Source organism: Varanus komodoensis, unplaced genomic scaffold (genome assembly GCF_004798865.1).
Source record: "Varanus komodoensis strain SLA01 unplaced genomic scaffold, ASM479886v1 scaffold3, whole genome shotgun sequence".
Lineage (NCBI taxonomy): Eukaryota > Metazoa > Chordata > Lepidosauria > Squamata > Varanidae > Varanus > Varanus komodoensis.
This window is the reverse complement of record NW_025335761.1, coordinates 47,581,118-47,725,296: the sequence shown is the minus strand read 5'-3', so window position 1 is coordinate 47,725,296 and position 144,179 is coordinate 47,581,118. Positions and strand designations below refer to the sequence as shown.

At 44.9% G+C, this 144,179-nt stretch overlaps 1 protein-coding gene and 1 long non-coding RNA gene across 5 annotated transcripts; both read left to right on the top strand.

The window, feature by feature from the left end:
• Positions 1 to 33,652: 33,652 nt before the first annotated feature.
• SYNE3 (spectrin repeat containing nuclear envelope family member 3) lies at positions 33,653 to 127,534 on the top strand. Of its 3 annotated transcripts, none has more exons than XM_044436180.1 (19): positions 33,675 to 33,770; positions 53,363 to 53,618; positions 62,714 to 62,871; positions 67,942 to 68,114; positions 69,070 to 69,379; positions 75,113 to 75,274; positions 77,040 to 77,384; positions 78,480 to 78,616; positions 83,530 to 83,704; positions 86,813 to 86,995; positions 87,177 to 87,320; positions 88,504 to 88,638; positions 94,564 to 94,725; positions 96,303 to 96,466; positions 102,204 to 102,324; positions 104,045 to 104,197; positions 105,453 to 105,602; positions 107,510 to 107,548; positions 125,879 to 127,534. In XM_044436180.1, exons 3-19 carry the CDS (start codon positions 62,728 to 62,730, stop codon positions 126,074 to 126,076), a joined length of 2,895 nt encoding a protein of 964 aa, XP_044292115.1. In that variant the 5' UTR covers positions 33,675 to 33,770; positions 53,363 to 53,618; positions 62,714 to 62,727; the 3' UTR covers positions 126,077 to 127,534. The 3 variants fall into 3 exon arrangements, with proteins under 3 accessions (XP_044292114.1, XP_044292115.1, XP_044292113.1); XM_044436178.1 differs by lacking the exon at positions 53,363 to 53,618 and adding an exon at positions 37,335 to 37,388; XM_044436179.1 differs by lacking the exon at positions 53,363 to 53,618 and having other exon boundaries at positions 33,653 to 33,770.
• On the top strand, positions 39,841 to 42,766 carry LOC123026476. 2 transcript variants are annotated; one of them, XR_006415310.1, is made up of 2 exons: positions 39,841 to 41,113; positions 42,340 to 42,766. It is a non-coding gene; the product is annotated as an uncharacterized LOC123026476 (long non-coding RNA). The 2 variants fall into 2 exon arrangements; XR_006415311.1 differs by lacking the exon at positions 39,841 to 41,113 and adding an exon at positions 41,654 to 41,877.
• Positions 127,535 to 144,179: the final 16,645 nt, after the last annotated feature.

Sequence of the window (144,179 nt, the reverse complement as noted above, 5' to 3'; positions counted from 1 at the left end):
TGAAGGGCTGGATTCACAGCTGGGGGGTCCTCCGGGAGCCATCTCTGCCATTTCAAGGGGCTTCAGGAACAGAGAATGCCTTCTATCAGCTATGGCTGATGGCACAGCATAAGGACTGGAATGGCCTGGTTTCCGTAGTCTACACTCTGCTGACCTCCAAGTTAGATTGCTGCAATGCAATTGCGCAGTAATACATGCGCTTGCCCTTGATGAACACGCAGAAGCTGCAGATTGCATAAAATGCAGCCGATCTAATAACTGGGACCAGAAGGTTGGAGCCTATAATGCCAGTTCTTGTACTGCTTGTCCGCATGCTTCTTTCCAAGCCTGATTCAAGGTGCTGCTTGTAACGTATAAAGCCTTCCTCCAAGTCCCACCTCAAGGGAGGCTTCGAGGATGGCAAAGAGCAGGTTGGCCTTCTCAGTGGTGCTTCGCATGGTATAAAAATGGATAGATCATTGGCTGCACAATCCTAAGGGGAATTGGGAAGGGGCAGAAAGGTGGTTCCACTGTCATGTCCCAAGCCCTGCCAGTTCATGCTACCTTAGGCAGAAGGAGGGAGCTCCAGGCTCAAATAACTTCAGGGCCCAACATTTGGGTCTTCTGGAGGATCAGTGGGGCTTTGAATGCATCGGATCCAAAATTGCTAGCACCGTGCCCCTCCTCTCAAATAGCGAGAATAGGGACAGCATTGTTTTCCACCCAGGGTAGAGGAGCTCCAGAAGAATCTGGCACTGTAGCACCTCCACCCAGTTTGAGGCCCTGCAGTTCCCAGGAGATGCCTATGGAGAAGCCTATGGAGATGAATGTCACCTTCTGGACCCATCCAAAGCTCTTCCAACACAGAGCAGAAAGAGCATCAGAGGTTGTCTTTGTCTCCCTGTTCCACTTGCTCTGCATTTTCATTATACAGTATGTTAATTTTGGTAATATAATCTAGCTTTTTCCGTTCTGGCTGCAGGGAGCAGGAGAGGCAGTTGATGCTCCGCTTCCCAGCTCTGGAGCCATTGCCTCCATCCTGCTTGCAAGGAATTTAATTGCTAATGTGGTCATACCTGTTACAAACCCACTTTGAATGCAGTCATTTTGCAGATAAAGGAGCACAGAAATTGACCTGACTTGCCAGGAAGGCATTTGTAACCCTTTTGGACTGCCATGGAAAAAGAGAACAAATGCTAGAACCAGAAAACATAAAGCGTGCTTTTCTAATGGCCTTGCTGAACTGATTTCCTGCATTGCTCATCCTGTTGTAATGTGAAGCAAACCGTAGAGATCAGTATCAGTTCTACTGCTAATTAAGCATATCCTGCATATTAACTCCAATTATGTGCAAATGGCTTAGGAGAATAAATGTATACTCTTCAGTGACGCTCTGCAAACTGAACACAATATAATATGATATATATTAACAGGAGAGTAATTTTGGCATAACCTGTACCCTAATGTTAAAATCTTGAACTTAGACTACCATAGGTTTAAATCAAATTAAAATTTTGCTCTAGGGTATGATTACATCTCTGAGTCTTTTAGAACTGTCATCATAAAGAGAAAAAGAATACTTTTATCTACCTCTATGCCTGTTTCTTTTTTTAAAAATCCAATAAAAAGAGGAGACATCATTTACATCGGATGATTTTTATTTTATTTTATTTTGCTATGGATTTGCTGCCCTCCAGAAATCTTTCAGGTAAGAAGTATTGTGCTTTCTTAAAGTGGATTTTTGAGTCTCCTTTTACTTTCAGCAGATTTAGCTCAGGAACGGAGAGCTTTGAAAGGCTGAGCAGGCCTATCAATACATATTTTTTCTTACCAAAGATAAGATGCTTTGTATAGCTCAGCATGACAACAGCATTGTTTGGAGATGTGGCAGAAAATTCAAATAATGAAGGTGAAGAATAAATTGATAGCCGCAGTTTAAACCTTTCTTGGTAACCCCAGAAATTGGAGCTACCTCGTTCTGACGGCATGTACTTGTCTTTTCCAACCCCGTGCTCCTCAGATGTTTTGGATTTCATGCCGCAAATCAGCCTGGCCGATGGTCTAGAACAGGGGTGTCCAGCCTTTTGGCTTCTCTGGGCCACATTGGAAGAAGAAAAATTGTCTTGGGCTGCACATTAAAGGCACCAACTCTAACGAAAGCTGATGAGCAAAAGTAAAGGCCCGTGCATAATTTTTGTGATATCCACCACCACAGATAAGCAAAAAGGTCCTCCCATAATAATTTTAATAATGTGGTACCCCTTTGGAGAGTCTTTTAAAATCATCAAGCAACAAAGAGGGCAACATAAAACTAGTGGAATATTTGACATTGTATTTGAGAAACTAATGCATCTGTATCTGGTTTGATGGAAGTAATTGAAATTCAGTGTGTTCTCAAGGTGCCCATCAGATATTTTGGTTCTAATTTTATTCTTAGTTCCTCACAAATGTAGGTACTGCCAAAAAGCAAAGACATAAATAAGCCGTGATTGTGAAGTGAGGGATATTTGTCTCTGGGAAGATAGGACCTATAAAAGTCCATGATCATTTTTTTCTTTAAGTTGAACATCAGATTGCAGCTTTATGCATTCCATTTGAAAATTGGCAGGTAACATATTTATGTCAAATGAAAATGGAGTCACAAATATCCCAAAACAGTGAATATTTCCCTGGAAATCTTGAAATCTGTTTTCAAATTCTTGTATCAAATTGAAAAGTAAGACTCCATATTTGTCACTGTTCACAGGACTGTATTTAGCCAATGTGTTGAAATGTATAAAATTGTTTGCAACAGTAGGTTGAAATATTATTGATAATAGCTGCATTTCACTCACCAAGTCACCATGAGCACATGTAACATCAATTCAACTGTCTGAACCTGGAAGATAACACACTGGAGGCCTGCACACCACCATAACACGGACGCCGTGAATGCATACAAATAGCGAGAGCATACGTGTATTTATTTTACTTGAAATTGTGACATGACATTGTCGTCTACAAAGTTCACACTTGTGAATTGTGCAATTGAGTTACCAAAAAATTGAAAAAAAATCTCATAATGTTTTAAGTAAGTTCATGATTTTGTATTGGGCTGCATTACCGCCATCCTGGGCTGCACGTGGGTTGGACACCCCTGGTGTAGAACATCAGGAGTTACAGGACAAAGCATCTGGATGGCACCAGGTTGGGGAAGATGGGCACAGCAACTTGAGCAGGTTGAAATGGTATTACAGGTATATGTTTTGTTTTGTTTTGTGTTCTCAAAGAGGAACTGATACAGGAAATTTAATTTTCATTTGCAACCCTGGAGAAAAAGTACAAAACCTCAGGGAGGAGAGCCAAACTCAACCCTCCTTGGCTCCTAATCTGGCCTTCTGGGAGTGCCCAGCTGGACACACCTCTTTTCCTCTGACCCCATTCCTTTTCTCTAACACTGATTGTTCAGCTGCTTCCTGGTTTTTCTGGAGTTCTTTTCTCCCATTCTGAAAGGTTGGAATGCTTCCTTTAAATCTTAGTTACCAGCAGGAAGAACTTCAAGCTGAAATAAGCTGGCATTCTGAGGTTGCATCTCCTTTCGTCTTCAGCCACATACATTTTACCTTCAGCCACACCTACTACCAAACTGTTTCTCCAAGAGCTTCCCCAAAATGGAATGTGGCCCTTAGGCTGAAGGCAGTTCAACACATGCACACTAGAGTGGTCACACACACCAAGTACAATGAAAGAATGTGCAAATGAAGAGTGAGGTTACGCTGAGTGCCCAGTCATGGATGCTCATAGGTCTTAATGTTCTGCCACTCACTGCTCATGGATTCTCTTACAGTGTGAGAATCCTACTTAGGAATCCTTCCTACTTAGGTACCAAGATAGAGGCATATGGAATAGAACCTGCCATGTAAGTGAGAGTCCCAATTAAATTCCTCCTCATGCAGAGAAACCCTAAACACATTTGCAGTGAATATGGGATGTGGCCAGCATGCACAGAACTGTTGAAAGGGCCATGCAGGTTACTTGATCTGATCCCCTGCTTGATCCAGGGAATTCAGAGTTAGAACATCTGCAGCAGAAGGCTTACCTACTCTTCACCTGAAGACCTCCAGTGAGAAAGAATCTATCACCCCTTCTAGTTAATAAGTTCCACCATCCAACTGCTCTTACTTTCAAGTCAATTCTCCCAATGTTCAACCAAAATCCACCCTCTTGTAACTTAAGCTCATTAGCTCTCATCTCTGGAGCAGGAGTCTGGTGTTTTGTTTTGTTTTTTGCCTTGTTAGTGACAGCCCTTCAGTATCTGAGGCATGAAATTATGTCCTTCCTCTATTTCCTTTTCTTCATTGAAAGATATCCTATTGTTTCATAGGTCACCGGATGCCAGCTGCTGTTGGTCCCAGATGGACCTATGACCTTTTAGGGATCTGGTTGAGAACAGTCTTCAGTGGGGTGACTCAATTTCTGTAGGACTCCTTGCCTCTGGAAGTCATGCAGGCATGAATCTTGTCTTCGCAATGCCACTTGAAAACCTCTTCATTTCAAGAGATTTTCCTTCAGTGATCTGAATTTTTGTAACTGATTTTCTGTTTTAATATAGTGGTTTATTGTTTTGCCTTTTTATCTTTTTAGTGGGTGTTAAATTGTTGTACACCATCTTGATGGCTTTTTTAGCAGATAAAGTGGTATATAAATGTCAATACTGAGTCAACAAATAATAAGAGTAGGGATGTACAAGAGCTTGTTGCTGCTCCCAAGACATGTGAGTATGCCCAGTTCAAAATCCTGAATGTGAGCGCAAGTTCACCAAAAATGTTCACAATTTGTCAGGCATGTGCCTGTGTTCATTTCGATCACACTGTTCAGTCTGGTTTGCACAGATTTCCTAATGCAAATTTCCTTCAGTCTCTGGAGGAAAGTAGTGAAAATTCCTCATTTTCATGCAAACCTCCTATTTAACACAAGCCCAGTGTGGTTGATTTTTGTAAAAATGGTGCTCAGGTCTTTGATCTCACTCTCCTCTTCATAGTTTGGTTTTTCTTTAAAATAAAATGACCTTTGTTTCCTCATTAGTTTGACTCTCTTTCCATAATTCATGGCACATTTCCTCCTCTCCCCATCCTATCAAACTTCCCTCACTTCAGCTGCCAATTTCAACCAACATCAGCCAGGTAAAACCACTTGATCATCTACCTCAAGGCCAGTAAGGTCAATACCTGGAATTTTTGCTGAGGAAAAGTGTTTCTTTAGCTTGAAAATGATAAGATGAAGTGCACTAATAGAGGTCATGTGAGGATATAGTTTGGCCCTCTGCAGGGGTGCACAAAGACCGGTGGGTAAATGCCGCCATCCCCCCTGTTCTCTTACTTGAGCTTAAGCAACCATTTGCCACAAGTAGGACCTGGAGCACAATGTTGCCATGTGAAATTCTTTTGCTCAGAAATTTAGCCATTCTACTCCAAAGGCCTATCTGACCGACCATCCTATTTCTCATGGTGGCCAACTACTTGTCCATTGCAAACCCACAAGCAGCCCATGAGCACAGAATCAGTTTCTTGGATCATGCTCCCCAGCAGGTAGCATGCATAGTTCTATGGCCACGAGTTCTAGACGTAGCCCAGAGCAATCAGGACCAGCGGCCACTGATGGACTTATGTTCTGTGAATTTCTGTAACCCGCTTAAATTCATCCAGTTCTTGCACATTGGCGATACTGTTTTGGATATATAAGTAATGGCCCTTGCGTCCTGAACAGAAAATAAATAAAATAAAATAGTAAAATAAAATTCAGAGGCTTCTGGGGAGATGCCAATGTCGCCATCTGGTCCAAAATTGATGGATGAATTTCAGTTACTGCGGCCTGATGATGTGGACAAGGTGCTTGGACGAGTACGTCCCACCACTTGCCTATTGGACCCTTGCCCGTCTTGGTTAATAAATAATTCCAAGCACGGGATTGGGATCTGGATCTTGGAAGTAGTTAACGCTTCTCTGAGGGAGGGTCGGGTGCCTGCCCCTTTAAAGGAGGCTGTAGTCTGACCGGTCCTGAAGAAGGCGTCACTGGATCCAGAGATGGCCACTAACTATAGACCAGTGGCCAACATCCTGTTTCTGGGCAAGGTATTGGAGCGGGTGGTGGCGGGACAACTCCAAGCACTCTTGGATGAAACTGATTATCTGGACCCATTTCAGTCCGGCTTCAGACCCAGGTACGGTACGGAATCTGCCTTGGTCGCCCTGTACGATGACCTGTGCAGGGAGAAAGACAGGGGGAGTGCGTCCCTGTTGGTTCTCCTGGACCTCTCAGCGGCTTTTGATACCATCGACCATGGTATCCTTCTGGATAGGCTAGCGGGATTGGGGGTGGGAGGCACCGCTTTGCGGTGGTTCCGCTCCTATCTCAATGGCCGATTCCAGAAGGTAGCGCTGGGGGACTATGGCTCTGCGCCATGGCAGCTATGCCATGGAGTACCGCAGGGATCCATTTTGTTCCCTTTGCTATTCAACATCTACATGAAACCGCTGGGAGAGGTCATTAGGAGGTGTGGGCTGTGGAACCATCAGTACGCTGATGATACCCAGCTCTACCTCTCGTTTTCCACCAATCAAGGTGAGGCAGTGGCTGTACTGAACTGGTGCCTGGCCGAGATAATGGGCTGGATGAGGGCCAATAAACTGAAGCCCAATCCAGACAAGGCGAAGGACCTGTTGGTTGGCGGATTGGGCTTCGGGGAAGGGGACCTGAACTTAGTCCTGAATGGGGTTGCACTCCCTCTGAGGGACAAGGTCCGCAGCTTGGGAGTGCTCCTCGACTCAGAGTTTTCACTGGAAGCTCAGGTGACAGCAGTGGCAAGGAGCACTTTCTTTCAGCTTCGGCTGATCCATCAGCTGTACCCCTACCTGGAGTACGACTGCCTGGCAACAGTGACACACGTGTTGGTGACTACCCGACTTGACTTCTGTAACGCGCTCTACGTGGGGCTGTCCTTGAAGACGGTCCGGATACTTCAATTGGTTCAAAATAGAGCTGCCAGGCTGCTGATGGGGACTGGGCGTTATGTTCACACGACTCCAGTCCTCCGTCAGCTTCACTGGCTCCCCATTGAAGTCCGGGCCCAATTCAAGGTGTTGGTAATGACCTATAAAGCCCTTAATGGCTTGGGTCCTGGTTACCGGAAGGACCGCCTACGTCCATATATGCCCGCCTGCCCCTTGAGATCAGCAGGAGAGGCCCATCTCTGGGAACCCTCTGTGAAGGATATTAGGAGGGTAACTACTTGGAGGAGGGCTTTCTCTGCAGTGGCACCCAATCTATAAATAAATAAAATAAAATAGGGTTTAATCAGATTCTGGTTGCATGTCAATCCATTGTTATCATGCACGAACTTTATGTGAAAACTCTGGTATTTTCACCATTACTTGTTTTTTCCATCAGTGTTTCCTTGCAGTCACTAGATTTGTGGTCTTAAAGCTAAGGCTTTCCTTTTTCTTGCACATTTCTGCTTAAGATTGTTTGAGAAATTCATTTTAGTTCATTTTTTTCTGGATTTAGTCTGTTTACATCTTCTGGACTAAGCCCAGACTTGGACACAGTCTACTAACTTTAGGTGATAAGTGGCTGGAGAGCAGCACTTGTGAAAGGGACCTCGGGGTGCTGGTTGACCGCAGGCTAAACATGAGTCAGCAGTGTGATGCGGTGGTCAAGAGGGCAAACGCCACCCTTGGTTGCATAGCCAGAAGTGTGGCTTCTAGATCAAGAGAGGTATTGCTACCACTCTACCCGACTCTGGTGCACCCACAACTGGAGTATTGTGCTCAGTTTTGGGCCCCTCATTACAGAAAGGATATAGCCAGGTTGGAGTCAGTGCAGCGCAGGGCCACAAGGTTGGTGGCCGGTTTGCAGGGGATGGGGTATGAGGCGAGACTGAGGGAACTGGGTCTCTTCAGCCTGGAGAAGAGGAGACTCAGAGGGGATCTGTTGGCCACATACAGGTATGTGAGGGGATGTCACATGGAGATGGGTAGAGACCTGTTCTCCCCTGCAGAGGAAGGCAGAAAGCGCTCCAACGGAGCAAAGCTCAGGGAGCCAAGGTTTCGTTTGGATGCCAGAAGCACTTCCTGACAGTCAGGACCCCGAGGGTGTGGAATGGGCTTCCGCGGGAGGTGGTTGAGGCCCCATCGGTGCGGGTGTTCAAGGATAGGCTGGACGTCCACATGGTGGGCATGTCGTGAGCGGAGCTGGCTGATGCTGGAGGTCAGACTAGATGGCCCGGGAGGCCCCTTCTGACTCGCTCTGTTTTCTATGTTTCTATAGATTTTTGAGCCTGCAATGTGATCCACAGACCAAAAACTGGGTATTTGAGAGAATGTGCATTTATGAAACATTCACACAAAAATATGTGCACACATTTGAAAAATGTCCATATGTTTTAATTGGTGGGAGAAAATTTTCAAAGATGCACATTACGGATGCATACAATCTGTTCTAGCCTACCCATGTACTTACGTCAGGATACCTTTTCTATGTATTCTAGGATGGATGGATGGGCAGGTAAGTAGACTTTTTATGGTTTTATTTGCTTTGCTGAAACTCATGATTACAAAATTATTTTAAAAACCAGGTGACTCGAGTGGCAACCAGCACCAGAAATGCTCTTAGGTTGCTGAGCCCAAACGAATTTCCCTGAACTTTCCTCCCTCCCCCTTTCCCATGTTAGTCTGCATCTTTCTTGGAACTTGCGGTCCCTTGTTCTGTACCCACAACTAGCTTGCCCCCTCTCCCTGGTCAGAGGGAAGAATAAGACGGAGCTGACTTTTGCTACCATGCCCTAGCCACTACTTGCAGCCCTCATTTCCCTAAGAAAGGGATGTGTCTGGCAATGTTGCCAGGGACTTTAATGTATTGTCGTTCCGCCTCCTTTCATCCCCACCTGTCCAAACTCCCCAGTCTCACAACCATTTTGGCAGGACTTGCTGAAACTGCAAGGGATGTGGAAGGATTAAACACAATCAAGAAAATGCTAAATGGATTTTGCATTTGGAAGCCGCTGGGCTCCCTGCATCACCTGATTCTGACCGTTCTGAATTATGAGGCACACACAGCTTTCCCTCACGATGGTACCCCCACTATTTTGAGAGGGAAGGCCTTTGAGAGAGAGAGAGAAGCGAAACCTGTGTACCTCCTACTTTTACACATGTGGACACACCTTAAGGCTCTGCATTGCCAGTGACCCAGTTTATCAAACAAACAAAGAGAGGTTTCTGCAGCATTGAGAAAGGCACCTTTAAAGAGGCAAGGAAAAAGAAAGACACAAATTATTTAGGCTGCGTGCACTGGACAATCAACCTGATGTAATTCATGGAATATAACCAGCAGAATGGGACAAAAATAGGGAGCTGTGGGGTGGGGGGAGAAAAGGAAAGTCACCTTGCCAGGAGAGGCCGATGGAACGAGGAGATGATTGCCTTGAGAATGAGAGAGGGGTCCAACACTGTCCAGCTGTCAAATGGATTTTAATGCAAAGCAGAACCCTGCAGAGAAATGCTAAAGGGGGTTGATGCCAAGGGAGCAAACCAATGTGCTGGTGAGCCATGATCTGAGGCCTGATTCACACATGTACTTAGCCTTGTTCTCTCTGCTTGGAAATGCAGCCGCAGCGATACGCAAGCTGTTGGTGTGAGTGGAGCCCCTGTGGATCTAGCAATTTTCAGGGTGAGATTGCTAACTGAATAAAAGAAGAGAGGTTTGAGATTGTGTGGTGAAAGCTGCCAGAAGCTCTGCAGGAGACAATTCCACAGAAATGCTACCATGAATTTGACTGTACATGACTACAAAGCATCCCCCTCCCAGCTACCCACCCTGCCTGAAATCACAAACGGCCATCTCACCATCAGCAAAAAAGCCATCTCAGAAGAAAGACCTCTTGGGCGTGGTAGCCACGTTCAGCACTGGGTTGCTGAATAACCTGGGTCTGTCCTCACCCCCATCTAGTCTGGGGGTCCCATCACGACTAGTGGTGGTCCCCATCCCTGAAGAGCTTATTTGGCCCATTAACAAGGCATGAAGTGCCTTGTCCCTTTGCAGTGTTCTGGGCTCGAGGCATCCTGCTGGCTGTGTCGCGAGGAGAACAACCGTTGGGGTCCTGCACCCGCTGAGTCCTGCTGAGCTGAGAGCTGCAGCACCGTTCTCCAAGCATCTGCAGGGCAGGGCACAGAGGAACACAGAGACTAGGGCAGCAGATCCAACGTCCCAGGCCACAGGAGTGCTCCAGGAAGGAAGCTGGATGGTCCCCACTCTCGATCCCTGCCATGCATTTATCACATTCTTAGCCCTCCAGGCATCAAGTGCTCCTTGTGGCTGAGCAGGGATCTGAGCCCGCTCCTTCGGGAGCAGGTCTGTTGCAGTAATCCCAGGACTCTTGGAGCGGGACCATGACTCAGTCATCAAAGGTGTGCCTAGCCAGCTGAAGCTCCTGGATCCCGTCCCTGACAGCTCTAGCAAACAGAACCCAGTGGGGACAGTCCTCTTCTTGGGAAGGCTAGTTGGAGGAGGCAATGCTGGGTTGAACAGACATGCAGTCTAACATTCAGGGGGCAGGAGCATTGCTCCTTCTGGGGAAGGGGCCCAGGTGCTGCTGAGCGGCAGTGTGGAGGCCACCTTATCCAGCTTAAAGGAGCCCAAGTCCTTACTTAGGCATCACGCACCTGCAGCTGGATTTCAGCCTGGTTTCCAGCCTCAGCATGTGCCGAGCTTTCTGTAGCACCATCCTGATCGTGCTCCTGACACCTGACCTTGCAGAAGACACAGTCCACAGGGGAAGTCTGCAGTCCTGCCCGCACCAATGCCTAAATGGAGCTGTGCTCTTCCTCCATGGGCAGATCAGCTGGGGGGCAGTCACACTCCCTTGTCTCCACTCTGCTCAGAGTGCCTGCAAGCAAGTCAGATACCAGGAACACAGAAATTGCCTTGTTAGATCAGGCCAGGTTCTCTCAAGTTCAGCTTTCTGGTTCCTTACATCTCACCAGTTATGCATCGAGGCCAGGTTTTCCCCCATCCATCCACTTTTCTCGTCATAGTTGGACTCAGAGATAGAGGGAGTCTGTCTCTGGAGGTTGCTTTGCAAACAGCCACCAACAGACCTGTCCTGGAGGAAGAGCTGTCGATGTTCACTGGCAGTTTGAAGTTGCACCTTTTGTTTCCTGAATTTGTTAAAACTCGGCATTGGGTTATGCTTTCTTTTTATTTAAAAACAAGCAAACAAAACCCCATTGTGCCAAACCATCAATACAGTGTAAAAATATAAATAACCTTTCTTTTCACTTGCATTGAACCCTAGGGTGTTCCGGCTACACGTCAATGCATGGCCAGGCAAAATAAATAAGAGAGCAGTACATTAAGTTCAAGCTCATAGTGAGGCCATTGGTGGCCAGAGGGAGACTGGCAGGAGACACTTGAAATATATAGGGGCAAGCTAGGGCTATTGAATCACACAAGTCAATCTAAATGTAAGTAGAGTGGGACTCTCCACCATAGTCTGCTAATAAGAGAAGTAAATCAACTCCGAGAAACCAATTATAGCCCCATAACTGGACCTCCTGCCCAAGCAGGCCCACAGGGTTCTGGATGTATCAGAGGAACTATTGTGCATGACTGAAGGCTGCCTGGAGAAGGCCAAATATTGGAATACTGACCAAACAGCAGTGCAGAGAAGAACAATTTCTAGAACCAGATGGCGATTCGTCATTATATTTAATCTATTAAAGCACTGGCATGCCATTAAACCAACTAATCAATGGGGCTTGCTCTAGAGAACAGTGGAGGAAGAGGTCAACATGTCCCAGCAGAGCTGGACTCTTACTGGGTCAGCAGGAAGAAAGATGAGTGATCGAACAAACAGTTTTTGTGATCGCCAAGATGTCCGAACATTCGTTTCAAGTTTGGCTTGGCTTATTTCTCATGCTTTGTACTGAATTGTTTTCATTTCATTCAAATTGAGAAAGAGCAACATTTTGAATGGGGAAATGTGAATTTTCAAAGGAGCACACTCAACTGCACAAGTTTCCCTCCCAAAGTGTGTGTGTGTGTGTGTGTGTGTGTGTGTGTGTGTGTGTGTTCACATTTTCTTATGAGAACACAGTTTTGGGAATGTGAAAATTTTCCCTGAAAAGAAGTTCTTGCTTTCTGGGGGAGACTGTGAATGGGGCATATTTATGGACATAAACAAAGTTCTTGTACCTTCTGTGAGCATGCTTCCTACTGTTATTATTTGCAGATCTGCTGAGGCAGTACCAAAATAAGGAATACATGCTTTCCTCATCCCTCTTCCCCACCACCACACGCACTAGCTGCCCCCTGTGATTTCTTGAAGAAGAGGCATTATTTTGCGTGCAAGCTACAAAGAACTGTTGCAAATTGCTCAGAGAGCTTCAGCTATTGGGCAGTACCAAAACGGAATAAAGAAAATAAAAGAAAGAAATCAAACTGGCAATAAAAGAAAGCTACATTCATCCCTGAAAATTAACTCCATCAAAATCGAAAGTTCTTTGTTCACGTAAAATGTGTTGATGTGAAATGTGGTTAGTCTATCAGTTCACAGATCAAAACCCAATGATCGAGCAGCTAAAAACTTACATTGTGTTGGCACCTCTACTTTCTACAATCTCAGCCTGCAGATGTTGTTAGACTGTAATTCCCATCATCCTAAGCCATGTAGCATAGCTGAAATAAGCCCTCTAAATATTTTGGAGGGTGAGTGTCATGATCTGGGCAGCTCCAGGCCTCCAACTACTGAGGGAGCGCCGGAATACTCACCCTGGTCATTGCAGTCCAGCTGTAGCTCTCAGACACTGAGGAGCATCACCTGGGAGCCCTGGGGGAATTGCTACATGAGAACCAGCTCTTCCTTCCGGAACATGCCTCAGCACTGCTGATCTCCTGAGTGCCGTAGCCTGTTCCTGTGCCTGCATCTTGCTGGTCCTTTGTCTGATCCTGTTCCTGCCTCACCTTGCTCCCTTCCCTTGCCTGCCATGCCTCCTTGCTCCTGAAGTCTACCTGGTTATCCTTTCCCAAGGTTCCTGCTCCTTGCCAGTTATTGACCTCTTGCCCAGTTCCTGATCTTGGCCTGTTCTGTGACAGTGACTTGGACTTGCTACTGGACTTGCATTGCCTCAGTATTGTTACCTGGGTCCTGCTACATCCGCCTTGATTCCTGCGACCCACACCCTGGACCCTGACAACAAGAGGAGCACCGAGGCAATCCTAGCCTCTGAATTCCTCCTGTCATCCACTGGATACCTATAATACTCTGTGCTCACAATGGTACAGACAGCAATCTTGGATGGCAGCCTAAGTGACTAAAATCTCTGCCCTGTAACAATTCCTCCAAATATTAAGGTGGGCTGTGTAATCTGTCTAATGGTTGGGACAGATCTATGCTCTGCCACACATCTATGGGTGTACATAGCTTACTTCATGGGGTGCATGGATCCCCACTGTGCCCAGGCTCATGCATCCTCTAGGAGACACACAGGCACATTTAGAACCTGAGTACCTTCATGCCTTGGGCCACACTACTGTCTAAGGGAGCAATCCTATTGTCATCAGCATAACCTCTTGAATGCCAAGGTGTGTGCTTCTCCTGTGCAGGGCAGGAGGAGGAGTGGAGACCATCTTACCTCCCTGCCCCTTGGCACACCCACCGACAGCATTTCCGGCTGGAGAGGACCAAGGATAACTCACATTGTGGTATCTCCAGTCTTCTCCTCTCCCCACCCAGTGAAATGCTCCTTCTTTCCTCTCTCCAAAGTCAAATGCCTTACTTCAGAAAGATAGTCATTGCAGGGAGACAGAATGAGATACATTTCCCCTCTGAGGTTATAGAGTGGTCTATGACCTCAGATCTCAGAGTCTGAGACATCCTATGGCCCCCCAGACACAGTCAAAGGTCCACAGGATTGCTTCCTAAAGGACCACCTCTTCCCCTGTGTCCTCATCCGCACCCAGAGAAAATCATCCAAGGTTCTACTCCACATGCCCCAATGGGCAGCCACTCATGAGCGGCCCTTCCCTCTGGTTACTCCAAAAGGCACTCCTGAGATGTCTGCCTTGCACCTACTTTGTTGAATTTTTATTTCCAGGCAAACCAATTTTATTCTCCCAAGTCTATTAAAGTGATTTTGGACTGCTGCTGTTTTCATTTTGGGTGATAAATGTGATGCTGCATTTTGAAATATTCTTTTCCCTTGTTTTAGCTGCTTAGATTTTATTTTTATCTTTATCTCACTTCTCAGCCCCCCTACGCTCAAAAAAGAATCTTGGACCAAGTAACAACCAATCATAAAACTAGTACCTCCCTTTTAAAGTTAATTTAAAAAATGTTTTATAGCATCGGTATTTTGAACTTGTTGTTCTTATGTATGTCGTGCTGAGAGCTTTGGCATTAATTTATATCATAAATTAATGAAATAAAGTAAATCTCTCTGCACGTAAATGTCTGTATCCCAGATATTACCTTATCAACGTAAGAAGAAATTATGACTTGTGCACCATCTCCACCCTCTTGTAAGCTCTCAAGTTCCTCCACCTTAATCCATGGCCATATCCTGTGTGGATTATGAAACCATTCAGAGATTAAATAAAGCTATGTGCATACCAGCCTTAGATAATGACAGCACAGGAATCCTCGTGTTGTTAACCTGCATCCGAGTTCTTTGGTGTTGTAATTCTTGTCTCAGGATATCTATTACTGTGGTGCAGCACTGACAGAAGTCAGATCCACAGTTGCATGTAAAGCACCATTCATGCTACAAGTATGTCATGACTAGAACAAGTCAGAGGAGCCGCCACACTCCTGGTTAGCGCCTGCGTACTTGTCACTTTTTTCCAGTTGCGGTTATTTCCATTACTGGAAATCAGAAGTGCAAGCACTGTCAACTCAGCCTGGGACTATCCTCCTTTCAGGCACTGCTCACTCCGCCAGAAGCAACCTGTGTAAAAAATCCATAGTCTCTGCCTCTCGTCATCACAGTTTCTAGTAACCAACTGGGAAGGATTGGGGAGATCCTCCACAAGCCACTTTAACTCATACTGTGCAATTGGGGACTGTAGGTAAATGCAATTAATTGCCCAGGTAAAACATGGCTAGTTGAATAAATGTGGAATCATCTTTAGTTGGTTGACCAGCCTCTTGGGAAGCAAAGGAAGGGGAAGGCTGTGCCAAGAGGCGTTTGGTTGGCTACTATGGGAAACTTTATGGCTCTTTGTCCAAGCAGGAATTCCTGTTCTTCTGGTCTTAACTGCTATGATGGCTTTCCTAGTAAAAAATCAGTGCCTTCATAAATGCATATGTACATGCACACATACCACATAAGAAAAAGGGAAATCCTTAAGAAGAGATTGGATGCTAGGGACATGGGGCAATTTCTTTCTGCTCAGATTTTAATGCAAAATTACCAATTTTTGTACTTTCTGACCACTTGCATCCATATATGCCCTCCCGCCCCTTGAGATCAGCAACAGATGCCCTTCTCCGGGAACACTCTGCGAATGATATTAGGAGGGTGAGTACCCGGAGGAGGGCCTTCACTGCGGTGGCGCCCCGCCTATGGAATGCACTCCCCAGAGAGGTCCGCCTGGCGTCGTCGTTATTTGTTTTTTGGCGCCAGGCTAAGACCTTTTTATTTAAAACTTATTTTAATTGTTAATTTATTATGTAGGTGTTTTTTTTAATTTAAGACGAGATGCACCGGGTTTTAATATTTTTATTGTATAATTTTTATATGCTTTTGTTTGTTTGTGTTGTGAGCCGCCCCGAGGCTTTGTTGCGATGGGGGCGGCATAGAAATGTTTTAAATAAATAAAATAAATATGTGAAAGGAAACTCAGTGATCCTTCAAAATCTGCATTTCTTAGAAATTTCAAAATGGAATTCTCTTATTTTTTAAATAAATAGAAGACATCTTGGAAAATAATGCTTAAAGTGTCTGATATGAGAAGCATTGCTTGCGAAAATCTGCATATTAGGCAAAATGCATAGAAAATTCATGCATCAGAAGAAAGGTGAAAAAATTCTTGTGAACTTCCAAAATAGAGGCTCAAAGGTTGGATGAGCCAAATTTAAGACTGGAGAAGCAAAGACAAATCAAAACTTGACAGATTTATTCATCCCTAATGGAGAAGCAGGTTCATGTGAACGGGCATTAGCAGAACTTAACAAGAGATCGTAATGAATACAGTAAATCTATTTATCGTGTGTGTATGTGCGTGTGTGCGTGCTTGTGCTCGTGTGTGTGTAATACTGTAGGTGCTGTAATAGCAAACTGGGGACAGGATAGACTCGGAACAAGTGATTGGTCTAGGGACATGTACTACATAATTAAGGGGGAATCCTAAACATGTTTAAATAGGGAAAATATCCTACTACTCCCAGCATTCCCTAGCCAGCAGTTGTAGGACTTTCCCCTCCATCTAAACATGTTTAGGATTGCACCCTAAAACAATGTACAATGGAGCATCTGGATCAGGTACATCCCCTGAACATATGACCCAAGATGCCCCCTTACTTCCTGCAGCCTTTTCTCCCTGTGATGAGCGTGCACAAGGATTACACACCCAGGCCTACGCTATCATGTGATGTCACATGCACCATGCTGGGGACAAGCTGGAAAATACAGATTTTTATTATTTGCTTATTTTCTGGCCACTGTGTGAACCAGGCCCTGGAGAGGTTATCTTGGAGAAAATGCCCATGAAACTCGTACAAAAAGGTAGTTTTTTGCTCTGCGTCATCTTTGAAACTCTTTTTTGTAGTTGACCGAGCTATTGGCCTCTTCACAAATTTTGTACTATTGTAGTTAGTAAAGTGATAAAATCATATGCATGTAAGGCATATCATGTAAAAAAAATACACACAGCTGCTCCAGGGGGTTGCAATAATATTCCAGACATTCTTTTTCGGCTAAGCAGTACCATCTGCTGGTTGTTTTCAACCATTATTCAAAAGAAAGATTGCAATACAGAGAACAGTAAGAGGCTTTAATCATTAAATCAGTAAGAACTGTAATCCTTTAATCAGTATTCATTATTGCAAAATATACTTTAAATTATTTTTTTCAGATTTTACACTGTTTTGGTTTTGCCTTTTAGCTACCAAGGTTACTTTGGTTTAACTTGAAGCACAATTAATGAATTTTCCCCAAGTTAAAAAAAAGGCTTGGGAAAATGACACAGAACTACCATTTGGGATTTTAAACCAGCTGTGCTAGGCACTGTACAAAACATCAAAAGGAAATAGTCCACAGCCAACATTAAACAGAAACAAGAACAAAATATGATAAATCTAATTATTAGATGGGTGGGTCATGACCTGTTTTCCCCTGTGGATGAGGGCAGGATACATTCCAATGGAGCAAAGCTCAGGGAACCAAAATTCAAGGTGGATGCCAGGAAGTACTTCCTGATGGTTAGGACCCTAGGGTATGGAATGGGCTTCCATGAGAGGTGGTTGAAGCCCCATTGGTGAGGGTGTTCAAGGATGGGCTAGTCATGCAAATGGTAGGCATGTCATGTGCAGAGCCAGCTGGAGCCAGGGATCAGACTAGATGGTCCAAGGGACCTCTTCTGACTCCCTCTGTTTCTGTTTCTAATTAAATTCCAGCAAATTCACAGATGAATTATAACATATAGAGCCAAGAGATAAAAGGCAATTAAAAAGAACTATATACCATACCACTAAAAGCCCAATAGAACAGGCAGACTTCTCTTGGCCCCTAAATGATAACAGAGATGGTACAAAGCAGGCATGTTGCAGGAGAGAGAACATGTCAGGGGAGAGAACCATGGCAAGTAAGACCAAGGCAATCCAAATTCCATGTCAACAAAACTTCACATAGGCTATCCAAATACAAGTAAATTATCACTGGACCTACTAGCAATGGGAATGCTGAAACCCTTGTTCAGCCATCTTTCGAGCTTCTGCAATTTTGTTCACATGTCAGCATACTTTTATAGACAGAAGGGCTAGAAATGGGACTGGCTGTCGTTCGGTGCTTTGCATATAAAAGGTCTTGGGCTCAATCCTGAATATCTCCAGGTAGGGCTAGAAAGACCTACCTATAACTTGCAGAGACACTGCCAGTCAGTGTTGACTGTGCTGGACTGGATGGCAAGATGGTCTGACTTGGCAACAGCTCCTACAAGAAATTTCTCAAGCCCCAATATGAAGCACTTCTTGTAGGTTTGCTCCGCACAACTCATTGTTTGCAACTGAAGCTTGTTCTATCTTACTGAAGCCCAAGGGCGAGGGAAGGGAACAATCTCAAGAACCACTATAATGAGACACAATATGCTTAGATTAATGTTATTAATCTTTATCTTGAACAACAATTGATGCCACCATAGATCACAGAAGGGCTACTCATTTTGCATACTTTCAAAAAAGTTCATTTCTGGCCCTCTGGTTTCATGAAAGATTTCTCTGGGTGCTTAACTCTTTAGCTGTTCACCATCTATGTAAATAACTTATGTTTGCAGAGGGTGAGCATTAATTAACCCAGGATCTCACTATCCATTTCACATTCTTATTCTAATTTCAGCAGAATATGCCAGAGAAAATAGATAAAACCAGGTCATTTAATGCTCTTTGTATAGAATAATTGAGTTCTTTAATTCAGCTGGAGGGGGAGATCTTAAAAAGTATGCCCCATCTCTCATGATACAGTTGGCATCCTGAAAGAATGCAACTTAAGGCAGCATTGCATCGCAAGGCAAGAAATAATCTTTGACAGCCTGACCAAGAGCAAAGGAAAGCGGAAGGCTCAGCTCTTCAAGCGTAGCACTGCCAGAGGTGAAGGTGCAGCTCCTACACTCAGGGCTAACCTTTGAGCGGCTCAGAAAACTCCCGGTGCCCACCCTTATGCTGAAAGCAAGTTCATGCAAGCAGGACTTACTGGTGACCCGTGCAGAAGTCTTGTCCAGAAATAGCTTGACTCATCACAACCTTCTTCTTTCAAGAATCACTACAAACCAACTGATACAGGATATTCAGTGGAGGGTGCGACTCCTTATCCATTGCAGCTTTCACTCTGAGCATCATGGGAGCTATGGATGGTGCTGCACTCCATCCTCCAATAGTTAATCACCATGGATTACCTCTCCTATAAAGTTCAGAATAAATGCTTCAATGGAGAAAGAACTCCATCAGTAAAGGAATTAGCTGACTCCCCGGAGGATATTACTTCTAAACTGGATAAGCAGAATATGGCCATCTGGTACACAGTGAAGAGCTGGAATGGCTAAGCAACTGCGTGTTTAAATGTGGTGAGGAGCCAATCACTGCTATAATGCAAGGTATATAGCAGAAGTGTCACACTTGCAGCCCATGGGCCCAATCCAGCTTATCTGGAATTGCCAGATGGCCCTGCCCCCTTGCCCAGGCTCCAACCCATTTCCCTGCCCACCAGTCACTTGGTGGATTCCTGGCTTTTGCACAGCTTGTTCCCCATTCTAAAAGGTTGGCATGCCTGTCTGAGATATAGTTACTGGCAAGAAATGCTTTAAGCTGGCATTTCTGGAAGTTTGGCCTCACTCACTTTGCCTTTGGCCCCATCACCCATTGGGATACAGCCCCTGGTATGGAACTGAATTGAATTTGACCCTTTGGCTGAAAGGGTTTCAAGCCCATATTGATGCTACAGTGCAAACAGAGGCATTTAGAGGTAAAATCCAAGGTTTCTGGATTGGAGAGGGAGATACCAGACTCCATTTGGATGATCAAGCCCAGCTATGTGATGTGACCTTCATCACAGACATTTCCAGGCCAGTCCAACTGATTAAATCATGAATTAGAAGATGAAATGCACTCAATTTCCTATTTCCTAGTACTTATCAGAGTCTTTTGAAGAAAGCTTCTGATTTTTAAAGCTCAACTCCCCATTCTGAAAAATAAACTTGTTTTCTGCTAATGAATTAGCATGCAGGTAGAAAACAGAGCATCAATAACACACCTACGGAAGCTGGAACTCAAAGAATAACTTTATCAGTATTCTAAGAAGCAAAGCTGGTGTCTCTTCACAGATGGTCTTTCTGTATTGCCCAAAACTGCTCACTAACCTCTTCATGTTGTACGATCTCCTCCAGTCCATCTGTCTAGTAGATCAAACACAAGGAATATCTACATATGGAGATGGATCTCACTCACCTCCCGTGTTGATACAGAGTTGACAAATTTGCACTTCCAAAAGCCATGTGAAAACCAGAGCAATATTCTATCCTTTGGAGGTGGTCCAAGGACTGTTTTCCCCTTGCTTCTGTTTAACAACAGGTTTGTTTGTTTGTTTGTTTGTTTGTTTGTTTGTTTAAAGCTTTTATATGCCATCCAACTACTAGCATCTCAGGACAGTTTTACAATAAAAGCAACACAAAACGACACAGAGCACAGCATCCAATACTTCCAATACAATAAAACCTACATTAAAACCTATTAAACATTAAAATAATGGGAAAATAAAAAGGAACCAAAAGGAACAAGGTGTCCGTGCCAGGCAAACCTCTCTGGGTAGAGCATTCCATCATCAGGGTGCCACCCCAGAGAAGGCCCTTCTCTGGGGAACTACCCTCCTAATCAGGTTCTGGCTGCTTGATGCAACTAGAAGCCTGCGCAGCCTTCAGATGCTTTGGAAAGGTGGCTGTGAAGGCCGTGGGAGAACAGGACATGATGATGTGCCATCTGCCCCTCTCCTGCACTTTCTCAGGAAAAGAAGGTGGCAGCAGGTAGCAAACGTGGGAGCCACCATCTCCTTGCCCCCCATCCCCGGCCCGGCCTTAGTCAATGTCTTGATTACTGGCCTGGAAATCTCATTTAAGCTACAAAGAACACAATTCAGTATGGCTTCCTATAACCCTCAAAACTTGGAGGGTTTGGGACATCCTATGGATTGTAGAAAGAGACCAGAAAAAAATGTTGTCTCCATAGTTCTCTGGCCCTGTAAGTTGATTTCAGCCACCTAAGTGTTTTGTCCTGGAGAGCAATGGGAAGAGGCTGAGGTGCTGCTGAAAATCTGCCTGTCCTGATAGACCCTTCTGTCTCTCCCCCTTCCCACAGCCCCCGCAATGCCGTCTCTGAGGTCACTCCTGCAACCTTGGATCTGTAGTGGCCACGGTTCTTTCCACGTTGAGGCCCCATCAGTGCGGGTGTTCAAGGATAGGCTAGACATGCACATGGTGGGCAAGTCGTGAGCGGAGCCGGCTGGAGCCAGGGGTCAGACTAGATAGCCAGGGAGGTCCCTTCTGACTCGCTCTGTTTCTATGTTTCTATGCACAAGCTGGAGACTGGGCCCTCCTCATTCAGGTCCCAACTCCACCCTTAGAGAAATTCTCCAAGGTTGGAGATGGAAGTCCAGACTCTTGCATCGCTATCTAGACCTGTCCAGAGGCCCTCCAACTGCAACTCTCAAATACCATGAAGGTGGAAAGCTGGGATATAAATGTACTTAAGCAATATGTACATTAAAAAAAATGAACTTCTGCAGTTGCTTTGTCTAGCAGCCAGGGGCTGCTGGAGTACAGGACAGAAACAACAGAACTGATGTTCTCTGATGCTTTCGCTCCAGTGAGCGAAGCAGAAAGTGGAAGTTCTTCGGTTGTGTCAGATGCTGGGAAAAACAAACTAAAAAGAAACTTCCACAAGGTTCTGGGCAAGTTCCCCAGCCTGGTGTCTTCCAAATGTGCTGGACTTCAACTCCCATCAGTCCCAACCAGCATGGGAATTAATGTTGGGAGGAGGAGGAGTGGTCCAAAAATACGGAAGCACCAACCTGGGGAAGCCTGGTCTATTTTTATGCATTTTTATACCACCCATTAAGAATAAGTTTTTTGGAGGTGTGCAGAGAAAATATAAAAGTATAAACTAAAAAAGAGCAAAATTAACACAAGGTTAAAATTTAAAAACTAGGTTTGGGTGCATTGTCAGTTTCAGTCTTTCACATACTTTAAACAAAACAAAAATCTCAAACTTTTCCCATCCTCAGATTTGAAAATTTTAGTAAATTCTTACTGAAGATGAACTGAATAAAAATTCTCAAATGCTCCTTTCAAGGACAAGTTAGAGCAGAAAGAGAATAAACCAGCTCAAGGTCTAAAATGTGCTAAATCGTTTGTTTTTTTTTAAAGGAAATGCCTTGGAAAATAAAGTCATCTGCATTTGCTGCTTAAAAGATAATAATTTCTTTTCCTTTCTTAGAGAGCCCTTCTGAGGACAGCAATTACACGCGGGTACCGGCATTAAAAAGGCACCCACCAAAGGCATAAAAACATTGCAACAAATAGGACACCCAGCAGAGGGCAGAGCCAAGCAGTAGATACCCTCAATTAACTGAGAAGATTAATAATAAAGCAATACAATAATAAACCAAGCAGAGCAGTAAAGCATGAAAGCACAGTCCAACTAGATAAAATCTTGGGGAATAAGGGCATCTTCACGTGGGGCCAGAATTATGCTAAGATTTGCACCTTATGACTATATCAGGGAAGGATATTCAATCGATGTGGAGCCCTCACTGAGAAGACTCTCCCCACTTGCCACTGGCTTCTGAGATGGTCCCACAAACTGACAGTCATTTCTGCTGTCATCAAAAATGGTAGGTCAAATGCCTTAGTGTTAACAGGGCATCACTTTCTATATGACCTGAAGTTTCTTTTCTCAGAAGCCCTGATCAGTTCGATGGGTCCCCCTCTAGTGAAGCTGCAGCCCTACTGTGCCCACCTAGGAATAAATCTTACTGACCCCCTGGATTAACCTCTGAGTAGGCCAATATGGGATTGTAGTGCAAGTGCATGAAGGGGGGCTGTATTTGCTTTGTTGTTTAGTCACAAAGTTGTGCCCAACCCAACGTTGTCCCCATGGACAACATTCCTCCAGGCTCCCCTGTCCTCCACCATTCCTCGGTGTCCAGCCAAGCTCATACCCGCTGCCCCAGTGACTCCATCTAGACACCTCATCCTCTACTGTCCCCTTCTCCTTTTGCCGTCAATTGTTTCCAGCATCAGGGTCTTCTCCAGCGAGTTGGTGGCTGTACTAGTCCATCTCTTTGGATGCTGCAATGTTCCTCTTGAAATCCTGGACATTGCACACAGGGTAGATTTATCCAGAACTATGATGATAGATCAAGTACTCCAAGGTATATTGAACATGACATCTTTTCCTGTAATTTTTAGAGATAATTCCTGCCTATACCTGCATAAGGCCTACTTAATCTGGCCATGAATTGGTGCTGACTGGAGCAGGTGTTTCCCCAGCTCGATGACTGAACTTGGAATTAATTTCAGTGCTGCTGTAATTAGCTTGAATAACTTGAAGATCATGCATGCTAATCCTTTTAGTTTTAAAAACTTGGTATATCTTGCCTGATCTTGCTGTAATCTTGCATTATGTGCATCACACACAAATTGCGCTGTTTTTGCTCAGTGAGTCTGTTGCCATAAATTGACCATTGTTCCTGAGCATTCCTGGATGTAGGAGCAAGGATCAGAGTAGCAGGCAGCCGTATCTTTTCTTGACTCTTCTAGCAGATGTGGATACCGCTGTGTCAATGTGGCTGAATTTCATATTCTTTTCATTTTGTTTGCTCTCTTGAAGACTCCTGGAGGACTTCAATTACTTCTACAGAATTTGCAACATTTGATATCGCTAAAGAAAGGTAAATACAGTGATACCAATTTTGAATCTTTTCTACTTAAGTTTTGCTTACTTAACTGGATATTTTGTGTCTCCTCTGTTTCTAGGGCTACACTTTATGAGACAGAAGGATAGAATATTTACAAGGGAAGAAATTGCACATCTGTAACCCGAATAAATACCCTAACATCTCCTTCAACTAATTGAAATCCATACAAAATTTCCAGGGAGGGAACAATATTTTTCCAACACTACGCATTATAGATTTTCTATAACACGTAAATGAGACATAGGCAGCTTGGCAGGTACTAGCAAAGTTCCAAGGAATGTCAAAGAGGCAACTGTAAAAATGACAGAAGTGAGATTGTGTTATTTTAAAGCTGCTTCCCTGGTTCCACCTAATGATTACATCGTGCCAAAACAACACTCACCAGCTATTGTTTAGCCATGCTCATCCATTCTCTTGGGCACTTTATCGCAGGAAATGCATGAACGGCGGGTGCCCATCCCATGGAAGCCTGCCTGCCAGGGGAAGAAGAAAAGATATTCTGTGACAGGCTTGGGTTGACATCACAAAAGAAGGAACTGTACCTGTGAATTAACACCTTGGCTTTCATTGTTGTCCTCCCTCACACTCATTCTATTCCTCCCCTGATCGCAAAAGAGTGGCATGAAACCTCCCAAGACTGTCTGGGATCCTTGGATTGCCAGCTGTAACTGTGTCACCCAATAATTCTGTTGAATGATGGTATACAGGAATGAAAATTTGGTCCATAGGCTCAGGGTCCAATTCTACATTTCAGGCTTGCTCTGTATCTACCAGATCTTAAAAGGGGTGGGTGGGTGGGAGAGCTACTTATGAAGTACAGCTGACAGTTTATTTATTCCTTATGTTTATATCCTGCCTTTCCCCTTTCAAAGCAGCTTACATAATCCTCTTCTCAATTTTATCCTCACCACAACAAACCTGTGAGGTAGGTTAGGTTGAGAGTCCATGACTGGACCAAAGTCACCATGGCTGAGTGGGGATTAGAACCTGAAGTTCCCAGTTGCCCAGCCCAGTCCTCTAACCAATATGCCAGGGCTTGCCAGGGGCTAGTCCTTTCCCTCCTCCCCTCAGGTTCCAAAACCTCAAGACCGAAATGCATTTATTTTATTGTAGCTCCCCAGCTGACAGAAACAGCAAACAGTTTGACTCTGAATAGCCTTTTCCCAAAGCTAGAAGGAGAAGTCTCTGTGTTAAGAGTTGAATCAAACTGGAAGCTTCCCTGTTTCCTTTCAGAAAGGCTGTTTCCACCCTCAGGGGGCTCTTGTTGTGGAGAAGCTAGACAGGGAGAGCTGCTCCAGCTGAGCAACTTGTCTCTCCCGCTGCCGCCTGATGGGATGAAGGACCAGGTCCTTCATATACCCTCTCCCTGCACATGCCATACATGATGACTAGTAGCCCTGAATGGGCCTTTCACTGCTTTTGCTCCCAGACTCTGCAACCAGTGCCCTCTGGAGTTACAACTGGGCCACAGTGCCTCCACATTCAGGAAAGGGGTCAAGGATGCAATAGAAAGGGATGATTGTAAGCCCTTTTGCTTGGAAGCTTAGGGTCATCTTATGCAGCATGGGGAAGGGGGGGGGGGAATGGCAGACATGCCCATCTAGCTGGAGTAGTTTTGGAGGTGGAAGAGGCTGCAGAGGTGAAAGAGGGTGCAGAGACCTCAGGACAGCTTATATGCTGGACACTCCAGTCTCCACCCACCAGAAAGTCCCTCTTCCTCCCCTCCAGGGCTGCTTTCCCAATCTCAGAGAGCAGTCAATACAGCAGGTCAGAGCTCCAGCATCTTCCTCTAAGGTCAAGGTACTGTCTCTGGCAGAATATCCTATGGCCCCTCAGAGGCTCTGCAGGGGCCATAGGATTTCTGCCTAAGATTATTTTTAGTGGCATTTTAAAGTGTTTATGGTTTTAAGGTTGTTTTCCTATTTTATTATATTTGCATTAGTTTACCATTCTTTTTTTCTCTTTTTTAATTTTTTTGTAAACTCTTTGATTTCTTAGAGAAAGATAGACTAGAGATACAATAAATAAATAAATAAATAAATGCCTTTTAATCCATGAATTTGCCCATAGAAAAAATAACAGAAAAAAGAAACTAAAACAGAATTGACTGCTTGGAGTTTTGTTGTTACTGCTGCCAACTTGAACAAAACATGTAACAGTTTTGTTTTCTTTGTTTGTTGCTACTCTTTCTTCTTTCTGGTGAGTTTGTGTAATTATTACACTGTAAAAATTATTACACTGTAATACATCATTATAGTTTTAAGAAACTTAAATGGACAACAGGAGGAGACCCTCAAATTTCATCATTTCCTAAATAAGAATAGAATATATATAACTGATGTTGGACATGATATTTTAAACAAATAAAATTGTTGCACAATAGAGTGTTGCAATTGTTCTGTGTTTCTTGAATACTGAGAAAGTGAAGTGCATTCATTGGATTTAATAAACATTTTTGTAAGGAAAAAAACTGTGTATTTGGCTACATAATTTAATGACTGGGTTTGCATGAAAGGGCAACCCATCATAGATAACTAGCCATGGTGGATTGCAGAGGCAAGTGATTATTTTATTTGGGTCTAGAAGCAATAAGCACACAGTGGATGAAGATTAAGCAGTTTATGAACAAGGCAAATAACACAATTCATCATTCTAGTAGTTGTAAGCAGCAAAAATGAAAGAATATGGCATAACTTACAGCACTGTTGAGCAAAGCTGTTTTATTCTCCCTTCTGTCTCTGGGAACCCAGGAAGAATGGCTATGAAGAGTGTCCAGAAGGTGGCCAGCATGCAGAAACTCTGCAGTTCAAGGCCTGTGTCAAGGCTCCCCACCTATGATACTCTCAGAACTTACAATACCTGCAACTCCTGAAAGCGATGATGATCTCCTATTTAAACATGTGTGTTTAGTCACCAAGTCATGTCCAACCCTTCATGACCCCATGGACAACATTCCCCCATGCTCTCCTGTCCTCCACCATCCCTCAGAGCCCACACGAGCCCACACCCACTGTTTCAGTGACTCCATCTAGCCACCTCATTCTCTGCTGTCCCCTTCTTCTTTTGCCGTCAATTGTTCCCAGCATTAGGCTCTTCTCCAGGGAGTCCTTCCTTCTCATTAGGTGGCCAAAGTATTTGAGTTTCATCTTCAGTATCTGGCCTTCTAAAGAGCAGTCATGGTTGATTTCTTTTAAGATTGACTGGTTTGATCTCTTTGCAGTCCAAGGGACTCGCAGGAGTCTCCTCCAGCACCACAATTCAAAGGCCTCAATTCTTCGGCGCTCAGCCTTCCTTATGGTCCAACTCTCACAGCCATACATTGCAACTGGGAAAACCATAGCTTTGACTAAACAAACTTTTGTCAACAGGGTGATGTCTCTGCTTTTTAGTATGCTGTCTTGATTTGCCATAGCTTTCCTCCCCAGAAGCAAGCGTCTTTTAATTTCTTGGCTGCAGTCCCCGTCTGTGGTCATCTTGGAGCCCAGGAAAATAAAATCTGTCACTGCCTCCATGTCTTCCCCATCTATTTGTCAGGAAGTGAGAGGACCGGATGCCCTGATCTTACCTTTCTTAATGTTGAGTTTCAAGCCAACTTTTACACTCTACTCTTTCACCTTCATCAAGAGGCTCTTCAGTTCCTCTTCATTAGAGTGGCATTGTTTATGCATCTGAGGTTGTTGATATTTCTTCCAGCAATCTTCATTCCTACTTGTGATTTATCTAGCCCAGCCTTTCACATGATGCAATCTGTATATAAGTTAAATAGGCAGGGTGACAACATACATTCCAAGATATTTATTTATTATTTATTTTATTTATTAAAACATTTTATGCCTCCTCATTCGCCGAAGCCTCGGGGCGGCTTACAACAATAAGTTAGATCATCATAAATAAAATTTTAGAATCTATACATTAAAATAAAATGCAGATATACAAAATAAAATGCAGATATACAATATAAAATAAGCCGCCTTATCTTATAAGATAACAGATCCTCTCTTGCTCCCAAATAGCTCATTCTCTTGACAAGCACCCAAGTCTGTTAAGATGCAGATGTTAAGAAATTTTCTAAATAAATAAGATGCAACACTTGCACATTGTTCCATTTTTAAGCCATGGGATCACTGCCAAATGATGCAGTGTGGGAAAAACAGTTTGTGTCACATCAGCCATCTCCTTACAATACAATCATCTTCTCATGTCGTTAGTGGAGCCGGCTAGAGCCAAGGGTCAGACTAGATGGCCCGGGAGACCCCTTCTGATTTGCTCCGTTTCTCTGTTTTATGTCATTTCCCATACAACATGTCATCCAAATCCAGATGGCTTCGCCCAACAGCCCATCCGGACAACCCAGGCCTTACAGGATGGATTGTACCCATGATGACTGGCCTTTTAGCGAAACCCAGGCAACGAATCCCACTGGGGTTACAGGGGAAGTGGTGAGCAACGCTCTTTGCCAGAGCAGCAAAGGCCCTTGCCACTCTTGCTGAGCTCACCTGGAGTCAGGCATGACTGGACTTTAATGTCAAGGGGAAACCTTTACCTTTTATTCTCAATGTCCTCCACCTTTTCCACCTTTTCTGAAACTCTAGATGCTTGGGAAAGTTGAAAATAGCAGAGAGCTATTGTCACAAAACATGTACAGGTCAATTAAGGGAAACATTGTTTGATAAACACTGTAGAAAGTTGATTCTACTAGCAACTTAGTAACCTTCTTCTAAGAGTGCTTTGCAGGTGGGAATACCAGTTCCAAAGGCATTTTCTCATCAAGAGACTTTTTCTTTTCTTTTTTCTTTCTCTCTCTCTTTTTCTTACTTTCTCTCTCTCTCTCTCTTTTTCTTTCTTTGGGTATTTCTAACCCGTCCAATCACTACATGTCTCTGGATGGCTTAAAACAATCAGTTGTAGGTATCAGTTGTATCAAATATAGGGAGTATTTTGCTGTGAAAAACTTTTAAGATGCTCTGGGCTGTGGCAGTGAGACGAATGGACTGAAGACAATTCTGTGTGTAGCAACTATGTCTTCCCCACCTGGCTTCATATTTACACTAGAGTAAGTGCAGGCTTCCCAATCTAGAAAGTTCTCCTACCCTTGCCCAGGGCCCTGATCCAGATCTGGCCTCCTGTACCTACTGTAGAGTAAAAATGAGGGAAGGTGGAACTCCTGGCCAGAGATTTAAAATAACCTCTCTTTGACTCACAGGTCTGGAAAGACCTGGCTTCAGATCAGCCATGAACTTGACCAGGTGACCTTGGGCAGGTTATCATCTCACAGGTGACCTTGGGCAGGTTATCATCTACCTTGCAGGCATCTTTTGAGCATAAAAATTGGCAGGTGAGAACCAGTGTCTTGAGCTTCTCAGAAGAATTAGATAAACAATGGATGATAAATGCAACTTGGAGATGGCTGGCTTCTTTAAAAGCTAGAGAGCAGAATGACATTCTGGCTAGTAAGACACCATTTTATCTATGTGCACCATTCTATTTGTGACTGTTGGAGTATTTAAAGGCCAGGCAGCTGCTATATAGGATTAAATGGTAGAAGTGGGTGAGGGGGGAAGAAAAGAGTAATGGCCTGAAGAAAGTCAGGTGCTCCATGTCACTCACGTGGGCATCCTCCTCCTTCAAGTCTGCATTGCATGAGTCTTGGCTTTGATTCAACCAAACTTAACATGCACAGATATATTCCGTAAGTGCAAGTGGGAGAGCTGTGTGCTTAGCATTCTTCCAAGGAAATAAATTGGACACCGTGTCCAATAAGCTTTGGTTGGATAATACTGTTTATTCCTGGAGAAGTCCTTGGAGCAGCTTCACATAGTACAAGGGTGTAGGACCTCAGGTCCAGGGCACAAATCCGGCCCCCAGGGTTCTCCCAGTGACCATTTCTTGGGTTTTTGACTGTTTTCCCCTGTGCTGAAAGTTTAATGCCTCTCCTGAAGGCTGAACTACTGACACTAAGAGCTTTAAGTTCCAATAGGCTGGAATTTGAGGCCCAGTCACGGGCCTTCAGCCTCACTCACCGTGAGAATGCAGCCCTGGAGAGCTTCTCCAGGATTGTATGTGGTCCTGCAGGTGAAAGAGGTGGTGCTACCTTGACATGACCATCCTGCAGTTGTTGTGTGCAATGGTACCAAAGTGCAGTCAAGAGCCCAGTAACAATGTATTGTTGGTTATAAGCACCATAGCAGAGCGTGACCTTGCTCTCCTCTACTGAAGCAAAATTTGGTGGTGAGGCCGGCTGTTCCTCATACTTTTAAGAGCCCTTGCGGGGCTCTTGGCATAAAATGGTGGCATACCTGTGTCTGGGAAGCCTGCCAAAGTGTCTTTCGAAGGCTCTTCTTCTGTGGGATGGGATTCATTCAACAGTTGAGTTGGAGCCAACAGGCAGATGGTGTTTTAGCACTAATCCTGTAACTGTATTAATCTGATTGGAATGGGATTGTTTATACATATTTTTTTCTACTCTCAACCATTCTGAGCATTCTGATTAGGGTTGGCTAGAAAAGTTAATGAATTGCACTTAGTAACTCATTCACTGCATACTTCAGGTCAGAACTAAACTGGAAGGAAAGGGCAAAAATTGTTTCTTGACAAACACCTTTTTTCTTTCTGATCCCACTGTGCATATGAATAAACCTAGATAATAGAACACAGGCAGCACAATCCTATACATGTTCACTCAGAAGTCCGACTGATTTCAGAAAGGATTACTCCCAAGTGAGAACAGGATTGCATCCTAAGGTGTTATGGATCCCTGTCTACTTGGACATGTCTTATTCTCACATACATATGAGATTTCAGTGTAAGATTTCAACATAGCAATCAATTATTTAATTATTTATTTCGAAAATTTCTATGCCGCCCCATTCGCCAAAGCCTCGGGGCGGCTCACAAACATATCAATTAAAACATTATACAATAAAAATATAAAACAAGTTAACAATATAAAATCAATGCATTCTATTGCAGGGGTGGTCAAACTTGCTCAACAGAAGCACCAGAAAGTAAATATCAGAGGTTTGAGAGCCACAAGTCATGGACAAATATCTATTTACTTAGTATTTATTTATTATGACCAATCAAACATGGCTACAATGGCCAGGCTAGCTACTGCTAGGTCATTGGGAGTCTCCTCTCTTGGCTGCGAGTCGCTGAGAATTTACAGCAAAATTGCTTTGGAAGCTTTGGCAAGGACCCGATCCTCCCTTCAGCTCCAGCAGGGCTCAGGGGGAAAGCAGCATGATTTTGCATGTCAGTCTCGGCCTGAATTCTGCACCTTGCCTGATCAGGAGCATCCTTTCCTGTCTCTCATTTCATGCCAGTGGCAAATAGGGACCTACTATATTATAGGCCTTTTTGGACCTTCTGTTCTATTGACTGATTGCTCTATGGCAGATTTAAGCTGAAATTCTGTACTGACATGCATGAGAGTTCCATGAACTCAACAGGGCTTAGGGCAACTATTGCTCAGTCTAGTCACACTCGCAGCCTTGCTTCTAATGGAAAGATGCAATACACTGCTATTCATTTCTAGTTTCAGTTGCATTTTATTGGTTAAGCGACTATTCATACTATTATACCGAAAATGATTACATTGGGAACTACTAGACATTTCAAAAAGAGGGTGATCTCAGAGAAAATTTGGATATAAGACGTCTTTATCACTATCAGCCATGATAGTGAGAAATAGTGATAGGACCACATAGAACTCCTCGATTTGTGCACACTGGTGCAGAAGGAAGGTGCAGAGCCAGCATCTTGCTGTGATTGAAGCAGCTTTTGCTTGATCAGAGTAAACCTTTGCAGAGTAACTGCTCTGAAGTTCTTGGATGTAGGTATTTCCCTCTGATGAAACACACAGAACTCAAATCACGAAGTGGGCAAGCTGTGGTCTTTTCAGATGTTTTGGCCAGCAATCCCTATCAGTCCTAGAGAGCTTTGGCTATTGGGCAGTAAGGAAATAATAAAATAATAAAGAATGATGGGGGTTGCAGGCAAAAACATCCACAAGTGAGCCACTGCTGTCTTAGACTATAAATCTGGGAGGGGCATAAATATTGCACAGCACCTATCAGGTTTTTTTTAAAGCTGGTATTACTTTATATGTTGCAACAACCCAGCTTTGTGTCTGTGTAGTTTGGCCAGCTTCAGTCTGGAGAGACATCCCTTGCAAGGAATTTTGCTACAGCAACCACCCCAAAGCTGCACTAAATCACTCCAAATCGCATCGAGAGACTCAGCGGGAAACTGAACACCAGGACTACTTCCTCTCGCACCAGACATGGTGTCTACTGGAAGAACTGCAGTGTGATCGTTCAGCGCATGTGCCATTCAAGTGCTTACCCTGTTTTCTCCATTGCCCTCTGTCCTCCCTAAAATGCTGGGTTTGAAGGGGTGCATGGGGGGCCTTGAATGAGGGGGGCGAGGTATTGCACACAACTGCCTTAGCTGCCATAGCCTGCAGCAGAAGTGAAAAAATACACACCCCACTGACCCGATATACCCCCAAACTTTGTGGTAAGTAGGCACATCTGGAATGTTTAGGAAGTACCTTGGGTTCTCTCACAAATGGCTGCCATTTTAGGGTGTTGTCCATTTAAAATATGGGTGCCATGGTGGGCATGGCCAGTCATAAAACTTTCATTTCTGAGGAGAGACATTGGTAAGCCTATAAAGAAAATAATTTGCCCATGACAGAGATGGACTCTGAAACCACTTCTCTGAACCCCAAGTAAGATGGTGCAGGAGGGAGGAAATTCACTTTGCAGCATGTCAGCAAGCTTTGCCGTTAAAAAGAAAATGAAACATCTTACAAAATTAAATAAAAACCAGGCAGGTTAAGGAACTCGGGGAATTCCAAGAGAAGCGTCCCTTGGGCATACAGTATACTATCTCCAAAAAGCAAATGGCTCGAATCTTGAAGACTGCAGCAAGGAAAGCAAAAGCAAACTGCAAAGGCTAAAAGCCAGAGAGAGGCAGCCCCAACTTGTGACAAGGACTGCAATGGAAACGGGAAACAGGATGTTTGCAGGTGTGTGTGCAGGGAATGACAATGGACCGTCTGGACAAGCTGTGCCAACTCAGACAACAGCAGTCTGCAAGGCATATATATATATAAAAAAATAGGGCCCAGGCACAGAGGACACAAATCTGCATGTGGTAATTTAAATTAACATGCAAATTTAGAAATGTTCATAATTGGCTTAAATTCACAGCCAGCCAATTAATTTCCCATCCAAAATATATCAAAATGAATCCTTCCATCAAATTGCATCGTGCTGCAGATCATTCTAATGCCACAGAAGTTTTTTCTAAGTTTCACTGTCATTTAGGTGAAGGCTTTGGGTGCAGCATATAGGCAGGGTAGAGTTAACCCTTTCCTCCTGAGTGCAAGCTGGGGGGGGGGGGGGGGGAGAGAGAGAGAGAGAGAGAGAGAGAGAGAGAGAGAGAGAGAGAATGTTTCTGCTGTCATCGTCACACTCTCAGTATGGGGCCCGGCCTGCAAAGACTATCAACTCGGCAAGGAGGTCGGACATCAAAATGTTTCCCTCCACGCCTTCAGCCCCCATCTGCACCGGCCTGTTGGCTGTTGCATAAGCCTCGCTCGGTCGCACGAAGCGGTTATGTAACGCACCCCTGCCACACCAGGACTCCCCATGCACGGCCCACAGATGTGTGCGTGGTGGGGGGGGGCAACCCTCCACCTCTCCCGTGCCCCAAACTTGCAGGATCCCAGCCAGATCCGCGGAGACGGTGCAAAAGTCGCCGTGCTCACCCGGCACCTGCAGCCCCCGCCCCGCAGCCCAGCGCGCGCGCCCGCCGCCCGTATCTCTGCGCAGAGCTCTGCAGGGAGAAGATGAGTCAGGGCGATCGGCGGTGGCGCTGGCAGCAGCGGCAGCGGCAGCAACGGCGAGAGGGGCCAGGAAGGCGGGGACCCGCGAGCGCGGCCGGGGGAGGAGCCTGCGGCAGCACCATCGCTGGCGAGCGGGCAGCGCCGGGTCCTGGAGCCCTCCCTCTACAGGCCGGCGTTTCTGAACTGGAGCTCTGCCGAGGGGATCTCTTCCAAGCCGAGCCCTGTCTTAGGTGAGTGGCGAGCGGGCGAGGCGTGCTGCCGGGGCAAGGCGGCGAGGGCTGCCGCGGCGGGGCGGACTTGGGGGCGCCCGCGCGGCCGACCGCTTCGCCTGCGCTCGGGACCTCGCCTGCTTGTCACTTGCGCGTTCGGCGGCGGCGGCGCCGTCCGCCCGTCTCGGCTGGCACCGGTCGCTGCCAGCTCGACGTCCCCAGCCCCCACCACGCTTCAGACCCGGGTCCCGGCGGCGCCCCTTCTCTGGCTGCGCGTGGGCAAAACTTTTGCTTTCCCCTTTCCTACCCCCGGAGGCGGACCTCCCCGCCCGGGAAGAAAGGACGCCACGCGCTCGCATTGCCGTGCGCGCCTGTGCATGCGTGTGCGTGCTCGTGTGAATGCGTGTGCCGTTCTGCTGAAGGCATCGAAGAGGGACTGTCACACTGGCCCGGCTGACAGCCGATCGTGTCCGGTTTCCAGCTAGTAGGGTTAACTTTTGAAGTCGCTCGGCGCGCTTCGCCTTCCTGCCTGCGACGTTTGCAGGACTGCTCCAGAACGCGCTGGCTTGCTTTGCGCGGTCGGTTGTAATTCGATGATTCGATTCGATGATGCGGGAAAAACGCCTTGCGCGGCGGGATGCGTGTTTACTCCTAAGTAAAGCCCCGCCGCATTTGAACGGGACTTGGTCATTAGTAAGTTGCGTTTAGGGCTGCAGAGGGGGGAATGCGGCGCGCGTGATGAGCGATCAAAGAGAGAGAGAGAGAGAGAGAGAGAGAGAGAGAGAGAGAGAGAGAGAGAGACTGTAAAAATCGGGTGCATGCGTTCTAGTTTTGGTTTCACAAAGTAGGTCTGTGTAAACTACAAATAAAAATGCGTTAAAAGCAGGAGGGCGGGAGGGCGGGCAGGCGGGCGGGCGGAGCGAAAGAGCTTGTGCAGTTGCAGGCTTCCCTCTACATAATGTAGCGGTTTATTTATAGTTCTTCGAGGGAGGCGCCTGACTGATAGTTTTCAGAGAGCGTATTCGATCTTTCAGCTGGTGGGAAAGATATTTCTCTCGAAGTTCTCACTTCCCACTTTGGCAAATGTCTTTTGCCCTCCGCAAATTCGGCGGAAAATTGCACGTGTGATCAACAATTTCATCCATTCAACTTTTCTGCTTATAGTATATCATTACTGTACTTTTATTGTTTGAATTATACCTTAGCCTTTTGAACATGTAGATTAAAACATTTAATTGTGATGAGATATTTGTAGTGTATAAAGAAGTGGGGCAGGGAAGAAGAAATGTCTTCTGTCATTATGTCGTTAGAATTGTTTGTATTTTCAGAAGGAATGTTTTTGTACCTTGCAAAAGACCCTGTGTTGTAACATACTGGGAATAAAGAACAACCCATGCAGCTGTTTCCTTTCTTTTCCAAAACATTACATTTATTGAAGATCTTTCAAAAACATAAAGAAGTATCATTAATGCAAGTGGGAGAAAACAACCTATGAGCCAAATAAAGCAAAAGCAAAGCATAGACAACTTAGTGGATAACCCAGACAAAACTTACTGGACTATAAGAAAAAGAAGCAAATATTAGCAAAGGTTCATTTCTAATAACAGATTTTTCTTCCTTCCTTTGCATACAAGGATCACTAATAAATCTAGCACCACCTGAGACAAGCCAATGAGTATATGTATGTCTGGCTCCTTCCTAGGATTTCCAGCTTACTTGACAAAGAAATAAGCATCCATGTTTCTAGCCCTCACTGAGATTGATTGGATACTCCCTGTGTAGTTTGCCTTTGATCTGGTTGCTCAGCAAGAAGTGGACCTGCTCCGGCAGTCTTCCATTACCCGGGACAATGAGTGCAAAAGCTTTGGAAATAACTCAGAGACATTTGGACCTTACGGCAACGATGACCCAATCTTACACATGCTGCTTGGAAGCAAGTCCCACTGTGTTCATTGAGGCTTGGTCACATGTGCACACGACTGCAAACTAATAGACATTTTATTCGGATTATTTAATTCAGGATTTTAAGGATTGCTGACTACCTGTATTCAGGATGCAGCTGTTTTGGACAGATTTATTCTGCTTTCTTCCCCCTAATTATAAACCTTATTGTACCCTGTTAAAAACTTTATTCTAGCTATTTTTAACATTTATATATTTCATTAATGTTTTAAATGGTAAGTTTTTAATATTTAACCCACCTTTGGTGCCAGAACTGGAAGAGGCAAATTTTAAATATAATAACATTAATAGTAATATGCATAAAGCACATTATTGGAGACTTGGAAGTTCTCTAAATAAATGTTAAGCATTCTTCTTACGAATGAAGAGCAGAAGTAGACTGGGATGTAGAATGGAATTAGTTTTAGAAGCCCTGCTGAGGCCTGTACTTTTCTGGCTCATTTGACATCTTTATTAATTAAGAGCTCACTCCAGGCGGAACCCAGAAGGAAAGGAGCACGTTACATTACAGCCATTCTATTAGCGGAACACTCTGGCTCCCCCTCCACCCGCCCTGGCCCCAGTATGCAGTGTCCTCTTTATTAACCCATCCACCTGTGGACGTGTCTCGACTTGTGACGCCAAAAAGTTGATTTGCAAAAGAGCAGTTCCCTCTGGTGTAAGTACAGCCTGGCACGCGATGCCCCTTTGCACAGTAGACATGTGTTCTTGGCACACTGCGCGCATGGAATCCTGCCCATGTCACTTAACCGGCAGTTGCGTGGCCTCTAGTTTTAAAGGATAAACAAACCTTTCTTTCCAGAAAAGGAGGAGCATCTGTCTACTAAAGTGGCTGAGAATGGAAGACGTGCTTGATTGACTAGAGAAACAAGAGAAGGGTGGAGTGAACACTTTGTCATTGGCTGTAAAGTGCTCCAGCCAAGCGCACCCTGATCTTTCTGCGGGGCTGAAAACAGACAGTCTTTTCAAGTCTGTGGGTTATGAGAGCAGCTTCCTGCATTGCTTTTCATGTATCCATAGCATGATTGATTAATGTATTTTTCTGGTTATCTATTAGTAATGCTTATGTATTACTTAATATAATTCATCCTCTTAGCGGCTGATTATTACATTGCTATCCCATTTTTCTTCCTAAAGGCAATCCAAGGTGGTTTACATGCATTGCCTCTCTAGTTCCACTTCACAACAGCCCTGGGAGGTAGGTTAGGCAGTAACTCAGTGACTTACTTATGGCCAAGAGGGGAATAGAACCCAGTCCAACAGTTTTCTACTCTACACTGGCTCTATAACACTATGTTGTGTGGCTGGATGCAAAGGTGACCATGTTCTCTTGAACCTGATGACTTGCTAATGGGGCATGATGATGGGCAGGTGTCGCTGGAGTTATCAGAGATGCTTGTGCAATGGTTTTTCACGGCTGGAAGCTGTTTCTTGAATGAGCATGGGTGGCCGGGATTACTTTGAGACATACCTCGTGTGTCAGGGCTGTGGCATACCTAGAGAAGAAAACACTTGGGTATTGCAAAGGAGCCAGCAGTTACAGGGCTATTTTGTTTGTTTATTTATTTATTTATTTACTTACTTACTTATTTAAAGTTTTTCTATGTTGTCCCATTACTAAAGGTCTCTGGATGGATTACAGCAGCATACTTTATTGTGAGACCCCGGAAGAGATTGGTGAGCAAATGAGAGTAGGGATATGTCTGCATGGAGGATTCTTTCCTACAACATGTGCCACACATTGCGATTCTTGTCTTTCCAAAGGTTTTTGTTCTCTGCATGCTGTTGATACAGTGGTGCAGGCCCAGCTGCCACTCCTGCCCGTCAGATCTGCAGCAGGAGATGGCTTTGCCCTCTCAAGTCACCAGTTCGAGATAACAAGCGGGCCGGGGGAGTGGTAGCTTGTGAGAAAGGCAGAAGGGCAGCACATTTGCCCGGGAGCTGCAAGAGCTCCTGAGCAGTGAGCAGAGGAATCCCTTAGTTATCTCCGATCCCAGCTCTCGAGATCACGTCCTTGTGATGTCGTTTAGCCCATAGCAGGTTGGGGAGGGGTCTGTGCCCAGATTCGGCTCCCCATCTCTGTCCTGGCGTGTTCACTTCTTATGCTCCTTCACTAACAGCTGAAGCACTTGCGGAATGAACTTTATGACAATCGCACCCTTAATCCTTTGCCCTACCAATCTTGTTCTGACTTCCTCACTTATGAACACAAACTCAAGCTGGCATGCAGGTTAGTCCCTAGCCTATCTCTTTCCAAGTGTTTTGGACCATGGGCTGAGACTTCTGGGAGCTGCAGTTGAAAACTTCTGTTAGCCCAGGTCTATAGTATCCTTCTACCCCATGTTTAAATCAGGACAGCTTTGCTAAGTCCAGCTTTATCTGCTGCCATGTTGTTTTGTTTTGCTCCACTCTCACTTCTAAATCCCCCTGATGGGAGGTTTCTCCCTGTGAATTACTGCATCCTCTTCACAGCGTTTCCCTCAGCCGCCTTGCGCTGCATTCTCTCAGAGACCAGTCATCAGCTCTTTCATTTGCTGCCAAAAGATAAGCAAGCACCAGGCTTTCCCAGCGGCATGTTTTGGAGATGTTTCCCTTCCTAGCTGAGCACTGGTGTCAGCAGTCCTCATTTGGCCCTGCTTGGCACAGAATCTTTCTCCACCTTCAAGCGAATGACTTGAGCCAGGGCCTGCAGCAAAAGCTGATCAAGATGCCAGGGGTTTTTCTCAAAGTTGGTTGTCTGCAAATTTTTTAAAAAGTGCATTTGCTTCCTGTGTGTTGTTGCACTGAGAGCATTCAGCGTGCCTTATCACAAGGTTCTGCTTCAGTTGCGCAGACGCCGCTTCTCCGCCAGCAAGCAAAGGGCTGGAGTTTTTATACCAACTAGAAAAAATGTTATTTTTCTCAAACTTCTCTCTCAGGAAGCCTAGTTATTATTTCTCTCTGAAGTAGGTAGCCTTTATAAAAATGTTATTGCCCCTTCAGCTAGCATGTTCATTGCAGTTGTGGTTGTTTGTGTAATATAGGCCAGAGTGCTTTATGTTGCCCCACCAAGACTGTGAAATTCCCTCCCAGGGTTGAGAAATTGCTGTGTTCCACTTTATTGTCTTTCTGCCACAGTATTAATAATCCCTTTCTCTTGGGCAAGACCCGTGCACCTTAGAGGTTTTACATTAAAGGGTCTACACTGCTTTCTTGGGTTTTTATGGTATTTTATCCCTGCACTCTTCATTCTTTATGTGTCTTGGGCTGCTGTTCAATTTGCTTTTGTGATGTTTGTTTCATTATTAAAGTGTTCCCTGCATTCGCTGTGGACTGTCTTGCATTTTCATAAGGCAGGTGTATACATTTGTTCACATATACCCCAATTCTGCAAGGGGATAGAAGCTCCAAGGGTGAAAAGCTTTTGCATTTTGGTTTCCTTAGGAAGGGAGGCTGATTGGCATTTGTAATATCTGTATTTATTTATTTACAAATATGCACACTAAGCATGGGTTGAGGTACAGCTTAAACACTCCAACAGACATCCAAAGTCCATTGGTCCTGCATTGGTTCTCTAGAATTGGGGACCCCAGCCTTTTGGGCTGGTGGACATATGGGAATCTTGAGAGCGTCATGGACACTTTCACAAAATGGCTGCCGGGGAGGGGTGGTTCAGCCATTCACATAACAGCTTTGCATCAATTTTTCATATATAGCAACACCTTCATCTGGGAGGGAGGAATAAAGATGTGACTCTTTTCTGATGGCCATTTATTTATTTATTAGATTTCTCTCCTACCTATTGGCCAAAATAGCTCCCTGGGCAGATTACAGTATATAATATATAATTATCATTTATAATTATAACAATATACATAATAAATGTGATATAAATAGCATATATATTACAACACTAAAATCATGACACAGAAGAAATCCCACAATAAAACCACGCAGTAACTTTAGTTCTTAAGCCAATAAAAAGGCACAGTAGCACAAAATATAACAGATTCCATAAAACCTTTAAAATTACCTTAGCAAATAAAATATTGGGTAAATAAAAAGGTCTTTGCCTGGTGCAGAAAGAATATAAAGAAGGTGCAAGGTGAACCTCTTTGGGGAGGTGATTCCAGAGTCGGGGTGCCACTACAGAGAAGGCCCTTCTCCCTTTAGCCACCCTCTGTATTTCCTTCAGAAGGGGTTCTCTGAGAAGGACTCCAGAAGATGATCTTAGGGCCAGTGTGCACATGTATGGAAAGAGATGCTCCTTTAGATAACCTGGCCCCAAGCCATTTAGGGCTTTAAATACTAGTGTTAACACGTTGAATTGGATATCAATCGGTAGCCAATTAAGTTGACAGAGGGCTGGCATTATATATTCGTATGGGCCAGTCCTCATCAGCAGCCTCAGTGCCCTATTCTGGACCAATTGAAGTTTCTGGTCCATCTCCAAAAGTAGCTCAGCATAGGGAGTGTTACATAATCCAGACAAGAGGTTACCAGAGCATGAGTTACTGTTGCACGGAAATGGCCTTTTCCTCTTCCATTCCTCTCACTCAGGAGGACAGCTGAACAAAGAGTGCTGTGGGAACATATCGCCAGCATTTGCCCAGCAAAGGACTGAGCCTGCCCAGCGCTTTCCAGTTGCTTTGGCTACTCCACATTTACATGCATAGGCTCACAGATCTGGCGGGTCAGTGGAGGCATCTAGTCCAGCCACATGGCTCACAAAACTATTTTGCACCAGGTCTTCCCATAGGCAGTAGGGCATATTGCAAGACCTTTTTCATGCCGCTAGGATGTGACCTCTCCCTAGTAAACAGGCCTGGCTGCCCTCGCCCCTTTCGCACGGCACCGTGGCATGCTAGGTCAGGACAAATGAAGATGCCAGGAACCCATGCCTTGCACAATCGACCTATATATGCGGAAGGCTCCCCAGCTTTGGTTAGGGTGGAGTAATACGTAACTACCCTATGCAAAAAGAAAGGAAAGTGACAGTGTCGTCAATTACTTTTGAATGCTTGTCAAAGGTGCCTTTAATGCAGGCTATCTAGAAAGCTCATCAGCCCAAATGTTTCTTGGGAAGTGCAGTTGCCGTGCCTTGAAGTGTGAGAGCTAATTGGCTCTTGAAGGAAAGCCCCTTTCATTTCCTCCGTGACTTGCATCTCAACAGGAAACCTTCCTTTTTCAGCAAATCATCGTAAAACTTGGTTTAACTTGCTCATTAGATTGAACTAGTCACATTATTTTTTTAACGTTTCCCCTAATCTGGTTAAGATGTTTCCTTTTCTCTTGTTTCATCTGCTGTAGTTATTCATACAAGCTGGAGCAATTCTCCACTCTGCTTCCAGGAATCTGCTGTTGTTTGCATTTTTCATGCAAAATTTCGTTGTGAAAGCTCAGAGGTCTTCAGCGATTGGGTGGTAATCCACAAACAAACAAATATACTTAGTCTCATGAAAAAGGCACCAGCTTAAATCAGCATAATGATTAAATCCTATGTTTGGAACAACAGAGTGTTAGGCATGACTTGTACAGACCCAGGGATGGGATTACACCAACCCAACATTTATTTAGAAAACATGATTTTAAAGAAATCTACAGTTCTAGGAAAAAGAAATATGGGCAAGTACACCACTTTGTTTTCAGATTGTGAAGGGCCAAGTAGAAATGCAAGGAAAGACTCCCTAGGTTCTGAGAAGCAACCTTTTTAGACTGAGTCTTAGTTTCATATGTGCCCAGTCATTGCTTCCTATGTAAAAGTACACACATTACTTAGTACCTACTTAGTACACAAAAGACTATAGGAAGGAAAGAGAATCCCATAGGTGATTCCCATAGGCCAGAATCCCATAGGTCAGAGTCAGAGGATGCACACAGGTGCAGAGATGCTGAGGGCTATGTCTGGGTGTTCAGGGATAGGCTAGACATGCACATGGTAGGCATGTCATGAGTGGAGCCAGCTGGAGCCAGGATCAGACTTGGACCAGGAGGCCCCTTCTGACTCTATATGTCTGTGTTGACCATGTGCTCAGGGAGCAGCCTTCAGCTCTTGGTGGGGTGGGAGGAATGATTTCAAATGATTGGTCCAAGGGAAAGATCTAAGACAGGGCTGTTGATCCTCTTTCAGCTCAAGGGGAGAAATTCTTCATGTCTGCAGAAGTTTTTTGAGGACTGCATTCCATGGGTGGGTGAGGTCTTGCAAAAGGGGATGGGCCAAATGCACATTGTATTTTAGCATAATACCTTACTGCCATTAACTAAGCCTCAACAGTGGCATTGCAATCTTTTAAAATGGAAGAAAACACCCAAAGCATACAGAATTGTGAAGTAGTTGAGATTTGGCTATGGGCCGCAGAGAAATGCTGTTGCAACCTTGCTGAAACTAAGCAAGTCCAGATGTGGTCAGGGCTGGATGGGAGACTCCTTGTGCATCTCATTCAGCATGTGCTTCTTTGAGAAATCTTCATCAGGGCACGAGGGGAGGGAATACAATGCTAGCAGGATGTTGAAGCCAAAAAGTCTGCATTCATAACATGGAGCTAGATAAGCTGCCTTGGGATCCTCATAAGAGGAAAAGGGAAGGATTTAAGTATAAGTTAACAAGAGTCAAGGCTTTTATCCTGCTGTTACCCTGCCCTATTTGCAGAATGCCATGTGGCTTCTGAAGGATGACCTCTTCCCTTCACAACCGCCCCAAGCCTTTCCACTGCTGCTTCTGCCGTATCTCTTCCTGCAGAAGATCTGTTACCGATGAAAAGATGGAATCGCTGCACAGTGCCCTCTGGGTGAAGCCCTGAAATCGGCCAGCGGAAGGACAGAAAGCAGACTTAATTAGATTGTGTTTTATTAGGTACTGTGCAGGTTTCACATTACATCTAGAATTAGCTGGGATGAGCAGAAACAGAATGTCATTGCTCCGCATTTCAGAAAAGATAAACAGTGACCTGCCTGGAGCCTGAAGAGACACACAGTGATTTTTTAATGTACCAGATCAGATTCGGCATATGTTCAGAATCATGCTTTTCCTTATTATCTGTGCCCAAATAAAGTAGTGGGATTGCATTCCCAACAAATTCTGGGAGTTGGACTCCAGATTTGTCTTCAGCACTGAATTCATTCTTCTTTCTGACTGGACAGAATGTTGTGGGTTCCCTCCAGGGGGATCCTATCAAAGGCCCCGCAGGCCAGATTGCAAAATTCTGTGGGCTCACTTAGGCCTGTCGCTGTGGGTTCTGCATACCTGTTCTAGGGCGTCCATACCTTTTGCTTCCACCCCAGCAAGAGGCCATTCTCCTGAGCAAACAAGCTTTGCAAAGGGAATAATGTTCCCAGATGCAAGCTCTCATTTCTGCAAGGCCAGTGACAAAAGGCCGAGCAGATGTCATTAATTAAGGACGCTGTGCTCTGCAGAAGTGAATCATCGCTCTGGAGGGTGAAACAGGGCTTCGGAGGCCTGGCCTCTTCTGCACTGACTGAAACCATTCTGAGAGCAATTGAATCAGCCATGTTCCTCCCAGGAAGCCATCACAGCATACTTACAATGAATCAGTGACTCACAGGGGCTTGAGCTTCCCTTCTGCTATATTAAGAACCCAGCCCCATTTACTGACAGGCGCTTCTGCTTTAGCCTAATCTGGCTAGTCTGCGCAATGGAAGAATGCAACCTTTTTAGCGTGAATTCGGCAATGCTGATGACTGTGCCTACAGCTAATGTGCAGTATTTGATGGGATGCTTTGGCCATGTGCAAAAATTAATGATTAGGCCTTAGCTGTTCTGTGTTGACAAGGGTAGCCTTTTCAACAGCAGCATGGACCTTTCAGGATGTTCCCTCCTGCCTGCCAACATGATTTATTTGTTAATATATTTATAACATTTCTATACTGCCACGTAGCTTCTAGACCCTCTGGGTTAAAATAACTGGAAAATAGAAAGGTTTGCACCTGATGCCGAAAGGATGGCAAAGATGGTGCCAGGCGTACCTCTCTGGGGAGCATATTCCAGAGATGGGGTGTCTTTACCGAGAAGACCCTTCTCCTGGTTACCACCTCCCTTACTTCTTTAGCAGGGGATCCCCTGAGCAGGCCCTTGGCAACTGATCTTAAGGGTCAGGTAGGAACAGATGGGACAAGGCATTCCTTCAGATACATAGAAACATAGAAACAGAGCGAGTCGGAAGGGGTCTCCCGGGCCATCTAGTCTGACCCCCGGCTCCAGCTGGCTCCACTCATGACATGCCAACCATGGGGCCTCAACCACCTCCCGTGGAAGCCCATTCCACGCCCTCGGGGTCCTAACTGTCAGGAAGTGTTTCCTGGCATCTAAATGGAACCTCGGTTCCCTGAGCTTTGCTCCATTGGAGCGCGTCCTGCCTTCCTCTGCAGGGGAGAACAGTTCTCTAGATAACCTGGTCCCAAGCTGTTTAGGGCTTTAAATGTTAGAACAACCACTTTGAATTGGGCCTGGACTTCAACTGGCAGCCAATGCAGCTGAAGGGGGACTGACGTGAAATGATCTCATGGGTTCCCATTAATAGCTGTGCTGCCCTGTTCTGAATAAGTTGTAGATTCTGGATCATCTTCAAAGGCAGCCCCATGTAGAGAACATTGTAATAGTTCAGATGAGAGATTGCCAGAGCATGGATAATTGTGGCCAGGCAGAGAGGGATGTAGTTGCTAAATTACCCTAAGCTGATAAAAGGTAGTCCGAACCACAGAGTCCAGTGACCATTCTGGATCTAGGAGCACCTTCGAGCACCCCCGAACTACGAAGCTTATCCTTTAGGGAGAGCGCAACCCCATCCAGGATAGGTTGAAAACCTCCCAACTAGACAGACTGTCTACCCACTAACAGCACCCCTGTCTTGTCCGGATTGCATCTCAGCTTATTGGCCCTCATCTAGTCCATTACTTAGCTCAGGCAGTGATTTGGAATGGCCACTGCCTCACCTGGATTTGATGAAAAGGAGAGGTAGAGCGGAGTGCCATCTGCATAGCAGATTTACCAACTATGCCCCTACCTGGATGGACAGAGCCTGAAGACAGTCACCCATGCCCTGGTAACATCCAGGATACATTATTCTAACACACTCTACGTGGGGCTGCCCTTGAAGACAGTCTGGAAATTGCAGCTGGTACAGAATCAAGCAACGAGGGTGGTAGTGGGTGTGTCTTTTAGGTGCACATCACTCCAGTGCTGAAAGATTTGCATTGGTTACCAGGCCCATTTCAAAGCGCTTGTTACGACATATAAAGCCCTAACCGGCTTAGGGCCTGGCTGCCTGAAGGACCGCCTCCTCCCATATGAACCTGCCCATCCCTTAAGATCAGCCCAGGAGGCCCTTCTGCAAGTACTACCCCTCAAAGAGGTGAGAGGGATGGCAAATAGATATGCCATCCTGCTCCCTGCCTTTGGAGTAGGGATGTCTGCCTGGTGCTGTCTATATTGTTCCAGCACCAGGCTAAAACATTCCTTTTTTATATCATTTTTTAGCAATTGATCCTGCCCTCCCGCTCACTGCTTGCTTTGATGTTATTATTGTAAGGTTTTAAATTCTGTTAATGAAGTTTTTATTTTTTAATTATTGTTATATGTACTTTTTCTTGTAAGTCACCTTGAGACTTCAGTAGTAGGTTGCATATAAATGGAAATATAAAGCAATAAACATTGGTGACACTTCAGCCCAAACCTCTGGATATTCCACGCAGCTAGAATAGGGTACATGCAGGGTGCTGCAAATCTGAAAATACAACACAAAGCTGGTTCAAATCATATTTCTTCTTGGTAACATCCTTTCTCGGACTCTGCTTATGAAAGTAAGATTGGAACTTGGGCCATAGGGTGGGGATTACCTTTTACTGCCCTCAGAAAGCAGGCTGCAAGATGAGTGCATCTGCTTCTGCCTGTTCCCTGCCAGATACATGGTGGATCCTCTGGTGGAGGTGAGAGTAGCCCCCCTGCTTGGCATGAAGAAGAATTCCAGTTCTCCCAGTGGCATCTCCGGCTAGATTTGGGAAAGGCTGCCCTCAGCCTGAAAATCTGGACAGTAAGAATGGGAGAATGACAGTGCATGGAAATCCTCCAGTTTCTGCCTGAGTGCTCGTGACTCATCTCATCTCATTATTGCTCTTCGGCAGTTTATTTTTTTTCAGACAGGAAATGTATGCATTTTCAAACATGGAAAATCTGTTCTTTTCCAAGCGTGCACACAAATGCTTATTTCCAAGCACCACTATAAGCTAAAGCATAAAAATGCAGATGTATGGATTGAAAATGCACATTCCTCAAAATATGCATCTGTGCAAGTGTGTGTTTCCACTTACTAGTTTATGCAAGCTCAGGAAAGTGTATACATGGCTTGAGAGTTAAGCTTTTGCTCCCTTTCAGAGTTGCAAATGGGATATGTTTGCATGGTCTGCAAACGTCAGTGAAATTCTCATACATAGCAGTCAGCACAGAAAGTGCCAAGCTGGATTGACCAAGGCCATTCTCTTGTGTTCCTCAATGTGGAATCCAGCTTCCTCATGTAAACAGAGGCGAAAGCTAGAAATCTCCTGATCTGTCAGTCCGTCTGAAGCAGCCTTCTCCAACCTGGTGTCCTCCTGAGTTCTGCAACAACTCCCATCTTCCCCAGCCAGTATGGAATAATTGGAGCTGTGGCTCAACACATCTGATGCCCTCTAGAAGTCTTCAGCCACAGCTCCCATCGTAGCCAGTATGAGATGATGTACCCCAGGTTGGGGAAGGTTGAGTTAGCAGTAAATGCTGTGGTCTGCTGAGCTGCAGCTTGGAAAACTTGGCTGCATTGAGAGAAGGTCCGTATGCTCACACTCCCTGCAGTGGTCCTCACGGTTTCTGGGCAAGCATCGTGCAAGGAACACTGCTGTCTTCCCTGCAAGTGAACCTGTTTGGAAGAGGGGAGCCACAGCTCCCAACTCAACTTGGCTGGCTGTGGCCTTCCTTCTTAAGTAGTTCCACTGATGGCAAGGGCAGACTGGCCCTTCCTTGCAAGTAGATGGATATGAGCTGAAGGTCTGTCGCTGCTTCCCCCTCGAGCATGAAGGGTAACTCAATAATATGTCAGGACAAGAAGAGGGGAGCATAAAAAGCTCATCCTGAGAGCAGTTGAATCCACAAATAAACTAGTTTATCTGTATTGTGAAATAAGCAGCCAGCGTCAGTCCAAGGCATTTTGGTTCAATGATGCCCAGGGACTTTGTCTTGTTATTTTTACAGTACACTTTCACTGGATCTGGTTTAACACCTTATTCCCAAGCCAGGTGTGCAGGAAACAACCCACTTCCCATATGCAAAGCACCGTGTTGTGCAGAACTTGGGTCCTTTGTTCTCTGAAAGCGCCATACTCATTTCAATGACGTCAAGTGTCATCTGGTCTGCTGGGTGGACTAACAGAGAATTAAAGTAAACTCTTTACGCTTGGACTGCAGGGGCGTGAAGCTCCAACTTCACAACAACTTGCTGCACAACAAGTAACCTGCTCCATTTGCTGCTCTCATTCTTCGACCATGGACCAGTGAGTCCAGGGGGCCTCTCTCCATCCTTGTTACACATTGCTGAAGGCTGTTCCTGCATTGTTGTGTTTCATTCATTCATTCTTCAAAAACACTTTCCCCACACAGATTCAGTAGATCCCTGTTCTTTCAGTTAAGTCAGCATCTTGCCAGAAAAGCATAATGGTTTGGGGACAAGTTATCAGTAATTCAAAGTACCAGTTCTAAAAGGTGAAATGGAAGGAGGCTGCTAAAGGGTGCTTGGGTAATTTTGTGTGTACATTTTCATGCATGCTCACCAGGGACAAGATGCATCTTCCCTTGCCACTCCAAAATGTCTTGCACAATCCAATGCATGTTTAGTCACAGAAAAGTCCTACCAGGACTTCTGTTCTGTCTGAACGTGCATAGGATTGCACTGATCTGGGTGAGGATGAAATCTGAGTAGCAGCCCATACGCTTGGAAAGATTTCAAAAGGGATCTGATCTCACCCAAGACAAAACCAATGCACAAGGTAGGAACAGGATCATGCTCCCATCATATATGTGGGTCGGATGATCAGATTTGTGCGCTCAGAACAGCACACTGAAGAGCATGTCCATGCACAGGATCTGAGCATACAAGGCTGATCAATGGGCAGAGGTAAGGGGCAGAGCCAGTGGGCACCATCCCAGCCTGTCCCCTCTTCTGCCAAAATTCAGCATGTCTAAATTGAACTTGGGGTATTTCTATTAAGTCAATGAACAGATTTTTCCCTGTGAGCATTTTACTGCTATACTCAAATAGTCAGAAGAAGATTTTTTCATTGAGGTAAGGAGAGAGTGCTGGACAAGCTTCAATTATTCCAAATTCAGCAGGATTCTTTGAGAAGGCAAGACTCCCTTAGGTCAGGTTTGTTTGATTCCTATCAGAGAGATGGGAAGTTTGGATGATACATTGTATTTCTTAGTAAAAAGAAATGCTCTTCCTAAATGGGGTGGGATTTATGGAGGATGCTCTTTGGATGAAATCTGTGTATGTTTAATTTCATTTCTGTGTGTAAATCCACAAACGTTTTAAGTTTAATAAGAGATGCCGAGCAGTTATATTATTTCTGCACTGAAAATGCTTTCTTTTAGAAGATAGCTGGGCAAACAGTTCCAGTGTATGCTTACTCTAAAGTAAGTTCCTTTGAGTTTAGTGGGATTTGAGGTCAATAGTATTTGTTCCCAACTAATTTTGTTTGTTTTTTTAATACTCTTTTAGACTGTCCCTTACTGAAGTCTCGGGATGGTTTAGCAATAAGACAAAGAATAAAATAAAACACAGTATCCCAATTGTTTAGTCTGTGTGTGTGTGTGTGTGTGTGTGTGTGTGTGTTTTCCCCTGATGCCTTCCCCTGCACCTTTATAAAGTGAGGATAAATAAATATTATGTATTTATTTCAAAACATTTTAAACCTTTCATTTAAAATAATCAAATGTAACTAACAACACAAATTTACAAGGAACAAACTGAATCTGTAACAAACCTAGCAATTATATTTGACCTCATCAATCAATCCTATCCCCACCAATTAAACTACTAATGCTTTAACTGGATTAATCTATTGCCCCAAAGTGCAATCTTGAGTTTGTTTAGACAGAAAAGGCTCTGCAACTGGATTGTAGGCCTTTTTTGCTTTCTCAGCATGTATAGGCTCACATCCTAAATCACGTAAAATTTGCAGCACCAATGACTGGCAGCAAGAACGAAGGGCAAAGAGGCAATTCCTCTAAACCCATTTTTAGTGAACTAGGCAGTGCTTCACAGAGGCAGTTTCCATGCACAGCAAAGATGTGTCTATATACTGAACAAAGATGACTTCACTATTAGCCCATCCAGAGGACTTTATAAACAGATTTGGGACCTCCAGATGGTGAGCATCATTCCAGATCAAGACAGTGCGGCCTGAAAATCATTTTTATCTGATCTGTATCTGGCAATTTCAGTGAAGATGTGCTGGCCTTTTCCCAGTTCTTGACATGCAGCTTCAGTGTCCTTCTGACAACTTCCTTGTAGAGCCATAAGAACATCGCTTAGGAGAAAAAACATACCACACCATTCCCTGGGTCAAATTAGCAGCAGATTAATGTGAGCCGAGCGGCTTACACGGAATGCATGCGTTGCCACGGCGGGCCTCCCTTGGGCCTTTGAAAGACTCGTCGCGTGTGTTTCTCAGCATGGTTTCCTTCATGTCCCAGGAGGAATGTTGCAGGTGACAGTCTGTCTCATGTTCTTTGTTATACAAGCTGGCAAAAAATGCTGTCAAACTTGGGAAATGACAACAACCCATGCTGTGGTATTCAGCGCAAAAGGATTGGCATGGGAGTTGGTGCAGATTAGGTTTCAGCTCTTCTTAGGAGGCAAAGTCAGCTAATTAATGTATCATCCAAATCGTAGCAAATAAAATGCATTCTTCAGTGAATTTGCATCCTAGCCTTTGTCACACAGAACCCGAGTGACAATGTTTCTGCAAGTTTAATTGCCATGCAGGGTGATTCTCTGTCCTCGCCCTGCATGCACACACAGAATCACACTTGGTTTTGACTTTGTCTCCTCTGTCTCCAGCCCCTCTCACCACTTCTCTGAACCAGAACTTGGTCCCTGGACTGAAAGAGGCTCCCACCTTCACTGAAGCATTATATAGAAACCTGTCCATGCTGTCACAGTTTTCTACTTCAGACATAACAATAAACTTGGGTTTACTTTAACCATGGTTTCTGAAATAGGGAATATTACGTACAAATTGTGCAGCTTTAGAAAGAAACTTACCAGGCATATTTGTGCAATCTGGAGTTGCATATGGAGCAGCTCTGGCTGCCTCTAGTGCCAGGAGGGAAAAGGTGGCCATTACAAAGGGGATGAAGTGTCACTTAAAATAATGAGAGCTGCTAATTCTCCAAAATCCTTGATGGTCTGCAGTCACTGTGATGTCTTCCACTGTACATTTGGAAGGATAAATCTCTTCATTACATTCTTCAAAGGCCCCCGGATCCTCTTTTAAGTAAATCCCCCTTTAAACCTGCCTTTGTTACAGCACTTATCAATCACTCCCATCCCCACTGGAGAGGCTGACAGCCACCTGGAGCTAAGAAAATCAATACAAAGGCTGCCTCAATTGTAAATGTTCCTGATTCTCAGGCAACATCCTGTGACTGGTACCAGAGCACTTCCAGGGAAGCTTGTTTCTCATCAAGGGCTAAATCCCTGTTTAATCAGGGAGATGAGCAGGGATCAACGCATGATTCAGAGAGGCTGCTAAAGGAAATTCTTGTGGTTGGACAGCTACCAGTTTATTGCCACCCCAAAATTGTTCAGCACCAGCAGTGTTCCTAGATTGCTTCCTTAATCTGGATAGGATTTGGCTTCTGACCTGGGAGGTGCCAGAATGCAGGCTGCTTGGCTGTCTCATGGGCCCACCTTCATGGCAGAAAGGAAAGGCACTCCGGGCATTCGCAGAAGCCCTTCTGCATCACTACTTCCCATGTTCTAGGGCTCAGTCCTGATCTTCACAAGGGGTTCTAATGCCAGAAGTACTCAGCCCTAGGCTATGAACAGGGGAATATTGTTTGGTTGTTTGTTTGATTTGTATCCTGCCTTTTTCTTACAAAGAATGCAAAGTGGCTTACAGCATTCTCCTCCTGCTGCTCTCAGTCTTATCCCTAAAACAACAACTCTGTGAGGTAGGCTGAGCTGAGAGTCTGTGAGTGGCTCAGAGTCACCCAGGTAGCTCAATGGCTGAGCAGGGACAGATCGCCCGAGTCCCAGCCCTGTGCCTTTAGCCACTACACAGCATCAGCCCTCAGTGGTTAAGGGCATTTGCCGATAGGATCTGTTTTCTCATGTTTGTCTGCTCTCTCTTTGGACCGCCAAGCAGGGCTGGGAAACTTCCTCTCCACTGCCCACCAGAACAGACATGGAGCCCCCAGCCTTTTGGTCAGTGGACACATTTGCAGTTTAGGGTCCTCTCACAAAAAGGTTGCCATGGGCAGCAGAAGGGGGCTTGCCTAATCATAAAATGGCTAGGAAGTGGGCATAGCAGGTTACAAACCACTCATTTTCCTAGAAGCCAAATGGCTGAGATTAAAAAGAAGTAACTGAAGAACCCAAGTACAAGGCAGAGGTGGGCTCTGGACTCCAAAACCATGCTTTTCCGCCCAGATAAAACTGATGTTGTGAGACAGCGCTTCACTTTTAATTAACAGATTGTATTATTCAAATTTATATACCACTTTCCGCAAAGGTATCAAAGTGGTGGGCATGAAATGCAATGGCGTAAAAACTTTAGTAAATAAAATAATAAAAATAGCATAACACAATTTAATCAGCAGGAAGGTTGTGCGGCTTACTGCATGCTGCAAACTGTAGCTGATTGGGCCACACTTCAGGGAGGGCCTGCGTAAAGAGCTGAGTTTTAGGAAGACGCCTGCTTAAGGCAGTGTTTTCCAACCACCAGTCTGTGGACCGGCGCCGGTCCACAAAAGATCCCCTGCTGGTCTGTGAGGGGGCTGCATTCCACTTGTCACAGACCGGTGCAGGGGCTGGCTGTGCTCCACCACCTGCTCCTCGGTTGGCATCGCATTCACTAAGTGCCTGCAGCTGGGCAGGCAGAACCAAGTGTACCCACACCCTTCTCCCCGTGAGTCCCCCCAGAATGCTAGACAGTGGCTCAGGGGACCCTGTTGAATGTGGAGTGCTGTGATGTGGCAGGGGGCAGAGGGGATACCTGCGTTTCTGGCAGAAGCACCTTCAGGAATGGAAGGCAGCTCCTGGGTCCAACCTTATAACTCGCCCAAGAGGCTGCTACACAAGCAAAATAGCGCGTCATGTAAAGGATGCTTTATTCTTACGTATTGCCCAGCAGCCTCCCAGTGAATGGCTTTTTGTACTCCCGGACAGAATGGAGCTTGTTTTTGAAACTCTCCTCCTTGCCTGTCACCTGACTCATCGCATGCCACACGTCACTCATTGCTAGCACGGGGACAGGGAATTGCAGGCTCCTTCCACCACACATACAAAGAGACTTGACTGGTATGAGCAGCATCCATCAAGTGTTACAGATTAATTACTGGGCCAGAATAATATTTTAAGACGCCCCGCCACTTTAAGTGTATTGAATGGCCCTGGTTTTCTTTCCGGGACAGCTGCTTGCACATCCAGCATCCAAGAGCAGATGCCTCCAGGCCCAGCTATCCCAAATGCACCAATGCATGCCGAACGAGTCTTTCTCCTGCCTGGGCTGGACTTGTGTGGCTCCTTCTCTGTGGCTCTTCTGTTGGACCTGGGAGCCAAAGTGCGTGGCACGGTTTGTTCTTTGTCCATGTCTCTCTTCATTGGAGGAGCTGCTGCGGTCCTTGGGGGAATCCATTTTTGGGACTGTGACGGGACAGGAGCCACTCAGCACTGGCAGCCAGATGGCCACTAATCAGCTGTTCGTGAATGGGTGTGGATAAGACCTGATAGATGGTTTTAAATGCTGTTCCTTGTTTTCATATTTTGGCATGGATATTCAACCCCCTGGGCTATTTTGTCCTAAAATATGAGCAGTTGCCTCACTTCAAACTCAGCAGCTGGTTCCAACCTCTAGCAAGAATGATCTGTTCCTCCACAGAAGTCGGTTGGCAGGGAGGAAGAGGCTGAGGAAAAGGAGACAAGGCAGAGGGAGAACAGGAGTGGACAGCTGGATCTGTTAACTGATGGTCAGTAGACACATTGTCTGGGTTCACACGACACAAGAAGCTATGGTGGTTTAGCAGCCAAGGTTGGCTTGCCATGTTGGCTGAATGCAGCCAGACTGGTTCGTTTCGCAGACCACAGTGTTGGGTTCAGGCACTACAAGAGCCACCCCAATTTTTAAGCCACTGTAATTTCTTCTGACCATTCTTTGTTTGACCTGGTGAAGCTTGTTTCTTGTGGAAAGGCACATACAAAATGTGTCATAATCCACCTGTAACAAGTGTTTCAGATCCTTAGGGTGCAATCCTATGCTTTTCAGGACATTAAAAAGTCCTACAACTCTCAGCATATCCCAACCAGCTATACACCCTTGCGGTATTGGAATTAGCAGGACGAAACAAGGAGGAGTCAGTTTCGTATATTCAAGGAAGAGAACAAAGTTTGCTTTTCTTGGTCCAAACAGACTGCACTGTTTGACAGTACACATGGGAAGGAGCAAGCCGCTGTCTGACTCGAAGGCGATCGTCCACTGAAAAAGCCCAGAGTGGAGCAGGGTTGTGAAGGTGGCTGAGATTTAAATACCGCTAATCCGCAAGCAACTCCGTGGCACTCAGGTCACCCTCTAAGGAATGGGTTGACTTGTGTAGCCGATTAATGAATGGAATGATTACATCTGACAGGTGCCTGTTGAAGAGGAAGTTGTTGACAGCATTAAAAGAGTGAGTAAAATAATAGGTTTCAGTGTGTTTCTCTGTGAAGAGATGGTTGCCCTGGGAAAGAAACCTTTGGTGCCATGGTCATGGCTGAACAGGAAGCAGTGGTGGCTCTAAATGTGGACTGCTTTAAAAGGGAGCTAGATAGATTTTGGAGAACAAGCTATCCATGGCTACTAGTCCTCAGGATGGCTGTATGTTACCTTCAGTAACAGAGTCAATATACCTCTGAATGCCAGTGGCTGTGGAATGTGAATGGAGGTGCCACTGCATTCATGTACTACTTACAAGCATCGCATATGCATCTGGTTGCCGCACGAGAACAAAATGCTGGACCAAGAGAGACCTTTGCTTGGCCTGATTAAGCACAGCTGTTCTTAGGCTGTTATGTTAGGATCAATTTGAAGTTGATTATATGAGTCATACTTTTAGCCCATCTAGTTCTGTATTATTTCTGCAGAAATGGCAGTACTTCTCCAAGTCCCGTGAAGGATCTTTTGCAGCTCTGCTTCTCTGAATAGGAGTTGCTGCTTGCTGAATCCTTCTTCTGTAAACTGATCTTGCTAGTTTTTTTCCCTTTTCTTACTCATAATGCTTTTTCTTTTTTCGCTCCTTCCCTGCACGGCTTATAAAAACACACAAAAGTCAAGTTTTCTTTATACAGCAGCTTCTCGCTATACTCCCAAGATACGGACGAATTCTCTAAATCCTGCCCAATTTACTTGCTACAGTTGTGTTTCCCTTTTCACTGAAGAAGCTCAAAGTAGCATTAGAGAGCTAGGGCAGTGTATTGGTTGAAAGGACTGGACTGGCCTAGGCCATCTGGGTTCTAGTCCCCACTCAGTCACGGAGCCGACTGGCTGACTTTGGGCCTGTTACAGACTTTCGGCCCAACCTACCTCACAAGGCTGTCGTTGTGAGGGTACGTGAGATGAGGAGAATTATGTAAGCCACTTGAGTTCCTTGAAAAGAAGAAAAGGGGGCTATAACTACAATAATAAACAAACATAAATTATCATCACATTGCATTTATATGCTGTCTTTTTCCTCTTGTGAGGACCAAGGTGGCTTACAGTGCCCCATTTTTATCCTCACAACACCGACCCTATGAAGTAGGTTGGACTGAGAGTCGGTGATTGGCCCAAAGGCACCCAGTGAGCTTCATGGCCAACTGGGGACTAAAACCTGGAGCTCCCTGGTCCCTACTCCAGCAATGTAACCTTCATGCCACACTAGCTCTTATATTTTTTATTTTGTTTTATTTTATTTATTTAGGACATTTATAGGCCACCCTCGTTTCTGGACGGCTTACAATATAATCTAAATCCTAAACAAAATAAATTAGCTATACCACAACTGAATACATAGAATAGTTAAAATAAGTTAAATAAATATACAATTAAAATCAATTAACATTAAAATATTGGTTAAATAAAAAGGTCCTGACCTGGCTCATATAGCTTGTATATCAAGATTATCTTTCTGTTTAAGTTTGTGCAAGCATATTCAGCTTTGATTTAGTCCTGGTCCACTGGGATGCCAATTCTTCCTCCAGGGAGTGTTAAATAAAGGAGAAAAATCCTGGCTTGATACCAAGGGTGGCAGCATGGTTGGGGAGAAAAAGGCAGTGATGGGGAGACGTTTGATCTGTCCTTCCTGGTGTGCAGTGGTTCTGATCCAAAGAAGGCTAACACAAGACACCATTAGCAAAATTTGCTTGGCTGTCAGAAGCAACCAAGGGTTATCAACTGTACTCAGTTGGGGATTTGAACTTGTATTTCCTGCACCTGGATCAAAAGATTGATAAAGCCCTGATGGCAGAATTACAATGCGTAGGCCATGTTAGCAGGTCTGATCTCGCCACTGTTAAGGGCCAATTCATTCATTCATGACAAAGGCCACCATATAGGCACTGTTTTCAAATAGTGAAAGGAAAATAGAATACAATTTCATAAACAAAAGCTGCTACTCATAGCAGAATACCCAGTAATTTAATAGCAGCTGGGTGTGCTGGGAAGGACTTCTGTTCATGCCCCCTTCCCCGACATAGTTGAGCCCACTTGTGTGTATTTGTGTGTGTACACAAATGCTTGTGTAGGGCTTACGCCCTGCTTCAAATACAGAGTCCCTGTTTGGTTAGCTGTTCTAGCTGTTTATTTGCTTTCATCTTCCATGTCACAAACCATGTTCAGAGCTGCACCTCTGCTTTCATTTTAATTCTGTCCAGTAACCAGCATGTTGGACTGTGTTTTCAGAAAGGCAAGTTGAATGAAGTTGCTTTTCCAGAATCAGAAGGATCCGTGCACAGGCAGGTATCCAGCAGAGGGACTCTCTGGAGGAATCTGTTGTAGGGGAAGCATTTTTAGCTGAACCTTCTGCACTTCTTCCCATGCTGTTCCCAATCACTCTAGAGCAGCTTTTCAGGTGCAGGGAGAGGAGATTTTGGCCAGAATTAGCCCTCCCCCCCTGCAGTTGTAACTCATGGCTGCACTTTCACTTATGGGAACTCTAGATCGCAGCCTAAGTACTGTAAGAATTTCAAGTATTCCCATTTTTATGTTCCAACTGCCTGCAGTGGTGGAGCTTCAACAGTAATGATGGCTCATCAATTCATATGTAACATTGAATCATGATGACCTCTAACCATGGTTTGCTCTTCTGCTTCCCATTTGGCGTTGATGTTTTCTTGTCTGTGACACTTTGTCAGTTCAGACGAGGGATGTATAGATTTCATTTAATCCATTGTGCGTGCATTTCATGGATTGACAGGTGTTTTTCATTCCGTTGTTCACTTATTGACCAAATGGGATTTTCTCCGTCTGGAAAAATATGCAAAAAAGTCCATCACGATGTCTGTAACTTAGGCTGGTATGCAGTATTTTTCACATTTTCCATGGAACTGCACAGTGGGAGCTGAAGAGAGATCAAATAAGATCAAATAGGTACTGGTTAGAGGATTATGCTGAGACTCAGGAGATCTAGTCCCCACTTGGCTGTGAAGTCCACTGTGTGACTTTGGACCAGTGACCGACCCTCAGCCTAACCTACCTCACAGGGTTGCTTTGAGGATAGCAAAGAGCAAGGAGGCACAGTGAGTTTTTTGAAAGAGTTAAATGGAGGGATACAGATGTAATAGTAAATGAATAAAATCTATTTTAAGACATCTTTTATTGGGTATTTTCCACTATCATACTTTCATATGACTAAAACCATGTACAATTCTGGAAACAAAAGAAGAGTGTGTAAGTTTGTAGAATCTGGCCAAGTTGAAAGATCAGAGCCCACTGTAGAATATGTGGCTCAAATTCATAGAAATCCAAAGTCATTTTGGTCTGATTCAGACATGATGAGAATTTGCAGTGATGCTTTCTTTAAGGATGTGGCAAAATAGGGAAATTTGGCTCATTTCTGTTTAGTGGATTTCTTGAACCCTTTGGAACGAAAAATTGAAAATGGGCGAGGTTGGGTGTTTGTGTTCCATAAGATGGGCTGCAATTTGCTCATTTGCCTAAAAAAAGCTATAAAGAAATTTGCACAGATTGGACCCCTGCTGTGTGCTTTTCCACCATTTTATGCTTGGATCATGTACTTTTGGGAATTCACAAATGTGTGCAAATTTTGCATACATAGTGCTAAGATCACGTGCTTTTCAGGGTCCAATATGCCCAAATTAGCTGATTTTCCACAAATTTGGCTGGGTTTTTTATTTAGACTTGCAAATCAAGGCCAGTATTAGAGAGGGAAATTGCAGAGTGGCTCAACATATACCAGAGTGAGTCATCTGAGAGCAATTCTGTCAACCAGAATTGACATGACTGAATCATAAAAGTCCATTGGATTCTCACCCTCTTATCAGACCCCTCACTTATCCTTGGCTTTCTTTACTATATGTTGTATTACATGTTCTGTCATATCGCTTCAAACTCACTGAAATTCCTAAATGTGCTCTCAGATTGAATAAAGTAGTTTTGGCCACTAACAGTGGGTGTGAGTCCTCTTTGAGAAGTTTAGAATTAGCTGCCCTCTGTTCTTAAACAATTTCTGTCCAATGAGTGAGTTCCCATTCCAAAGTTACAGAAAAGGACAACACAGCTGTAGAAATCCTTCCCCCAAAATGCACAGAACCTAAATAATTACCTTCCACAAGGTCCTCAAGATCACTTTGCAAATATTGACAGCGAAAATGTTTGGATACTTGGGCAAGGGCCAGTTAAATGAGATACTTCAGAAACAAAGATAACATTCTCTGTGAATTTAGCAACATGATGAATAATAAACAATATCTATGAATGTAGGGCAACCACTGACTGTTGTGTGAGAGGGAATCATAGAGTAGTAGAGTTGGAAGGGGGCCCATGAAGGCCATTGGGTCCAACCCCCTGCTGTTGCAGGACACTAATTTACAGTATCCCACAAAGATGGCTGCCCAGTTTCTTTCTGAATGTCTGTAGTGTGGGAGAGCTCACCACCTCTCTAGGCAGCTGGTTCCACTGCCATATTGCTCCGACAGTGAGGAAGCTTTTCCTGAAGTCCAGCCTGAATCTGGGTTGTTGCAACTTGAATTGCTTATTCCGTGTCCTACGCTCTGGCATCAGCAAGAAGAGATCTTGCCCTTCCTCTTTGTGATGGCCTCTGAGATATTTATAGAGTGATACCATGTCCCCCCTCAGTCTTCTCTTCTCAGGGCTGAACATGCCCAGTTCTCTCAGTCTCCCCTCACAGGGCAGTGTTTTCATGCCCTGGATCATTTGGAATCAAACCCTGGATCAGGGGAAATGCTTGTGGAAAGTCACTTGCCTTTCCTGTACACCACCCATCATCCAAATTTGCTCCAGAATGTATGCAAATCCTTTGGAGATTTGAGCTGCAGTGGGGAGAGGTGAACAACACCCCCTCCCTGATTTGCTGATGGACATGAGGGTTTATTTGAGTACACCCGTAGTATGGGTCTAACCAGGGTTTTCATGCAAACCGCTTACAAAATATTTCAGAAATGCCTTAGGAAGTTAAATTAACAAACAGTTAAGTAACAAAGGAAACCACAAACTTAAGGAATGATAATGATAGGTAAATACCTTAGCAAGTAGAAATAACCCTTTTTAAGTTACTAAAATCATCATAAAACACCACAGTCAAAAATTACACTATACTGCAATAGTGCTTTCCAACTGAGTAAGAATCAACTGGGGAAAGGCCAATTGGAAACAAACATTAACGATCAGTCCCTGCATTCAAGAGTCAGTCAAGCCAAATTAATAAACATCAAGGCTTGTTTTATGATTATGTTTCAGCTGATCAATAAACAGTTCCTCCGTAATCTTTTTCCTTTGCAGGATCAGTGGAAAGATTGTCCTTAAAATTGCTTTGTCTGTTTTCTCCCTCATATTAAGGGTCCAAGGTCCAGCACAGGTTTCACTATGCTGAATATCAGCCAACTATTCCTTATATCTTTTTAGGAGATACAGTCTCCCCGTTTCACCAGTATAGAAGGAATTGCATTCTACACACTCAGTTTTGTAAATGGCACCCTTAACTGTGCACTTCCTTTTCTCTTCCATACATACAGAGCATATCCAGTGTTGGTTACCAGACAGCCAAGATTTCACAAAATACTGTTGTAATGTTACTGGGCAGTACAAGCAATGTCAGCCTCTATTAGAGATGTGAAGTCCAGAAAAGAAAGAAATAAGGATTTTTTAAAATGTTTTTTTTCCAGAATGTTTCCAGTGTTTCCCGGGTTTTTTCTTTTAGGCTGTCACTTCTCTAACTTTGATGTATCTTATCCTTCCTATTACTACTAGTGCCATTGTTGGTGGTGGCAGTGGAAGTGGGAGGAGCACAAGAACAGGTGATTGATGCCAGATCAGACCAATGGCCCACCCGGTCACATTCGCAGAGTGGCCAGCCAGCTGCTGAGAGGAAACCCTCAAGCAAGTCCAAGAGTTGGCATGATACGGTATACAAAGGCATATTGCCTTTGATCCTGGAGGTAGCATGTGGCTCTCATAGTTGGTCGTCACTGTTAGCTTTGACATCCATGAATCTGTCTAAACCATCCAGATTTGTGGCTATCGCTTCACCTTGCAGCAAATTCCACAGGAGAACTATACTCCATTTAGATGGTGAGGACATGAGAATGTAAGAAGATGGATCTCTTTGAGGGTCCATCTAGTCCAGCATTTTGTTCACACTGTGGCCAGCTGACTGCCCGCAGAAAACCCTGAAGCAGGACATGAGTGCAGCAACACCTCCCTGCCCATGTTCCCCAATAACTAATGTGTACAGGCCAGTGTGGTGCAGTGGTTAAGAGCATGGGACTGGGACTCAAGCGATCTGGGTTCTAGTCCCCACTCAGCCATGGAACCAACTGGGTGACTTTGGGCCAGTTACAGACTCTCAGCCCAACCTACCTCACAGGGTTGTTGTTCTGGGGATAAGATGGAGGAGGAGATGTAAGCTGCCTTGAGTCCTTTGCAGGAAAAAGGCAGGATATAAATCAAAAAATAAATAAAATAAAATAAAATATAGCCTCTGATGCTGGATGTAGCAAATAGGCAATCAGGACTCATAGCCATTGATAGCCTTTTCCTCCATGAATTTCTCCATTCCCCTTTTAAAGCCATCCATATGGTGGCCATCACTACATCTTGTAGAAGTGAATTCCACACTTTAACTGTGTATTGTGCAAGGAGCACTTCCTTTACTCTGTCCTGCAGCTTCAGGGGCTAAGCTCAGGTTCTAGTATTATAAGAGGAGGAAAATGTCCTCCACTTTCTCCACATTTCCTCCACTCTTTTCTCTGTGCCAGTGTTGTTGGTGTCATTATTACTGTGTTGAAGGGTGGCAAGCTTGCAGTCGACAGTTCATGTCACTCTGGGATGGGGCAGAGGAAACAGCTGGGATATCAGCTTTGAGTTTATCAGAAAGGAAGAGCCAGCCACAAGTAGTGCATGCCTAAAACTGTCTGTCTGTCTGTCTAAACAGTATATCCGCACAACTAAAAATAGATTCCTCTCAGCCAGGAGAAAAAAAAGGCCGTGGGACAGAAGGCCAAGCAGACCGCCAGTTAATCAAGAACATGTTGTATGTTGAGGGACTGGGAAATTAAACAAGCAAAAATAATTCCTTTAAACTTCTGTATGTCCCACTCAGGACAATACACCAGTATTAGTTTCTTACCACCTTCGGTTCCACAAAAGAATAAAAAAGATGTTATAGAAATGTGATGCACTAATACTTGGGTTTCTGCCAGAATCTCTGGCTTGGTGTCTATATCTGATAAGGCAATGGAGCTCAGGTTGCATCTTATTCAGCAAAAACTTTTGTTTCATGAGTACTGGATGCCACAATATCTATTTAATAATGGATTTCTCAGTTGGCTAATTGTTGGAGGTGAAATACAGTTAATGCTTCTTTTTACATAGGTTTTGGCAATGCCCAGTAGTTGCCCCTGTGAGGAGGAGTTCATTATACAGGCATAGTTTGCATTGGAACACTCCTTCATATTTGCTGATGTACATTTTTAATTTTATTTGCCTGTATCCTGCAAGTTCATTCATGAACCATGTGTATGATTCTCCCTGTCCTTCTGACAGCTAGAAGACTGATATTTGGTTTTTTTTCTTTTAGCATGGATCTTTGTGTGTATTTTTCCAAACATGTGCATAGTGTTGAAAAGCATGCATTTTCTCCCATTGATTAAAACTTATTTATGCACATTTTTCAAGAGTAACTATTTTTCACACATACTTTGAAGTGTGTACCTTTTTTTTCCTGCAAATTGCATTGCAAGCTTGAAAACATACAGGTTTGGATGACAGGTTATATTTGTGTCCATGCAACTTTCTCATACATCCCTACTTTAAAGGAGGGTATTCACTAAGCTGTCAATATGGAGGTCATCATAGATACTTCTGAGAACCATCTCATGCACATATATCATGAACAATCATCCTAGGATTTTGTTTTCCAGGCTTCTGTTCTTTCTGGGCATGCAGCAGTAAAATCATCTGAAAAGGGTCAGCAGAACACAACACAGCAGAACACAACACCACGGGAAATTTTGTATAAGAGAAATTAAAACCTTGCTCTCTGTTCTTCTTATGGGATGATGCAATTGTGCAGCCGCAGCTAATGAATAAACTATAGCTGATCTATTGATTGATTGATTGATTCAATTTCTATTTTGCCCCATAAGCTGAAGGATCTTTGGCTGGTTTACAAATGCTTCCTCTATGAATGAAGAAGTTTGACTGAGAGAGAATGAAAGAAGGAAGTGCTATTCTAATTTCAGACAGAGAGATAAGAGCATGTTCCTATGGATACCATGCGAACAGATGCTGTGCAAATACCTAGAAGAACTAGGTATAAGGCTACCATCCTGTACCTGTGCACCAAAACTCAGCCTGACCTCTGAGGAGATTCACAGCCTCACACTGTGACTCATGCGGGTGACCAGCAGCACTCCTGGCCTTGTTGTCCATGTCTAAGGTGGACAGAGACCTTCTCCTCGGAGCTTACCATTCATGCTTTGTCTGAATTGAGTAGCACTGGCCTACTTGCTTCCACAGGCCTCCTAGGCTGGTCTTGCGACTGGACTGCCTCCCCCAGGGCTTTTTTTTTGTCATAGAACGCACTTGAAAGGCACCTTTTTTTCCAATGGATTTTACAAAGTGATTTTGAATCAGATTTTGTAGCAGATCAGCAGCAAACATCATTAACATAGTGCCTGCAGGCTGCTTTTGTGTCTGCTATCTGATAGTGAGATAGTGAGGGCGCTGCTTCGGATTCGTGTGTGTGGTCTCTTACTGCCAGCACTTTTTTTTTTTTTTTACAAAAAACACTGGTCTCCCCTATTTCCTCCCTAACAGAACTTTCACAATTCCCCTTCCACAGAGATGTGTGAGAAGCACCTGAAGCAGGGGAGCTGGTGCATCTCTCCAGGTTTATGCTGGATGAGGCCCCGAAGGACGAGGAGCGGGAAGTACCATGTCCTTCTTGTGCGATCCTGGAGTGCCCAAAGGAGCTTGAGCGGTGCCTTCGAGAATGTCTTTCTTAAAACTCTTTTATGTCATCCTCCCCTTCCCTGCCATGCTCTTCAGGTCCTTCTCATGCGATGACCCAGCAGCCACAGGATGAATTTGACAGCAGTGTGGAGAAAGCAGTAGAATGGATGAAGGCCATCGAGGAGAGGCTTCGGATCAATGACAACACCAAGGGGCCTCGGGCTGCCCTGGAGGCCAGGCTGAGGGACACGGAGGTAAAGAAAGAGGAATGCTCTGCTTCAAACATATTCTCCAGAGCAGTTGTAATTGCTGTGATTATGATAGGACGATGTCCAGGCATGATGATCATCCTCTGAGGTCCTGCTGTCAAAGGTGTGGTGGCTGGCTGCTTGGGACACAGCCTTCACCAAGATGGTATCTGCATCTGGCAGCTTCCTTCTGAAGGAAGTTCTCTCTCCCAGTGGGAGAGGCACTGTTGCTTCTGATTTTGGGCTGAGCTACACAAAATGTTATCCATGCAGTTGGCAAGGGTCGGAATGACTATGGAGAGGCTGAGTTTTGCTTGAGATTTGGACTCTTGATGTCCAGGGTTAGGAGGGCGCCTTGCCTCAGGCTCAGCCCAGACCTCTCTTCAGAAGCAAAGCTATTGTTGCAAACAGACAATGCAAGAAGAACCTTCATGGATCCTTAATCTGGATCAACACTGCAAGAGTGGGCAAAGAACTAAAACCCACACATCCCCATCACCAGATCAGGTTCCCGATGAGGATTAGGTGCCTCACCCACTGTGTATGTAAAAAGCTATTAATCCACTAATTATAATCTGCTAATTATATGAATGATGTATCATTTAGCTTGGTCCAGCATTATGACCTATGTTGCTTTATACTTTTATTATGGTCTTCAGTTGTTGTAAAAGTATGTTGTGTGTTAGCTAAAACCCTTTGACTTTTTCTAATCCATCTTCCCTCAATTTGATGCACTCCAGATGTGTTGCTTTATCATTCCCTTCATCTTTAGGCAGCATGGCCAGTGGGAACGCTGCAAATTTGGAGGGCAAGTGCTTGATGTAGCCCTCAAAATCCTATGGGGATGCTCATAACACCTGAAGTCAGAGGAATATGAGTGCCCTATGCATGGCAGGAGCAGCATGGAGGTAGATGTCCCCCCCACGCTCCTCTTATTTTGCAAAGATTTCAAGCAGCTGATTTCAGCCCTGAAAGGGTGACACTTCAGACTGCAAGGGAAGGAGCGCCACCAGGATACATCATGTCCCAAAATGACCCTGAAACCCAGTCTCTGAAGTCACTGCTACAGCCTTGGAGAAGAGTCAGCAGAGTTCCTTCCATGCTGGCTACAAGGAGAGAGGAGAATCCAAAATGCCCTGTACTCATGTAGAGACTGTCTAGCTGAATTCGGATTGCTCAAAGCAGTGGCCATTATCCCTGTAGCAGGGAAAAGCATGTTTTGTCCCAATCAGCCTCTGTTAGTCCAGCCATATTCCTCCCTGCCCTGTGTTTTTCACCTGTAAACCTTAAATTATTCAGTCATTGATGTTAATTTGCACTCACTGTTGTCATTACATGCAGAAATTAGTCAAGCTAATGTCTCTTTTTTTGGCAATTGGCTCGTTAAACAAGTTGGCTCCAGATTTGCTCTTTCCAAGTTTGTGCTAGCTTCCTGTGATTTATTTTCCATTCACCTAATAATGAAAGCCTCAGCCAAGGAAAGTAGCAGTAGCAAAATAGCAGGAAAAGTCAAAGTGTCTTCATGGCAACAGATTTTCTGAAGGATGTGTCTGTTTTTGACTCTGGCCTCTTGGGCTTTTGGCTCTGGCCTCTTGGCAGAGCAGCAGAGCAGCAGAGGCACAGGCTGGGAGAGAGGGCTGAGTGGCCAGGGCACTGGCGAAGGCAAGGCAGGGGCTGGGCAGGGGAGCAGAGGGCCAGGAGCAGCGGAGAGGAAGGGGGCGGGGCCAGAGAGGCTAGAGGGGCCAGGAGGGAGCGGACAGGCGGGGCCACCGGCCTGAGGGACTGATAAGGTGTCGTCCTTTGGCTGCGGCCCGGGCTGTCCGGAGACTCCCTTCCCTGAGACACAGAGGTTTGTTTGTTTGTTTTTGTTTGTGCTGTGCTTTGCTTTGTTTTTCTTCCAATTTAAGTTTATTTTATCCTTGTGTGTGTGTGCAAGTGGATTTTTGTCTGGGAGAACTGGGCGAGAGAGAGGAACTGCAGGACAAACAAGGCAGGGGACCAAGGTAAGGTCTCGGAAGGGATACCGATGGCAGACCAGGAGATAGCCTTGGCGGGAGTCATGGGTGTTGCTGTCCGCTGTGGCAGCTGCGACATGTTCGCCCTTCTTCCCCAGGAGAGGCAGGGATGCACTTGCCCTCGGTGCAAGATGGTGACCCTGTTAGAAGAGGAGGTGAGGTGCCTGAGGGCCGAGAGAGCTCTCCAGGCCGCCCAGGAGCAGCCCCCCTCTGGACAGAGGGTTGAGGGAGAGGCCACGGGAGGAGCAGTCGTGGAGACATGGAGGTATGTCACCCACAGGAGGAGGAGGCCAGCATGGCCTCCTCCTCCTCCTGGCACCAATCTGGAGCTGGGAAACAGGTTCTCTCCACTTGGGGAGGCTGGGGCTGATGAGACCTCGGGGGACCAGCAGGACCCCCAGCCTGGGACGACAAGTGGCAAGGGAGCCGCTGCAGGAGAGGCGAGGGCCAGGGCACGGCTGCCCACCAGCACCAGGAAGGTACGGCGGCGGGTGACTGTTGTTGGGGATTCCCTGCTGAGGGGCATTGAGGCGGTGGTGGGCCGCCCCAACCTGGAGACAAGGGAGGTTTGCTGCCTGCCGGGCGCATGCATCTGGCATGTGAAGAACAGAGTGGAGCGTCTTGTTCGTTTCTGGGGTCACCAGCCGCTCCTGGTGATCCATGTGGGCACAAACAATGTGGCCAGGCAGGGTGCGGTTGGGACCACCGGGGACTTTGAGGCCTTGGAGAAGAAACTCAGGAAGCTGAAGGCCCTAGTGGCCTTCTCGTCAATCTTACCTGTCCGAGGATTTGGACCAGGAAGGGACAGGAGGGCCTCCAAGCTGAACAAATGGCTTAGGGTGTGGTGCCAGAAGGAACGCTTCGGGTTCCTTGACCACGGCATGCGGTTTCTTGCCAATGGTCTTCTGGCAAGGGACGGGTTACACTTCACGAGGATGGGGAAAAGGTCCTTTGGAGATGCTCTAGCGAGCTTCGTCTGGAAGACTGTAAACTGAGGCGGGGGGAGAGGTTCGGGCCCCCCAGTAACATGTCTGCACTGGACAAGTGTGCAGGGAGGATCAGGGCTCTGGGAGCAGGGTTTTAGAGATACTGCAGGGACTGACAGGACTCCTACAGAGATAGGTCAGGTATCAGGGAGGATGGGAGGAAGGAGGAGTCTGGGAACTCCAAGGAAAGGAAGCGGTGGGAAGGAGTTGAGGTGCATGTTAACCAATGCTAGGAGCATGGGTAATAAGCAGGAAGAGCTTGAAGCTCTCCTGGGAATAGGAGGGTATGAGCTGGTGGGAATCAGAAACTTGGTGGGATGAAAGGCAAGTCTGGAATGTGAACATAGAAGGGTATCACCTTTTTAGAAAGGACAGGAAGGGAAAGGGGGTGGCGGCGTGGCTTTATACGTCAGGGAAGGGATAGGATGCAGTGAGATAGAATGCAGCACAGATGGGGATTCGGTAGAGGCAGTCTGCGTGAAACTTAGGGGTTTTGACAGGGAAAGAGACCTGACAGTGGGGGTATGTTATCGCCCTCCAGGTCAACTTGAGACCCTGGATGATGTCCTGACAGGCCAGATTCTAAGGATATCTCGGGGGAGAGACACAGTAATTGTGGGAGATTTCAGTCTCCCGGATATTACTTGGGAGACTCACTCGGCAGTGACAGCCAGGTCACGTCGCTTCCTAGAAGCTATAGAGGGAGGGTTTTTCACACAGAGGGTCCGAGAGGCGACGAGGGGGGGAAACATCCTTGACTTGGTCTTGACCAATAGGGAGGAGCTGATAGATGAAGTACAGATTAAGGGAGCTCTGGATACGAGTGATCACTCCATCCTTTGCTTTGAGATCAGGGGACTGGGGACATGCAGCAGGTCGAGCACTAGAAGCTGGGACTTCAAGAGGGCCAACTTTGGCCAACTGAAGGCAAGACTGGGGAAAATCTCCTGGGATAGGTTACTGGAAGGTAAGCAAGTTGAGGAGGGGTGGATAGCACTCAAAAGGGAGGTTGTGGAGGCACAAGCTTTGACAATACCTCTAGTCAGTAAGGTGGGGAGTCGGAGGAGATTGCCGCCATGGATGCAAAAGGAGGTGGTTAGAGGGATTAGACGAAAGAGGAACCTCCGTAGGAAATGGGTACTGTGGGAAATAGACAAAAGTGTATACTGGGAGAAGGAGGCCCATTGCAGAAGGATTCTTCACAAGGCTAAGGCTGATTATGAGCTGAGACTTGCCAAGAATATCAAGAGCAACAAAAAGGGCTTCTTTCAGCATGTAAATAGGAAGAAGAAGGGGAGACAAGTGGTGGGACCACTAAATAAGGAGGAAGGAGATCCAGTGACTGATAGGAGGGAACAGGCACAGATGCTAAATGCCTTCATGAACCTTCAGGAAAGTTCAGGAAACCAGGCATTCAAATGCATGTTCATGATGCAAATTGCAAAACCAAGAGGAGCAAGGGTCACTACTTGAGCAAAAAGCTAATGCATTTCTCTTTAAAGCAGACTCACCTAACATAGTATCCTCCAAATATTTTATACTACAATTCCCAGGATTCCTGACCATTGGCCATGCTTATATAAATATAAGAAAATCCTTGGTAACACACGTATGAGTTCAGCTGGATCACAGACGAAAATAGTTGCAGCTCACTAGCTAGTTTTCAAGCCAATCGGTCCTTCTAATTTCCAGTTAAATTGAGTTTTGGCAGGGTATTTCTATGCGTTTTTACTCTGATGAAAGTTCCACTGTGTTCAGTGAGGCTTGCTTCAACAAAACTAGCTTTAGGATTGCAGCTGGATGAACAAAATTCTTTTAAAGGAAAAAATAGATGGTATTAAATTATATTCAGTCAATTTGTTAGCTAACCTAGCTCAGAATGAGCTATGTTCTTTTATATGAGAGAAGGACTGAGAAAATTTATCATTGAAGAATTGAATTTTGAAATGTCCACATTTTATGTCCTTCTCTAGGTGGAAAATGAAAAAAATGAGAAATGAGAAATTCAGACATGCATAAGATCTAATCTTTTAAAATTCATGGTTTCATCTGGGTGTGTATTTTCTTCCTGACAGAAAATTTGTGCCTTAGAACCCGAAGGCCGATTGAAGGTGGATTTGGTTCTAATGAAGGCTGATGCTCTCCTTCAGTGCATCAGCGAAGAAAAAAAGCATGAGGTTTTATCCAGATTAAAGGATATTAAAGCCAAGTGGGAAGAAACAGCCATTTACATCACACATTGTCACAGGTAAGATTGACAGGACTTTCAGATCTGGCCCACAGTCCTTTTCCAGGTGGCCAACAGGGTTACAGGGTTGTACAACTTTTTTGGCCCTGAGGGCTACATCAGGATCTGCTGGGGTGGAGGTGGCCACCCAGGACCCATGGGGACAGGGATGGGGGCCAGGACAGGGACCAGGGCGGGGACAGGGAGAACATTCTAGGAATGGGTTCTTTCTTCATTGAGGTCAAGGGATGCCTCTCTCCTAGAGTATCTAGGGAATTTGGCATGATGCTGCAGCCATTACTTCCTAGGATACTTCACAGATACTTGGGAGCCAATGGTGGCAGAGTGGTTTAAATGTTGAACCAAGACTCAGGAAATCCAGGTTCAAGTCTCCACTCGGACATGAAGCTCATTGGGTCATTTTGGGCTAGTCACATACCTCCTTTTATCTCACAGAAGGTTAAAATGGAGAGAAAGAGGACCTTGTTAGCTGCCTTGAGTTCCTTAGAAAGGGAAGAAAAGTGGGGCATAAATGTGGTGGTGGTGATGATGATGATTATGTAATAGGTGAGTTTTCTATGACAGGAATGATAGAACCCGTCTCGCCATTCTTGCAGTGGTAGATGGTTGGGGAGATCAAACAAGGCTTGTGTGGGGGCTACAAGAGTTCCATGAGAACTGAATGTAACTTCTAGACACCAGCATTGCTCCCTGGAGGGATGAGATATGTCATCTGAGGATCTGTCACTTTATCATGACTTCAACCTCCCAGTTTGTCATAGGAAAGTTAAATGTGAGGCTCATGTTTCAAATCTCAAATAGCAGCAATGCTGCCATGGAAGCAGAGAGGACAGCCTCCAGTGTGCGTTGGAAGAGCCCCAGCTGGACCTCCATAATCTCATTCCCCAGCATTAGGATTCCTTTGGCAAGTGCCACTGTGCGTGATGCATCTCGCTGTCCTTCCTCCCCTCAACAGCCGTATTGAGTGGGTGTGGCTGCACTGGAGTGAATACCTGAAGGCCAAAGACGACTTTTATGCATGGATCCACAACAAGAAGGTGACCTTGGAGCCTGATATCGAGCTACAGCTTGGCTTAAAAGAGAAGCAGTGGCAGCTCAGCGATGCCCAAGTCCTGCTCAATGATGTTCTGAACCAGTCAGGTCTCCTGGAACGGCTACTGGAGGAAGCCACCTCTCTGTATAACAGGATTGGAGACCCAAGTGTGGATGAGGATGTCCAGAAAAAGATGAAGGAAGAGTATGAAGATATTAAGGGAGAAGCACAGGTAAGGGCCATTCAGGGATGGATGGGTCTGTTTTGCTTTCTCTGCCATTTGAATTGTTAAAATCTCAAGCTCTTTCACTCCCCGATCTCAAGAATTTTAAGATTATTGATCCGTTCTGATCAAAACCAAACTGAAACAAAATTTCCACCTGTGTGCAGCAGCTACATTCAAATGGTATAGCTATTTCAAACATGTATCTGCCTGCCATGTAGCCATTACGCATGAGGAATCTATCAGGGAGGAAAAGATGCATTGACCCTAATGTAACACTAACTTGACTCAATATACTCAGACTTTAAAGACTGAAGCTATCCAAGTCCTGGGCCCGGATAGAAAGTTCTCTTGGTTTCATTTTCTCTGACATTCACCTGTTTGTAATCTCAAGTTCTTTTTGTCCCAATTATAGAGAACTTTGCAAATTTTGGTGAATTCTTATGAAAATTGAACTGAAATTCTCACCTATCCCCTGAAGAAAATAAGAACCAAGACAGATAAATGTTGGCATGCAAGTCACATTCGTTTCTTTCACACACCCCTGTCTGATATGGTGCGCATAACAGCCAAGGGGTCACAGATCCACTGTCTCTGCAGTGGCGCTTCTGCTACCCCACTGAATGTGAGGCCCTCTCCACATCCCCTGCCCTCTTTTCATCATGCTTCTGCTAAGCACATGGGCATGTTCAACTGACGCCTGGCACTGTTTGTACAGGGTTGGTGATGCTTTTCCACATCTTGAGCATAGGCACGGAGAGCAATAATTCAAATGATCTGTGGCATGCCTGTCATGTGTATGATTCTACTCATTAGATGCAATGGACTTTGGGACCTTGGCTGTAGATAGAATGTGCATGAACAAAAGGGATGTATAGCCTTTGTTTGGCTTGTATTGTCAGTAAATTGAGCTTTCCCCCTCATCCCTGACCATTGGCTGTGTTTGCTGATCCTGATGAGCGTTGTAGTCCGTAGCATCTAGAAGGCATCAAGTTAAGCGGATGGCTGCCTTACATGGACAAGATGCCATTATTTGAAGCAGGGGCTTTCCTAGGTCAAATTCAGACAAAAGGAACCAGGCATCTCCATCTAGCAACTGTAATATACATGTGGAAGTTTTCTACATGAGGTTTCCACCTTCTGTATCAGGGGCTCCACTGATCCAATTGCTGCATCCTTACATCCAGGAATCACTAATACAACCCCGATTCTTCCTACTGGGTCTTTTTCACAGCTGAAAACAAGTACATGTATAACAGGGAAAGGACCTTTTCAGTGCCCCATCTGTGGAATTCTTGCCCCAGGCAGATTAAAAGCACACCAACATGACTAGCTTTTCAATGGCAGGTTGAAGCCTATTTATTCTCCAAGCTGGGTCAGCTGCTTCTGTCTAATGTTGACTTGCTTGTGGCTGCTGTATCTGAGCAGGTATTTGTTTGTTTGTTTCAACTGGAGCTGTTTTAATAGCTTCAAAAAGCTTTGGATAATTTTTACAACAAAGGTGGCTTGTTCCTACTGCTTATGAGAGTCCTTGGTTCTGGACTAGAAAGTTTAGGTGGGGCCTTTGGTTCTTGAACAAATCAAACGGAGAGGTCTTGGGAGGCAAGGATCAGTGGGAACTAAAAAGGGAACTTATACAGCATCTCAGAGAATGGGGGAGTGAATGAGACGTAAGTTATCATTAAGACCCAATCAAGACACCAAAAAAGCAGGATGGGGAAGGTCAGGAACAGCTCCTGGCCTCCCTGCATCACAATTCCTGAGCTGTGGCTTAGAGCGAGGGTGGGGAATGTGTGGCCACCCAGATGTTGATGGACTACAACTCCCATTATCCTTGACCTTTGACGGTGCTGGATGGCAATCTGGGGGCTGAAGTCCAAGAATATCTGGAGGGTGAAAGGTTCCCCAGGCCTAGCTTAGAGAGCTGTCTCTACCATGGCTCTGTTAGGGGGCTGGAGGTTGTGCCTTTCTCTTACTCCTATCTATCAATCTATATAATGTATCAATCTATCACCGTTTGTACCGTACTTTCCACGAAGGAAAACATAGGCTTCTCCATGAGGCAATCGAACATTTCATTGTATACTGCAATGGGAATGGTTGAATCATCACATTGGCCAAGGCAAAAGTAGACAGTGAGTGGCAAAGTTAAATTTATTTATTCATATTTCCCTTTCTATGCCGCCAATTACTTAAAAAGCCCCTGGGTGGCTTACAAAATCACAAAAATACATTTTAAAATATAAAACAATTTATTTATTTATTTATTTATTTATTTATTATTAAAACATTTCTATGCTGCCCCTTGCCGAAGCCTCGGGGTGGCTTACAGCACAATAAAATACAATAAAATACAAAAATAACAATATAAAATTAACAATATAAAATAAATAACAATATAAAAGAAGTAAAAAAAGAAGAATAAATAACAATATAAAAGCCTTAAAATGTGTAAAATAGAATATAATCATAATATAGTAACATTAAATAGAAGGACGGGAGTCAAAATAATATATGAAGCTGCCTTGTTGTGGGTCACAGTGCTGGTTTGGCAAGCCTCAGAATGTTTGCTCCGCTTGGCACTGGTGTTCCAGGAGCCATGAGGTGCTCCTGCCTTTTTAAACCTCCTGGGACATTCTGCATGCAAAACATGTGTTCTGCCACGACAAGTGATCTATAGTCGCTCCCTTTTTATGGCCTCCAGAAGTGCTCAAGAAGCATTTCGAGGCCTCTGGCAGGTGTCAGTCTCTCTCACGGGCTGAACCATTTTGCTTTAGATTTATTTATTTATTTATTTGACTTTTATTGGTTTATGCACAGGGAGCAACTTAGCATGCCTGCTCTCCGTTGGTATCAAAGAGCATTCTCACGCCTCCTGGCTTCATGCCTGATCCCAGAGTTTTAGCTATAAATCACAGACACCTTTTTACAGTGTTGCTGCCAATTTCTTTTTCATTCCGTGTATTGACACAGATACGGTCTAAAAGGTTTATTGGCAATCAGTGCATAAAATAAATAATCAGTGGGGACATCGTGTCTTTCCAGACTTAGCAAGAAGAACTGGAGCATTTCATGTTTATTTTGCACAGCTGAAAGCATTATTTTTGTTGGTTCTGCATAACTTCAATGTGGTCTTCTAGCTAACTAATGATAAGTACATCCTTGAGTGAGGCGATGGAAGTGATCGTAAGTGATCAAACAGGGAAAAGTTAGTTGTACACATCCTATGCCCATGCTGTGCAGAGGAACTGGGGGTCTAAGCTAGAGTTTATCAAAGTTGAAGAACTTCTAAATGCACTGTCATCTCTGATGATATGAAGTTGCCTTATTTTGGGGTCGGTGAACCTCTGTTAGCCTTGGGTGAAGCTCTTGGGAGTGGCATCTCCAGGGTTGACAGTACTAAATGCAAAAGCCACAGATCTAAAAAAGAATAACATGGTTTTGCTGAAAGTTCTTATTACCAAGAACTAAGCCTTAGAAGATACATTTCAGCCTTTTAGAGCAAGTAAAAAAAAAACCTGCACCAAATCAGAAAACCTCCAAATAAATGGATTGTCATGGGGAAGGAGATCGGGGAAGAAACTGTGGACTTCTGGAGAGCCCTGGAGGTCGGACTGGGACCACAGGCAAGCCAGATGTGTCCCTCCCCCAAGCCTGAGGTTCTGTACCCTGCCTAATACTGTGTCACACCTTTGGTCCATCTAAGTCAGGGGTCTCAAACTCAACTTACGTGGGGGTGCTGGAAGTAGAGTCTGGGTGAGGCTGGGCCGCATCAAGTATTCCACCACCGCGGTGGTGGTGGGCCGCTCATCCCGCGACCGGCTCAGGCGCCGCCGGCGCTTTGAAGGCCGCAGGGCCCCTCCTCCATGCCCCGCCCGTCCCAGCAATTGACCCACGGGCTGCGAGTTTGAGACCCCTGATCTAAGTGGATCATTTATTCTGGTTTTCTAGAATCTCTTGAGACTAGAAAATTAATGTTGATTTTTGTGGCATATAATATTTTTTGATTTCCATTGTGGATCACCTGTATTTTGTATTTTTCCTTCAAGAAATAGCATTGCCCATGTTCCCCTGATTGATGTGAATGAGTAGACAGTTTTTCAGATGTCTTGCATCTTTTCAGTAGTTATAAAAGATGGCAGAGCTAGGCAAAATAGGCCCTTCTGGCTGCAAGTGGGGTCTGGCCAAACACCTTACACTAACCTTTATTTTGGAATTAAAAGGTAAGTAACTAGCACTTAGGGTATAGAAATGCATCAGGAAATGTGAGGGTGAAAAAGGATGGATGGACGGACAAACTCTCCCACTGAAATCAAAGAGATTTAAATGAGATTTGACAGTTCAGTCTTATTGTATGTTTATGTAAAAGTAATTAGTGATGGGAGGGTTCTTTCATTACACTAAGCCACCATGGGTTGGCTGTTCACTGGCTAACCAGGCTTTCCATGGCTTGTTTCCCCCTCATTCCCTGCCAGATCTTCTGCTGGTTCCAACAATTCCAACACCTTTGTGCCAGGACTCCTGGTTTCCTCAACCCCTGCCTTAGTTTCTGTTGTTCTGACCAGCCAGTTCTGTAGCCATTTCTGACAACACACAACCAAGTCACCCTGCCAGCCCGTGAAAACAAAGTAAGCCACACTGGGTCTCAGCCACCCTAAAGCAAGCCATGGGTTCTAAGGGTGAAAATGTAGCCACACTGCAAAAGCTGTGCTGTTGTCACACAGCACAGCAGTCCATCAAAGGTGACTAGCCATGGTGGGTTGTCATGGGGCATGAGCCAGGTCATGTGTTCATGGAAGCAGTTGCCTTCATGTCCTACGGGTGGCCTTAGTTCAGAAGAGCTGTCATGAAGTGGGTGGGTCCACACATAGCATGCAGAAAGGTCCAGGTCTAGTCTATAGCCTTGCAGGTAGGGCTGGGGAAACAAGCCGGTCATCTGGAGAGCCACTGCCAGGATAAAGCAGCTTGCTAGGTTCCTCTGGCTTGCCAACTGTGAGAAATACACTGCTGGCCAAATGGGCGTTTGGTCTCTTGTAGGTCTCTTCTGAAGGTCTTATGAGAAAGCATCCCACAGCACAATCTTGCACCGGTCTACTCAGAAGTTAGTCCCATTGGGTTCAGTGGGACTCATTCACAAATCCGTGGGAGCAGGATTCCAGGCTCAGGGAGGTATAGGGTTAAGTGACTCCAGAAGTTGCCAGTCCTGTTTGCAGCTGTTCCCCAGGGCAATAGTGTAGAGAACTGCCAGCACATTTCCCTTGTATTTGCATTTTCAAGCAGGTTCCAAACTTGGAAGACCCACCCATGCTGCCTATCCCCTCACTATAAGCAAGACCTCACAGAAGCATAATCAGTAGTACAAAGCTACAGGGCATTTATTTATTTAAAATAATAAAATAGACTGCCTTTAAGGGTGGAATTTTTAAGTGCATCCTTTCCCCTAGACATGATACATTGATTTTCTTTCTGAGCAAAGACAATCACAAAATGGAGTTGGTGACCTTAAGGGCCCCTTGAAACTTTGCATTCAATGTTGAATTAGGCACTGAATAATAACAGTACAGTGAGGCCCAGGGAACCCCATTTTGTCCTTGTGCAGAAGACAAACTGTTTCAGATTCTTGAAAACAGCCAAGTAACTTGGCAGGGGAGGAGAACAGGGCCTTTGTATTCTGGGTTGTTAAAAAATGTGAAGTATGAAGAGAAAAATAACTTTCACTCTCTGCTTTTTCTTTTCTTCCAGAGAAGAGTGGAGCTGCTTGGAAAGATAACAAAAGAACACGAGCAATATAAGAGCAACATTGACCACTTTCAGCAGTGGCTGACCCAGGTGACAGAAAGATTAAACGGCTGCCTTGATCAGGAAGCAAAGCTGCCAGCAGAAAATAGAATCAAGTCGTTGCAGGTATTTGCTTGTTGCCACCCTCTGCCCATGGACACAGTCTTTCTCTTGACCCTGTTTTCCCAGCTTTCACACTGCTTTCCCCCTTTCTGAAATGTTGAAATGCTTTCCCTAAGTCTTAATTACCGGAATGAGGAAAGGTGGTGACTCTGATTGAGCAGTATGGTGGCTGAATGCATAGGGACGCAGGAGAGAGGGTTGTACGACCAATACACGAAGGCCTGGTCTGCCTGAATGAATTTGTCAGTCTTACTTCGTCCACATTCTTCTTATGAAAACCAAACCAAACTGAAATTCTCCCCTGCACCTTGGTAGGAGGGAGGGAAAACGAATAGACATGTCAAAGTGCCACAGTAGTCAGAGGCACTGATCTGGAATCTGCTGGTAGGATTTGTAGGACCAAAATGTATGTAAGTAAAAATCTAGTCCGCACATGCCATGTCTGGCTGTAGCTGCAGATCATCAGGTTGAATGTATGGACTGTAACAGTGGCTTGGCTATAGGAGAAGGTCATCTCACTTTTTCTTCCCTTCTCACAAATGGATGCTTCAGCCCTGCTTGCTTAAGAGGTGGTCATGCAGAAATTACCTCTAGAGATTATCAGGATTTCTTCCCTGCTTGCAAAACATGCAAGCATATCTCATTTGAAACTAGAAGCAGGCATCTGTGGAAAATATTTACTTACTCAATTTATATGCCACCCCACTAGCCATAGGCTCTCTGCAGATGATAAAATCCATCTGCAGCATAATAAACAGTACAATCAACAATACAACAACACACAATTGCAAAAAGGCCAATAACAATAAAAATCCATAAGTAAACTACCAAAATTAAATTTAAAAAGATAAAAATAATAAAACAAATAAAATAGATGTTATATAAGGCTCCAAAAATAAGATCAATTAAAATGTAATTTATGTATTTAGCATTTTAAAATCAGAATGATGGCAGCACTTAATAGTTTAACTTATTTATAACCATTAAAAATCAACAATTCACCTGTTAAAATAGCAGTGCAACAAAAATGTCTTAAGTTGGTGTCTAAAAACCAGAAGCGCAGGTGCCAAGTGGCCCTCCAGTGGAATTGAATTCCAGAGTTGGGACGCCATACTTGCAATGGCCCTCCTCCTTGCAATATCCCACATCACGTCATTAGGGGACGGAACATGGAGGGGGGCTCCAGCAATGAACAAAATGCTCACAAATTTTGAGCATGTGCTTATGTTCATTTCCTTCCCGATTCCTAGATCAGCTTGCCCAAATCTCTCAGTTTGCGCAAATTCCTCAGTAGGCCAAATCAGCCCTACTTTAGTCTATGCAAAAACCTCCCACTGAATTTTGCTGAATTTACACAAGTTTCTCTTTCATGAAGGTGAGCAGAGAACAAGAATGGGGTGAGTGGCAAAGTGGTACTTGGAGGATCATGTGAACATCAGTGATCCACCGATCCCATGTCACTACCTCTGTTTTGGCTGCTTGGCTCACGTGAAATGGCTTCTGGTTGTGTCCTATCAAAAGCACAGCAGAACCAGCCTGGATCCAACCCCTGGCCTGATGATCATTGTCAGGGATCACTATCACAGATAATACAATCAAAGATGCCACTGCAGGGATCTCCAAAGTAGGACATTTTGAGACAGGCCACCACAGGGCTCTCCAGGCTTTCTGCTGGCATCAGAGTATTTGGCCATATGTAGTGGCACCAGTGCTCCGAACGGCCTTAAGGACTGGGAGGTCACCCACTCCAAACTCTTCCCTTTTGCAGGATATCACCAAAGATGTCAAGGGTGGGGAAAAGAAACTGAGATTGCTGGAAGCACAGTCTGTTGGTGTCAAGCAAAACACGTCCCCTCTGGGAGCAGAAAAGATCACTAGCGAGTTGGAGGAACTGAAAAAAGCCCTGGAGAAGTTGAAGCTGGTGAGTGCCGAGGAAGAGGAGAGGTTGCTGAGGAACCTGAAGTCAGAAAACGCCTATCATTCTCAAGCTAGATTGCTCGAGGCTGAGATACTGGAGTTCCGGAAGAACTTGCAAAGGCTAGGAAACAGCTTGGACCCGGGTGACAAAGTGAGAAGCGAGGAGGACTTAATTGCTCTGTGGAGAAGATACATGGTAAGTGTCTACTTGCTCATAACAGATGAGGAAGAAAAGAAAGCTGGGGAACTGTTGACCCTCTGTAAATAACCAAATTCTTCATGCTAGCCACACCCTGCCAACTACTGTAGTGCTTTACCTAAAGCCAATTACCAGGGAAATTGAAGCTATATTTCCTTTTCTATGGAATTATATTAAAGTACACAGGCGGGAACCCATAACAAAACACGGCGTGCTCCTGGCCGGGATCCTAACCAGCCAGTCACACTCTTTTCAAGACTGCTCCATTCCATTCCTTCTCCCCTAGTTTTCCATTTTTCCCCCTCCACAGACATTTACTGTTCTACAGCCATCAGGCATGCTCAGTTCTCACTGGGCTCCTTCTTATGCCCCCTCCCCTCCCGACCTTTTGCATAACAGTGTATGTGGATGGGTGCCCTGGCGGAGGCAAGAGAGAGGGACCTTTTCAGTTGTGATGCCCACAATATGGAATAGCCTCCCACAAGAGGTTCAGTTGTACCAGCTCTTAAAATGTATCCCAATCACCTTTTTTTTGTTTTGTTTTTTGTTTAATGCATTAGTAGGTATGTCATGAGTAGAGCTGGCTGGAGCCGGGGGTCAGACTAGATGGCCCGGGAGGTCCCTTCTGATTTGCTCTCTTTCTGTTTCTATATATTTAGTCCACTGCTGTTGATATGATTTTCAATTACTCTGTTTTCACTGTTGCTTGTATTTCATTGTTAAGTATGTTTTTACATTTATGTTATGGTTCATGTGTTTATTCATCAGCTGCCTTGAGTTCAATTTTATCACAGAAAGGTGGGCTATAAGTGCCCAAAGAAATAAAGGGAGGGAGAAAATTAAACACGGTAGCCTTAACCCAGAGCAGCTCATTGCTCGTGACAATACCATACCAATACAAGTATATTAGATTAAAATTCACAATCTGTTTTGCTCATGTGAGTTAAAGAGGTCTAATGGTGAAATAGTTTGCAACAAGTAAATGACTCTTCCTAATTACAATATGAACCCCTCCAAAATAGTTGTATAAATACACCCTCCAAGAAAACTGATTTACTACATCTATTTAATGATAATATTTTTGTGTTAAAGGCAACAAGGGCAGCTCTTTCAAAAGAGGAATCAAAGATTGAGAGACTGAAGACTCAACTTAAGGAGTTGTTCAGGTTTTCACAAGATGTGCAGCCCCTTTCTGAGAGTGTGATATGTGCACTACGAGAATATCAAAGGTATTTTAATTTCTGGTAGAGAAGGGCAGTCATTTTAAATAAACTACACCAGTGGATTTCCCAATCTGACATCTACCAGATGTTGTAGACTGCAACTCCCATCACCCCTACAGCTGGCACCCACCTCCTGGGAGATGATGTGAGTTGAAGTCCCGGGCACCTGGAGAGGGCCTGGTTGGTAAAGGCTGCTCCAGTGATGTGGAAACAGTGCAAATAAACCCAGGCCGGTTTGTCCTGATCTTCCTGCTAACGATAACAAGTAAATGAAGGTTACAGATGTTCAGTCTGCTGGCTCCCAGCATCTTACGGCCATTGTTAGGGACTGGTGAATGAGTGACGTTTGAGAACACCAGGATTCTTTGAACATGACCTTCCTATTCCTCTCCTACCTGATTCCCTTTCGCAATTGTTGTTCACTTAGCTTGGATGGGTAACTTTCACAAGTTGAACAGTGATCAAAGGGGAGATTCATGCATCTTTCCTCTGTAGGTGAAACAAGGCAATCTGTCTGTGGAGGAAATTCATGCAAATTCAAATGTTTGCACAAATCAAACTGGGAATCAGGAGCAAGACAGACTTGAGCATGAATTGGACTAGTCTTGGCAGGCACGTGCTTGTGTGTGGAGCCTTGAAAAGGACAAGCTCGAAAGTTCTCACCTATCTGCTTTTCAAAGATTGCTTCAGTGATACTGCAGGAGAAAATTTGGTGGCTGTCTCTGTATTCATTCATTACATTTAAATTGTTTCCTTTCCTGAAAGGAGTGGATGGTTCACACCTTTCCCTGTCCCAAGTTAACCTCACAACAACCTTGTGGGAAAGGTTAGTTAGAGATAGTACTGACTGAAGCTCATCCAGTTAGCTTCATGGTTGGGCAGCGCTTTGAACCCAGATCTTGCTAGTCTTAGTCTGAGTGTCCAGTCTGAGAGTCTACCTCATACTGGCTCAGTGCACTTGGCTGCCATGCAGATTGGGTTATCTTCTCCACACTATGGAAAAAGAAGAAGTAGTTTGCATTGTAGCTAACTCCCAGTCCATTATGCAGATGACTGGTGACAACCTCCATCCGGAGCCATGTAAAGTGAAATCCAGTCCAGCACTCTAACCACTGGCTGTTTGGCATCTGCTATTAGTCCAGATCACTCTGTAGGTCACTGTTTGTGCTGCTGCTCCTAAAGCTACTCACTGGAACTGGAGGTGCCTATTTACACTGATGTCTTCTGCTCCTGGTTAACTTGATTCAGAGGTTTCAAAGGAGACACCTTTGCAGTGGTTCCGCTCCTATCTCAATGGCCGGTTCCAGAAGGTGGTGCTGGGGGACTATGGCTCTGCGCCATGGCAGCTATGCCATGGAGTACCGCAGGGGTCCATTTTGTCCCCTTTGCTGTTCAACATATACATGAAACCGCTGGGAGAGGTCATCAGGAGGTGTGGGCTGCGGAACCATCAGTACGCTGATGATACCCAGCTCTACCTCTCATTTTCCACCAATCCAGGTGAGGCAGTGGCTGTGCTGAACCGGTGCCTGGCCGAGGTAATGGGCTGGATGAGGGCCAATAAACTGAAGCTCAATCCAGACAAGACGGAGGTCCTGTTGGTTGGCGGATCGGGCTTCGGAGAGGGTGAATTGAACCTTGTCCTGAATGGGGTTGCACTCCCTCTTAGGGACAAGGTCCGCAGCTTGGGAGTGCTCCTCGACCCAGAGCTTTCACTGGAAGCTCAGGTAACAGCAGTGGCGAGGAGCGCTTTCCTCCAGCTTCGGCTAATTCATCAGCTGCGCCCCTATCTGGAGAATGACTGCCTTGCGACAGTGACACATGCGTTGGTGACTTCCCGTTTGGACTTCTGTAACACGCTCTACGTGGGGCTACCCTTGAAGACGGTCCGGATACTTCAATTGGTCCAAAATAGAGCTGCCAGGCTGCTGACGGGGACTGGACGTTATGTTCACATGACTCCAGTTCTCCGTCAGCTTCACTGGCTTCCCATTGAAGTCCGGGCCCAATTCAAGGTGTTGGTTATGACCTATAAAGCCCTAAACGGCTTGGGTCCTGGTTACCTGAAGGAGCGCTTACATCCTTATATGCCCAGCCGCCCCCTGAGATCGGTGGGAGAGGCCCTTCTCCGGGAGCCCTCCATGGAAGAAGTTAGGAGGGTGGTTACTCGGAGGAGGGCTTTCTCTGCGGTGGCGCCTAAGTTATGGAATGCGCTCCCCAGAGAGGTCCGCCTGGCGCCGTCGTTATTTGTTTTTCGGCGCCAGGCGAAGACCTTTTTATTTAAGCAGTATTTTAAATGTTAATATTATTGAATTTTATTTGGCCAGGGCGGCTTGTTTTATAGTGTATGTTTTATATTATATATTTGTATTTTATTGTATGTATTTTAAAATGTTATTTTATTTTTTGTTGTAAGCCGCCCCGAGGCTTCGGCGAATGGGGCGGCATAAAAATGTTTTAATAAATAAATAAATAAATAAACTTACTTTTTGTGCTGGGGGCTGAACATGATGTAGGCAAGAAGCAGCAATGCTAATGTCACTTACATTCTGTGCCTGTTGGGCTTCTCTGTCTGCTTCTCTTGCTTGCTTTTCTGGTTTCATTTCCCCTCAGCCTTTTTTTACATAGGCCTATGCTTCCTCCTAATGACTAACCACTGTTTCCTGCATACATTTGGCCAGGATAGATGGCAGATCCAGCCTACCAGTCTCTCTCCTCTCCCTCTTCCTCTCCCCAAGGGGCTTGGGCCAAATACTTCCACGCCCAGGCTCACTGGAAACAGGAGATGATGTGCAAATAGCCCACACCTTTGCAGACTTGGAAAAAGGATCGCCTTCAGCCAGACAAAGGCAAGGCCAAAGTTTTGACTGTATCCAAAAAGCTGGCTTTTCTTTGTCACGTCCAGAGTGTGTTTTTGGCAAGCTGCAAAAGGTTTGTGCTGATTCCATGGCTGTTACAGTAGTGCAGATTTGAGGAAGCTAGTCTGGGCTCCTTTCCAAGGAAAAGTAGCTAGAAATGGAGAGTTTGAACATTTGCCACACAGCAGAGGGGACAGCTGGTTGCCACCCTGTTGCAAGAGAGCTGTGCTTCTTTGTAAGAAATGGTAATCTAAGCTCACAAATCCTTATAGCAGGCACAGAAGAAGGAACAGCGAAGGTAGGGATAGCAGCGGATTGAGTCTTCTGAAATTGCTTAACGAACCTTCCTTACCTTGGAGCTCTTGAATGAGAATCCGGCTTTATGGAGTTGAGTAAGATGATCGTTCATCTAGCGACTTGTTTAGTCGTTTAGGAAGCGATTTCTCTAAAAGAGAATTGAAATCGCCAGCTGCAGCCAGCCAGATCTCGTCTAGATGCAGAATTAGCGGGAGAAAATGGTTTTGCTGATGATCGTGAGGCTTGTAAAGTGGCTGGGAGGAGAAAGAGAGAATGAGAGCAGAGACCAGCTTTGCAGGAGCAGCAGCTCTGTGGGGCTTAAATGAGCAAAGGTGGCTTGCACTGCACACTGCAGTTGTGGATATTCAAGCTGCAGCAGGAGGACTCTGTGGCTTATTGCCTCATGCGGACCCTGATGAGCAGCTTATTATCTGGGGAAGGACCCAGGGGCTGTCAGTGGTGGCTTGTTAAACCATAGAAAGCTGCCACCCTGCCTGGGTTCACATGACACTGCGAGCCATGAAGGCTGCCCACCCACCCACCATGGCTTGAACATTTACAGTGGCAACTGGCATGCTCCAGAAGCCAGCGTTTAAGCCATGCTGCTGCCCACCAGTTGTGTGAACTCGTAGAGAGGGAGGGAGGGAGAGAATGGTTGGGGTAAATAAAAGGGAGATGCAGGGATTTTTCAGCTGGCTGGAAAAGCTGCAGGGTGGGAAGGAAGAAACTCCAAGTGAATTTTGTGCTCTTTTCAGGAAAGTGGTGTCTTGTCTGAGTATGTCTCTGGCAGCTTTCTCTATTCAGTGTGTATATTTGTACATAAAAAGGTATTACAAAAAGTGCCAGGAGTCCTCTCAAGATCCAGATATGTATTTGGAGTGCAGTCCTTAGATAGATACACAGAAGCCTGTAAGCAAACTAAACCAGCTGTTCAGCACATCTGTCTGAGTCCAGCTTTGTCCATGGGCTCCCCCAGGCATGGCCCCTGCCTTGGTATGCTCCTGTAGTCCCTGGAGGGAGGGGTTTTCCCACTCCATTTCCCTGGCCGGAGGGGGGGGGGCTGACCCACAGCACAAGGGAGGAGCGGCCATATAACCTGCCCATCTCCCATGGCTTCAAACAGTACAGATGGTAAAGCAATGTAAGATGTGTCTGCATGGGCACAATCTAATTAATTAAAATCAGTTAATATATTTTAAAAATTAAAATAACACCAACGTGTATGCCCCTAGGCTTCCCTTAACAAACATGCCACCCTTTATAGCTCAGTGGTATGGCAATGTTGTGAAGAACCTGCCTCTGCTGCTGAATGTGCAGTTGTGGCAGGTGAGAAGTGGCAATCTTGCAAGTGTGCGAGACACTGGCAGCCAGTTTGCAACTGGAGGGTCCCGGGATGAGGATCAATGCAAACCCCTGGCTGGTGGAAATTACTCTCTCCTGTTGTAGCTGATGGGTGCAGCATTCGTGGGAGAACTCAAGGGGTTGGTTGGGAATTTTCTGCTACAGGGCCAGCATTTGGTCATTCTCCACAGCAGGTGCACCAGCAAGGAATGTGTGTCTTTGGATCTCAAAAAAAGGGGTTGTGTTGATCCTTTGATGGGTAGAGGCAGCTGCCTGGGAGGAAGGAGACAGACGTATGCATGAGGACAAGAGTGGGCTCCGTTGTGTTTTTTTAAAGTGCAATATAAGGCCTTCTGTGAAAAGAGTTTTTTCCTATCCTGCTAGGGTTTAAGATTTCTCCTGGGTGTCTGCTTCTTTTCACAGCCTGAAGGGAAAGATGTTTAAAATGAGCACTGAGACCGAAACAGAACTGAGGCAGCGCTTCCAGAACCCCCTGAGGGAATTCCAGCTGTGGAAACCATCAGCTCAGCGGCTGCTGGACACGACAGCAAATGTTTCCGACCCTGCCTTGACAGATGCTTTCTTGCATCAGATTGAGGTGACAAGAGATTCTCTATAATGTTTGTTCACAGACACACACGATGGCAAACTTTGCTGACATATGTATTTCTGCAGCTGTCCAGCCAGTCCACTTTAGAAATATGGTCCTTTACTATAGGAAATAACATTTTGCTTTTAACTGGCAAACAGTCATCTTCCTTGCAGGAGGATATGCATATTGCAAATTCCCTTGTACAGGGTGTTCCAGGGTTATGAATGAGTTCCATTCCTGAGAAAATTAATCTTTAAGTCGATTTTGTATGTAAGTTGGATCATGTATCATTTGCCCTCTGCATTTGTGGGGATTGGGAGGCACAAGCCCCATGAAAGTGGAAGAACTGCAAATACTTTGAGCTTTGCCCTACACAAGCTCAGCAGCACCTCCTCTTTCCAGCAAGGAAATTCCAGAGAGATTTCCCTCCCAGATGGGCAAAGCAGGAAGGCCTGGGCTTTTCACTTTCTCTCTCTCTCTGGTGATGCTGATTATCTGCAGTTCTTCTTCGCAGTCTCTGTGCATCACTCATATGGGAACTGTGCCTGCACAGTGCCCAAGTTTGGGAAGATTCTCTCAGCTCAACTGTTTTTGGTGGGAGTCCCCGCTCCCCCCCCCCCACTATATAGGAGGGGCTCCCACCCCTTTTCAGCTTTATGGCAATTCATAAGTACAGGTTGATCATAACTCAGATATTCGTAAATTGGGGTATGTCTGTGTTCTGTTATACGAACATACCTCCTCCTGTCCCACCTCCTGTGCTGACAGAATCCTTTTCTGTGAGGGTGGGGCCATTTGAGGATGGAGGGCAGGTCGTGTCTCTTTGCAGTGATGTGCCACAAATGGAACACCTATTTGTGTGTCTCATTTAAATTCATTTTGTTGAGTGGTTCTGTCTGGATGGCTCACAAAGATGCACAAAAACACAGACGATGCTATACCTACAAAAAAAGACTACATCTTTTTTCATTATACAAAATTTGAAAACAATTCAACAGCTAAAACAGATTCAGTACCAATCAGTCAATGGGCATTAATGCCTCATCATGCCATTAAATACCATTAAAATGCCACTTTGGTGTTCTGCGGAGGATGAAGAGTAGTCATTCCCATGTATGGGGGAATGTAAAGGCGTATGTGCTGATCATGAGAAGGCAAACTCCCTGGAGAAGCATGCTGGGGAAAGTCAAAGGCAGAGGAAGAAAAGGAACAGCAAACACGAAATGGATTGAGTCTATAAGGAACCCACCATCTTGAATTTGCCAGGCCTGAGCAGGGCTGTCATGGACAGGGCATTTTGGAGAGCTTTCATCCATGTTGTTGTTGTTTAGCGAAGTCGTGTCCGACCCTTCGCAACCCCATGGACAACACTCCTCCAGGCCTTCCTGTCCTCCACCAACCCCCGCAGTCCACTTGAGCTCACGCCAACTGCTTCAGTGACTCCATCCAGCCACCTCATTCTCTGCCGTCCCCTTCTTCTTTTGCCATCTATTGTTCCCAGCATTAGGCTCTTCTCCAGGGAGTCCTTCCTTCTCATTAATTGTTATATTATCATTATTTATGTATGTATTTATGTATTCTTTGTGAGCCGCCCCGAGGCTTTGTTGCGATGGGGGCGACATAGAAATGTTTTAAATAAAAATAAAAAATAAAATTAGGTGGCCAAAGTATTTGAGTTGCCTCTTCAGTGTCTGGCCTTCTAAAGAGCAGTCAGGGTTGATCTCCTCTAAGACTTAAGTTGCAGATGACTTGAACACACGTAACAGCAATGTGAAGGAGCACTATTTGGGTGAAGAACTGGGTAACTTCAAGTGGAGGGGGCAAATTTGGCTCCCTGTGGATCCCCAACTGACTCTTGCCCCACCCCAGCTGGCTCTTGCCCTCAACCACTGTTCATGTGGTGGTTACCTGGACTTTATGCACCCCTCCCCCCAATTAAATGAGTGTAATCCTTCCCCCAAGGCCTTAAGCTGTGAGAGGATGGCATTTCTGCGTTCTTGGCCACACCTCTTTCGCCTTTGTCTCCTCCATCTTTGTCTCGTCCCCTGCCCACCCCTGGAATGTGCTGCTCAAAACTGGATCTGGAAACTGATTTTGAAATTGAGCCCACATGATTGCCCTCTGAATATACAGAGCAATACATGACGCTAGATTTACTACAATGCCTGTTCTTTACAAGGCCACAAGGGGGCAACCAAAGCATGGCGTTCGCAAACATTGCCGGTTTCTGTCATTTAGCTGCAATCCAGCAGTTACCGTTTTTTTTCCAGTCACAGCTATTACATTTGGTTCTGAAGGATATGAACAGGGTCTGGAGAACTATATGTCCAAAAACTGTGGTAGAAAAGTTTAAGAGAATCCTGCACGTTGTGGCATAATTCTTTTTAAGGTGAAAAGGAGCAGTCAAACTTTATGTTTCGGGGAATGGGATATGGTATTTGGGGGCATTTTTTGCAGACTTCCAGCAATCCAGAAAGACTTGGGTACAGCCATTCACAAAATCAGCAGTTCACTCTTCTTCTTACAACTTGCAGTAGGGCCAGGATCTCTGAAGGATCACCCTTGCCCATATGAATCTGACAAAGCAGCCATAATATGCAAGGGTTTGATTGGCAGGTACCAAGGACTGAGACTTTTTGATGGTGGCACCACAGTTGGGGAATTCATTCTGTGAAGGTGATCTACCAAGCTGCCTTGCTTCTCCATTTTTAGAAGGGCCTTGGAAATATTTATTTTCCTAAAGGAATTTTATAGCATTTGGAGTGCAATCTAATGCACTTTTAGAAAGAAAAAAGGTTCCCACAACTCCCGGGATTAATTCCCTGTTGACTGGGGAAAACTTAGAGCTATAGGACTTTTTTTCTGATTAAACATGCATAGGATGCTACCCTTACACCATGCTGATATTGGTTCTTGGGTTTCGATGCTGATATGTATTACTGTCTTTCCAAAATGGAATTGTGTTTAGTAGTTGTTTTACTGTGTTTACTCTTGATTTGCTAGCCACTTAGGATAATTGAAAGACTATTAAAGCAGAAAATAAGTAAAATTACAGAAAATAAAGCATATGTGTTTGAAATAAAAGCATACAACGGTTGTGTGTTCTCCCCACAGGCATTTTTGGCTGAAAGTTCCCAGTTTAAGGAACAGCTCCTGATGCTGCAAATAAAAAAAGATTTCTTGAGCAGCATTTTTGAGGAAGAAAAAGCAAAGTCGCTCATGGCCGAGGCATCTGAGGCTGCGAAGGAAACAGAACACTTGCATAAAGTTCTCCTTCAGAGGAAAAGCAAGTTGCAGGTGCGTCACCTCTAAGAAGCCAGCTATTAAAATCCTTGATTTTGAATTTTCAGACTCCATTCTTTGCTATTCGCATGCTGTACGCCAAGGTTTGTTTTGTGGGGTTGTGCAGAGTGAACAAGAAAAGATAATTGTGCAGATGGCACTGATATGAAAACCATTCTCTTCCTCTTTCTGGTAGTCTTTGGTATCACAGCATAAAGACTTTGATGCAGTCTACGGGCCTTTGCAGAAGAAATTGCTTGCTATCAGAGAAAAGTTGGACGCAGAGAGGAAACCGTTGCCCAGTCTGGCAGATAAAGAGGCCCGGCTGCAGAGGCTGCAGGTAAGCCATGGCCTTCCCAGTTTAGGAAGATTCCATTCCTGGTGTGTTATTACTGGGCACACTCCTGCCATTAATGTAACATCATCAGCATTGGGGGTCCTTTATGGAGGTTTTTGAGCAAGAAGACTGCCATGGTGTAATGGGCAAACTGTTGGCCTGGCAGTTGGGTTCAAATCCCCACTGAGCTACATAGCTTACAGGATGCCCACAAGGTGGGCAGGCTGGTCATGCAAATATTTCTTCCTACAGGGTTGGCATGCAGAAAAGGGAGCAGAAAAACCATGTACACTCTGATGACTTTCAGTGTTTTCCTTCTCTCTCTCTGCACATACTCCCCATATTTAGTAATGTACAACAAGAGTGTACATAGCGCAGATCTGGTGTGACTGAAGAGGCTCCTTCCTATCTTCCAGAGCCATCCCTGCCAATAGCACTAAACATGCTCATGTTTAAAGCTGCCTGCCCCAATCTGGTCCCTTCTAAATGTGTAGAACTGCAACTCCAGTGTGGTGTAGTGGTTAAGAGCGTGGGACTGGGACTCAAGACGATCTGGGTTCTAGTCCCCGCTCAGCCATGGAGCCAACTGGGTGACTTTGGGCCAGTCACAGACTCTCAGCCCAACCTACCTCACAGGGTTGTTGTGGTGATAAGATGGAGGAGGAGGAGGATGTAAGCTGCCTTGAGCCCTTTGTAGGAAAAAGGCAGGATATAAATCGAAAATAAAATAAAATAAAATAAAATAAAATAAAACTCCCTAGCTTGGGGGGGGGGGGCGTTATGGGAATTGCAATCTGAAGGTAACTAGGTTGGGTTTGGCTGCTTGGAAGTATGGCTTGGGATGGCTCCTTGGGTTCTGAAGCAAAAATAAAATAAGTTAGTGCATGTTTATCATCTCAGTGGGGCTTTCTCCAGTGTCAGGGTAAACTCTAGTTTTGGTTGGGGCACCAGCATAGGGAATGAGACACTTTTGCATATAGGGCGGGGTATAAATGTTTTAAATACATAAATAAAATAGGGGAGGGGTGCCTGCATCTCATCCACTAATAGCAGTTGGGTCGCCCGGCATCTCCCAGCGAGCCCCAGCCACAAGGAGTGTAGGGCTTTTTTCTGCCCAAACGGGCCTCAGACCACTAGGGTGGTGTCTTGCATGCCACTTGGAGTGACATATTGTTATCTTCTGTAGCTCATACATGGAGACATGGCAGAGTGTGCTGTTCAAATGGAGGAACTGGAGAAGCTGGTGCAACCTAACCCGACACAGATGCATCAAATCAAGCAACTTTCTTCTGACTATCAAATACTAAAGAGGTCCCTGGAGGTAACTCAGATTTGGGGCATGATTTCCAAACATTGTCACTTTTTACATTCTGGGGGCAGCTTATTGTCCTCAATGCAGGTAGTCCTGCAGCTAATTTTCCCTGTCCCCATTCTGTTTAAAAATAAATAAAATGCATTTTAAAAATCAGTCAGGTTAAATGCTGACCCATGTTAAACAAGTAACAAGCGGAGCACCACAGGCTTCCGTGCTGGGCCCAACACTCTTCAGAATTTCTATTCATGATTTAGATGAGGAAGTGCAGGGAACTATTCTCAGATTTGCAGATGGCACAAAACTGGGTGGGATAGTTAATACCCTGGAGGACAGAAAGATGATTCATAGAAACAGAGAGAAACAGAAACAGCGTGAATCAGAAGGGGCCTCCCTTCCATCTAGTCTCCGCTCATGACATGCCTACCATGTCAAAGTGATCTTGACAGGTTGCAGTGCTGGGCCGAAAGCAACAGAATGAAATTAAATAGGGACAAATGCCAATTTCTGCACCCAGGAAAAAGAAACCAAAGGCATCATTAGAAGATGAGGGATACTTGGCTCAACAATACTGCAAGCAAGGAGGAGCTTGGAATTGTTGTAGATCACAAGCTGAGTATGAGCCAATGATGTGATGTAGCTGCAGAAAGGGCATAGGCTATTTTAGGCCACATTAATAGAAGTCTCACTTCCAAATCACATGAAGTACTAGTTCCACTTTACTCAGCCCTGGTTTTGCCTCATCTGGAGTTCTGTGTCCAGTTTTGAGTTTAAAAGATGCAGACAAACTGGAGGGAGTTCAGAGGAGTGGGGAAAGGATGATCCAGGGACTGGAAACAAAACCCTGTGAGGAGAAATGAAAAGAACTGGGAATGTTCAGCCTCAAGAGGAGAAGATTGAGGGGAGATAGGATAGCACTCTAGAAGTACGAAAGGCTGTCACAAAGAGGAAGGACAGGATCGCTTCTCAGGCATCCCAGAGAGCAGGACATGGAATAACAGGCTCAAGTTACAGGAAGCCGATGCTGGTTAAATATCAGGAACAATTTTCTGACTGTTAGAGCAGTACAACCATGGGACCAATGACCTAGAGAGGTTGTGGGCTCTCCCACGCTAGAGGCATTCAAGATGCCACTGGACAGCCATCTGCGAGGAATGGTCTGACTGGGACTCGTGCCCTGAGCAGGGGTTGGACCTGATGGCCCTCTGGCCCTTCCAACTCAACTCTTCTATGATTCTGTGATAAACATGGAGTTTCCTTTTGTCCTGTCATCCTTTGCTTCCCAGCAGCCTGAGTCTGTGCACATTTCCTCATAAGTAAGTCCAACTCAGTGAAGTGGCGTTTATTCCAGAGCAAGCAGGATTGCACTCACAATAAGGCATAGGAAAAATAACCCTTTTTAATAGCCTTTTTGTTTGGTTTGGTCTGGTCTGCAAATCTCTCTTAAGCGCTGTAAGGCAACTGATGCTCAGGAACTAAAAATATATATTTTGGTCGGGGGTGGGGATTATGGGCTTTTTACCCCTTCATTGCTCCAGGCATGGATCTGGACTTGATATATTATTGTGCAGAGGATTTAAGTGCTAGATCACCAGGACAGCTTATTGCAGGAGGATTATAGGAGCTAAAAATGAATGGTCCTGGCAACAGTAAAATTATATCAGGCCTTGGTCTGGCCTCAGGTGATTTGCTGGTGCAGGGTGAAGGTATAAACTCGCTAGCAGAGGCAGCACAGCAGCAAGCTTGCAATATTATTTTAGTTTCATGGGTCAGCCCGCATCAAAAGATGATGAAAACATGATGCAAGCATACCAGCTGGATTTCCAGGGGTGAGGGGCTAAAGTCGCCATAAACAGACATCATTGTTTGGGAAGACAATTTTTTTAAGCACCAGCATGAAGTAGAGCTCATTGTGTAGCAGAACTTGGAAAACAGGCCCTTTGTTTCTACACTGGGTGTGGTTTTGGCTGCATACGCCCTGTGGAGCAATGCTTTTTCAGCCAAGGTTGTGCCAGCAGCCCCCTTGTTGCAGGTGTTGCAATGAGTGCTCAGCCGCCATCACCACTGGGAAGGCATGGTGCCGGCACACTGATGCTGCCCTTGCGCAGAGACCTCTGGAAGACACACACTGGTGCAGGAGTTTCCTGCACAAGTAACGCAAGAGCTCTCCTCTCCTTCCTCCTTTTCATGCTAGCCTGCCCTCTCACAACATGGTTCAGAAGCCCAGCCCCTCACCTTTAAAGGAGAAAGCTCCTGAATTTACAGGTCAGGGAAGGGGCTTGGTTGCAAAAGGGGGCATGAGATTCCCACTGCCTCAAGACCTGGCTCACCTCAGGGCCCTGGAGCAGTTACTCTGGGTCTAGAGGAGGTTGCCTTCTTGGATTCAGAGATGGTGGGCGTCCAAAGAAGCACCATGCCACAGCTGTGTGGTTCGCATTCAAGGCTGCTGAAAGAGATCAGGCCCCTGTAAGAGGGCAGGGCTCAGTCGATAGAGAGGCAGAGCTAGCAAGCCTGAAAACAGCCAAAATCATGCTTAAGGCTCAGTCATGATGTGGCTTCTCTTCCCAACCTCACTCAGAGCTATCTCTGGAGCTGTTCTGGTTCTTACATCTCTGGGAGAATGAACTGCTACTTGCTCTGAATCCTCGGACCCAAACTTGATCAAAGCCTTTATTCTGAACTGGGTCACACACTGGCTAATGATGGGGGGCCCTCTGTCAGGGCTCGGTAGCTAGAAAAAACACTCACCTCTACACATAAACCCCTTTTAGTGGCTCTTCACATTGACCTCAAACCAGAATCAAATACCACTTCATCAGACTATAGAGAAAAATTACTCATCTCACTTTTTAATACACTGACTAAAACATCAACTGAAAAGCAGTTATCCATCCATGAAGTATCAGCATGTCTTCAGATCTTACAGTGCAGTTCCGCTGAACTGTGCAGAATTTGTACAAAAGTGTGTAAAAGTGCATATGTATTTGTGAAAATAATGTGCAAAAATGCATTGTACTAAGGGGAGAATACTTACAAAAATGCATGCATTAAACAGAATTGTGTACAAAGATGTGTATTAGGGGAAATAATACACCAAAAAAGCATCTGTATTTTGTATAGGCGGCTCAAATAAATGAATGACTGAATGAATGAATGGGAATATGTGTGGAGCAGGGACCCAGTGAAAGGATATCTGAGTCTTCAACCTGTTGTGTTATTGAAGGTGGCCGTTTGTCCTTCTAGTGTTGCAGCATTGCTAGTGTGAAGTGAATCCAGTCACTGCCGAGTCTGGCTCAGCACCCTGGAGATCTGTAGCCTTTGAGGAATGGGACAGCAGGGCAGCCCTGCCTCACAGCCCCCAGTAACTGCTGGTGGGGACCTGCTGCTGAGTAGAGCAGCATAGCCTGCTGCAGCCCCCCTCCCCACACCATCCCCGGTGCAACCCCATTTTAAAAAAAGTAATTGCTTTTCCCCCAACAAAATGGCATGCAGAGCTGCTGCAGAGCACCAGAGGTCAGCGTTAGCTTGTCTGAAGCTGTGGGCACCATTTAATTTTTTTTTAAATTTCCTCCTGCTGCTTCTGGCACCTACAGGGGAGGTGCAGCCTGCAAGTGACTAAAGTCAGGGAGAGAAAATGGTACTGCGAAGAGGAATGACATAGCTCAGGAGGTGCTTCAGTATTCTCTCCTGCGACCTGTGCCACATGCACGGACGTCACAATTTGGCTTATCGCCTGCATGGACCACGGCAGGGATGGATGCAGCTGCCTTGTGGCATGGGGACCTCCCTTGGATTAAGCCATGATAAAGACCTTTTCCAGATATGCATGCAAGTCGATAATTGGACATGGGAATCTACCTTGATAAGGAAAAATGGGGACTGATACGGACTTTGACTTGAGAAATGGAAAGTGAGCCTAGCAACACAAGAACTTAGCATTTATTAAGATGTAAGAAATTGCCTTTCCTTGGGTACATTTGACTTCATCAGAAGTAAAGCAACATGTTTTTTCTTTCACACAGCACCACTGTGTGGCCAGATTAAGATATAAGTTTTGAGAGCTGTGGTCAGTAAAAGTGACCACATTTTAATGTAAAGTCAGCTGGTTCAGATGTTTCTTTTGGCTATGTGGCTTTTTAAAGCCACTTTTTACACTCATATGAATGATGTACTCATGCAGTCAGGCCTTAACTAATGCAGGCAGTCCAGAGCTATTGTAAATACAACCCCTGATGTATGTTCTGAAGTAAATCTGTTCACTTTTCTGGTCTTACTCTGAGGTAAATGTAGTGCAAACTCAAGCTTGGCAAATTTCAAAGTCATGGGAATGCCCAAATCCTGAGGATGATCGGCCTCCTATAAAGGGTGGAAGTGGGAGCACAGGAGTGGAAGTTGCTTTGCAGATGGGCGACTTGGGCTGTCCAAATGCAGCACTTTGGAGTGGGAAGGAAAGAGGCTGATGAGTCACCACAGGATCCATTGTATCTTGGTGGTGCTGACCTATTCCTTGCCCCCTTGGAAGCCATCCTAGCTCTTCTCTGAGGTGGCCATTACCAGCTTGAAGAAGTGGCCAGTCTGCTTCCTTCTATGCTGCTTTTGAGGTGGGAAGTGGGATCCAAACCTGAAGGTTGGGGTGATTTTCCAACCTCATAGGTGGGGATCCAGAGAATTCTATGGCTCTCTAGAGGCCATAACACTGAATTCCAGAACCATAGAATAGTAGAGTTAGAAGGAGCCATAAAGTCCATCAGGTCCAACCTCCTGCTATTGCAGGTCTCCAATTTACACCATCCCACTCAGGTGACTGTCTAATTTCTCTTTGAATGTGTGTATTGTGGGAGAGTCCACGACCTCTCTAAGCAAATGGTTCCACTGTCCTATTGCTGTGAGAGTGAGGAAACTTTTCCTGATATCTCAGCCTCTCCTTGCAGGCCAATGTTTCCAAACCCTGGATCATTTTTGTTGCCCTCCTCTGGATCCTAATTTTTTCTGCATCTTCCTTAAATTTTGGTGCCCAGAACTGGACACAGTATTCCAGATGAAGTCTGACTGGTGAGGAGTATAGGGGAACTACTGCTTCTCATGATTTGGAAGTGAGACTTCTATTAATGCTTCCCAAAACAGCATTTGCCTTTTTTTTGCAGCTGCATCACATTGTATTTAGCCTGTTCTCCTCAATTACTCCAGCGTATCTTGACTTGTGAGGTACAGTCTGATTAAATCCCTTATCATTGAGCAACCCAGTTATTATGGCTCTTAATGCTTATGTATATGGGGACTGGAGTTATTTATTCATACACATATTTATAGGCCATCTATAACTGCCAGTGCCTTCCTACGCAGCTTAACATACATTAAATGTATTAAAACATAACAAAACACCTTAAAACCCATTAAAATGCAAACAAATTAAAAGCCCTAGTCAGCTGTCTCCTGGTTTGCCTTTTGATCCTGACTTGCTGTCCAGCCCTGACTCCTGGCTTTGCCCTTCAGTTCCAATATCTCGGGATGCCTCCTGGCTCCCAGATTATCATAGACTGCTGTCTGGCTCAGCCCTGAAAAATATGCTGCTTTTACATAGGGCCAGGGTGTGTTTAGGGTGCAGTTCACAAGAGGTGAAGATCAGGTGCCTCTGTGACCCATGTACTCAAGAACACTGCCCATAATTCTCTGCAGCCTGCAATAGACTGCTAACAGGCAGGGTTGGCTGTGTGTCCTGGGGCTGGAAGCGAGCCTAGCAGATATATCTAGGCAGAATCAGTTTCAAAAAGTAAGAAAGGCTGAAAGTAGCTCTCCTATTGTAACATTTGCTACATACACTTAAACAATGATTTCTTTGTTGTATTCATTTTTATATTAGTCGATTTCTGTCCTCTCTTCATATCTCCCTACCTCCCATGATGTTCCTCTGATTTTGCTTGGTCTTCTTTTTAGATCCTGATGGCCCAAAGCAAGCAGCATGTTCAAGAACACTGGACCTTTAATGAGAAATCATCTGACCTCCAGCACTGGCTTCTGGTGACCGAGGAGGAGTTGGAATCGCATTGGGATGCCGATGGAGGATGGAAGATGAGCAACAGGGCTTTGTTCTTGGAGGTGAAGAACATGACTTGTCCAGTGGCTTAACCAGCAAGCTGCGCAAGGCCAACAGATATCTGAGAGGGCAGGCTGAAGTTTAGCCATAAAGGTCTAGCAATTTGCAGGATGTTTTGCGTATGGAATCATAAGGTTGGAAGGAGCACCAAAAGGAAAAAGGAGGAAATGTGCTTCTTACAAAGTATATGCAAGATTTATTTCTCCAAACCTGTTGTGGCAGTCTCCATTCTCTCCCTTTCTAGCCTCTAGCCTCGCTCTTCTCTCCTTTTACTCCTTTGCCTTCTGGTTTCTCCCCTAACACCAAGCTTTGCTATTTCTCTCCCTGTTGCCATGTCATGTGACTGGCCAGGCTGTCATGGCAGTCATTCTGCGAGCAGCCACATCTCCATGGTAGTCATTTTGTGCTGGTGCTCACAGCAGTGTCTCAAATTCCAGACCTTGTGCGTGGACCACAAAAGTTGCCATAGGACTTTGCGCCCCTCGTATTTGCAGGCTCCCTGGTGGTATTTAAGCGGCAACTGTAGGAAACAGGATGCTGGATTAGGGTTGAAGATCCATCGTTCATTCTCTCAATGGCCACATTCCCTTGGGAGTAAAGTGTTGAGGGCCCTAAACCAACAGCAGACACTGGGTAGGGACAGGGAACTAAAGGACACATTTTTGTGTTTCTCTTCCATTTTCTTTTTCTCCCACATTTAGACAGTTCTCCGCTCTGTTCAGTGGGCTTCTGGAGTAGGTCCAGAGACCTGAACTGACCCCTTGCAGAGTCTCTAGTAATTAGACAAAGAGCTGCATATCACCCTAGGGTTATAAGTTTCCTATCTTTGGAGAGGATTGCTTGGCCTGATTCCATGGAACTCTTCTGCATTATGTTTACAGTTTTATGATATGCTTTGAGATTTCTGCTGAAATTCGATTTTTTCTTCTGAAAAGACAAAGGCCTTGATCCGGATAGAGTTGTGTGCTTAACCCCTTTGAGATCAGTGAGGCATGTTTGTTACAGAGATCCTGACACCCATAGGTAGAAATGGTTTTTAAACTCAGTGACTTTCTCTAGCTCATGCTAAATACTCTCAATCTGAACAAAAAAGAAATCTGTCCCAGACATATGGATAGGGTGAGAATTTGTTTAGTTCACATTTAAATGGAAACATACCTGCTTTTGTACTCTTTGAACCAATATGCAAACTGAAACTTAGTTACCTTCAAAATTTGCACACCTACAAATTTTTACAGTGGAGATGGCCAATCAAAAATGCACACAAAATGTCTGAATGAAAATTCATGCAAAAATGTATACAGATTTTCATTCAAATCCTTTAAAATTCTTACTGTTTGGAAAAAAATGAACTTACAGTTGGAATAATAAGAAAGCCACATGGGCAGACATGTCCGTTCTTATACAGACATTGCTTCTTGGTGACCTTTTGGCCTTTCTGTAGGTAGAAACATTCAAGTTGTGCAGCTGTTAAAGTAGATAAGGATTTTGAATAGAAGTCCATGTTGGTAATGGAGCTGCTTTGAAATAGTAGCAGAAGCAGGAACTGTGTCATGTGTCTGTTTGCTGCGCCTTTCAGAGACTGCAAACTGAGTATCAAGATAGAGAGATCCAGTTACATCTCATTGAAGCCCAGAGCCAGTTGGTGGCAAAACACTCTTCTCCAGAGGGAGCTGAGAATATCCAGATGGAAGTGAAGAAGCTGAAGGAATCCTTCCAGGCTCTTGAAGGCATGCTGTCAAGGTAAGTGTTCCTTACAGGACTTGTGCCCTCTTGCCCTACAGTGGAGAGGGAGAACAACAGGAACAGGAAGAAATGGGCTGGAGAAGCCAGCCCAGGGTCGTCATCTTGCAGTTCCTCAACACCTTGAAAGGTAAATTCAGAGTTTCACATTTGGGACCTGCCAACCCTGCACCCCTCCCAGTCTCGGCAATATAAACCTCAACCTAGGAAGCCCAAGTGAGATCCTTCTAGAACACGTGTCTGTCTGTCTGTCTGTCTGTCTGTCTGTCCAGTGCCCAGACCTTGAAGCCAAGACCCCTAGACTTAGCATCCATGCCAAGGGGACCCTAGTGATGTACCTCAGGGTTCTTTTGTGTTTAGAATTCATTAATAAATGTAAATTAACTTTGTTCATAATTATATTCCATTTTTTCCTTCATTCAAGGAATCCAAGGTGGCCTGTATACTCCTCCCCTTCCTTTCCTTTTTATCTTCAAAACAGCCTTAGAACATTTTCAGCCACTAAGACAGACTTTGCTAATCGGCATCTTGCTTTGCACTTCATACTGTTTGAAGCCAGGGAAGATTGTAGGCCGGGAACAGAGTTTCAGTGCCTTGCAGAAGTATTCACACATAGCCCTGGATATTTCCCCATCTTGTCATGGTACAGCCTGGCATTGAAATGAATGTAATTGGCATTGTTATTACTTGATGTACACAGGATAGTTGACCCTGTGAAGGTGCAAAATATTTTTATAGTCGCACAAAAGTTAAGTAAACAAAAAGAAACTAGCACTTGTGTGTTGCAGAAGTATAACCCACACGAGTCAGTATTTGGCAAATGCATCTTTGGCTGCAGCTACAGTTGCAAGTCTTCTTAGGAAAGTCTGCATCTGCTTGTGCATCTGGATCCTGCAGATTTACCAGTCTTCCTGGCAAAACTCTGCTCTGTCAGGTTTCATGGAGATTGTTGGTGAATAGTGGCTTTCAGGTTGTGGCACAGATTCTCTGTAGGATTAAGGTCTGGGCATTGACTAGGCCATTCAAGGACATTCAGGTCCTTAGAATGGAACCACACGAGTGTCATTTGGCTGTGTGGTTAGGGTCATTGTCCTGCTGCGAGGTGAACCTCCACCCCAGTCCCAGGTCCCTTGCAGACTGAAACAGGTTTTCTTCTAGAATTGCCCTGTATTTGGCTCCATCCTTGTGGCACACAGTCCCGACCAGTTTCCATGTCCCTGCTGAGCAAAAGCGTCCCCACAATGCAATGCTTCCACTTTCACAGGATGGTATTCTCAGGGCAGTGTGCACAGTCGGCTTCGTGCCGCATAGAGCAGCTTGCAGGAAAGCCCAAAGGTTAGGCTTCACTCTCACCCTGCCAGAGAATCCTTTGCACATGTCTGCTGTGCCTTTTTGCCACCTCCAAAAAGGCTTTGATATGGTTTTGTTTTAGTAATGGCTTTCTTCACTCTGCTTGCCCATAAAGCCCAGCTTTGTGGAGCATTCAGATGATAGTTTTCTGATGGACAGTTTCTCCACCTCGTCTGAGGATTTTTCCACCTCCTTCAGAGTTACCATTGGCCTCTTGGTTGTTTCTGTGACTAATGCCCTCCTTACCTGGTCACTGAGTTTTGCTGGATGGCTTTCCCAAAGCAGCATTGTGGTTGAGCCATACTCTTCCCATTTTGTAATCATGGATTTTGCAGTGTTCTGGGGGATGTTCACAGTTTAGGAGGGGGTGGTTATTATTTGTAACCCAACCCTGATTGGTGTTTCTGCACAACTTCATCTCAGAGTTGTTTTGATAGCTCCTTGGTCTTCGTGATTCTGTTTGTTTAGATACACTCTCCAACAAATTCTGGGACCTTCTAGAAACAGGTGCATTTAATCTGAGATCATGTGAAACTGGAATTGCATGCAGGTGGACTTCATTCAACCAGTTACAGTGTGTGACCTCTGGATGCAGTGGGTTGCAGCAGAGTTTATTTTTACACGACACAGCAAAGGGGGCAAATACTTCTGCAATCTGTTTTTGTTTACCTAACTTATGTGCCGCAATGGAAAAAAGTTTGCACCTTCACAGTGTTGAGTATTTTGTGTACGTCAGTGGTAACAATGCCCAGTTAAATCCGTTTCGGTTCCAAGTTGTAACACAATGAAATGTGGAAGAGCCTAAGTGAATATTTATGCAGGACACTATCTAGGCATGCGCCTACCTCCCTACTGTGGAGGAATCACTGTCAGTCCAATGGACACATCCCATCCTAGAAAAGCCCACAGTGGCAGAGGGCTGTGTCTAGGGGTTTTCAGCAGCTGTGGCTTCACTCAGATGGAAAAGGCACACCATGTCCAATTCTGACAGCTGCACCAGCTTATTGGAAGGCTTTGCTGTGTCCAGCTAAGAGCTATTCCAACCTGTGCAAAGCTGGATCTTTGTGCTAGTTTTCAGTAAGCACTCCAGAGATGCTCAGCAATATTTCTAGTGTGGTAAAACTGTGATAGACAAACCAGTAATGAAGGGCCCTTCAGTTTTTGTTCCCTTGAGCATCGATGGCAGCCTACAAACTAAAACAAACCCTCTTCTGTAGACACAAACTTTTCCTGAGCAGAGATAGACTTCCGTTCTCATAAATTTGAATGATCTTCCCAGACTCTGCCCTGTTTTAGCTTCTCCAAGGCTTCTCTCTATGAAGTTAAACATGATTTTTAGCTCTTTCACTTGCTGCTGCTCCAGGGAAATGGGTTGAATAATATGTTCAGTCTTGGTGAGTCACGGAGGAGTTCTGAGAATTTGACCTTTTGCCTTCTTTCCTTTATTTGTAACATTTCTGGCAATTGCATGTATTCTTCTTTTTGCCCAAACTCCCCCCACCCTTCCAAACGAAGTAGCTCTTTCACTAGGTACAACTGGTGGGGGGAAAGTCCATCCCCACCTCCTGAGCTCATCAGGTTTCCTCATCAGCTGAGAAACCAGCCACGGGTTGTAGCGATTTCCTAATCACAGCTACAAGCTCTGTGTTAGAACAATCCCCCAGACAGTAACAATCCATTAAAAATGGCCTTAAATGGCAAGACCACATCCAGGAAAAATCCGCTGGCAGGAACTTGTCACAGTATCTTTTACAGCTCAGTTTGTCCCCTGCTGCTGCTGAACTAGTGTTACAGGGTACGACACGGAATATGGAGCATCGGTTGTTTGGAAAAGCCGTATCACTCCCATTGGAGCAGGTCCAACCGCAAAGCGCTGCAAAGCTCCCATTCCAGTTGGTGAAACTGGGGAAGGACTGATTCTGCTACCCCTTTTTGTTTCTTCTGTTCTCCTGGGTTCAGAGAAAGAAAGTCTCCAAAGCAGCACTTGCATCCTAAAGCAGCTGGTAAAATTTCTTTAGAGTAGTGCTATTCAACTGATGAGGCTGGAATTCAAACCTGAATCTGGAAAATGGAGCTTAGAATTCCAGACTTCCCATATGAATTTTGCAGTTCCACATTGAAGGTTTGTTTCCTCCAGTATGAAGTGGATTGTCTTGAATCTAAATTGATTCTGGGAAGGGGATAGGGATCAGGTGTTCCCTTCATTGGTTCCAGCTCTGGTTCAGATAAATAACTTTCACAGATTGCCTTGCTGCTGAGAATGGGCAGAGGTTCCATACAGGGGACGATGGGATCACTGAGCTTCATAAACGAGAGACCGTGGGTCTAAAAGGCTCATAGGCATGGAGCTCAGTGGGCAGTCTTCCTACAGGGTTGACTTCCCAAGTTCTTCCAAATAAAACCCAACCATATGCAAGATGAATTAAATCCATAAAGGAAGCCACAGCCCCGAATTTGGAAGAGCTGAGTGAGACTGCCAGGGATGGGATATTTTGGAGGGCTTTCATTCATCGAGTCGCCATGCATTGGAGACAGCTTGACAGCACATAATTACAACAAACAAATTCAGGGAGAATAGGACTATCAGTAGCCCCTGGTCCAAGATCAGGGCAGCAGTTGTGGAGAATCAGTGGCAGAAGAGAGTTGTGGCATTCATATTATGCCGGTCTTAGTTGCATACATTATCTTTGGACTAGTACAGTGATGTATGGGATTGCCTTTGAAAGCTGTTTGGAAACTTCACCTGGTCCAGAATGCTGAGCGGGACTGTTGACTGGGGTAGGTAGTCCACAGTCTCCACTGGTTACCAGTCTGGTTACCAACCTGCCCCAGTCAGGTACCTTCACAGGCTACCCATCTGTTTCCAGGCACAAGCTAAAATACTAGCTGTGACCCACAGTGCCCTATGCAGCTTAGGAGCAGGTCGCTGTATGGACTGTAAGCCTACACAGACTTTAAGATTTTGAGAAGAGGCACTGCTGCCCCCAGAGTGACAATGACAGAGAGGACCTTCCTGGTTGCAACTCCTGAACTGCGGAGCTCCCCACTGAGGATGGCCAGTTTGGCTCCCTCTCCACAGTCCTTCCACCAGCAGGCTAACAACACTTTCAAGAAACCCATTAGCTGGGTACACTTTATATTCTCCTGCATCTGTGTTTTAACTGTGTTTAATGTAGTTTAACTGTTTTAATTATATAAATGTACATGTAATTCCTATGACTGAGTTGCCTCGAGTGCCATTTTCTTGGGTGAATGCTGTTAAACAGTTAAAGAGATGTCCTTCTGTAAGTTTTCCGTTGGCCTCTGGTTGGCCACTGTGGAAACAGACTGCTGGACGATGACGATGACGATGATGATGATGATGATTGCATTACATTTATAGCCTCTTTGGTTCCTCGCGCAAGAAACTCAAGGCAGCTTACAAGGATCTCCTCTTCTCCATTTTATCCTCACAGCAACATCACTGTGAGGCAGGTTAGCTGAGTTTGTGACTGACCCAGAGTCACCCAGAGGGTTTCATGGCTAAGCGGGGACTAAAACACTGTACTTCACTGGCTCTCAGAGAGGCCTTTGGTCTGATCCAGCAATGCTCTTCGGACCCACATGCCTTCTTGGACACTTTGGCTGGCAGCAAGTCAATTGCATGGCATTTGCTAATGCATTCTTTGTTATTATAGTACAGTAGACTCTCGACTATCCAGCTCGCTACTATCCGGCCTAGTTAAAAAATAACTATCAATGAACAGTAAAATGTTTAAATAATTTTTTAAGAATTAAGCCTACGTTTTACGTTAATGTTTTGTTTATTTTAAAAGTGTATGTATTCATACTGTACAGTGACATGATTTTATGTTTTCTGCAATTAAGTTAGACATTATAAAATTTATCTTAAAATGTGTACAATATTTTTATCCTTGGACTTCCTTTTTCTGTAATAAATTTTTAAAATGTACAGTACAGTACATAACAAACATTTATAAAGTACTGGCCTGTACTAAGAGTTCAGAAAATATGAATAAGAGCGGGTTTTGGTATAAAAAGGGTGTTTTTAATGATTTGGATGGGGTAGGAAGTGAGCATTTATAGAACTCCGGCCTATCTGGCTTGCCCTTCCTCCACATTAGGCCGGATAGTTGGGAGTCTACTGTAATTATTTTGAGAAACTGACTGAGTTCAGCCATTTTAGCACCTTTTGAATGCGTAGGGCATCAACCAAAAGACTTAAGAGTGCTGAATGGAACCCATGAAAATCTTAAATAAGCTTCACTCTGTTTGAGTTTCTGGCTACAGAATGAAATATAGAATCAGTGCTTATGCATGTTGTGTGTGCTTAATTAACAACTGCCTCCCACCTTGGCATCCTGCCCCACAATTTTGGTGATCTTAGTCTCTTCCAGGAAATCCATCCAAACAGGACAACAACAGATGGAGGCAAGAAAGCAACATTTCTGGACAGCATGACAACACAGGGCTTTGCCACTCACTCCACAGAAGATGCTAATCACTGGGTGAGGAAATGAATCCAAGTCAAGTCTCTGGGGCTCATACAGGAATAGCCTGAAGTTCTGCAGCTGTCTCAGAAGTGGGACTACAGAATTGGGATAATGGCAGTTTTAGTCCAATACAACTGGAGGGGCCAGGTTGGGTGTGTTTGCCCTCAGTTATCTTGCTACCGTCAGATGCAGAGGAGAAAGTTGTCCATCAGAGGTGTGAAAATAAAATTTACCAGTCAGCCACACATCTCTTTTCTTTTACACAGTACTAAACATTATGAAAAGCCTGGGCAGCAAGTTAGTCCCAGCTCTCAAAACTGTCTCAAACCCAGTTTGGGAAGCTTTCCCAGTCACACTGAGACAAGCCACTGTTACTCAGTGGGAGTAGAAATCTACTCTGCAGAAGGTAATCTGGATGCTTGACTTCATTACGATTTCCACACACTGAAAATTGGGTTGCTGGGTGACATGTACAGGTGCAGACCATGAGTCCCAGCTCAGCTTAAATTCTGAGTGTTGAAGCAGATCCTAATTTTATTTTGATTTTTATATAAGGCCGCGCTGCTTGTGTTGGAGCCTTGTTTTAATTCCAAGTGTGCTTTCTGTGGTTTACAGTTCTTCATTTAACTATCAAACTTTTTAATAGGAATCATGAGACGATATGCACAGCGGGTGTAGGGTATAACACTGACATTCTATCAAGCAGCAGACACCTTGGGAATGAAGTCTGCTGTTGGCTATGAAAAATTCTGAATGCTAGAAGTTTTTCTTTGTATTGCCTTAAGAGTCCTTTTTAACACTGTCCCTAGTTTGGAGGATGCACAGTCATCTCTTCGTCTCACTCTATATATTTTGACTTCCTTCCCTGTTTATCACTGCCATTAAAGTATTCACATGTATGATCATTCTTTATCCAGCACATGCCATTGCAATGTGAGGTTAAGAGCATAGTCCTATATAGGTCTCCTTAGAAACAGGTTTTATTGAGTTCACTGGGGCTTCCTTCCAGCTTTGTGGGTATAGGATTGCAGCCTTAGTGTGAAGATACTAAAATTCTAAAAACCTGATTGTTGCTTATTTGTTCATTTTTATCCACTCTACTATATTACCTATCTGTCTTAATTCTCTGCTTCTTGGTTCAGCACTACCATGTAACCATAAAACAATGAGCCTAGGTAGCCTGAATTCATGCACATGCAACTACAGTCAGACACACTAAAAGCCCTGAACCTACAAGAAGCAAAATCTAGTACTGCTTAGGCTAAACACAGCCATTTTCCTGAGATGAAACATTGAAATTGTTAGCCATGTTTGAGAGAGAGGTAACTTCATTTTTCTGAGATTGCAAGTCTCAGTTTAGCAGGTTTATTATGAGATCCAATTGTAACTTGTTGTTATAGTGAGAAAGAAATGTAGTATTCTATCTGACATTTTCCAATAATTTTAAATCAATAAGCCATTTATTCATTTTATTTATTTGTTTGTTTGTTTTTGAAATGGTATACTGTTCACTCAGCCATGCTGACTCTCTGAATGGTTACATTCAAACTTTTTAAAAAATCATTGATTTTTATATCTCCTGTGCCTGATATTCACAGAATAAGAAAAAAACCAACTTCCTTTGGAATCTTTTACAGTTGATTTTACTGGGCAATCTTAACTCGGGGAAAGTACATTTTCTTGTTTAGTTCCTCATTTATGTGTTCTTTTTTTAAAAAAAATCCCTGTAATCCAGAAAAACATGGACCAAGGAGAAGATAATAATGATCTTCAACTCATTAAGAATTTTGACCAATGGTTACAAGAAGAAAATGCCAAGTTGGCCAGCATCCTTTCCATGAAGCCATCCACTAACAAAGAACTTGAAGCAAGGCACAGCAAGCTAAGGGTCTGTTTCTTTCCATTGTGCCACATTAATTCTTCAGTACTGTACATTCTTGTTAAGAGAAAGCATTGATCTGGTATCTAGCAATGGGACAGGGGTATGGGAAGGTGCCTTATACCAGTGAAGGCCTTTAGTCCACCTAACTTTACTGACAGGCAGTAGTTCTCTAGAACTTCACACAGGACTCTTTCCCAGCGTTACCCAGAAAAGCCAGAGACCTTCTGTATGCAAACGCTGTATGTCAACAACAGCATTGCTTAACTTATGAAAGGCTCTTTGATCAGTAAAAATTGCCTTCTTCCCTCTCTTTCCCCCCTGGAAGCTCTTCTATCTATTGGAAACCATTGGACAGGGTCCTATGCACCCTGATTCTGAATTATAGTCCTTCCTCAATGGTCTAAATCATTTCAGCAAGTTTCAGAGGAACTTATTTTTTAAAGTTATAATATATTCAAAGGAATATAAACCTTTGAAATACTAGCCATGTAAAGGAGCCCTGGTGCTACCATTTTGTGGGTACATGAGGCTCACAGGGAAGCCAGTAACATATGATGACAGTCAAATCAGACAGGTAAAATCCCATGCAGTAAGCAGAGTCAAGTCACAGTAGGGTAGGGTAGGTTTGGCAGATACAGTCCAATCAAAGTAGACAGGTCAAGCACAACAGGCAACTTCAGAGATAAGGAAAATAGGACTTTGAGTAGTTTCATGTTTCACCTGCTGGCTGTAACTTTCTTCTACTCCAGGAGAATGTTGTCTCAGCGGGGAGCTAAAGCCAGCTGAAGCTTTATGTAGACTGACAAGACCTGCCAGTTCAGTCAGGAGTATCTCTCTGAAAGGAGCTGTCTGGACTGTTAAAGCATCCTTGCCTGACTGTATAGCTTCTGCAAGGATAAGGAGGTGGTGGTTCTACTGGGCGCTCATCCTGAGTCAGAGGCAGGACTATATTCTCCAACTAGGAAAGCCCTTAATGCAGTATTGATTGTCCAACACCCCGGAAGTAGCCTGTTTCTTGTCCTATTCTGTATCCTCTGCTGCATCCTGGAAGGACAGCGGGCTGGGGGCCATACAAGCTTAACTATGTGATAATACAATGGAGGCTTCACTGTTGTTTACATTTTATGGTTGTAGATATTCATGAAACTCATGAATATTTATTGGTAAGGAGTTATTTCAGAAAGCTGCTCATAAACACAGTATGTCTCCAGTGCCTCCTCACATCCAATGCTTGTCTAATTTACCTTCTCCCTCTCTGCAGAAACTTCAGTCTCGTGTTCCTGAGGGTCAGCACCATTTTGAAGATCTCTTGCGCCTTCGACCAATTGTGAAAAACTCTGCTGAACTGGAGGAGTTGCGCTACCAATGGATGCTCTACAAGTCCAAGTTGAATAACTCTGCTAGCTCAGTGGTAGGCATTGTGATCTTAGAATGGCGAGAAGCAAAGGCATTGTGAATCTTTTAAATGAGTCTGTATAGCCGTAAGGTTTCTGTAGCTAATCTGTTGCCCAATGAAGCCACATTTATTGCAAATGAGAAAAAACACATAGTTATACTTACTTTAAAAAGTGTTGGCCTGTTTTAAACTACTTCAGCAAGTACAGAACAAGTGGTTCTAAAAGATTACTGTATTCCATTTTGCTCTATGGCTGCCCATTAGTACTTAAAGGTGCTCAGACAGCAAGTAGCTCTCCATTTTAGCAACTGCAGGGTCAAGTCCAAAGCATGCCAGTCCAGTTTAGAAGTTTGTAACCTGGAATAATGCATTACTGGAGCCATAAGGCTGCTTTCAAAAATGTTGCCATGTATGCGCCCCATTTTCTTCCATTAGTAAAATTTAATGAATGAAGGTGTGATGTGATTTCATTACACCTTTCACCAGCAATGAAGGAGAAATTGTTACATTTTGAAATTTGTCTCCTCCGAATTTTGCAGTGAAACTCACTAAGAAATAAATCCATACAGAAATGCATGTATTAAAGGAAATAATGTTTTAAAATTCATTATGTTAGTAAAATTGCTGTCAGTGGTGTATACTAGGCAAAAAATGCATGCAAAGAACCACATATAGGCAGTTCCCAGGTTACGAATGAATTTCATTCCTGAGGAAATGGAAATCTGTCTTTAAGTCAAATTTGTATGTAAGTCGGATCAAGTATAGTCAGGTTTCCACATAGTGGGGTTTATGGGTGCAAATGCCTGTGAAAGTGGAAAACCACAAATATCTCTAGTCTCGTGCACGCGCACCCCGCCCAAACTCACCAGTGCCTCCTCTTTGTACCAAGGAAATGCTGATGAGATTTCCCTCTCTGGATGGGCAGGGCAGGAAGGCCTGCTTTGGGGGCTTTTTTCTCTACACTTCCTCTCTCTCTCTGATGATGCTGTGGAGGCCCTCACTCACTCCCTTTTTGCTTCTTCCCTGTGGTGATGCTGATTTCCTGCAGTAATTAAAAAAAATTAATAATTCATTCATAATCACAGGTTGTTTGTAACCTGGATGTTTGTGCTTCAGGGATTGCCTGTAGCAGGAGAAAGGTACACAAAAATGCTTATGCATTTTCATGCAAACTTAAAAAAAAACCCTCAGATTTTGGATGAACTGAAATAAAACTGGAGGAATTCTCACAGTGCAAAGCAAACTGGTTTTAAGACTGGAGAAAGGAGAGAAACTAACATTGATGGATTCATCCACCGCTATCCCTAACCTACCCTGCCCTACTTCATTAGATGCCCCTTGTAGTGGAGCAAAAGTATATATTTTGCTTTTCTACATGCCATTTGGGAAGAGAAGCAAGAGATGTGGGGTTGTGTTCAGTACTATGTAGTAGTTTTAATATCTGCACTTTTTATCTAGAAGGTACTACTAATGGGGATGGGGGGTAGATTTGTTCTTTTGTACACAAAGTTCTGACTGCAATCACATTTACACAAAACAAAGCACACAGTCCCTTGGACTCGAGGTACGTAAGGAGGAGGTACAAGGAAAATACATTTTCAAAGTTGTTTTGTGTTGCAGTTTTATCTAGTAGCCTTCTGCAAAACTACAAGGAGGCAGTAGGTGTCAGTAAAATCATAGTTGTTCTTGCCGTAAGCCTGCATCCAGCTTAAATTGTTTGGAAACAAAATCCATTTGGAATTTAAACTGGCTGTGTGTGCTTTAAAGCTCATTAAATAGAAATCACCTGCTGCTTTAGCTTGTCCAGATGACAAGAAATTTTAAAGCAACATTCCCCCCTGTGAAATAAACATTGGCTTATAGCATCCACAGGGATCCCATGATACATGCTTAAAAAGCAAACCTTTTGTCTTTCTAAACAGATGACAAGTTCCTTGGAAGAGCCAGCAACATTCAGAAAGGTAAATGTTTTTATTTGTTCACCAAAAAGGAAAGGGGGGCATGCATATATCCATATGAGCATAGTAGATATATGCATGCCTGTCTGTGGGTGTAATGAAGAGGAAGGTTTAAAGCAGCAGAAGAGAAAAGCACCATATATATATAGGAAGGCAGACTAAAAACGGAGTAATTAAAACATATATTTGGTGCTAAATGTTTTGGCTGCTGCCCTCATCTGTAGCTGAGACTTTGGTGGATGTTAGTTCCTCAGAATTAAAAAGTGGAGGTGCAAGTGATATAAAGCCTACAAATTGTCTTCTTGGTTTAGAGCTAAGAGTCCTAAAGGTCCAGAAGCTTTCCTTTCTGTCCGGCACATTCATGTCTTGATCAATAAGTGCATTGATCAGAGCACTGTGAATAAAAAGAAAGTTGTTTTTTGCAGAGTAAAATGAAGACAAAAACATATACAAAGATGTGGGAAATTAGGGGTTGTTTGTTTTAAAGGTCTTTATCACAGCCATTCCCACCATGATGGACTGCAATTGCCAGCCTGTGAGAAAAAGGGGTTGTAGTCAACACAGCTGGAGGGCAACAGGCTGATGAAGACTGTTTTAGAATATATGCAAGCTGTAAGGCAAAGCTCAGCATTGGCGGCCTTGCTCAGGCACTAGGCCCACTCTCAGATAACCCTGCGCACACCTGAGGAGCTGGAAGGTGCTTTCTTAACGGAGAGCATCCTTTCCTGGGGCCATGTGCTAAGGGGGGCAGCTGGCTGCTGCCCCTGCTCCGTAGCCCAACCCTTGGGCCTTCAGCGTTTCCATAGCAGCCGTTGCATCAGCCTGCTGGCCAGTCCAATGCCTCAGCAGCACTCTCTGCTCTGTCTCGCCCTTCCCTGCTCACACAACTGCAACATGCCTTCAGGTGAATGCATTACGGAGTGGCATCCATTAAAGTGAAGAGATTACTTTGAGACCGCTGTAACCTCACAAGGAAGTGGCTTAAATATAGGCACATACCTTATACTGAGTCAGCTCATGGGTCCTGCCAGCCTGTTGCGCATAACCTGCCAGGCAACCTTTAAGGCTGGGGTCCCCAGCATGGTGCCTTTAGGCCCAGGTGTGCCCCCGGACACTTCTCTTTCCTTCCCCTTCTGTTTTGATTTTTTCTTTAAGACTTATTTTAATTACTAACTTTTTAAGTGAGGAAGTGGCAAAATGAAGCGTTGCTCTCCCGTACCATCTTAATTTGGGTTTGTGTGCGGATTTTAGTCATATCACTTTTCTCTTAGTTTTCCTTCTGGGAAATGTGCTTTGTGATTAATGATACCCACCATGGCAGGTCTTTCATGGCAGCCATTGTGTGAGAGCATTCACAATGCTCTCTCAGAATCCGAAATATGTTCAATGACAAAAAAGTGTTTGTGGCATCTCTTCAAAGGATGCTGTCAAAGGTTAGGGTTAGGGTTACACTTAGGTCTTGTTGTCTGTCATTTCTGACCATTTAGTTTAGTCTCAGTGTTAAATTTTGTACTCCTAAGAGAATGTGAAGACTGGTGACACTGATTTTAACTGCCTTTTTGGAAGCTAAGGTCAAACATACCACCACACAGTTACAGGTACCATGTTGTAAACTTTTGGTAATCTACATTTCACCTATTTCAAATTAGGTTTTTTTAAATGGAACTCTACTCCCTTTGCTCAGATGTGATATGTGTCAAAGCAACCCTTGAAATTCAAGTTCAGTTCCTTTCACACAGGCTGAAACTTCTTAAATCCAAGACAGAGATTTTCTCCTTCATATCTCATGGGTCTGTTTTTAAGGGTTTCGGAAAATGCATTTTCAAAACCACATTAATGAATAGTGCTAGTTTCATTGGAGAACTGGCTTGACAAATGTTTTCATTTGTTTTCAGAAGTGCTTATTTTAAATAAATAAAAATAATTCCTGTAATATTGCAAAAAGCCCTCAGCAAACAGCAACAAAAACTACTTAGCAAAAAAGCAGATCCAGTCAGAATAACTGTTTTCAGCACCATTAATAAAAAGGAATGGGGAACACCAGATCCAGCACTTATATTTCCTTTTTTTAAATAAGTTTTATTTGAAATTATAACCCTAAAAAAACACAAAAAGAAAACTACAAACAACATCCATCATCAAAAACATCGAGCCCGCTGGGTCAGCCCCCACACCCTTCTTTTTCCATTTATGATAACTTAAAAACATATTTAAATCTAAGCCAAGTTCCATTTCTCTAGCCAATAATAAAGAGAGTCCCAAGTTTGATAGAAGTTATATTTCAAATACAGGTATTAATATAAGCAATCCATATATCCACACAAGCATCCGTTGAAATAGTTGACTGTAGATTATGCCATTCAGTTTCTTTAACACAGAAGAAATGGCTAACCCCCAGCACATACATGTTTCCCAGAACTCATTGTTTTTGCATGATTGCCAAAAACTCCAAAGGTGAAGTTCAAGTCTGCAGGGACATGTTTCCCACCCATTCGTAGAATCCTTGAATGGAATAAGTTGAATTAACCCAGTGGCTTTGCAGACCCTGTGCCTTCAGGGAGTATTTCCCACAGTGACTTGCCTGTCCGCGAATCACTGAGCATCTGCTGCAAAGCACTGTACATCACAAAATATTCTTGTTCTCACACAAGTCTTGTGATGGTCCGGGTTCATTCCAGTTTACATTCTGCAAGAGTGCAATCTTAACAAACATCCAGGTGAAGTTAGCAACTGTAGGCTATATAGGTGTCAGGTGGTTGATGGACTGTTGAACTGGAAAGCTGGGAGACCTGGGCTCTAGTCCATGCCTGACCATTGAATTCATTGGATGACTGTGGGCCAGTCACTCTCAGCCTAGCCCACTTCACAGGGTTATTGTAAGGATAAAAGGGAATGGAGGAGGACTGTGTAAGCCATCTTGTGTTGCTCAGGAGAGGAAACAAGAATAAGTGCAACGTTATAATAATATCTATTTTATCTTTCTTGACGATGCTGTGAATGGTTATTGTAATCTGATATGTTTTTTTGGCCTGTTCTTCCACCATCCCCAGTTTTTTCTGCTGCCATCTTTTTGTTTCTGCAAAATAATAGCCATCGTAGTAGTTGGGTGCACATCTTATTGTGGTGAGGGGCTTTGAGAGTGCCAGAGAAGCTGATCCCAATGCTGGCAGGAGGCCACACTGTCTCACTAGACTGTCTCCTCCTCCTCATCATCATCATCACTGATATTGCTAAACTGCAGTCTTAGATTCATCCACACTAGAACTTGGCCAAACCGTTCACCACACCCTTTTTTTCCCACCCTTTTGAGGGTCAAAAGTACCCCTAAGGAGGGGTGGAAGAAGAACTTGGAAAATGGCGCTGAGATGGAGATTGCTCAGCTACCTTAATGTTCTGTGGAAAATGCATAATCCATGAATGCTGAGATATTCCCTTCTTGCCCCCTGAAATGCCCTTAACCCCATTCTCTTCACTTTTGCAGCCTTGGAGAAATCACCAACGTGGTTATCTCCATGCTGGCTGCCAGGCAGGGGAGGTGAGGATCAGCTTTGACATCAGAAAAGGAGCCCCAAACATCCTGTGCCCCTTTGGACATTGTCCATGGGGTTATCCGATCAGGTTTGCCCTTACTTTACTAGGGCCCAAGAATGGAGCTATTGCTTTTTAAGCTTTAAAAAATCCTTTATACAGACTGGGTTCCTGACATGATAAACCACTGTGGGTTTTAGCGTTGTTTGTCTATCATGCCAGGAGCCAATCATGGTATTTCAGCACAGTAAGTTTTGTCCTTAGAAACCATGCTAAGAAACAATGGTTTCTTATATGACTTCTGGTTTGTTATATGTTTTCTTTGTCCAAACCTGGACAACACAATCCATCATGACAGAAAGCCCAGAAAAATGGGGGAGGAGAGCAAATACAGTGAGCCCAATCATCTGTCAAGGTCATTGTAGCTTCTTGGCAATTCAGGACTAGCTGTGCTGATAGTTTATCAGGATGGTTTGCCTTGATGTGCAAACCTACCCACTGGCACCAGCCCCTTTGCACACAGCTTCCTGACCTGGCAGCCCTGGAACGCCTGCTGACTGTCTGGAGCTTGGGAGGGGCCACAGCTCAATGGCAGAGTGCCAGTTTCACATGGAGAAGGCCCCAGGTTCAACCCCCAGCTTCTCCAGGTACAACTAGGAAAGAATCCATCCTGAACACCTGCAGAGTCAAGGCCACCCAGGTCCACAACACTGGGCTAGATGGACCAATGGTTTGGCTCCGTTTAATGCCACTTCCTGTGTTCCTAAAAAGTTCTATTAAAAAACCAAAACCTTGGATGCCTTATAAAGTTAATTAAAGTAAATAGCACAGATCCTTAGCTCACTAAAGGTTTTGCTCTCCCAACCCCCTCCTAGAGCTTTCAAAGAACACTTCCCATTTTTGCATGGGAAGGATAAACAGAACGGTAAAAGGGGGGGCAATTTATAGGATGAACAAATCAAGTGCTAGATACTATCAGGACCATATCAAATTCACTATACTTTTCTCCCTCAGTATGACCATTCAAGTGGCAGGAATTTTCCCTCCACATCTATTACCCCCCTAGGAAAATCAGCATGCTTTATTTAATTCTGAATGGGAAGATTGCCAGACCTTGAGACAAAAATACCGTTTTCTTCTGGAAGGAACACGGAGGGACAGTTCGGAGGACCTATCAAGGCCATCTTTTTTCTCATTTTTATTTTAATGCTTTTATGTTTGTTGGGATCTTTAATTAACCCTGTCCCTGCAGGCTCACAGAGAATGGCAACATCTACTAAGAAAAGAGCAGACTCTGAGAAAGACAAAGAAAATGCCGTTTGCAGTGCTATGCATGTTTACTTGGAAGTAAATCTCAGAGTTTAGTGGGACTTGGTCCTAGGTAACTGTGACTAGGCTAAAGCCCAGAAAGAATCATTCTCTATCATCCATGGCCATAAAAGCCTTGCCTGAATATGGGCCAATCCGATGGGTTGCAGCTTTGATGCTCATCCCTTGAACTTAAGGGTTTGCCGCCCTCCTGGGCAAAAGGAACAGCAGAAGCAATCCTCACACGCCCTTCCCATGCCCTGCATTTTCGCTAAACCGGCTTTTTTGCCTGTCTAATGAATGGGTTTTGGAGGGGAGGGGAAGGAGGCTGGAAAGGGCTCAGGTTAGCCTAGATCCTGGCCTGTCCAGCTCCTCCCCTTCTGCCCACCAGCATGATCCCTGTGGCCTCTCCCTGAGATTGAGTTCCCAACCTTGGCCACAAGAGGAGTGGGTCAGAGCTCTGCTTCCCAGCTCCAAGGGCAGAGGGCAGTCTCCAGTCTCAGAGGTGGGACTCTGAAATACCTTATAGTCCCTTTGTTGCCCTCTAGGGTCCCTAATATTTTTCCTTCCGTGGAGTCCAAAGAGAAAGATTGCCAATTGCGTACACACTGGTTTCATTTTATTCACAATCAGGACTGGGCGATTAAAATAAGAAAGTTAATGCAGTGGGCTCTGTAGCTTTTTCCATAGGTTGACAATGATGGAATAGCTTCTTGGTTGCTATAATACTTCACAGCACTGTAAAAACAAATATTAAACAATGATGATAAATGTGTCTTCAAAGGTTGATTTTTAAGTTGTTGAAAGTATTGCAGGAACATATTTAGCATCAATTGAAAATCAAAGCAGGTTATTTATGGGGTTCAGTGGTTCTGTTTGATTTATTTTCTGCATCGCTCAACCTAATTAAAGCTCCTTGCTGTGCAAATTATTTGGATCTCGCATGTACAAACAAAATAATTAGGATTTATTAAATTCATGGCTGCCTAATTGGTTCCCTTTGAGATACTGCAGAATGTAATCTCTTAGAGCAGATGGCTAGAAAGGATGTGCAATTTCATCTCATTTGGAGGTCACTATTGATCTTCAGATCAGCCATCCAGGGTCAATGCGCGTGCATTCTCTTCCAGACATCACGCCTCTGAGTTCAGATCCCCATGTTAAAATGTCACAAATGTTACATGGAGCAGGCATTTGGTAGCCGTGGCCCTCCAACTCCCAATCATGCGTTTGCTGACAGGACCCATAGGGAGTTGAAGTCCAGCAACATCTGGAGGGCTGCATGCTCCCCATCCCTGATGCAGAGAGCAAATTGTAGGGGGTTGGATCCAATGAAGTCCATCTGCCAACAGAATGAAAACTGCTAGTGGAATGGATTTCCCCTCCGCACACACACACTTCAGAACTGCCCCAGAGTGCTGGGGCACCCTTTGGGTCAGAATCACTAGGGACTACAGGTGGAGGAGAATGCAGACATGCTTCCTTAGGTTTAACCCCTCGGAGGCATAGGATGGGCCACAGCTGAGTGGAGAACTTCATATTTTTTGCGCAAAAGCTCCTGGGTTCAGTCTGTGGCCTCACCATTTCATTGGTGCTCAGGTCTCAGGGCTTGGAGATGTCTGGTCAGAATAAACCAGGTAGACCAACAGCATCTGGGGGGTCACATATCCTGCCAACCACAAGCATTGACTCTGCTGGCTGGGGCTGACACAACAACATCTGCAAAGCATAGTTACCCCACAGGTGGAGTAGACCCTGCACATGGGCATCTGATTCTGTAGAAATGTGTATTCTTCTAAGGGCATTATTTTAATGCATGTGTAGACAATAGACTTTTTCTGTCCAGACATGGATACGATGGTATCCTAAGTTTGCCTTCTATACTACCTGTCTGCCAAGAGGTTCTAGTGGTGTACGAGCATCTCCTTCCCTGTGACTTTATTCTCAAAGTAACCCTGAGAGGATAGGATATAGGGATGCATGAGGAATGTGATAGCAGCAGAAAAGCCAACAGATTTTCGTGATTCAGCCCCCCAGATTCTGGTTTGTTAGCCCCGTGCTAGCTGGCTGTCCTAAGAACGTTTGTGCAGTTTGTGCATTTAAAGTTAAGAATGTTTGCAGTTTGTTCTTTCTGTTTTTTAATAAGAAGAGAATTAGTGCAAATCACACTAATTGAAAGTTAAGAACTAAGCCAGCGTCACATAGTTTGTGCACAGTACTGCAGTATTTTAAAAATAGGTAACCTGTGGTCTGTCTTAGAGGCAGAGGTCTGCAGGATAAAAACAGATTCAGCATTTTTATGCATATTGGATTGAAAGTGGGCAAGAGGTCCACTGAGCTCAAACAAATTGGGCTGCCCAGTGTCTCCACATCCCTGCTAAGCTGAAAGAGGGTGGCAGGAGTATATCACATGCATGGCAGGTGCCACCTCATGCCCAGCCCAGCCTATAGATCACAGATGGCTGCCTGGGTGGGACAGATGACATATTGCAGGTGTCAATAGGAGTCTTACAAGTGCTGCCTCCTCATACAGGCACATGGGTTGCTTGCACAGGCAGGGATCCCCATGACACCCAATATTCTTAGCAGAGGCAAGGTTAGGAGACCAGCAACTCCAGAGAGAGAGAGAGAGATTAGCAGCTTTTAAAGGCACAGGCTTGTATCCAGTCTCCTTTTGGTTGTTTTTTTCCTCCTCTCACTTATCCGAACCATTTTGTGTAGTGTATTTGAAAAAGGGTCATGCACGACCATCAGATGTAATGTGCTAAAGCTCCCCCAGCTCTGCACACTAACCATCCAGCAGGAGTCGAATACCACAGAAGGACAAATCAAGACAAGAACATGGCTACCAATACCAGGTGTGCTTCATCTTAGAAGCACTGGGGAAAAGATTAATTTCCTGCCTGCTGCCTGCTGTGCTTGATGGGATGTTTATAAAAGTTTCCTATTCTCTCTTACCTTGATTTTTACAAAGGTTGTATTATCAGCTTTTCTTTAGAGACCTTTCTCCTGTACTTTTAAGCACACAGTCTAATGATCCTCTGATGTTGTCTGGGTGGCCATAGGATTGTTCAGGGTCCCAGTTCCAAGGCCCTGTGACCTCAGAGCTGGGATGCTGAACGTGAAGCTGGCAGGAAATTAACAGGTCAGAATTGTTGGTAGAAGTTCTACCACCCCATCATTCCATCCACCTTGGTCTTCAGAAAGCTGTCCCTTCTTACCTGGTTATGGCTAGGCGACACTCAGCACAAAAAAGAGGGGGTCCAAAAATAGCTCCTTGTAATTGGTGTGGAGGAATGTTGTCCGTGGGGTCGCGATGGTTCGGACATGACTCACGACTAACAACAACAATTGGTGTGGAAAGAACTGTTCCAGCTTTCTCTCCGAGGTTGGAAGTCAGCCTTGGAGAGGGCCAAAGGGGCAAGCCAGTGTGGGGACAGAGAGGGGAGGAGGCTGCAGCTGTTGGTTTATGTTGTCTCCAAATTCTGCCCAACATCCTTCTCTCCCCCTCCATAGTGCATCATCTGCATGGCTGAAAATGGCTAGGTGAAGCAGTACATGCACATGCAGTGCGTAGCTTATCAAACATACTCATGCAAAGAGTAGCCAGCCTCCATTTGAGTTGCCAAAATGGGAGGCAGCCACAGTTACTCTAGCTTAATAGGAACATCAGTGGCTCAAAAGCACTTGCCTATAAAAGGTCCCAGCTTCAGTTCCTTCTATCTTCAGTGTTTGCTTGGGAATGACCTCTGTCTGAAAACTTGGAGAATGGCTGGCTGTCGATGTATTAGACAATCTGAACTATGTGAACCGATGGTCTGATTTGGGATGTAACACCTCCCTGTATTCCTTCCTATGCTGCAAGCTTTCATTATAATATAAATTACCTCCCCTGAGGGCATCAGGAAAAGGTTCCAAGGCAGGCCTAGCCTCTGAGCACAAAGACCAGATATGAAGACAAACGTAATATAAAGTTTATACTATGCTTGTCTTCACACCTGGTCATTGTAGTCCAAGGCCACACCTTTGTACTCTAAGGTCTACCACCGGTTCGACATCTTTCCCTGATCCCATCACTCATGTTAGTAGCAAGACTGCTCTGCATTCCAATGCAAGCAGTGTTATTTTCTGCAAAATTTAAGAGCATCACAGTTTGATCCCATCTCAAGGCTTGCGCTTCCCACTCCTTGATCCTGCAGAGACATCACAATGCCAAAGTGGTGACAGCCTGGGCATTTCCATGGCAACCAGCTGAGTCATTAACACACAAGAACAGCCTCAGCTACATGATCAGACAAAGCCAAGGGGAGAGGGAGTCAATGTGTGGCAAGATCACTAAATTTATGTGATTTCTGTTCTTGTCCACCTCAGGGGGACAGCAGAGAGCTCCTGAAATGGAAAATAACTGTCCCAGGCAGCTGTCACTTGCCAGCTCCTTTACAGTCTTGCTTATCTTCCTCCCTACAACCTCACCTTTGCGTTAACTGGCTATTTCTACCCATTTTGCAGGTTGGGAATAGAGGATGGCAGTGAATGAAGAGCGTGAGGGATTCATGACACTGGGGGATTTACACAGGCCCATGCTTAACTCCGTAGGCCAAGTTGATCTTTAAACTGGAGTTTAGGCATTGTTCATCACCTGCCCAAAGAAGGACTTCTCATGTCCTGGGGCAGCTCAGTGCTGGAGACATGTCGACACCTCCCTTTTCTCTGTGTGTGTGTGTGTGTGTGTGTGTGTGTGTGTGTGTGCTCTCCTGTGTCTCCACCCCAGTTAGTTTTATGGTGTTTTAAAATATAAAAACATACTGCCTTTAAGGTACAGGCTTGGAATCAATCGAGTCTTGGAGGGAAAATTTGAAAAATGGTGAAGGTGGCTAACCTGATCTGAATTGGGCCTGCAAGCTTAGGAAAAAGAAAAGTCAAGGCTTAGCTACACATCATGCCAGCCTTCTGAACCTGGTACCCTCTGGATGTTTTGGACTGAAACTAACTGCTGACCATTGGGCATGCAGACAGGTGCTTATGGGCACTGAAGCCAAAATCATCTGGAGAGTACCAGGTTGGGGAAGGTTATATAGCATGTAAGCACCATGACAGCCCTTGCTCTGTAAAACTGCAATGAAAGATTCAGGGTGTTTCTCTAAGCGACTGAAGATTCCTACTCTGACTTCTAGTTAGGACCAATAAAAAAGATTAGGTCACCATAAAAGCAATTGTATCTAATGCTGGCACAATTACAGCAGCTTAGTTTTTTTTTTTTTTTTTTTTGAAAAATGCTCAGCATGCATTGAGATTACCCAAGACATAGTTTAATTTATCTTTCCAAAAATTGCATCTGGAATCAAAGAAACAGGAGGGATGTAATACGCCAAGTAGAATAGCTTCTTATGACCTGGGCGTGTTTCTGTTCTCTGCTGTGGGCTTCACTGGATGGCAAGAATTGTAACCAGTTGGTTTTGGAGCTGTTTTGTTGTTCCAGGGAAGGCTGTTGATCCCAAATGCTTAGGTCAAGGACAGACAAATATTGGGGCTGTGGGCACATTTGGCAATTTAAGAAACTTTCCCAGGGAACCCTCTCTAAATGGCTGTTATGGGAGACAGAAAAGACAAGACTGGGCACAGTGCAGAGGTATAGGTGAAGGACCAGGAGACAAAACAACTCCTTTGGAAACCATATGTCAACACCAACAGAAACCTATTTTCCAGCATACCATTTACTGGTTAAAAAAATGTTTTGTTCTTTAAGAGGCAGGGGTAGGACACCTTAGCAGGCAACAAGAAAGGTTTCTAAGGGTGCTTTGGTTCCTGTTGGTTCTATCTTGCCTGCCCCTGATTTGGGTGTTTGGATTCCTGCAGCTTTGTAATCTTATACTCCTTGGATTCTGTGACCAACAGCACAGGCAACTGAGAGCCTGAAACTCAGTTGTCTTCACTGTAGTTCTTGCATTCGCCCCCGCTTTTCCTTCAAACTGAGGGACTCTGTTATACAAAGGTATTGAAGGGAAAATTGCTATGTCATGTCACAATGAATTTGGCAGGCATTATTTAAAGCCCAGCAGTTTAGGAGGCTAGGTTATTAAGCTTACTAAAGATGCAGTCCTTTGCATGATTAGCCAGGGAATAATCAGCATGCATTCCTTAGACAATCTCAAAGGTGTAGGATGTTTTTTTGCCCAAACATGCATATCATTGTGCCCTTAAGATGCAATCCTATGCATGTTTAGACAAAAAATGGCACCACTCCCACCATTCCCAGCCAGCATTACTACAATTCTACATGTTGGCTGGCAACACTGGGAATTGTAGGACCCCTTTCTGGATTTTACTCTTACCCAAATGTACCAAGAAACACACCCTTTTTAAAACTGTTTTCCCACCCGCACTACATAGTAACTTGAGGATAACTGGTTTGCTTCTTCGGGCAGCTGTAACAAATGCTCAGAAAGCACCATACAGAGAGCAGTATTTTGGATCACCTGTACTCACAACTTTCCTTTAAGGGAAGAGGCAACTCAGGGCCATATTTCAGTGTCGAAGCACTGTTTTGCATGTGGCAGATCTGATCTCTAGACAGGGCTAAGAAGGGTCTACATTCTGAAACCTTGGGCAGCTGCCATCTGTCAGTGTTGTCTGAAGCATGGGCCAAATTCAGCTACAGAAAAGCTCCCAGGGTGCCTTTTCCCATGGAGAGTAGAGCTGAAAGCAAAGGGAGTAGTGCCAAAGGCCAAAAGTGTAAAAGGAAAAAAAAAATAGCAGGATGTTGTAACATCCATCTCTCATGATCAGGATCTAAGCCTTTGTTGTTGTTGTTGTTGTTGTTAGTTGCGAAGTCGTGTCCGACCCATTGCGACCCCATGGACCACATTCCTTCAGGCCTTCCTGTCCTCCATCATCCCCCGGAGTCCACTTAAGCTCATGTCGACTGCTTCAGTGCTCCATCCAGCCACTTCATCCTCTGCCACCCCCTTCTTTTGCCACCTATTGTTCCCAGCGTTAGGCTCTTCTCCAGGGAGTCCTTCCTTCTCATTGGGTGACCAAAGTATTTGAGTTTCATCTTCAGTATCTGGCCTTCTAAAGAGCAGTCAGGGTTGATCTCCTCTAGGACTGACCGGTTTGATCGCCTTGGAGTCCAAGGGACTCGCAGGAGTCTTCTCCTGCCTTAGGAGAGGCATTTTGATGGTCAAGATTGGACAGGGGTGGAAGGAACGGCACAAGTGCTGGGAAACTACCAAATGATCAGTAGTTGGGGAAAAGGGGTAGGATTTGTGGAAGGAGGTATGTGCAGAATTGGGACTAGAGGTGTTGAATGTGGCCTATGGGCTTGAGTTTCCCCACCACTGGTAGAGATGGTACCCTCCTTCAGTCTCTTTTGTTCCAGATGTTTTACAGAGATTGGGTTCACAAGGCACAGCATGCAACCTCTTACAATAGACCATGGTTGCTTGCTGGTTGCACAACCTAGTTGTGGTTAGCAACCATTAGTTCTTACCATGCTTGGCAGCCATGGTAAGAATAAATGATTTGTCTTAGTGTTTGACCCATGAGGATTGTTGTGTCACCTAAACACAGATTACACAACCCAACTAGATTAAGCCCTGCAACAAGCAAGCTACTTAGACAAATCTCCTTGCTGTTGCTATCAAATGGCCAGCCGAAGCGTACAACTGGCAGTTTCCCCAGAGTTCCCAAGCGACATTTGAAGATTGCCCTCAGAGGTTCCCCAATCTCTGCTCTCCACTGTTAACCTGTCCTCAGGGCAACAGCACACAATGGGGAGGCCATCCCCACCTGTGGCTGAAGAGGTCTTCTCCTGAGGTGAGGATCTGCTTTGTGCCACTGCCCTGTGCTTGGGGCAGCAGGAGCAGAGGGGTCATCCATGCCTGCCACTCAAGAAGTCTCCTCTCCAACAGGAAGTAGGGTTCCACAGCAGCAAAGTGAAACAGCTCACACCTTCCCCAGCTCTTCATGGGGCACAGATCAGCTGGATCAGCTCGTGAGTCTGCCAGCCTGATCCTGGCTTACCCACCGTGCCCCACTCCACTGTGAGTCAAAACTGTATGGCAGACACTGGTCCAGGCAGTTTAAGACTCAACAGGAAGGATGCTAGCACCCTCATCTTCCCCCTGGGCTCTCCGCATAGGATGAACCCTACAGGAAGCTGCGGAGTATGCGCAGTGCTTTGATTAAAAAAAAACCACTGGGTTGCCATTGACATTTAATGGCATATTCTCTGGAGCACTAAAATGGTCCAAATTAGCTTTCAAACAAGCTAAATTTGGCCCTTTTAGTGCTCCGTACTGCTAAAAGTGCAGTTCTTGAAGTATATGTTTCACAGCATGGCAAATTCAGTAGGGGGCACATCCCTTAAGCCTGGAGCTGCCCACACCTCTTCTGCAGACAGAGGCACAAGTTCTGGAGTAAGACCTGGCAACCTGCTGCGTGACTTGATTGCGCTTAATGTGGGCAGACAGACTGTTCTTGCTCGTTGCTGTTCTGGTGTTCTCTGAGGGAAACCATGCCTTTTTGTAAGGCCAGAATGTGATTCCTGTCTCCCTTCTTCCCCTACCCGTTAGTATAATGAGCCATTGCCGAGCAGCAGACACCGTTGTAAAGGGCGCTTACTATATGTTGAGCTCAAATTTCACCATCTGTTCCACTTCCCTTTTTATTCTCTGGCATCTTGTAAAACATGAGACTTGTACAGGAAATAATGAAAAGAAGCTGGCTTGACTGAGGCGTGGAGACTTTCCCCTGCCCTTCTGCCCCTCAGAGATTCAACGGGGAAGGCCTAGGGCCCACTTCAGATCCAGAATAAGCCAAAATGGTGGGTGCCCTGCACTCAGCAGACATATACGAACAACAGCGAAGCTTCAGCCGTGAGGAGGGGGTGTGAAACACACTGAATACCCACCTAAAGCAGTCATTTCTCCAACAGTCACCAAGTTCCTGTCTGGCGTGCAAACTGGTCGGAAAATGTGTAACCATTGCTTGGAAATCACAAAATTAGTACTAAAAACAACGGTTGTCTCCCGCGGGTATACTGAGGCTCAGAAATTGTCTGGAAATTTTTCCTTTTAACACTGAGGGTTTTCTTAGTGATTTAGTGCTAGCAAATTGTCACACCTAGGTCAATTTCAGCCTCTTAACTCATGGCAGCCCGTTCTGTGGCACCCGCATATCCTGGCCTCTTTGTGTTCATCATCTCTTTCCATAGAAGCATTGCTGTTCATACAGAGGGTACTGCCCTGATGTTGTAAAGCTGGTTGCATTCTCTGGCGAATATTAGGATGTATGCTCAGAATAATAGCTCAGGGTCAAACAACATACCAGCTCCAGGTTCCTGAGGGCTCATGAGCAAGATAGCCTTAATGGAAGGCTATCTCCTCAACAGCAGTGGCACCTGCATATTGCTCCTCACCTCCTCATCACTGCTGTCTGCTTCCTTGACAAGCAGAGAAGCAGGAAGTAAGCAGGCCTCTGCATCTACTGCTCTTCCTTCTCACCCGGGCCAGAGCAAGACGTCGGTGAACAAACAGGTTGCAGTGGTGAAAACAAGGAGCAATTCCAGGGGTTTTTGTCAGTGGGCCATTTGGGACCTGGGCCATGAGCAGAGGCCCATCTAGGCCTACACTTCACACCAGCCCTGCATATGACATTGCATGCACGTGCACCAGCAGAGAGTTCCTTTCCCACTCAGAAGACAACAAGGAAGCAAAGGCATCCATCCCCCCTTAGCATCTGTTCTGGTCCTAACAATGATTTTGCCCTCAGTACTAGTTTCAAATATCATGAAAAAAAAAAAAAAAAACAGGAGGGACAGAATGTGCAGTTCACTTGCAGCTTCTGTTTTCCACATATGACAGGAAGTTAGTTCATCATACTTGCCATCTCCTTAGCTTCTTTGATGGTTGAAACATATCCAAGAAAAATGTCAGAGTTTAGCCTTGGTTTAATGCCTTAGACAAGCAAATAATGAGATGGTTCCATTTTTAAAGACTCCATGTGGACTCCTATGTGCAAATGTTTGCTTTGAAGGACTTTGCTTAGGAATATAGGCAGATGAGTCACCTGTCAGTAGTCTGGGAAATAGTCTGATATCGCAGACTGACTGGTGCCACCCTCAAAATCCTCTATCGGGCTTTTAGGGGGCACCTACCCACAAGGTAGTGCGGTCACAGCCACCCCGAATGCATTCAGTGGGCCTGACTTGTTCCACCGGGCAAGTCTCTCATTTCTCTATGGTAGTGTAAAAATATTTGCTCTTCATTGTTCGTTTTACCTGAGATGAACAGATCCCAATTCCCATTTTGTCCCAGGGGAGATGCTAACACACCAACGACTCTTGATTCAAGAGGTTTTTTTATTGAGAAACCAGCTGCAGCAGGGCGAAGCTTTGGCTAATGCCAAACAAGAGAGCTTCACACACACCCCTTCCTGTTCCCCAACAGCTTATATCCTCCAGTCTGTAAGGGGCATATAGTTCTAAATAGCCAATCCGTAAGCTGCACTTCCTAACATTTACTTCTTGCTGCTCTTACAACTTGACCTTGACCACACTATAACTTCAGTAAGCGTATTCAGGGAGTATACTTTCTTCAGCTCTAGAGCCATGACTAGCTGAATATACTTCTAAGCCGCATTTTTGTGCAACTCTAGCAGCATGGAACCTGTTTCAGTGCAAGGGCCAAACTTTGGAAAATCTTTGGCGGAGGGCACTGCATGGGTGGGTAGGGCCAAAGACAAAGAGGCAGAGTCACAAATTGGCATATTTTACTTAAAGCCACTGCCAGGAATTATGCCTTAGGAGAGGCAATTCAGCTTTTCATCGTGGTAGCAGGTGGGGAGGGCAAGAAATCCCAAAAAATCAACTGTCAGAGAAAGCAGAAGGGGGTGTGACTGTAAGGTCAGGTTTGGGCCTGTGATCAGCAGGTCCAGGAGTTAACAGCCACAGCTTAAGTCCTTTCTTTGCCTGCAGGAGATTCACATTCAGCTCCATCTAAAAGGGAACCGGGCAGCAAACGTGGAAGGCCCTTTCCTTCTCGGCCTGAACATGCTTTCTGTCTGTACGCATATTTTGGCTGAAGCAATGCAATACATTTCCTCTGCTAATAGTGGAAGATTATGCAATTTTAGAGCAGTGAGTCCAGGATTAAAGAAGGATAAGGTTGCTGTTTAATTACAAAAAATAAGCAAAGGGCTAAACGGCATGCTACAGTTAACCGTGTGGCACAGGTCCTCAAACTTTTTCAGCAGGGGGCCAGCTGAAAGCGGCCTGTACTGTGCGCAGGCCGGAAAGGTGGTGCCGGCGGTGCATGTGGGCTGGGGAGGGGCGCGGGGCGAGTCGCAGGCAGGCAGGCATGCACCGTGAGGTAGACGCACGAGGCAGTGGCTCGCTCGCTTGGAGATCATTTTCTCCAAGCGAGCAAACCGCTGCCTCTGGTGTGTGGGGTGAGGTGGGCGGCGGCAGGCGCATGTGTGGGCACACACGGCGGGTCCAAAAGGTCATGGCGGGCCGGATCCGTCCCCTGGGCCATAGTTTGAGGACCCATGGTGTAGCATATAGTGCATCCTAGCCATGATTTTTTAACCTTTGTGTAAGTAAGTGTGGGCCTGATGTGTATCTGGAGCACCACGTCCTAGTAAGGAAAATAAAACTTTCCCACCCAGTCACTTCCCCTTGTCACCAAATTTGCTCCCAACTGTGCTGATAGATCAGGACCTTTTCACACTTATAGCGGTACCTTGGCTCACAAACTTAATCTGTTCCATGACTCTGGTTGCGACCTGAATTGGTCACGAACCAAGTCAAATTTCCTCATAAGGTTCATTGTAAATAAGGTTAATCCATTCTGACCCCTAGGAATGTGGTCGCGATCCAATTTTGGTCATGAGCCAAGTCAAATGTCCCCATACGGTTCAGTGTAAATAAGGTTAAACCATTCTGTACATATTTTTTAAAACACAAAATTTTGAAACAATGTAACAAAGTACAATATAGTAGAGAACACTAACCTATGTTGGGGGGGGGAGTTATTGTTTGGAGGGAGAGTCCAAACGATCATCGTGCAATAGCGATCGTGCGTGTGGGGGGGGGAAGGAATCGTGCTCGTGCAGGGAAGACGGGCGTGATCGCAATCCTGCTCGGGGGGTGGGCACAATGGCCGCAGTCGCAATCATGCTTGGTGTGGGGGGGAGATGGCCGTAATCGTGTTCATGCAGGGTAAACGGGTGTGATAGCGTTCGTGCTCGGGGGGAGGAGATGCCCATGATTGTGCTTGTGCAGGAACATGGCCACGATCATGGTCATCGCCTGATGCGGAGTTCGTGAACGGACGCAAATTTTTTCTGAAATTTTTGTTTGTGAACCGATTGGTTGTGAACTAAGGCATTGGTGAACCGAAGTACCACTGCACACCGGAATTTCAAAAAAAGACAACGCTTTTGTTAAATGGGATGTAACTCTGTTGCCCGGAGGCAAGCAATTCTTGGAGCTGAAAAGCAATGAACACAATAGCATGGAAGGAAAGGGCGATTTATTTAGACAGAAATAAATACAGAAGCAGAGAAGGTGCTTGACGACCTTCAGCATGCCCCCTCTGCTCTTGGGAACCCCTAACAATCACAGCTGTACTCCTGTGGCCAGTTTGCCCAGTGATGTCTCGGAGCTGAGCTTCTACTAACAATTAAATTCTCTCTACTTACAAAGGTATAACACAAAGGTTACACCTGGTATTTAATTGTGGGTGAGAGTGGGCATGGATGGTAAAGTTCCTGTACAAGGTCAGTTACCCGATATGAATATCTGACACTTGTCATCCTCCCCAGTCTCATGTTGGTGCCAATTTATATTGATTCTTAAAGCAACACTCCCAAAATTGCAGAAGTTCAGCCTTTGCCTGATACTGGGCATAGGATGGAAGAACTGTGGGACACCACTGGCTTCTCACAATTATGATGGTCTTCCGCATGAATGCACTACATTAACCGGTTTTTAAAACATATAAATCTATTTTTCTGTTCTGTTTGGTTTAAAAATTTCTATTGCTAACTTTCATGATTTTTAATATGTTTTAATTGGTACATTTTATATTGTTTTTAAATACACTGTTGTGGACTGTTGAGAGAGCTTCAGATGTTGGGCAGTATAGGAGTTAAATTAATAAATAGATCACTTCAGTATAGTATCTAGATTAGTTCTCAAAGTTAGGCGATTAACCATTTTACCTGTGGATGGGCTGGAATGAATGTGACTTGCACAAGTGCCCCATCTCTAAGCAGCTCCCTGTTGAGAGAAGTGTAACGCTCGCATACACAGCCACTGCATCTTCACGGGCATCAGGGGAATGTGTAAAGTCGGGTTGGGCCTCCAGCAGCCTGGATTTGGCCCACGGTCAAGAGGCTCAACACCGCCGTACACTGCCTCGGCCTGGAGGGAGCCTGGTTGAAACGCAGACTTCCACAGTGTTTAGCCTTCATGATTTGGCTTCTGTCTTTCAGGGACGACCAGCCGGAGCGTGTTCATTCCTGCGTCGTGTCTGCTGGGCCGCTTTGCCCCTCCAGCTGCTCCTATTGTTCCTGCTGCTTCTCGCCTTCCTGCTGCCTCTAGTCAAGGAGACACACAGCTGCAAGCTTGCCAACAATTTTGCACACTCCTTCAACCTGATGTTGACATACAAGAGCCCACCCCCAACTTAAGTCCTCCACACAGGCAGGTGCAGTTAAGGGGACAGATTGAGTTATCCAAGTGGCTTTTCTCTGGGGTGTCTCCTTTCCTGCGGGTCCCCTCAAATCCGGGACAGCTAGCAAGGGACCCACATCAACTGGAAACTTGGTCCGTTGTATGCTCAGGCTATAGAAATGAAGTATTCATATTTAGAGCTAAAATTATATTTTTAAGTATATGACTATATTTATACTGTATATTTGAATTTTATACATATATGTATGTTTGTCTCAAGGAAAGATGAGTTGGAATCAGTGTTTTCAACCAAATCCTGCCATTTCCTTTTTGTCTGTGGTATTGTTGAATAATAGTATCAGTTTTCACCAACTGCTTGTTAAGCACAAAATAGGAAAGAAGGGATCGCTAGTTGTGATGGATCACAAGGTTACCATGAAAAATGGCAGCCATGTGTCAAGTTATCCCTCCTCTACCACTAAACAGGCAATTTTTAAAACTGCAGTTGCCATCTGATTGAATAAATCTTAGTTGATTATTGTACTAATTGATTAAGTAATTAGTGCAATGTGCCTCGTAATGTGCATTTGACTAAAAAATACCTAAGCTAAAGTCATTCTTCCTTTGTTTTTAGAGTAAAGTGTAGAACCTGTGGCCCTCCAGATGTGGCACCTCAACTCCCATCATCCCTGTCCATTGTTTATGCTGCTTTGAGCTGATGGAAGTTGCAGTCCAGCCACATCTGGAGAGCCCAGGCACCCAGCCCTAGTTTAGAGGAGGCACAATGTATTGTAACAGGCATGATCCTACTGCTTATATGTGTGAAAAGAGGGAATGCCTTTTAAAGACAGAGCTTGCCCTCTCTAATTTTCATAAAGAACTGCATGAAAAATGTCTTTTAATCTACTGCCCAACTTTGTAGTTGACTGAACTTTTTAATCGATTACTTCATCTAACTGATTAGTCAATTAAGCACTGCAATCCGACAAAAAAATTATATTATTGACAGTTGCATAAATTGCCTTTTATTAGAAGTGGAAGGAAACTTAACATGTGGTTGACATTTTTAGCAGTAGCCTTGAGTGTCTCCTATTGGCCCGTTCCACCCAAAGTGTGAGAAGGTAAAATATCATCTTGGAAAGCTAGTGATAGGGAATCTTTTAAAGAATGCAGAAGTAAATGGGATTGACTCATGCTTAGATAAACTCTAGCACAACCTACAAAACTGTTGGTGGGAGCTTCAGACAAGAGGGTGCATGGGGGACTTGGGTATGTGTGCAGTACAGCTTGGAGTGAAGTGAGAACTCTCATCCCAAACCCATCCTCACTCTGAGTTCAGGACCCGCAAAGTCTCCAGAAATAACTCTGTGTGTGTGTGGAAGACAGAAGCAGTGTACACATTTGTACTGGGCCAAAAAAAATTCTGCTGGCAGCCCCAACTTTATCTCATAGTAAATTCCTGATAGGCAAACTGACTAATTCCATTTTTCTTTATTTTTTGTTCTCCATCACATGCTTGACTAGAAATGTAAGAATGTGCTCCCACATCTGACCCTTCAGGGCCTTATGAAGGTGTGCTAACACCTGCTGAAATGTGTAGCTGTTTTTTTCTTTGTTCCTATGAAAGCATAGGAGGAGTCCCACTGGATCAGATGAAAGGTCCAACCGGTCCCACACAGTGTTCCCACAAGGGCCAGTCGGGTTTCCTAGTGGGAAGTCCGTAAGCACTTAATGAATACAATAGCACCCTTCAGTTGGTGTTCTTGAGCAACTGATACTCAGAAGCAAACTGCCCCTAATACTGAGTAAGATACATTCATCACGACTACTAGCCATAGATAGGCATCCTGTCCATGAATTAGTGAAATTTATGTGGATTCACCCTTAAGGGTATCCCCAGAATAATGTTAAATAAATAAAGGTACATGCTAGGCATATCTAAAAATGCCTAGGGTGGCACCCTAAATATCCAGACAGTCCCTTGTTAAAGCTGTTTGAGCTGGGCTAGCAATTTCTGTGGTTTAACTATGAGATCTGTGAACAAATAGTTCCCTATCTCATACCATTTAGTTTCACTAGATGCCCCGGCCTTCTTGTATTATGAGAGAAAGAAACTTTTGCCTGTCCATTTTCTCCACACCATGCCTAATTTGATAAGCCTTCATTGGGTCCCCTGTTAGTCGCCCCTCTTCTGAGCTCAAAGCCCCACACTTGGTGACCTTTCCTTGTAGGGGAATTGTTCCAGCCCTTTTGATTTTTGGATTCTCCTTTTCTACAACTTCTCCAGCTCTAAATAGGGCCTACACACTTGATGGCCCTAGAACAGGGGTCGGCAACCTTTAACACTCAAAGAGCCATTTGGACCCATTTCCCACACAAAAGAAAACACCAGGAGTCGCAAAACCCTTTTGACATCTAAAATGAAGATAACACTGCATATATCATTTTTTACCTTAATGCTATGTACATCTTCATTATGATTTAGCTGCAGCTCTTGTTCAATCACTAAAAACTGTTATTTTTAATCTTACATTATAAACTAGTAGGACTCCTTTCATATATTTTGAATAGAACAGCTTCCTACTGAGTCAAAGCCAGTGCTAAAGGGCTGCATCCATTATGCAGCAAACCCCATAGGTTTGTCAGCAGTAAAAGCAAACGAATCTACCCATGTATCATTAAACGTTTGGTTTTCTTTAGAAACTTTTCTTCGATTGATCCATGGTTGGCCTACCAGGGGTGGGGGGTGTCAGTAAATTGGCGCTGATCCGCAGATCGGAGGCTGTGCGAGAAATACAGGTGTGTTTAGTGACTGATTAGCAGATAAACAGTCAAATGCTGTGAACTGTGACAGGTCCCAAGCGCAGCTTTTATCATTCAGAGGAAGGAGATTACATTGGGACAAAGAGAATCTTTTCATTTCATTTCGTGTAACATGAGAGCCTGCAGGAAGCTTGTTCAGCAGAGGAATGTAGCGATTTACTTAACTAGCTAGCGCAGCTTTCCTGAGTGGAGCTTCGAGCAGATCAGCGGCTGTGCCGGCGTGTGTTTTGAGCGACGGAGCCGCAGCAGAGGGGTTCAAGAGCCGCATGCGGCTCCAGAGCCGCAGGTTGCTGACCCCTGCTCTAGACCCTCCATGGTTCCTCCTGCATCCTGAGGCTCACTGCCCTGAAATGCTTCGGGGTGTGGTTCTCTAGGAATGGCCAGCATGGTGGACATGGCTTCAGCAGGAAATCACAGTGCTATTTTATGGAAGGAATATAAGAAGGATGGGGACACTGCCCCCAAATGATGCAGTTCTGTTTGCGTGTGCTCTGACTATTGGGTCTTTGTGTAGGTAGAAAGGAAGAAAAACACTATTTATCACAAGTTTGAAAGAGAGAGATGCCCTTTTCCCTTAACAAGCAATTTCCAATCCCATGTATATCAAAGCAATACAAAAGTCATTTAGAGGGAAATTTGTGTGTAACCCTTACCCACTTACCACTTTCTTCTCCTCTCCCTGCTTCTTTTTGGGACATTCTCAGAGCCCAGCAATACACAAAAAATGGGTGGAAACAGGCTGAGGGAGACATTTTATATGAAAAGCGGCATTTGGCACAATGGGTTAAGTACCTTGCTTGCATGCACTGATTTTCCTTGGAAATATATACTTCTCCTTGTCAGCCATGTTAGGTCGACAACGAAAGCATGGAGATGGGAAGTCCGTGCTTGCCAAGATGATATTCATTTCTGTCATTAAACATTTGGAGATGTTTCAAATTTGGAAATGTTTACATTTGAAACATTTGGAGATGTTTCAAATGTAATCGAAAGAAGAGAAAGCTGATCATTTTTATGGCCTTTTTCTGCCCTTTGGGGATGTTAAAGTGTGATGTAGAAATCTGTTATGATTCTGTTTTGGGGGTGAAACTGACAGATTTTTCTGGTTCAGGCCTGAAGGATTTAGCTCCATCTCTCCTTCTTGGCATCAGCTCAATCTGTAGTGAGTTGATCCAATACTCAGACTCCATGGGGTTAATGGGTGCAATTTGCACAAATCAAGTCTGGGGGGAGGGGGGAGGGGGAGTTGAAATTTGTGCAAATGGAGTCATTTTTTACAAAACTTGACTATTGGATGTTCTTGTACAAGCACTCGTGATGGCAAGTTTGTCTCTCTTCTCTGTAGCTTCACAGAAGGCTATTCCCTTCTTGTAAAATATTCCTGCAAGTTTCACACTTCCCACACACTCCTTCCTTAACCTGGAAAACCCATATTCCCCCCTTGTCCATGTCATCCTGCGCTTCCTCACCTCCTGAGGGTTGTTTGTTTGTTGGGGGGAGTGGGGAGGTGGTATGGACAAGTGCATGGAGCCTGGGCTGAATGAAGAAGAGGTTAGGGGGCTGTCCACACCTTCCTGCTGTTTCAAACCCCAGGCAACCACTCCTTAAGGGCATCTATGATACAAAATGCTCAGAATAAGAATAATTAAGAAAGCTACTCTTGAATTGTCCAACCTGCACTTTAAACATAAAATTACAGGAAGCTTATTCTGAGTCAGGTCATTGGCCCATCCAGCCCAGTGCTGGAGACACTGACTGGCAGCAGTTCCTCGGACTCCTGCCTGAAGCCCCAGGGGATCAGACCCGGGTCACTCTGCATGCAAAGCATGTGCTCCGCCACTGGACTGTGGCCGCTGTGGTCAGGTCTTTCCAAGGCCAGGGCTCTGAACTGTGATGCTCAGGTGCTGCCTTCTCCCCCGCATCCTCCCTTCCTGCTGTGATTGCTTTCCCTCCCTTGCCTGCACTGAACTGGCTGCGTGTGAGTGGCCCCCTTGTATGGCTTCCTTCGTGCCAGCCAGCAAAGGGTTCTGCTGACCTCGATCGAGGGACCTTACTGTAGGAGGACGTCAGACTTGAGGGTGATTGTAGGAGGCAAAGAAGACATTCTTTCCATGCACAGGGGTCACGGCAAAGTAATGGCGATGGTGATTTGACGTTCCAGTGTTTCTCTCGTGATTTTGTTTTTTGTTTAAAGAAAGGAAGGAAGGAAGAAATGGGGGAAAGCTAAATTCAAAACAGATTTCTGCAGCTGGCGCTCCCTCTCCACTGCCCCCCTCTCAGCATCGAATTTATTCTCTGCTGAATGCCGCAGCATATTCAGGGTCTCAGGCATTGCCCTTTAAGCCTCCTCAAGTCAAGGAACAGAGGAGCCCTCAAAACCGCCCTCCCCCATTTGTGAATAGGCAGAGTGTCCGAGTCACTGTGCTCAGGAAGCTGCTCACAGGAGGGAGGGAAGGGACAAGCTCTCCTGCTGGTCTCTCATTCCAGCCCCACTGCTAGGAAGAACCACCCCTCAGCCACCCTTGTGCCCCCCCCCCCCCCCCGTGGTTTGCACTAACCCTGCTCTGTGTTAGTGGAAAGCAGTCTGCTGGCCGGAGGTGCCCTTAGAGCAACGGTGGAGTCGGAGGAGCAGAGCAAGAGAGGGTCTTCTCCTTCCGGGGAAATGTCCACGGCTGACAGGACCCCCCTTCCTCTGAGCTGTTTCCCTCCCTCATCCCACCCAAGCATCCTGTCAGCTGCGTGAGGTGCTTTCGCCCTCTCAGGGTTGTGGTGGGGAGGCAATGGGCAAAGGGGAGCTGGCCTTGGAGTCTGTGCATCCTCAGCAGCACATGCCCCAAGCCCAGTTTCCCTCACACAAAGGATGCTTTAAGTCAGGGGAGGAGCCCTCCATTCCAGAGAAGCTCTTGGGGGCTGCACTGCAGGGGTGGGGCGGATGGGAACAGACGGAAGCAGGAGCCCGAATGGCAGGCATACAAGCAAAGTGTAGCAGCAGCCTTTCAACCTTGCAGAAAGGGGGGCAGCCATTGCACAAAAGTCATGGGGCCAGCAAACAATTGGTGACTGGGGGAAAGGAAGGGAATGTGGCCATTTGGGGAACTCTGGAGAACTGACTGAAATCCTAAGGGAATTCAACTCGGCCTCTGGCCTGAGGTTCTGCACCCCTGAATTAAGTTGTGGAAAATAATGTCTTTTCATGACTTCAAGGAAAACAGAAGCAAGGAGGAGTTGGTCCAATTTCTCCCTCTTCACCCATGACCTTTTAAGAAATCTCTGTTTTTAATATGTGCACCTGCCTGTTTGTGTGTGCATGCATATTTTTAATTTTTGGAAGGTAACCTTCATATAATAGAGGGTTCAAGGTTCTCCCATAAATGCAACTGAGTAATTGACCTTGGAAAGACAGTGAATTGCCCATCCTGGAGAAATGTTTTTGGTTCCCGCTAAGCAACATGGCCCTGTTGTGTGGCCATGGGCTGCCAAGGCAACCTTTACTCCCCAGTGAAGAAAGCCCTGTGTGGATTCTTCCCCTTGCATGTAGCTGTGTCTTCAAGGAAGTGAAGTGTGATTTTGTTGTCATTGTTTTCTTAAACATTTATAGGTGGATCATGTTAGGAAAAGTGCACACCCAGCCTGATGGTTTACAGTCTGAAAGGAAAGGAGTGCTCTTGTCATGAGATCCATCCTGTAATTCTAGCCTTTGGTGCAAATACAGAATTAAACTCTGAAGCCCCAAAGAAAAGCAGCTTCAGTGATGCATGTCCAGTATGTGCGATGGGCGGATGCTGCCTAGTGATGCTCGTGGCTGCTCTTCACTGCAGACTCAATCTAGAATCTATTTGCTTGCAGGGATGCTGTCATCCTTTCATAAATGAGATAGATCAGAACTGGCAAAGTATTCAGATGAGATCAGGGTTTCTCTCTCTACCATTGCATGCAAATGCACCTGCCATCTGTAACTCGGAATATTTATGCATGTAAAATTGCATTGCCCATGGCTCTGAGGAATGCAAAAATGTGAAATTTGCAAGGCAAATTTTGGGGATTTGTTTTTTAATCTAAGTCTTGGCTGGCTAAATTATCTGCTGAGGTGCCTGCTAGATGAAATGGACAAACTCCATGAACAATCTAAGGTAGAAACCAGCCTCAGCCTTTGAAAGACCTTGATCTAATGTATGAGTTGTAATTGACCGTGGCACAACGAAGTAGAAAATCGTTACTGTGCTCCATACCTATTTATAGGAATTACCCTAGTTCCAGCCAGCAATTTCAATTCTATTAAATTCTATTGAAAACAGGGCTTGCAGTGGAGAAAATGTGTTCTCTTATAGGAAAACACTCACAGAAGGCTATGAACTATCTTTGCGTGAGCTCAGAGCCTGTACAGACAGGAATCAGCAAAGCACTTAGCTGAATCTTGTTGCCTTCCTCCTTCACTCCTCAGTCTCTTCTATCCCAGTCCAGCTCTTTCTTCTTAGCCCAAGCCCAACGTGGTCAAACTCTGGGCATGCCCGTGGGTGCTCTTTATAAGGAGACAGCAGGCATGCACTTGAAATGCCTATGTTTCTACTGAATTCAGTCCATTGGTTCCTCTGTATCAGAGTGGCAGAGGCTCTTTCAGTCTAAGGGCCAAATTCCAGTCTGGAGAAGCTCTTGAGGACAACGTTCCAGTGGTTCCAGAAGGGGCAGGGCCAAGACCCTTGCCTATTTTCCTTGAAGGTCTTGCTGCAAGTAGCTGAGCCTTAGAAGAGGCTTTTTCGACCTTTGCAAATGCTGGAAAACTGCATAAAAGCTGGGAAACCACCAAATGGACAGTGGTTGAAGGAGAGAGACCTTGGCCATTGGGGGAACCTCCAAGATACAAATTAGGGGCCAGATTTGCTTCCCCCAGGTCTGTGGTTCTGCACACCTGCTCTACAGAGCAGAGTCTACACTCATGCTGGGATGAATCTAGGGTGAGTCTGTGGGTGCTGCAGCTCAGAGGTAAAGTCCTTTCTTTGCCTGTGGGAGATCTCACATTCAGCTCCATCTAAAAGGGTACTGGGTAGCAAACGTAGAAAGCCCTTTCCTTCTTGGCCTGGCCATGTTTCTTGTCTGTACACACATTTAGGCAGAAGCGATGCAATGCATTACCTCTGCTAATGGTAGAGTATTGTGCATCACATTTTTAGAGCAATGAGGCCAAGAAGGATAAGGTTGCTGTTTAATTGCAAATACATACATACATACATACATACATACATACATACATACATACGTGAAGGACTTGTATACTACAATTAAATGTGTAGCATGTAACTAATCATAATCATGATTTTTCCCTTGCTGTAAGCAAACGGGGGCCTGATCTGTATCAGGAGCACCATGTCCTAGTAGGGGAGATAAAGCTTTCCTACCCAGTCATGTCCCTGCCCTGCCAAATTTTCTCCCAACTGTGCTGATGGATCAGGATCTTTTCATACTTACACTGGAGTTGCAAAAAACAAAAGAATCAGCTACATGTTATACATATAATATAGCATCTAGATTAGTTGTCAAGGTTAGGCAGTTGACCATTTTAAATGGGGTGGGTTGGAATGAATTCGACTTGCACAAATGTGTTTGTTTGTTTATTCGATTTCTAGCCCACTCTTTTTCTTCGAAAGAACTCAAGGCAGCTCACATCCTTCTCATCCTCCTGCTTTCAGTCTTATACCCACAGCAACAACCCTGTGTTAGGGTGGTCTGGGGGTCTTCAACTGGCCCCAAGCCACCCAGTTGGCTCCATGGCTGAATTGGGACTAGAACCTGGACCGCCTGAGTCCCAAATGTCCTGTCTCAAAGTTCTTTCCCTGCTGAGAGACATATAAAGCCTCATATGCAACAACTGCATCTGGCACACGAATTGCCACAGCAACCCAGATGGGCACTAAGGTATCCCTGATCCCAAAGAAATTGCTTAGAGTCAATCCCCACCCCCTCCAGGTGTTTCAGCCTTCAGTTTCCATGATATTTCACCACTGGCTATGCTGGTTCAGGTTGATGGGAGTAGTTGTCCTCTGCATCCCTTCCACATTCTCTTATGTGGACTTAAAATCTCTTGCTGCTAGCTCTGAACTAAGATGTCAATCCTGCACCTAGCCAGGCTTCTTCAAGGGGACAACGGCAGCTCAGGTGCACATAGGGCTGCTGCCTAGAACTGAGGATCCTCCATTGCAATTTGAAGACCCTCACCGAGGATTTTGAGCAGGTCACCCAAGGCCAGTGGCCAAGGCCAGCTTGGTATTCAATACAGCAACCTGTTCAGAGACAATCTTTTTTCTTTTCTTTTTGCACTAATCCAGCAGCTGTAACTGCTTCTAGTATTCAGCTTTTCTCTCTCAGTCTGCCTGCTTGAGACCTAGAGATGGTTTGTCTGCAGAGGGAATGATTACTTTTGCAGCCACTGTAGCCTTTAATCCCCTCCCTGTTGATGGATATGGCGGTTTTCAAATATTGCAGTGGCTCTGACTGTCTCTTTCATTTGATTTTCCCCCAGTTGCACAGAATTAAATAGTTTGCATTTTTAAGCACGAGGAATACAATGCAGATATGCACAAACCCATTCCTTTTCTGCCATTCGCCACAAAATTCTGAAAAGTTTTTGTTGCAGTCTTCATTTTGTTTGGGGCTGGCAATCTGGCATCCAATCTCCCTCTAGAAAGGAGAAGAAAAAAAGAGTCTTTGTTCTGTTTAGTTTAAAACTTGAGCATGTGTTTACTAAAACATTATCAGAAATCCCCGAAGGATCAGACTTATCTTGGCAATGTTGGAGCTGACCTGTAGTCTAAACGGCACCATTGTAATTGCACATGGGATTCACAAGCAAGCCATTGTTACTTCCTCAACTTCGTCGCTTGGCAAGCAGCAGCCAGCCCCTAATGTGTTTCTCCCGTTAGGCATCCATGCACTAGTTGTGCCAGAGGAGAGGAAGGCAGTGGCCCTACATGGGAATATCCAGGTGAGAAAAGCCACTTCTAACAATGGGAGCTGTTGCATTAAAAAGCATTTGACAATACAAAGGAGTATATTATGAATAGTTCGATTTCTGCCTCTTCTCAATAGGCTTTCCGGATTTTTCAAAGAACACCCATTTTCCAGCTTTTTGTTTGCTTTTTACTATAGCCCCAAGATTCACCGAGAAAAGGCAGGTGCAAAAGACACGCAGTTAGAATTAAAAGATAGATTACTGCTGAGCACCATCTGAGTCAAGGAATTGGTTGCCAGTACCAGAACTTCACACAGAACAATGACCATCCGTTGTCACCCCATGGCTTTCTTCATGCCATCAGTCTAAACGAGGTGTGGGGAAGTTCTACCACTGTTTCTGTTGCTAATCAATTGTGAATTGTAAATCCTTGCCCACCTACCGCAAGTCAGATTTACCAGTGTATCCTGATCTAATTTCAGCCCACTGCTTCCATACACAGTCTTCTTGTCTTTCTTACTGCTCTCTCTAATGTACCCTTCTCCCTATCCAGTTTCTCCACAGCATGATAGTTTTGCGCACCTCAGTCTCCTTACTTTGTTTCTGAGCTGAACTGTCCCAGACTTTAATCTTGCCCCATATGGAATTGCCGCAGCCCCGTGATCATTCCGGATGCCCTCTTCTGTACTGCTAGAAGATCTGCCCCCGTGGAGGTGGACCATCTATTCCTCACGGCGGGGAAGCAAGGCGAGACTATTCCTATCTGCCTATGTACTGAGCAGGGGAGTGTGGAGGATGCTACCTTCAAAAAAGCCGCTCTAGGCAGCACTTCGTTCCTAGGAGGACTCAGATAGTTTCATTCATTCAAACTTAGGATGGCCCATACCGCTTCCTTCTAAAACCCTTGGGGAAACGGTGGTCCACGACTGATGACGCGCCCAGTGCTCATTTAGCAGCAAACTGCTGCTCGTGCGTTCAAGCTGCAGCCTGTGCCCACTTACTTGCTATTCTTTCTACCTTCGGTCAGTCTTGTGCCTCCCTGCCCTCTGCCCAAGCCCACTTCTGGCACCCCAGAGCCACGGGTCATCTGAGGACTCAGTCATTCCCCAGGTTTAAGCCAAGTGGGCTGCTTGAGCAGGCAAGGAAAGGGTGTGGCTAGGAGTTCTTCTCTCCAGCCACATCCACCTTTGTCTGATGTCACATCAGAGGTTCCTGATGCAACGAACAAGAGGTTGCACCTGAAAACCACCCTGTGGTGCTGGCGCACTTCCCAGCACGCATGCAGCAATTTGCACGGTGTCAGTTTTGGGGTGAGAACAGGTGGGGATTCATTTTGACATCCTGTTGTTATCTGAGTGGGAAGGTGTGGCGTGGTGTCCTGCAACAGCAGGGGGTTGGACTCGGTGGCCTTCATGGCCCCTTCCGACGCTGCTATTCTATGGCTCCTGCCAAGATTTACCATCAGCAGAGACCTTTTCCTAGCCTGTCTCCCCACTTGTTAGGCCTGCAAGTTATCTACCCATAGACATCCCACTTTAGATATATAGGGAAGTGATCCCCCCTCCCCGTATTCCATCACACCAGAAGGGATTTACCATTTTGAAATGCAGCTCACTTGGTCACACGCCTTTTCATGCGTGGCCATGCCACCCCCCTCCCACAATTGGACAGCAGGACCTTTTTCCCCAAACGGAAGAAAGAATGGTAGTAGATAACAGGTTGCTGCACAAACAGGACTTTTATCAGCAAGTGTTTTATGAACCATCGATCATTAGCCTTCCAAAACAAATTTAAATTTCTTGCAAAAAGACATAATAAGCTCCTAGAGAAGAAGGAGGTGGGAAGCTGGTTTTGTCTCACACCCCTGCCCACTGTTTTCATTTCTGGAGCCAAAGTTTTCCTGTATCCGCAGTCATTACTCAGGGGATTTATTTTTCATGCAACAGGGCCTGACATAACTCTAAGTATACTCTTTGTCGCTTCCAATAAGAATAAAACACTACAGACTTTGGATTGCTCTGCAGATATATGTGTCTCTTTGCTCTGTAAGCAGAACCTAACCATTGCTATGATCTGTGTATAATAGGAAACATCAGAATTGTACTATTTAAAGAAGGGTAACTTTCCACATCTAGATTATTTTCCTGCACCATGTTATTTAAAAAAGTAGGATGCTTTCCAGAGAAGCAGGGAAAGTTTTGAGTTACTTATTATGCTAAACTTTCCCTTCTGGTAAGGTCTTGTCCTGTCCATTTCAAAGAATACCGAGTTTTTGTTCATTCCATTTTCGCTTTTGGGAGTTTGCTGGGTATGATGCCTTTCATGTATGCTAGTGGATTTGGTTGCCTGATTTTTTTCATTTCTAATGCTGAAGTTACATGGATGGCCTAGGTGATTGTCTGGGGACCCATGTGGTAGATCATGCCACTATTATGGGCATTTCTTGTCTTCTGTTCTCAAGACTTGTATGCATGCTGTTCTTTGTTTCTGAGACTTTTAACTGGGTTTTCCCAGTGCTTTTTCTGCACTTGCACACACCCAGAGCCCTTTTTTGAATATTTTGTCACTGTCACCAATGTTTAATTTGCAGCAGAGGGTAGCCAGGAGTGCTTTTGACTGCCTTCTGTCGCAAAATATCATGCAAAGCCCCACTGCAAAGGGCACTAAGATAAGAAGGTGGAACTCCATCACAACAAGCATCCCTTGTCTAGAGATATTTCAGGCTGGACTCCTCCATAAGCTCACTTTCTTGTATCATTTTATCCAGGATTGATAAGGTGTAAAAGCCTAAAGAGTGCCAGAAAAGTATCTCCAAATCCAAGCATGAAGTAACACTTAGCAGTTCACACTGTTCTCATAATAACATTATTCATCTCCAAAGCATCTCAGCAGCTTCCCTGGAATCTTCTCACACCTTTTATTTGCTGTGTTTTTGTACTTAGTATGCACACCAATATCTCAGTGAACAATGACAATTGCTTGAAATGTTATTCCGGAGACAAAACAGCCCAAGAATCCTGTCACCCTTAAAGCCTAGCAAGCAAATGGTGTATTTTATTCCCGCGTTTCATAAAATATAATTAATTGCATTTCTGTACTGCCCAATAGCTGAAGCTCTCTGGGCAGTTTTCAATGGCAGATGTGATTTATGGGACAAAATTGGTTATGGGCCATGAAAGCTCTAGCTGCAAAATATTTTGTCATTCTTGTAGTTGCATTAGGGATCTTTGGGCACTCCCATGTGAGGCTTCCGCTGTGCAGTTGCCCTGCCTCAAACACAGTGTGTGTGTGTGTGTGCACGGGAAGCTGTCTCCAGACAACGCTACTTAGCATTTGTAACCCTTCTGTGTTTTCCTACCATTGTTTCTGGGTGTTTTGCTTGTGGCAAAACATACAGTATTTGATTCTTTAAAGAGAAGATGGAATAGCTGCACCAGGCCTTTTGGTTGGTAGCGTTGGGCCCGCACCATGCACGCCTGGTCTAAAAACACCCTTGAAAGATGAGACAAATTCAGCAACCATTCTGAAATTACTGGAGTTATTGAACATGGAAACTGCACGAATCTCTATGATCCAGGTTTTAGTGTTTCAAAACCTGGATCATAGAAACATCTCATATACCACAATGGTACCAGTTGCAAACCTTAGGTCAGTATTGATTGCCTTCCTAAAGATGCAAGATGCTGAGCGATATTCCTGTACAAGCTCAATTGAAAGAAACGTCAATTGAATGGCAGTATCTGAGCAAGAGGCTAGACAGCCATGTGTCCTGGATGCTTTAAACTGGATTCTGGCACTGTTCACAATTCTGGCCACGGACTCGATGGCCTAATTGGCCCCATCCAACTCTATGCTACTAAGTATGAACTGTCTTCTAATGTACATGAGTCCAATTACACTTTCAGCTGCAGTGGCACAAGTTGTAACTGGACATTGCAGCTAAAGCAGATTTCATGAGGTGCCCATCTTTGCTGCTTCTAATGCTTTCTTCAAAAAGAAAACAACAATTGTAGACCATTTGGCTTCTGTTTCAGGATAGAGCACATGCTTTGCTACAAAAGGTCCCGGGTTCAGTCCCAGCATCCCCCCACTGGACTGGGAGCAGCAACTGACTGAATTCTTACCTGTTATCAGAACCCCTTTGCCCCTCTGATCTGTTTCCAGAGCCAGTTTGCATGATGCATTTGGAAAAGAGTTATTAAGGACCAGCAGATGGAATGTGCCAAACAGCCTGTTGGTCCATACTAGTGGTTCTGCAGTAGTCCAAATGCCAAAGCAGGGTGAATGTGAATGGGCAAGCTGGCTGCCAATCCAGATTGGCCCTCCTTTTTTCATGAAGTCCTACATGCAGCCTATGCACTGGGAAGGGATATGGAGATGTGTTATATTGAATTAGATGAATGGTCTGTCTGGCACAGGATCCTCAAGGCAGACGCTTTCCAGAGTTTTGGAAATAAGTCCTCCTCAATCTTGCATCTATGAATTGACAGGACAGATTGGACTTGGGATGTTCTTTGTACGAAGCATGAGCTCTGACCTTCTTTCAAAGTTCCCCCGTAATCCCAAATCATCTCATGAATAGGGCACATCCACGAGCACTAAGAAACTCCTTTTACTATCACAACTTCTCCCAAATGTCCCTGGATGTCGTACTGTTGTGTGAGAGTGCTGCAAATCATCAGAGACCTCTCACACGCACACTCCCCGTGTCCCCTCCTACAGAATAACTGTTCCCTGGGTTCTTGGTTGATGCGACCCATGACTGTTAAATGTAAATTTCAGTCTGGCTTCCATCTATAGCATCGACAGACCCCTTACGCCATGCAAGCAGGCAGCTGGCGGGAATGAATTGATGGTGCTCGAGGGGTTTGTATGGTTCAAGGGACCATTTAGCTAAAACAGTCCAGACAGCTGAGGCATGTGTGCATCGCCCCTTGCTTGCCTTGGCAGTCACGGTCCCTCTAATGGTGGGCTACCAGGACCGGCTTCTCCTATACCCTGTTGAACCCGCTCCCCCACACACGCATTCATGCAAATGCTTCTCCATACTTTAGTCCTGGATGCACCAATAGACAAACACACTCCAGGGACCTCAGTCATATGGTGCATGGTTCTGAAATACATTTGTAGTTAATTAAGCTCATTTTAAGTAAACAATACTGTAGCCAAACAGCTGCCTCTCACATGTGCAAGAGATCTCAGTTTCTATCTGCTCCTAGACAGACCAAGTGTACTGGACCTTTCCTTCACCTTTCTGATTTCTAGAGAAATGCAGACCATCTAATTCTGTCTTAAAAACAGTGGTCTTTTGAAGTGTTGCACTTAAAAAAGAGGGAGAATCATCACTTGCGTTCAATGTAACTGTGGTATTCTTTGTAAATTGCTACTTGCTATGTTTGGATTTATTTTTTTAAGCATATATTTTTATTCTAATAAACACCTGGCAGTTTGTAAGCTTCTGCTAGTGTTCTTGTTCTGAATATTGCCTTGAGTTTTGGGGAGGGGGGCTCTACACAAGGGTATGTGGAATTCCAGGCTTCAAAGAAAAGGGCCATGTGTGTGTGAGGGTGTTGAAAAATAAGCAAGCAGTGCTAACTTTGTTGCAATAATAAAGCCTCAGCTTGGAAAACCATTGATTATAAAGAAAAGGAATATACCATGCTCTAGCAAGGGCTATGTAAGTAATGAACAGCTTGTAGTAACAGCCATTAAGTGTGTGGGACACTTCAGGTTGAAGGTAAACCTATCTGTGTGACTCATGCTTGCATACGTAACTCTGATCCCCTTTCATTTGGGGCAAAGTGTGTGAATGAGTGGTGGTATTTTCCCTGCTGGGGGCTGCACTCCTGCTCTTCCCATGAAAATTTGTCCCTGGAATTCAGTGGCATAGCAATGACAAAAAAACCCAACCATTCCCCCTTAAAATGAGAAACAGACATGAGCCTCTTTTGGGAGAAAAGTTATGCTCCTGAGAAGCTTCTGGGAACATGCTTCTCCTTATCATCCGTCATGTTTTGTTTTGCTGTTGCCATGACCGTAATGGCAAATTTGCCATTAGTGGCACTGAGACAGTGGAGGATACAGAAAATGGCAGGGGTGTGAGGAGTGCCTGTGGTCCGCAGGCCATGTGTTGCCCACGCCTGCTCTAGATCCTTTCCAGTCTGACTTTTGACCTGATTTTGGGATGGAAATTCGCTTGGTCATCCGAGTGGATTATTTGCGCTGGAGCACAGACAGGGAGATTGCAACTCTCTGGATTCTCCCAGACATCTTGGTGGTGTTCAGTACTCCACCAGCTATTTGGTGTCCTGGGGCATCTTCAAGGGCTGGAGACCAGTGGCATTCTCATAAGCCAGATCCTTTTATTCTCTGTGGTTGGGCCGCAGTAGCACTGCTCCTTCCCTGGGTCAGTGGCCTCTGGGATTCTTAGAGGTCCATTTGTTTTCTATCCTACTGCTCAGTATCTACATGAAACTTCTGGTTAAGGCTACCCAGGTGCTTGAGCTGTGGCTCCATCAGTATGCAGTTGATAGCTTATTATTTTCATCAGATCCAATGGAGACGATAGAGGTACCAAGCAAGGGACAAACAAGCAGAAACATAACCCTGATAAGACTGAAGTTCGAGGGGTAGGTGGATTGCCTGACTTGAGATTAAGTAGAAAACTTACCTTGCCTGGAATTTCACTCACTCCGAAAGATCAAGTTAGTGGTTTGGGGTGCTCCCCACCCTACCACTCCTGCCAGATGTGCAGGTGACATCAGTTGCAAGGAGCATCGTTTTCCAGCATCAGCTGGCTTCTCAGATGTTCCTGACTAAGATGAACATTGCCATAGTAATTCATGCCTTTATCACCTCTGTATTGCACAAATGCAGGCCCCCCTGCCTGCGGTTGCTCTTGAAAAAAGTCCAAGAACTGCAATGGGTGTAAAATGCAGCAGCTGGTTGCTGATATGGGCTAGACACGATGCTTATTTTCCTGGAAATGCATCAGCTGCTGGTTTATTTATAGAGTCCCATTATGTCACTCTGTGGTTCCCCAGAAGACCACGCCCCCTTTCCCACCACCCAATCACCTTCCATGATTTTTGTGCCATTTCCCCCATTCCAAAAGGCTGAAGGGCCTCTCCAAAGGTTGCTAATGGCACCAAGAGCTGTAACCGAAGGGATGCTGGAATTTTGGGGCCCCTCTGCTTTGCCCATGGGGGTCCCTAACAGCAACTCTGAAATGGAATTTGGCCTTAGACCGAAAATGTTTCCCCATCCTTGCCAGCATTTTGGCTGCTACTGGGTAGGCCTGCTAAATCCTCCAGGGAGGGTATTGTCTCATTTTTCAAATTATTATAAAATTTCAACACAACAACAGAAGGTCTGAAAGCAAAAAAGATTTCACTGTATCAGTTTCAGTGCACGCCCATGTACGAAATGCAAATAAGCAGGCAGAAGCCCTCTTCATCTGTCTGCGTGCACACATGTGTGCGTGTGTAAATACACAGGTTTCTGAGAATTCTACATAAACTTCAGCAAAAGCAAACCAAATACCCACATCAGTATCCATTCATATGCAACATCGATATGCCACCTGTCCAAATATTGAGCAGTGCTGTAAGGACCTTGTTCCAGGCCATTATAGGAGATGAGCCTTTGTCCTTCCAGCTTTGAAATATCAGGCTTTTAGCTCTCAGAACAGCATGGAGAATCCATTTGTGCTAACAGTACACTCGCTCCCAAGAAGTAAGTTGATAATTTAAACAAGCCTGTGCATCAGTAAATACGAGGACGTGCTCCAAAGCAAATTTCTCTGCATAATGACCTCCTCCAGGAGCAGGGCAACTGCTGCTGTAGGAAGCATCAGTTGAGGCTCCGAACCCAACAAGTAGCTGACTTAGGCAAACCCTCCTTAAAGAGATGTGGGGGCACCCAGCAGACACACATGTGGATGGATTGATGGACTGATGGATAGATGGACACTGAGATCTGTAGATACATCGGAGAAAAATGTCAATGATTAGGCAAAACGATCCCACTTCCTGTTCCATTCCTAGCCAACCCCACACATTGTGTTTTTTCACAGGTAATAATTATACATATGTCTCAGTTTAGAATAGCTCATATATTCAGTGAGGGGAAATCAGTGTGTAACTTAGAGTAGGGAAGGGGGAGAAATTCAGTCCATCAAAGGGTTTTTGTATTTTTGCTTCTCTTGGCGGTGCTGGTAATAATATTTGCCTGATTTGTGTCTCCTGAGCTTTTCAGCCAAGACAGTAGTGTCCCTCTGTCCACATTTTCGCAAGGTGCTAAGTGCAGCTCCCCTGGAGACTAAAGCACACAAAATTGAGTGTATCAGGATAATC

Excerpts from the sequence above, each read along its gene's own strand:
- SYNE3 (XM_044436178.1), top strand. The coding sequence starts at position 37,343 with ATGGATTACAGCAGCATACTTTATTGTGAGACCCCGGAAGAGATTG. Across the intron at positions 88,639-94,563 it reads TACTAAAGAGGTCCCTGGAG|ATCCTGATGGCCCAAAGCAA; the intron begins GTAACTCAGATT and ends TCTTCTTTTTAG. Across the intron at positions 102,325-104,044 it reads CAGAAGATGCTAATCACTGG|AAAAACATGGACCAAGGAGA; the intron begins GTGAGGAAATGA and ends CCTGTAATCCAG.